The 121,896-nt window shown below is 41.1% G+C and overlaps 9 protein-coding genes across 22 annotated transcripts; 3 read left to right on the top strand and 6 right to left on the bottom strand.

The window, feature by feature from the left end:
- Positions 1 to 365: 365 nt before the first annotated feature.
- Positions 366 to 18,459, bottom strand: LOC308075926 (uncharacterized protein). Of its 3 annotated transcripts, XM_080415944.1 has the most exons (17): positions 18,224 to 18,459; positions 14,608 to 16,194; positions 13,606 to 13,667; positions 13,406 to 13,444; positions 13,148 to 13,254; positions 11,072 to 11,118; positions 10,724 to 10,752; positions 10,202 to 10,338; positions 9,278 to 9,780; positions 9,115 to 9,184; positions 7,769 to 7,812; positions 7,508 to 7,621; positions 7,020 to 7,153; positions 4,486 to 6,322; positions 2,757 to 4,161; positions 2,188 to 2,309; positions 366 to 1,065 (listed from the first exon to the last, which is right to left on the bottom strand). In XM_080415944.1, exons 2-17 carry the CDS (start codon positions 16,096 to 16,098, stop codon positions 1,036 to 1,038), a joined length of 6,171 nt encoding a protein of 2,056 aa, XP_080272070.1. In that variant the 5' UTR covers positions 16,099 to 16,194; positions 18,224 to 18,459; the 3' UTR covers positions 366 to 1,035. The 3 variants fall into 3 exon arrangements, with proteins under 3 accessions (XP_080272070.1, XP_080272069.1, XP_080272071.1); XM_080415943.1 differs by having other exon boundaries at positions 2,757 to 6,322; XM_080415945.1 differs by lacking the exon at positions 18,224 to 18,459 and having other exon boundaries at positions 2,757 to 6,322; positions 15,927 to 16,064.
- An 820-nt stretch (positions 18,460 to 19,279) lies between these two features.
- On the top strand, positions 19,280 to 33,179 carry matr3l1.1 (matrin 3-like 1.1). Of its 5 annotated transcripts, none has more exons than XM_080415949.1 (21): positions 19,280 to 19,406; positions 20,890 to 21,948; positions 23,006 to 23,067; positions 23,269 to 23,307; positions 23,546 to 23,627; positions 23,919 to 24,041; positions 24,419 to 24,541; positions 24,857 to 24,973; positions 25,790 to 25,914; positions 26,137 to 26,522; positions 27,088 to 27,175; positions 27,516 to 27,625; positions 27,737 to 27,876; positions 28,190 to 28,265; positions 28,377 to 28,402; positions 28,667 to 28,795; positions 29,035 to 29,165; positions 30,175 to 30,889; positions 31,237 to 31,330; positions 31,771 to 31,892; positions 32,242 to 33,179. In XM_080415949.1, exons 2-21 carry the CDS (start codon positions 20,911 to 20,913, stop codon positions 32,272 to 32,274), a joined length of 3,759 nt encoding a protein of 1,252 aa, XP_080272075.1. In that variant the 5' UTR covers positions 19,280 to 19,406; positions 20,890 to 20,910; the 3' UTR covers positions 32,275 to 33,179. The 5 variants fall into 5 exon arrangements, with proteins under 5 accessions (XP_080272075.1, XP_080272077.1, XP_080272074.1 ...); XM_080415951.1 differs by having other exon boundaries at positions 27,734 to 27,876; positions 28,380 to 28,402; positions 28,673 to 28,795; XM_080415948.1 differs by having other exon boundaries at positions 27,734 to 27,876; positions 28,380 to 28,402.
- A 590-nt stretch (positions 33,180 to 33,769) lies between these two features.
- On the bottom strand, positions 33,770 to 51,640 carry matr3l1.2 (matrin 3-like 1.2). Of its 2 annotated transcripts, none has more exons than XM_080415262.1 (22): positions 51,316 to 51,640; positions 49,521 to 50,357; positions 49,053 to 49,114; positions 48,268 to 48,318; positions 46,436 to 46,539; positions 45,907 to 45,950; positions 44,842 to 44,955; positions 43,304 to 43,435; positions 42,750 to 42,947; positions 42,092 to 42,216; positions 41,274 to 41,520; positions 40,892 to 41,191; positions 40,126 to 40,231; positions 39,531 to 39,547; positions 38,503 to 38,625; positions 38,264 to 38,392; positions 36,728 to 36,856; positions 35,884 to 36,014; positions 35,484 to 35,790; positions 34,607 to 34,880; positions 34,145 to 34,260; positions 33,770 to 33,973 (listed from the first exon to the last, which is right to left on the bottom strand). In XM_080415262.1, exons 2-22 carry the CDS (start codon positions 50,169 to 50,171, stop codon positions 33,932 to 33,934), a joined length of 3,402 nt encoding a protein of 1,133 aa, XP_080271388.1. In that variant the 5' UTR covers positions 50,172 to 50,357; positions 51,316 to 51,640; the 3' UTR covers positions 33,770 to 33,931. The 2 variants fall into 2 exon arrangements, with proteins under 2 accessions (XP_080271388.1, XP_080271389.1); XM_080415263.1 differs by having other exon boundaries at positions 35,484 to 35,784.
- A 2,790-nt stretch (positions 51,641 to 54,430) lies between these two features.
- On the top strand, positions 54,431 to 56,636 carry mmgt1 (membrane magnesium transporter 1). The gene is made up of 4 exons (XM_080417019.1): positions 54,431 to 54,543; positions 55,347 to 55,399; positions 55,489 to 55,592; positions 55,936 to 56,636. The coding sequence occupies exons 1-4, from the start codon at positions 54,465 to 54,467 to the stop codon at positions 56,087 to 56,089; spliced, it is 390 nt and encodes a 129-aa protein (XP_080273145.1). The 5' UTR covers positions 54,431 to 54,464; the 3' UTR covers positions 56,090 to 56,636.
- Positions 56,637 to 56,760: 124 nt separating this feature from the next.
- Positions 56,761 to 77,482, bottom strand: ints6l (integrator complex subunit 6 like). Of its 6 annotated transcripts, XM_080417015.1 has the most exons (19): positions 77,189 to 77,482; positions 76,995 to 77,072; positions 73,352 to 73,501; positions 71,879 to 71,968; positions 70,797 to 70,980; positions 69,710 to 69,838; positions 68,872 to 69,035; positions 68,386 to 68,538; positions 67,103 to 67,250; positions 66,670 to 66,764; positions 66,421 to 66,531; positions 65,063 to 65,278; positions 64,296 to 64,422; positions 63,789 to 63,931; positions 63,121 to 63,340; positions 61,107 to 61,502; positions 60,530 to 60,623; positions 59,165 to 59,289; positions 56,761 to 57,556 (listed from the first exon to the last, which is right to left on the bottom strand). In XM_080417015.1, exons 1-18 carry the CDS (start codon positions 77,297 to 77,299, stop codon positions 59,193 to 59,195), a joined length of 2,706 nt encoding a protein of 901 aa, XP_080273141.1. In that variant the 5' UTR covers positions 77,300 to 77,482; the 3' UTR covers positions 56,761 to 57,556; positions 59,165 to 59,192. The 6 variants fall into 6 exon arrangements, 5 of the variants coding, with proteins under 5 accessions (XP_080273141.1, XP_080273140.1, XP_080273142.1 ...); XR_013932301.1 differs by lacking the exon at positions 60,530 to 60,623; XM_080417014.1 differs by having other exon boundaries at positions 56,761 to 59,289.
- Positions 77,483 to 80,748: 3,266 nt separating this feature from the next.
- Positions 80,749 to 88,940, top strand: mospd1 (motile sperm domain containing 1). Of its 2 annotated transcripts, none has more exons than XM_080415850.1 (6): positions 80,749 to 80,873; positions 82,893 to 83,236; positions 84,049 to 84,124; positions 84,329 to 84,561; positions 85,614 to 85,775; positions 88,272 to 88,940. In XM_080415850.1, exons 2-6 carry the CDS (start codon positions 83,083 to 83,085, stop codon positions 88,301 to 88,303), a joined length of 657 nt encoding a protein of 218 aa, XP_080271976.1. In that variant the 5' UTR covers positions 80,749 to 80,873; positions 82,893 to 83,082; the 3' UTR covers positions 88,304 to 88,940. The 2 variants fall into 2 exon arrangements, with proteins under 2 accessions (XP_080271976.1, XP_080271975.1); XM_080415849.1 differs by having other exon boundaries at positions 85,608 to 85,775.
- Positions 88,941 to 90,211: 1,271 nt separating this feature from the next.
- pabir2 (PABIR family member 2) lies at positions 90,212 to 95,847 on the bottom strand. Its single transcript, XM_080416135.1, has 10 exons — positions 94,819 to 95,847; positions 94,035 to 94,113; positions 93,669 to 93,722; positions 93,454 to 93,497; positions 93,309 to 93,363; positions 92,470 to 92,574; positions 92,166 to 92,251; positions 91,480 to 91,544; positions 91,241 to 91,328; positions 90,212 to 91,084 (listed from the first exon to the last, which is right to left on the bottom strand). The coding sequence occupies exons 1-10, from the start codon at positions 94,941 to 94,943 to the stop codon at positions 90,949 to 90,951; spliced, it is 837 nt and encodes a 278-aa protein (XP_080272261.1). The 5' UTR covers positions 94,944 to 95,847; the 3' UTR covers positions 90,212 to 90,948.
- Positions 95,848 to 98,693: 2,846 nt separating this feature from the next.
- hprt1 (hypoxanthine phosphoribosyltransferase 1) lies at positions 98,694 to 108,187 on the bottom strand. The gene is made up of 9 exons (XM_080415764.1): positions 108,022 to 108,187; positions 103,292 to 103,398; positions 102,387 to 102,570; positions 101,442 to 101,507; positions 101,038 to 101,055; positions 100,879 to 100,961; positions 100,597 to 100,643; positions 99,546 to 99,622; positions 98,694 to 99,394 (listed from the first exon to the last, which is right to left on the bottom strand). The coding sequence occupies exons 1-9, from the start codon at positions 108,049 to 108,051 to the stop codon at positions 99,347 to 99,349; spliced, it is 660 nt and encodes a 219-aa protein (XP_080271890.1). The 5' UTR covers positions 108,052 to 108,187; the 3' UTR covers positions 98,694 to 99,346.
- Positions 108,188 to 109,543: 1,356 nt separating this feature from the next.
- On the bottom strand, positions 109,544 to 120,013 carry phf6 (PHD finger protein 6). Its single transcript, XM_080415403.1, has 11 exons — positions 119,888 to 120,013; positions 115,456 to 115,596; positions 114,946 to 115,047; positions 113,204 to 113,337; positions 113,069 to 113,115; positions 112,733 to 112,878; positions 112,234 to 112,377; positions 111,910 to 112,014; positions 111,681 to 111,814; positions 111,024 to 111,153; positions 109,544 to 110,671 (listed from the first exon to the last, which is right to left on the bottom strand). The coding sequence occupies exons 2-10, from the start codon at positions 115,585 to 115,587 to the stop codon at positions 111,024 to 111,026; spliced, it is 1,074 nt and encodes a 357-aa protein (XP_080271529.1). The 5' UTR covers positions 115,588 to 115,596; positions 119,888 to 120,013; the 3' UTR covers positions 109,544 to 110,671.
- Between the last annotated feature and the right edge of the window lie 1,883 nt (positions 120,014 to 121,896).

Genomic DNA, 121,896 nt, shown 5'->3' with positions numbered 1-121,896 from the left:
ACAAATATTTTAAAAAGCCTACTTGTCTTCTTAATCATTTGGTGCCCCTCCATGACTGTGCCTGTAAGACATTTCTGTCATGTTACTCTCCCAGAAGGAAGTGTTCCAAATCCTCCCTTTCAGTAGTTAGCACAATCACTCTTGACATTAGTTGCTCACATTACTGTCTGTTGTATAGGAAGGAATGTCAATAGCATTAATCAAAAGACAACAAATACTGAACTGCAATAGGCTATAATATAAGCCCTTAATATCCTAAATAAATTCCCTTTGTTGTGATAAATGTAGACAGCATGTAACATGAGTTAATGTGAGGTGAGGTAAAGTTAGCCCCAAAAGAGACATTATTGAAAATGACATTTATTATTATATTTTATTAGAGTCCAGTGACACAGGGTGTAAAGCCAAAAATACAGCTATTAAAGAAAAAAAGAAACAGAGAAAATGATACAGGTTACAGAAAAGATCTTGCTTGAGCGTGTACCATATGATAAAGGCTAAATCCTTGCCGGGATCGAATCCGACCCGACACTGCTGCCATCCCCTCTCCCCCTCCTCCCTTCCTGTCTCTCTACTGTCAATGTCAGAAAATGTTCAAAACATAAACTAAAAGAAATCACGAAAAACACGTTATGATTACTTGGCCTGTAAATTCTGTGATTTATGCTCAGTTTCACATCTTAGAAAATAAATCCAAAACATTTACTTCTGGGTTTAAACTCCCACACTAAAAGGAGCCCATTTGAAGGTGTAATATATTACTCTCCACTACAGAGTTAAGCTTATGAAAAGAGTGTCTGTTTAAAATCCTCAGACTGGCAGAGAGCAAGGTCATGGGTTCAATCCCCTGCCACGCATGGGGTGTATCTGTCTGTCTGTCCATGGGCAAAATAAATCAAGAATGAATAGACAGATTTTCATGAAACTTGGTCAAAATTGGTCATATCTCAGGAACGGAGAGACGTAGAACAGGTAGGTGCAGGCAGGGTGCCTCGCAGGGGGTGGGACTTAGCTGTGTCTGCCATTGGCGGACCCTCACAATCGTTGTTTAGAGCCAGCAATTTCCTGTAAAACGAAATGATTTGTGTTACTGTATATTAACCTGATTCAGATGCTATCAATACACTGAATGGGACATTATCATGTTGCATCACATTATATATATATTACACCATGTCATGTCCCATGATACCCATTACAATATGTTGTCACATGATTCCCATTACACACATCGTCGCTGTAGGGTGGAAACCTTGTATATCCAAAAATGGAAACAAACAACAAAAAACTGTTGATCTACAAGCTCACAATGCGTCACATCACAACACGTTGTGAGCTTGTAGATAAACTATTTTTGCAACTTTTGTGTGACACTGTAGTATGATCAAAACCATAAAACGCTGAAATGTGGAGATACAAGGTTTCTGTCCAACAGCAGCGATATGTTAACCAGATATATAAACAGGGGTGCACATAACTGGTGTGCAGGTGCGCATGCATCGTCAAAATGCATGCTGCGCGGCACATCAGACGAAGGGAAGCGCTCTCGCGTACCAACAGCTGGGACCACTGGGACAGGAATTTACTTCCTGAAGCCACACTTACACAATCACGCTAAAGCACGCGTCGGCCCCATACGCGCCCCATACACAGCCATTAGGCGGAGGGGGAGGGGACGCATGCTGCACGTGATTGTGTGAGTGTGGCCTCGAATCCTGACACACAGACACAGTCAGTCGCGCGACTCGCACGCAGCAAGCTGCTGGCTGTGTTACAGGCACTCGTCACCGATGATGAACGCATCGTGATGGTGCAAAATATGCTGTGAACATCCCAATCTGGCGGGTAAAATCAGCGCCTTTTATACAGGGACAAAGAATTTCAGTCACCCAGCTTTTGATAAGCATGAGAAAAGCAAAGAGCACATCAACATAGTGCAAACAATTGATAACAGGAGCAGGCAAGTTATCCATGTATCCCTCTTTTATCCATCCTGCGAGACGTATCGCGGCAAAATGTATTTATTTATTTATTTGGTGCGCACCAAGTAACATATCCAGGTTCTCCCCTGAGAACTAGACCAAAAAAAGTTATGTGCACCCCTGTATATAAACCACAGTACAATGTGAATATTTTGGTGGCATCTCTGCTTCCGCAGCAGCCTGGCAGAGGAAAGAAGAACCTCACCTGAACCCTCTGCCTGTGTGATAAACTTCTGCAGTGCGTCTCTCTGGCATCAACCTCGCGGACAAACATCACCTGACACAGGTCACACAGGTATCCCGTGGCACAGCGGATAAACTCCGTTCCTGTAGCAACAAAAAACATTCAAGACTGGTAAAGACACATTCAGGGGAAGGACTTTATAATCTGTCCCTTCAAAGATCGGTTAACCACTATCAACCTGGCGTCCCCATTTTGGGCATGTCACAATACTGTAGGTGAACATTTTCCAAAAATGTTAAAAAATTGCTGATCTATAAAGGTCACAATGCGTCACATTGCGGTGCATTGTGAGCTTGTAGATGGCTATTTTTGAAATCGTACGATGAAGTATAAAACAAGGTAAGTGGTTAAAAGGCTATTCAAATACTACTTTCTCGTCTTTGTTAATGAATAAACAAATGATCTATAAACAGTATATTTCCTAGTTATAATAATCCTGACAGTTTATTATTGTTGGGCTATCAGGGCACCACACACTGTGGAAAAATTAATTAAATTTCAGAATCTGTATTAAATGGCCTTGTTCTTACCAACTGCATCAGACAACTGATCTGGATCAGTACTGTCGTCTACAGAATCTGGCGTCTCTCCTACGAGCCCCTCGTCTTTCTCCTTAGCCTCCATCTCTGCTGTTGCATCACTCTTCTTGCCTAAGTCCATTTCATTCTTTGGTGCTTGTTCAGTTTCTGTCTCTGGAACTGTTGGAGGTTTGTCCTCATCACTCTTCTTCAGTAGTGGAGTCGTAACATCTCCATGTCCCTGTTCAACCTCCATCTTTATCTCCTCACCTTTTGGTGTCTCTGTGCTACCATCTGTCGTTTTCTCCTCGCCCTCTGGGGTCTCTGTGCTAGCCTTGGTCTTTAACTCCTCACCCTCTGGTGTCTCTGTGCTAGCCTTGGTCTTTAACTCCTCACCCTCTGCTGTCTCTGTGCTAGCCTTGGTCTTTAACTCCTCACCCTCTGGTGTCTCTGTGCTAGCCTTGGTCTTTAACTCCTCACCCTCTGGTGTCTCTGTGCTAGCCTTGGTGGTCATCTCCACACACTCTGGTGTCTCTGTGCTAGCCTTGGTCTTTATCTCCTCACCCTCTGGTGTCTCTGTGCTAGCCTTGGTCTTTATCTCCTCACCCTCTGGTGTCTCTGTGCTAGCCTTGGTGGTCATCTCCACACACTCTGGTGTCTCTGTGCTAGCCTTGGTCTTTATCTCCTCACCCTCTGGTGTCTCTGTGCTAGCCTTGGTGGTCATCTCCACACACTCTGGTGTCTCTGTGCTAGCCTTGGTCTTTAACTCCTCACCCTCTGGTGTCTCTGTGCTAGCCTCGGTCTTTATCTCCTCACACTCTGGTGTTTCTGCCGTCTTTACCGCCTCAGCCTCTGGTGTCTCTGTGCTAGCCTCTGTCGTCATCTCCTCACACTCTGGTGTCTCTTTGCTAGCCTTAGTCTTTCTGGTTGTAGTTTTTCTAGCTGCTGCCTTCCTCACTGGGGGCCGCCTCCTCCTCGTAACAGCTCCAGGTCCCTGTTCAACCTCCATCTTTATCTCTTCACACTCTGGTGTCCCTGTGCTAGGCTCTGTCGTTACCTCCTCGCCCTCTGGTGTCTCTGTGCTAGCCTTGGTCTTTATCTCCTCACACTCTGGTGTCTCTGTGCTAGCCTCTGTCTTCATCTCCTCACCCTCTGGTGTTTCTACCGTCTTTACCTCCTCGTCCTCTGGTGTCCCTGTGCTAGCCTTGGTCTTTATCTCCTCACACTCTGGTGTCTCTGTGCTAGCCTTGGTCTTTATCTCCTCACACTCTGGTGTCTCTGTGCTAGCCTCTGTCTTCATCTCCTCACCCTCTGGTGTTTCTGCCGTCTTTACCTCCTCGTCCACTGGTGTCTCTGTGCTAGCCTTGGTCTTTATCTCCTCACACTCTGGTGTCTCTGTGCTAGCCTTGGTCTTTATCTCCTCACACTCTGGTGTTTCTGCCGTCTTTACCGCCTCAGCCTCTGGTGTCTCTGTGCTAAACTCTGTCGTCATCTCCTCACACTCTGGTGTCTCTTTGCTAGCCTTAGTCTTTCTGGTTGTAGTTTTTCTAGCTGCTGCCTTCCTCACTGGGGGCCGCCTCCTCCTCGTAACAGCTCCAGGTCCCTGTTCAACCTCCATCTTTATCTCTTCACACTCTGGTGTCCCTGTGCTAGGCTCTGTCGTTACCTCCTCGCCCTCTGGTGTCTCTGTGCTAGCCTCTGTCTTCATCTCCTCACCCTCTGGTGTTTCTGCCGTCTTTACCTCCTCGTCCTCTGGTGTCCCTGTGCTAGCCTTGGTCTTTATCTCCTCACAAACTGGTGTCTCTGTTCTAGCCTTGGTCTTTATCTCCTCACACTCTGGAGTTTCTGCCGTCTTTATCTCCTCACACTCTGGTGTCTCTGTGCTAGCCTCTGTCTTTACCTCCTCACCCTCTGGTGTCTCTGTTCTAGCCTTGGTCTTTATCTCCTCACACTCTGGTGTCTCTGTGCTAGCCTCTGTCTTTACCTCCTCACCCTCTGGTGTCTCTGTTCTAGCCTTGGTCTTTATCTCCTCACCCTCTGGTATATCTGTGCTAGCCCCTGTCTTTAACTCCTCACACTCTGGTGTCTCTTTGCTAGCCTTAGTCTTTCTGGTTATAGTTTTTCTAGCTGCTGCCTTTCTCACTGGGGGCCGCCTACTCCTCGTAACAGCTCCAGATCCCTGTTCAACCTCCATCTTTATCTCTTCACCCTCTGGTGTCTCTATGCTAGCCTTGGTCTTTATCTCCTCACACTCTGGTGGCTCTGTGCTAGCCTTGGTCTTTATCTCCTCACCCTCTGGTGTCTCTGTGCTAGCCTTAGTCTTTATCTCCTCACCCTCTGGTGTCTCTGTGCTAGCCTTAGTCTTTATCTCCTCACCCTCTGGTGTCTCTGTGCTAGCCTTAGTCTTTATCTCCTCACCCTCTGGTGTCTCTGTGCTAGCCTCTGTCTTTAACTCCTCACACTCTTGTGTCTCTCTGCTAGCCTCTGTCTTTATCTCCTCACACTCTGGTGTCTCTTCGCTATCCTTAGTCTTTCTGGTTGTAGTTTTCCTAGCTGCTGCCTTCCTCACTGGGGCCCTCCTCCTCCTCTGGCCTCGTCTCCTGGTGACTCGCACCGGGCCTGGTGGCTCGTTGCTCATGTCTTCAGATGAATTGTCAGCCTGGTCATGTGTCGAGTCTACTGCTTCAATAGCAGGCATCAGGGTGGAAGCCGCAGTTTCGGCTACTGTTTCGGCTACGGTGTCAGTTGCCGTTTCAGCTGTAGATTGTGCTACAGGTTCAGATGTAGATTCAGACGCTGTTTCAGGTGTATGTTTAGCATCTGTTTCAGCTATAATTTTAGCTGTAGTTAGGGGGTGAAGTAAAACTACAGGTCTGTTTTTAGCTACACCTTTAGCTGTAGTTTTAGCTACACTTTTAGCCGTAATTTCAGGTGTAGGTTCAGCTGTATTTCCAGCCACTGTTTCAGCTACAGTTTCAGGCTCGCTGGACTTCATGTCTGCAGCTGAATCACCCTTCTCCAAGTCTACTTTATTGTCCTTCTCTGGTGACTGTTCGGTTTCTGTCTCTGGAGCTGTGTCACTCTTACTCGTCGCAAAATCTCCATGTTCCTGTTGAACGTCCATCTTTATCTCCTCACACTCTGGTGTCTCTGTGCTAGCCTTGGTCTTTATCTCTTCAGACTCTAGTGTCTCTGTGCTAGCCTTGGTCTTTATCTCTTCAGACTCTGGTGTCTCTGTGCTAGTCTCGGTCTTTCCGGTAGGGGTTGGTGCTTTCTTCAGTGAGATACTCCTCATCCTCTGGCTTTGTCTCCTGGTGACACGCACTGGGCTTGGCGGTTCGTTGCCCAAGTCTTCACAAGTGTCTGAAGACACAGCTTCAATAGCAGCCATCAGGGAGCAACCCTCTTTAGGTTTTGTTTCAACTGTATTTTTGCCCGCTGAGACAGCTTTCTTGCCGTTCGTTTTCCTCTTTTTCCTCTTTTGCCTCCTTCCTCTACGACCCTTCTTCAACATCTTCCCACCTTCCTGGCTTCTGTCATCAGTTTCATCCTTTGGTATGTACGGATAGATTTTACTCCTATATCACACACACAAACATACATGTAACATGTTTGTAAATATCAGGGCTATAGGGAGAACTGTTCACAAGGTAACCAGATAACCAGTTTGCAAATGTAGGGCTCCATGGGGTTTAAAAGGTAACCAGCTAAGAGTAATTGTAAGAGACTACCACAAGTTGGAAGTAGTTAAATACAAGAAAAATACTGAATAATAAAATTACAGGGGAGAACTGTAACAAGTGTAATTGATACAGTTCTTTGCTATCCAGTAAAAATAGTCAGTCATTCTACAGCACTGTTCAGTTTCCCAAACAGTGGGTCGGGACCCATCTTTGGGTCGCGGGTAAATATGTCCTTTTTTCAGTTTACCACATTTAAAAAAATATATATATATATAATATCAAAATAAATCACAACCTTTCATCAATTGAAAACAATTCTAACATTTTTCAAAATGTATTTATTATTTATTCCATAAATAAAATCAAGAAATCAAATAATTTCCATAAATAAATGAGAAGAAAAAACATTTAAGAAGTAGTGAAAATAGCAGATCTACACGTAAGCTTACAAGGTGGCACGAAGCGACGCGTTGTGAGCTTGTAGATCTGCTATTTTCACTAGTTTGGGTGCTGGGCAAACATCTAATTTCTCTTTTGGGTCTTGAACTAAAAAGTTTGGGAACCACTGGTCTACAGTAACAACAGTACTCACCCAGTCAGTCGTTTGTATTTCAATGATAGATTAGGTAGGTAGGTTTGTCCCATGAATCTCGTCTTGTCCTTGTCGGTGTACATCTCCTTGATAACAGTGGCCGCTACATCCGAACTGCACATCTCAATGAACACCTGGACACCCAAACAAACAGTCATTTGCTCGTTTATTGGTCAGGGATAATACAATTAGACATCGTTACAGTACATATTAAGAGCATGAAGAAGCATACTCTATTATTCATTGAGGTTGCAACGCAACATCATTAACTCTTTGACTGCCAATGTCATATTTTGCAAGACTCGGATACGTCTTTTAAAGCGATCGATCATACTGGAGATAAATATTGTAGGATTTTTCAAAAGTTAGTGAAAACACTCGAAAATCGCTGGCAGTGGCTTGGCAAATTATGTTCCATTTCTGACAGTCAAAGAGTTAAACATTTCTTCCAATGTATTTCAACACACACACACACACACACTTCTAACCTCCTGTTTGGGAACTATGTAGGAGAATCTGGCAACGGGACCGAAGGTATTGACCATATCCAGGAAGGTATCCAAAAATGTATACGGCACTCTCCCAAAGTACAGGACCCGACTCTGAAAAATAACATTAACAATAACTATTAAAATAATAATGGCAATTTTAATATTACAATTATACCACTATTATAAATACAATACTACAATAATAGTAAAAAGATATACAATACGTTATTTATAATTTATTTAGATTTGTTTTCTCACCCGTTGTTTGTGAACTGATTTTTCTTGGAATTCACTGGATCCCTCTATGAAGACAAACAGTGTGTTAAACTCTAGTCTGTCTCAATGACCAGTCTGTTCAAATACTGTCTCAATGGCACCCTGAACTAGTGGCAAGCAAACGGACACTATGTGAGCTAACCCGGGGCAAAGCCAGGAACGGCAAGAAGCGCACCACCTACGTAGATGCACTGCAGCGTGACAGCTTAGTTAACAACACTGTAGAGCTCAAGGCCCTGATGCTAGATAAGAGTGTGGAGGACAGCAATTCAGGAGTCCCGAGGTGGTGTTGAGTGCTAGACCGCACTCTTGCATCGCATATCATCGTCCAGTCTGTTCAACTACAGTCTCAATGACCAGTCTGTTTAACTACTGTTTCAATGTCCAGTCTGTTCAATTACTGTCTCAATGTCCAGTCTGTTCAACTACTGTTTCAATGTCCAGTCTGTTCAATTACTGTCTCAATGTCCAGTCTGTTCAACTACTGTCTCAATGTCCAGTCTATTCAACTACTGTCTCAATGTCCAGTCTGTTCAACTACTGTCTCAATGTCCAGTCTATTCAACTATTGTCTCAATGTCCAGTCTGTTCAACTACTGTCTCAATGTCCAGTCTATTCAACTACTGTCTCAATGTCTAGTCTATTCAACTACTGTCTCAAAGTCCAGTCTATTCAATTGTCAGTCTAAATTGTCACGTCAAACATTTGCATACTTTTCTCAACAGTAGAGCGATCTATAATTGAGACAAGCAGAATCAGGAGCTGTAGAAACAGGTTGTAGCTATTCTGTGATCTGAATTGTAATACAGTGAGTTAGGGCAACTGTCAACGGAGATGCTATCATTCTGTAAAGTTGCCGATCTAGGATCTGATCTACTCTAGTGAGTTGGTAAAACTGTACAGGGAGCAGAGGTCATGCTAGGATTTTAAACTGCAGGTCACCGTGTCCGGAATGATTACAATTCAATTGGACATCTGATAAAAATGTGTCACCACATGAATGCCCAGTTTTATACTTTATCTTATGAGTGTCATGCAATAATGGCTGATCTACAAGCTTGTGATGTGTTGTGAGCTTGTAGATAGGATATTTTCACTATTTCTTTTTAAATATTGGAACATATTTGAAGAATTGATTTTCATTCCATGATGACTCAACTTACTTATTAGACATACTATACATAAACTGCACAGCCCAGGAATGCAGTGCAAAGCCAAATTGCACTGTTAATGTATTAACATGTACGGTGTTCCGGTATAGGTCCAATACTGGGCCTTTGCAGTGTAAAAAGCATTGTGTCCGTACAGGCTGATATCTGTAACATACCTGTCTCACTGTCTGTCTGCTGCACCTCGTCCAGTGTTATACAATTGTCCAAATTGAATGGGAACAATTCCTGTCAAAACGCACACACACAGTATCAATATATCAGTATATCAATACAATATCTATACATAGTATGTATAATGAAGTAATATTTGTTCTCTACCTCCTCCTCTTGTTTTCCTTGGTTCTCTCCTCCCTTCTCAATCTGTGGAGCTCCTGGTTTCTCCTCTGTCTTTATTTCCTTCTTCTCCTCCGGAGCTCCTGGTTTCTCCCCTGTCTTTCCTCCCTTCTCCATCTCTGGAGCTCCTGGTTTCTCCTCCGTCTTCTTTTCTCCCTTCTCCAACTCTGAAGCTCCTGGTTTCTCTTCTGTCTTTACTCCCTTCTCCCTCCCCGGAGCTCCTACTTTGTCCTCCGTCTCTTCTGTTTTGATTCCCTTCTTCTCTAGAGCTCCTAGTTTGTCCTCCCCCTTTTCTCTCTTCTCCATCTCTGGAGCTCCTGGTTTTTCCCCCTCCTTCTCTGGAGCTCCTAGTTTGTCCCCCGTCTTTGCTACCTCCTTCTGTGCCTTCGTCTTTCTGCTCGTTCTCCTTTTCTGAACCTTCTTCTTCGTGGAGGTTGGTTCGCTCTGTTTGTCCTGCTGTGAGGAGGAAGGAGCCTCCTTCTTGATCTCTGTAGGAGAAAAGTAAGTAAGAGAGAAGAACAAATACTCTCTTGTCTACTGGTACAAGGTGGCCTTTATCCTTACATCTTGTGTACAGGTACATAAGAGTAAAATGCTGTTTAATATGCCAGTGAAAGATTGCATAGAAAATAACTTTTGTTTAAATGAAAAGGTTACACAGTATGACCTTAAGAAGAGAACTGTTTTGACCATTGTCGTAGCACTTGAGGTGCTTGAAGGTGCTGTGCTACTGTGTCTACTTCTTCAATGGTTCATCTGTCTAATGTGCAGCATTGGTTCTCAAAGTGGGGTCCGGGGACCCCCAGGGGTCCTTGGAGGGGTACCAGGGGGTTCCCAGCAAAATTAGTTAATATAGTGTCACGTTTTTAACCACATATTTTATAGTTTGGCTATTCAAAAATGTCTTACTTGGCTTTTCTTTGTCAGGAGTGGAGTACCAGTATCTCCCCTCTCTCTCCTCTCTCTTCACCTTCTTGTGCGATGAGAAAGATGAGGTATTGAAGCTTCTCTTCCTGTCCTCTGACCGATTCATAGACGTAAACTTCCTAAACACACGCATGCGTGCACATGTAGAGTGTATAAAAAGACAGAACAGACTCTGTTTATGTTGATCGATTCACTGCTGGATTTATTCTCAACAGTTTCAAATTACACACACACACACAGACAAAATGTGTAGTCTAGAGTTGAAGTGTTAACAGATTGTCATTTCAGTGTGTTCAGATATTGTGTTGTGTTGATGAGTTGTGTTGTCTTGTGATGAGGTTTATTGTGTTGTGTTTTCTTGTGTTTAGGCGTGTTGTGTTTGACTATGTTGTGTTGAGCTGTGTTGTGTATATTGAGGTATGCTATGTCACGTTGTGTGTTGGTGTGTTATGTTGTGTTGAGGTAATCAACATTAACAGTGTGTTCTTGTGTATGTCCACATACCGCTTAGCAACTGTACCAACGGACGTCACCTACAAAACACACACACATTAAATTAATAAATTCTATAAGTCCTCCGTTCCTTTACTCCGTCTTTATTTGAGTAGCATGGAATCCTGGTGTAAATATTTTGCTGTCCATGATATGTTTCCAAAGTTTTCTAAACTTTGGAAATGTAGTATATTAAAATAGGTTTAATAATTTGGCTTAGTAATAGTGATAGTAGTGTAGAAAAAGTGATAGTAATAGTACTAACAGTAGTAATGGGCCTAATGATGGCAAGTTAACAACTGCACTATTTGTCTAATGATTGTTGTCTTAAGAGTTGACCAGTAGAGGAAAATACACTACCTTTCTCTCTCTCTCCTCTGATTCTCTGGCATCATCTCTGCTTGGACCTGCAGAAGAACACAATTAATTAATGTATGCGTGCGTGTGTGCACTAGAGGTCTTCACGGGTCGAAAATGATGGACCCGAACCCTAATGGGGCCGGTAAGCGCAGTCCCCAAACCCTAATGCATCTGTGAAAGTCGAACACTACTTTGCTTCTTTTTCTTTTGTTTGTTTTTTCTATCCATTTTGACTTAAATGTTTTCTTTGTTTGTAAAAAGGGTAGGCGTAATAAGCTATGGCTTCAGCCTATACCTTTTTGGTCAGACATGTGGTTATCTTTTCTTTATAATATATATTATTTTCCGCGATTTTCAGTTCGTGACGCAGCAACGGGTCACGCACGTGTTGGAGCTGTTGCAGCTAGGCAGACATCGAACACAGGCCTTGAACATACATAACTAAAAGTCTGGAAATACTTTGACTGTGCACATCCCCGAGTATGGACTAGTAGTATATTAAAGGGATATTTCACTTTCAAAAAAACTTTTGGTCATTTTATCGTCTACTCAGGCCTTTGTGAGCCCCCCAGACAGTTTTTAAGTTGCTCGATTCAGTATTTAGACATTTGATATTCATTTTATCAGACACGCCCCCTTCCTATACAAACCCATTGTAACTTCAAACTCCATTTTAACCATGTTAGATTCATCAAAAACACCAGTCCTTGGTTCTGGTGACTCACCCTGCCCCCCTAATACGCGAGGGGGCCGTGTTTTTTCAATAACTTTTTTCATTTATTTAAAATATTTTTTTTTGAAAATTGAAAAAATAAAATACAATAAAAAAATGTAATAAAATAAATGAAAAGAATAATCGAAAAAACACGGCCCCCTCACGCATTAGGAGGGCAGGGTGAGTCACCAGAACCAAGGACGGGTGTTTTCGACGAATCTAACATGGTTAAAATGGAGTTTGAAGTTACAATGGGTTTGTATAGGAAGGGGGCGTGTCTGATAAAATGAATATCAAATATATAAATAATTAATCGAGCAACTTAAAAACTGTCTGGGGGGCTCACAAAGGCCTGAGTAGATGATAAAATGACCAAAAGTTTTTTTGAAAGTGAAATATCCCTTTAAGGAAACCTTCGTCAGTCAGTCAGACAGACGGAAAAAACGTCTGTCCCACTCCCACCTGCTTCTCCTCAGCGGGTTGAGCAATTGATCTCAACTTGCACACGGATATTCACCATTAGCATATGCACAAAATGACGCCCGTTTTTCACTTTCCCAAGATGTAAGCTGTTTATTAGCGTTTTTGTGTAATCACCGGAGATTGCCAGTTCGGCCTATGGGATCTGTCGTCGTCATGGTTACAGACCCGGATATACTCTGTCACGGCCCCAACCAGTGGGCAGTCTTAGTAGACTTAGCTACGGGCTGTCAGCTCTTGGTACTAACAGTTTTAGAGTGTCGTTTACTCCGTCGGTCCACAACGACCTGCCTCACAGCTGCAGAGAAAAACGTGTCTGTGAATATTGACGTGGAACTGCGCCGTGTGTGTGTTGTAACTGTCGGAGCTAGGCAGAGATTGAGTCATAGGAACACACGTCTTGCCCATACATAACTCAAAAGTCTGCAAACACTTTGAGTGCGCACATCCCCGGGTATGGATGAGTACAGAATAAAAGACAAAATACAATATTAAAAAAGAAAAGTTACAAGAATGGTTTGATGTCAAACTCTTCGTTTAGACCATGAGGACCCATTGAATGTAAAATATTTCTCTTTGTAATAGACGGTGCTCCTGAAAGGCCTCCTCTGGGGGGCTTTTCCACCTTTTCAATGCCTACATAACATTTAAGCCTTTTGTCACAGATTTAACTTATATGTGATGTGTTTGTAAGGACCCATTCATTTTTGAAAAATATGCGCATGTAATAGTTAATTCCGTCTTTATTGTGCACCTTTACTCCGCTCTGGTGCAACTCGCTGGTTGTGCAGCTCAACACTCCCCTCCTTATGTTTTCAATGTTTCTCATATATTATGAATGATATTGTATTCAAAGACTGAAGTAGTTAACAGGGACTCACTAGTGGTGGGCGAGCAGGATGGTGAATGCCAGGACAGCCTCTGTTTGACTTCCCGCATCACCTTTGCTTTAATGTCTCGCTTTGTCCTGCTGGGCAGCTCCTGAATCCTAGAGTCACACACACACACACACACACACACTTATCAGCTGTAGTAGTAATAACCACAATAATAGTATTATTATTAGTACTAAAGGCGTTAATAATACAAAGATAGATTAGATAGAAAAACACAAAAAGAAAACACAAAAAGAAACTTACACTCTGGCAGAGTCAATACGACAGTCCCAGTCTGGGTACCTAAAACACACACACACACACACACACGGATCACATCCTAGATCAACCTCATTATATTCAAGCTAGTGATCCTAGAATAACAGAGCCTAGTAGTAATAAAGGTAATGGCATTATAGGATCTAGATTCTAGAAGAAACCAGTAGAGAAGTTGCTGAACTCACATTTTCAGGAGTTTAAGTTGTGCATCCGAATGGCCGGCCTCTGTGATGTGTCTGAACCAAGTCTGGAGGACGGAAAACCAATATTTATCAATGTGACAATACAAACAGATCAATGTAAACAAGAAGTATAATCTACAGTGGCTTTGTTTACCTTTCAGTGAATTGTTTATTACGTGACAATTTCCAACATTTGATTTCATTAACAGGTTTAATTCCAGCAGGTTCACCAGAGAGAGGCAGCATTAACAAACTGTTTTGTAACGGTTGTCACAGTAAGGGGTACTTGGGGGTTTAAACGGTTTCAGGATCAAGCCCCGTAATTAAAAGCTCACAGGTTCAAATCCTTCAGAGCTGCTGGGTCAAAGTAACCTGTAGCAATACATACAAGTCCCTCAACTACTTGTTCATTTAGTCACTGTGGATAAGAAAACATTGCTCTGATGAAGGCTCTTTGCCAAAATGCGTAAGGGTTCGTTTATTGGTGTGTGCCAACAAAATGGAAATGTGAGTACTTTGTCCTCCATTGATTTGAAATTGTCCCAGTCTCTGTGTACAGTCCTGTGACTGTCTCTCTATACTGTGTTGTCTCTCTCTAGCTACAGGCCACACTGCTTCTGGAGTATAAACAGAAACCGACAGACAAACCAGGGGCTGGTTGAAATGACTTCAAGTGTTCTCATATTTAATATTGAATATGTCTCATAGTCACAATGTACTGTAGCTCCATGTTTTATTGTGTTTATCAACTGAAATCCGACTTTAGAATAGTAGCACATGAAATAGACAGATTTCAACCCTGTTTTTTACACTAAATACATACAGTAAAAAAAGAAAAGAAAAAAAAATATTTTCCATAAGTCAATATAGATTTTTTTCCTTCACATTATTCATACCATATTGGATAACTGTGATACTGTATATTCAATATACAGCCATGTTGAAAGAACTACAACAAAAGGACGAACCAGAGGCGATTGCCATGGTGATGGAGGTTTTACTTACAGTCTCCTGGTTGATGATAACATGACACAGGGCACATGTGTATGGAAAATGTTTAGGTGCTTCTCCGTAGAAATCTCTAGCTGCACGTTTAGAGGGCGTCAGGACTTCTTTCTTCGGTTTGGTCGATGAACCGGCAGCATGCAGGGCTTGCTTCTGATAGGCAGATGAAACGGCAGCAGGCGGGGCTTGCTTCTGATAGGCCGATGAACCGGCAGCAGGCGGGGCTTGCTTCTGATAGGCTGATGAACCGGCAGGAGGCGGGGCGGTGCTAATAGAGGGCGTGGTGTAGGAAAAGGGTGGGGCAACGGGCGGGTAACTGGACCCATACGGCAGACCCATCCAGGGGAACGGTGGCCAGCCGAACGGTGGAACAGAGGTCGCGGGTAATGTGGGTAGAGTCATGAGGGGTACTGGGGTAGGTACTGGGGTAGGTAGCAGGGATTTTTTTGCTAAGCCAGGGGGAAGAGGCAACAGGGGTTCTTTAAAATGTTTACGTGATGAAGTTGATGAATGTTTGGCTGATGATGTTTTTGCGGGTGGCTGGGACGAGAGGAGAGGGGCTGTGGAAAACAACGGAACAGGCTGGGGCCAGGAACCACTGGAGCCAGGAAATGAGCTGGAGCTGGTCTGGTATGAAGAGTACCTGCTTGGGGGAGAATCTCTTTTTTTTTGCGGAGGAGGAGAGGAGCGCCTGCGTAGAGGCGACCTCCGACCTCTTCTTGGGCTGTAGTCACGTCTCGGGCTCGAGCCCCTTCGTTGGGACAAACTGGAATCACTCCTCGATGACGAACGCCGACGCCGAGATGAATGCTTACTTTCATCGTGATCTCTTGATGATGTTGCTGTGGATGGCTGGGACGAGGGGGGTGGATACGGGGTAAATAGCGGCTGAATTCCCTGCGGCATCCAGGAACCACTGGCACCAGGACCTGAACCGGTTTGGTATAAAGAGAACCTGCTTGGGGGAGAATCTCGTTGTTTTACCGGAGGAGAGCGCCTGCGGGGAGGCGACCTTCGACCTCTTCTGTAGGGGCTCGAGCCCCTTCGCTCCGACAAACTGGAATCACTTCTCGATGACGAGCGCCTACGTCGAGACGAGCGCTTACGCTCATCACGATCTCTTTTCGGCGATGAATGTCTGTATCTGGGCGAACCTGAGCGCCTTCTTCTGGGGCTCGAGTCCCATCTGGGGGACGAATCCCTTCTCGAGGGTGACCCCCTTCTCGGGGGTGACCCCCTTCTGGGGGGTGAACCCCTTCTGGGGCGTGAGGTTTTGGTCTGCTGTGATTCATTACTGGCCTGTTGTGCGACTAACTCACCAAGTGCTCCAGGCCGGGTGTTCTTAATGTGCATTAGGAGGTGAGGGAGGGTCTCTGCGGTGATGAGCTCTTCAGGCATCTCAGCCAGCAGAGCCAGGTCTTTCATCTCCAGACCACAGCCATTGAGGATGCTCATTGCTGCCGACAGCTTATTTGGAGGGTAGGACGTCATGTTTGCAAACTCCAAACTCCAGAGAGAAGGTATCTGAATGATAGTATGCTGTACACCAGGTCTGACGGTGCAGAGACGTTCTGATGTCCTTTGTTGCTGGAGACAAAACACAAGAGAATTCATCAGGCTACATTGTACATAACCTCCGCAGTTTATTTGTTTGTGATGAAATGAAAGAGAAGAGTAGCGTAGGTATAGTAGGTATTTTTAACTCAGTCAAGACGTGTAACGTCACAAATCTTGAAGTGCTACAGGATTTAAAGGGATAGTTCACCCCAAAAAATACTTTTTTTCCGATTAGTCACCCCATTCCCATGGAGACTTGAATTCATAATAATAATACATACGATTTATATAGCGCTTTTCTAGGTACTCAAAGTCGCTATGTCGCGTTTTTGTCGCATTCCTAAGCCAATAATTTGATGACCAGGAGACACAAAGGAGACTCTTTGTGTCTCCAACTGGAACCGCTGCCGGTCATCAAATTATTGGCTTAGGAATGCGACAAAAAACAAAAGAATCTATGGGGTGACTAATCGATAGAAAAAAAGTATTTTTGGGGTGAACTATCCCTTTAATAGCATTGGCATAAAATAGCAATGGCATAAAAACAGCCGAGCATAAGACCCAACTAGGGAAGAAAGTGTGTAACATAGCTGTGGTAGTAGGTGCAACTCAATAGTAATGTAGGTATAGTAGGTGTAAACGCAAGTGTAATAGTGGAACATAACTGCAGTAGGAATAATACAAGTGTATTGTAAGTGTTTTGTGGGGATGGTGCTTTCACCAAAAATACTTACAAATACAGTTTCTGATCAATAATCATCAGTAAAATACCTATACAATATGTAATGGGAGCTAGAACAGTCAGGTAAGTTCAGAACATTACATCACTTTACTGCAGTCTTTAAAACCAGGAAAAGACAACACTCATGCCATTTATCAAGAATCGATATTGCATCCAAGCCCACACTACATCCAAGTCTCATATCACCATAACATTGATATATTTCCCAGAGGAGACTGAAGGCATTTGATAAATGACTCAAGAGAAAGTGAAACCACTTTTCTCTGCGTTTCCTTGATTATGTCAAATAATAATTTAAATGTAAAAGTTTGTCATTTCACATCTATGCACAAATGTGTTGTGCACACAAAGCAGGGCAGCCTAAAGGACTGTCATCTTGGCTGCCCTGGTTTGGTTTGCATAGCAGAAGCTATGACTCTATGAAGCTGGACTCAACATTTAGGCTACACCATAGCACAGTGGTGGAAAGTAACTAAGTATATTTACTTAAGTACTGTACTTAAGTACAGTTTTGAGGCACTTTTACTTTACTGGACTATTTCCAATTTGTTATACTTCTGCTTTTACTCCACTACATCTCAGAGTCAAATATTGTACTTTTTATTCCACTACAATTATTTGAAAACTTTAGTTACTAGTTACTTTGCAGATATAACTTATTATGAAATATACATTAACCACTTTAGCCCTATTTTATACATACATTTTGAATATAGCAGATCTACAAGCTGTAGATCTGCTATATTCAAATGTTTTAGTACTTTTAGTTTTGGTACTTTAAGTATATTTTGATATTTTTCAGTAACAGGAGTCTCCCCGTCTCTCCAGCTCTTTAATAAACAGAAAATACATTTTCTGGTAGGTGTCAAAATCTCAGCCAATCAGGAGAAAGTACCCATTTTAAGCTTCATTTTTATAGTGTTCCTGTTCAAATTTTGCCTGCTCATTTCTTAGTGTCATCACTTCCAATTTCACTTGTTTAATCTATATCCTGATTGAGTTCTCTATCCTGATTGGATAAAATTGGAAATGAAACTGAAACTGAAACGAAAATGCATTTTCTGTTTTATAAAGAGCTGGAGAGACATGGAGACTCCTTATATGGACAGGACACTCTATAGTAACGAGCACTATCAGAACATAGACCCATTTTGCAATTATTTGAATAATTGCAAATCACTTACCCTACCTTTAAGTAAAATATCTGAGTACTTCTTCCACCACTGCATAGCACACAAGACACAACATTAGGGAATGTCATTAATACATGTGGTAACATTAAACATTTTGTTAGTTCTTTGTTGTTGTTGTGTTTACCTGTTGGCTGATTGGACCTTTGGTCAGCTAACGTTAGCTTCAAGCTACCTATAGCTGGCGCTCAGCTGACGTTATCTGGATTTATGTCCCACTTGACAATTATAATTCTAATAAATATTAGTACATTTTACGAATGACTCGCCGTTTTGCGTGAACATAAGTCTACATTATTAATGGGTGCTTTATCTTTCTGAAAATGTCCGATAAAGACACGCTCATAAGGAATCCGGAAGGACTGTTTGTTACCACTGGAATTACTTCCTTAATGTGACACACACCAGTGTTGCCAGGTTTCGTGAGAGAAATAAGCAACCAGGTCTATGAAAACAAGCCCAAAATGAGCACTTTAAACTGCTATTTTCAAAGAAATCTTGGGGGGGAAAAAAACTTTTTTTAAACATTTTAAGTTTTAACACTAATCTGGTACAGGGGTCACAAAATACTTATAGATGGCCTAAGATGGGGGGGGGGGTCCGTGGACAAATAAATCAATGTGGGTATCCTTGACAAGAGAAAGTTTGAAAACCACTGTTTTAAACAACATTTAGAAAGCATGCCCAAAATAAGAAACAAGCCCAAAAAAATTGCAACCTGCTGCAACCACCAATAATTTCCAAACGACTTTATAGCAAAACAAGCCCAAAGTCGCTTATAATAAACGGACATGGCAACCCTGAATGCACCACACAGCAGCGTCAATTCACCCAGCTGAAACACAAAAAGGATTTCCTCTTTGTAGGTAGGTTGCTGATCCGGTCCATAGATACATGTATCCGGTCAGCCATACAGATTCAGTTATTGCACCCTGATCCGGTCAAAGAACGTACCACGGAAACAGTGCGTAAATGGAAGGCGGGATCTAAAACCTCTAAACTGGATAATTACAATGATGATTAATTCTGAAATGTGTGACATTCTTTTATTTAACCTGAACTACAATCATTTGAAAATAATACTGCTTGTTCATACGCATGTCCGCCCTCTATAGATGTTTTAATTATCAATTTTACTTTGAAGTTACAACCGGAAGTCAATTTATTTGTTGTTTATGCGTTATGACCGTTATAACGGACCGTCGTAGCCAAATGTGATCCGATACGAACTGAGTTAATGTTCTGTTCATTTCTGATGATCACGGCTGGATAATAATACATGTCCATTTAGTCACCATTCGTAAAACAAGGTAACCACTTCTGAATAATGGCGATTTTGTAGATTTAGCTAGGGGGACCGTGCGAAACATGTTGTTATCCGATGCTAGCTGAACTGTGTTCAGTTAACGGAGCTAGGCCAGGTTTAGCCCTGATACATGACTGTCAGTCATGGATTAACTTTAAGTTGGTGTTTGCTAATTCTCCCTTTCTGGTCCGTACATCTACATAAACGTTCAGATTTCAAATATAAAGTGTTTACCTCATGGCCATGGATGTTGCAATTATGTACGGACCCTCAGAAATACCCGTAAATTCCGTATCGTTAAATAAAAAGCAATTTAATCCGATCGGTGGCCATTTTCTCCGTATTTTCTACATATGCTTTCAACTACGCGATCCTATCGGTTGGGAGGTGTATTGCACTCTGATACATTCTAACTATGAGAAAATGGCCACCGATCGGATTAAAATGTTTTTTATTGAACAATACGGAAGATACGGGTACCTCTGAGGGACCGAACATAACTGTAACATCCGTGGCCATGAGGTAAGCACTTTATATCTGAAATCCGAACGTTTATGTAGATGTAGGGCCTTAAATGGAGAAAATGCAAACACTAGATTGAAGTTCATCCATGACGGTCTTAGATCCATGGCCAGGCTAGGTTCAGCTAATGTTGATGTTATCATTTATCCATTGAGGTTCAGTATATTCTGTACTTAATTCCAGTTTAAATGACTTTACGATTTCTCTGTTTTACAGCAGCCGACTTCAAACTCTTTGTTAAGCTTCTTCAGTGTGTACTACTGCTGTGCTGACCTATGCTGGAAAACGTTCTAAATTTTTTTACTTTGTAAAAATCTTTTGAAATGTATACAGAGCTGAAGTGGTTAATGTATGTTTTGTGATAATAATCAAAATCTACAAAGTAACTAGTAACTAAGGTTTTCAAATCATTGTATTGGAGTAAAAGTACAATATTTGCCTCTGAGATATAGTGGGGTAAAAGTGAAATTGGAAATACTCAAGTAAAGTACAAATTCCTTAAAATTGTACTTAAGTGCAGTACTTGAGTAAATGTACTTAGTTACTTTGCACCACAGGTTCAGTATATCCTTGTATTTAATTCCAGTTTAAATAACTTTACGATTTCCCTGTTTTGCAACAGCCGACTTCAAACTCTACAGTAATTTCCCCAAGAAACCTAATTTTGTTAAGCTTCACAGTCTGTTATTAAAGTATTCAATCAAATATTCAATAGCACTACTACTGCTGCTGAACTATGCACGCTGTTTCACACTCAAGACAATGCAATGCATGATGTGAATGCAAAACACAACGTAAACTGTTTGTTTGTTTTTTTTACTGCTTTTACAGATATTGTTGCCTATATATCTCAGTATGATTAAGGTATCCAACCAACACTCATCAGAAACCTCACGTTATTCTCAATGTATCTTTTAATACTTTTTGTATGCCCTCTCTTCTTCCCCGGTGACCTCTGTCTACAGAGTGCGCTCAGTGGTTCCACCATGTCTAACAACCACCAGCCATACAGGAGACATCCTGCTCCTGCACCGACCGAACACACCCGCCCATCTTACAGCTCCTCAGATAATAACCAACACTTTTACAGGCAGCCCCTGGAGCCTTCATCTCCTTTACCTTCCCAGTCTTCCTCCTCCTATGCCTCGCCGTTGTTGCCAGGCTCTGACGGTGCCCTCAATATCCTCAGAAGCTGTGGACTCGAACCCACAGACCTGTCCCTGCTGGCCGAGCTGCCAGAGGACGCCCTCACACTTGACTCTCTGCCTCATCTCCTTAAACAAATTAAAGTCAGGAGGGGAGGTGGTCAGACTTTCCCCACTCCTCCTGCTCCACCTTCCTCTTCCTCCTCTCATCCTCCCCGCTCATCATCCCGTCAAGTGACCACTAGCTCCGCCTCCTCCGGGGATTGGGATAAACTTCGAACACAGCCTATCCAGTACCCTCTAGACCACGTTCGCCCGACAGTGGCCAAATCTAGACCCCTCCCACCCGAGCAGGTCCAGGATTGGCAGGACCGCTGGGGAAACCCCCGGCAGACCGGTTCTGTCACTCAGAAGACATCATCATCATCATCAGCGTCGTCATCAGGCTACGTAGTGGACTATGCCCATAAAGACAGAGCTGCTGTAGGCCTGTATGACAGAGTCAGTCCCAGCTCTACAGCATCAGCACCAGGGGAGAGCACTATAAAGCCTCCTTCCTTTTTCTCTCTGCATGTTGAGGAGTATCGACCCAATGCTCTGCCGCAGCCCCATGAGCACAACGCTCCCTACAGCAGGATGCCTCCTCCTGCTACTGCCCCCCTCTCCTCTCAACCGGGGGTAGTCGATTACAGAAAGCCTGCTCCACCTCCTAACGAGTACAGGAGTCTCCAGCCACGGCAGGTTTCTCCCTACGTTGGTCAGCCGAGTTCGTCTCAGAAGCAGCCATCCCGGAAAGCAGCCCTGGACTTCCATGGAACAACCCCGGTGACATATCCTTACACCTGCTCTCTGTGTGAAATCACCGTGTTGTCAGAGAAGGTAAGTACCTGCTGGTGTCTCTTCACATGTCTTCTGCTTACTCCTCTTCCTCTCTGGCAAAGGCAGGTAGGCTGTTGTTTCAATTAACTACAGTATGTACAAAACTCTGCTGCCCGCCTGCCTGCTCGTCACCACCAGTACCCGCTCCAGAGACCTCATCACACCAGTCCTCCGTGACCTTCACTGGCTCACAGTCAGACACAGAATACATTTCCAAATATTACTCACAATCCACAAGGCCCTCAACAACCTAGCTCCACCCTACCTACATCCTCCTTCACCACTATGCCCCCTCCAGATCCCTCAGGTCTGGTGATGCTAACTTCCTGCAAACGCCCAGGACCAAGCGCTGAACCTGGGGTGACCAGGCACCTGTGGAACACACTTCCAACCCACATCAAAGCAGCCCACACGCTCTCTTCTTTTAAATCCACCCTCAAAACGCACCACTTCAGACATGCCTTCCCCAGCTAATCCCCATTTCCATTGTTTTACCTTTATATTGATATTTTTCTGTTAATGTAAAGTCTATGTATTTATTCATATTTACTGATTTACCTTACCATAATCCAACATCATCATGTTCAAAGTCCTCAAGTTTGCAGACTACAACTTCCTGCCTGTGTTTTCTCGACATATGTTGGGTTCTGTCCATCTCTGATCCACATTTTGCAAACTATCCCTTGACTGGAAAATGGAAAGAATTCACTCAAGCTTCCTGTTTTCTGACACAGGTGGACACCATAAGTCACTTCAATATTGTTAAATAAGTATAAAACAAGCTGCCTATTATTGTCTACTGCTTCATCGTGAGCTGTGCTGCATCTCTTGTAAACAAGGCTGATAGCCTTTGGTAACCACGGCACCGGGTAGGAGTAGCCTTGGAGGGAGGTGCACAAAGCAAGCATGCTGGTTCTTGCATCAATAGAGAGGAGCACAGCATGTCTGCACAATTTATTCCGGTCATAGGGCAGCAATTTCAAATATTGTAGTGGTTTTGTAGTGGTTTCCAGCGGTTAAATGTCCCTTTTTAATATTTTTGTTTTGTCATTTGCAGTTCTGGAATCAACACGTCAATGCGCCTCAGCATGCAGATGGACAACTCGCTGTGCTTCAGCAGTGAGTCAGCAGCTGGAAAACTCACACAGATATCGCTGTTTAACTCTGTGAAGGGAAACACACAGATATTGATTGTTTAACTCTATGGAAACACAAATTAATTAAGCATTTTCTGATTGGCTTTCAGATTTGTGCAGAATGGACAACCATAGACTGTTGTTCTAGTTGTGTTGTAATGGTTGTCTGCCTGTCTCTCCTCAGGTTTCCTGACTGGGACTGTAGGCTGGATAATAACAGGAGGTAATGTCACAATTCAACAGCATAACTCCACTTTTTACCATTGTTTTTATTGTTTATTTACTATGCACTGTTTAAACATACAATGAAAATATCTATTTTTGTCGCATTCGATATTTTGCCAAATCCTACCATCAACTACACGCGCACACACACACGCACACACACACAGATAGATATTTTTTTCGTTTGTGAAGTAAGATAGCAGTGTCCAACACTAAAATGTATCCTGTCTCTCAAGGTCTGACGAACAACCACAGAGGTCAAAGGATGAAGATAGGCCCGCCCAGCGAGTTCACCCAAATAAAAAGACACAACAGAAGGTATTTACTGTTTATATTTCAGATTTTGTGTACACAATAGGCCGTCCTTTCACCTAGGTTTTTCAGACAGTTTCGAAACTCTTCCCTCCTACTTTAGGGTTAGGTTACTTGTAAATGATTGTTGTTGCTGAAGAAGAAAAAACTTAAATAAAACATGTTGTAAAATAACCATGACACTGTTGACAGAGGTGTGGTGAGGGGAATTCTGGGTAATGACAGAAAAGTAATTGCAGGATTCCTGGATTTTTGTTTTATAACTGAATGGAAACTAGTTTGTTTTCTGTCTCCCAGCGTCCAGCTACTGGGAAGGTGATTTCTGCCAAATTTGTAGCTCAGTCTGTGGATGAGACTTACCTGAGGTCCCTGGTAGAAACATTTGGGAAGGTTGTTAAAGTTATCCTGTTCCCATCATTGGTAAGACTTATTTACACATGCGCACACGCACGCATACAAGGTATAATAGAATCTCATTAACTACAGAAAATAGCAGTTCTAGTTACAAATGTTCTAAATGTATTTGTTTGTTTGTTGCTCCCAAAAATCTTGCACATGTTTTTACACATTTACACATTCATTTTGTGTAGGGTTTGGTATCATTTGTAGGTTGTTTTTAGAAATAAGAAACACACTCACATAATGCTGTATTTATCCTGCTGCATCACAGAATTGAAACGTTAACAGGTGAATAATAATCACACACTTAATTCATAAGTTTATAGTGTATATATTCCTACATACAAGGAAGTGTCAGCAGTATTAATACATGATCTAACAGAATATGTGACCCGCAGGCGTTTGTAGAGATGGGCTCCTGTAGCCAGGCCAGAGATCTGGTTAAGTGGTACGACCGTAACCCAGTGTCTAGTGGACAGAACATCGTCTTTGATCACTCCTCTACTTTCAACTTCCTGCAGGTAATTTCAACTTCAGTCATACTTAGTTGTGCGTGGGTGTCGCACCCTGACAATAGCAGGTCTTCATGCTCACTTGTCATGAGCTGAACTTGTAAATCTGCTATTTTTGTGGGTGTCTGTGAAAGTGTGAACTGGGTGTCTGTCTCTGAAGGTTCCAAAGCTTGAAGTGGGTTCAACCCTGTGATGGTGTGCATCTCTCCGCTCAACATTATGTCCCCGCCTCCCTGTCCTGTTTCACTTGGAAATGCGTCACGATTTAATTAAACTGCATAATGTAAAATAAAATAAAAATATTATTGGTGTGCCTTTTCCCAGAGTTCTCGTGTGGTGAGTTTTAGCCCCGCCCCTTCAGGAGAGGACAACATCTCTGACCTCATCAGCATCCTCAAACGCTTCGGACCTCTTCTGTACACGCTGTTCCTGCCCTCAATGGTAATATATGTCCCCTAAACCTTCATCTCTGTCGTTTACAGGGAGTGGGCAAGGGGTAGAGATGAGCCTATTTCACCCACCTGATTCGGATGCTATCAATGCATTGAATGGGACATTATCACCTTTTATTAGACCATTGAATGGGCGAAATAGGCGACATACTGACCTACCCGCGATTTATCAGACCATTCATTGGGTGTTATCAAGACATACTGACCTACCAACGGAGATGACTTAAATAGTTCAGTTTTGGTTTTGGTTTTGGTTTCGGACCATGACGGAGGCGCGCAGTCTCAGGCGAACTGTCACCCCGTGAAGGACCACCGAGGGAGCTAAAGCGACCGAGTTGCCTTCCTGAACGGTGTGACGTTCGCCTGAGCCTACTCAGCGCCGTTGGAGTTATGTACCGATAGGCACAGAATCGTAAATAATGTTGTGGGGACTGCTCCGCCTCCAAGTAGGTCAGTAGCTCCTGATTACGCCCCATGAATGGTCTGACAAATCGCGGGTAGGTCAGTATATCGCCTACTCGTCGCCTACTCGCCCATTCAATGGTCTGATAAAACGTGATAATCTCCCATTCAATGCATTGATGGCATTCGAAGCCGGTGATTTCACCCACAATAACCTGACCAATGCTGGGTAGTACTGAAATCTGAACACGCTGATTGACGCTTTGCTTCATGACGCCTTGCTTCATGACACGTCATTGCTACAGTATAACCCCGGCAATGCCAGACTATTTGTAGTGTAGTATTTGTCTGCTTCATTAGTGTTGTCTGTCATTTATTCAAATAAATTGTTTTATTCAAACAGGCTTTTGTAGAGATGAAATTTGCACCAGATGCTCAGAAGCTGGTGGACTATTATTCCACTAACATCCTGAAAATAAACGATGTGGCCATTAAGGTGTTCTACTCTGGAGAATATAACACACTCATGTAAGTTTCATTCTGGATTCATTCAACCCAGCTTTTATGTGGTTTTGCTAACAATGCAGTCACTTCTTTCCATGTTTAGTTTTCAATCTTTGTACAGCTCTCTGGTACAGCGTGATGGGACAAGACCACATGAATATGTGGTGTTGGTGTTTATGAACATGGATGATAACGATGAACACTGATTTAATGTTAATCATTAACACTGCTTCTAATGTCCTGCAGGAGAGTGCCAAAAGCGAAGAAATTCGAAGAAGAAGAGGAGAGTTCTGGAAGGAAGAAGAGTAGGAGCCCACGTAGTGCAGGAAGGACGAGGAGCAGGAGCCCACGTAGTGCAGGAAGAACAAGGAGCAGGAGCCCACCCTCAAAGAGAAGGAGGAGTAGAGACAAGGAGGATAGGGAAAAGAGGACGGACAGAGAGAGAGTGAGCAGTGAGAGGAAGAGAGAGGAGAAGAAGATAGAGGCGGACAAGGAGCGAAATAGAGAGGTGGAGAAGAAGAGGGATGTAGAGAAGGAGAGAGAGGGAGAGAAGGAGAGCAGTGAGAGGAGGGCCAGGTCTGAATCCAAGGAGTTAAGCTCCGCCCCCATCAAAACCGACACACAGCAGCCTGGTGAGAATCAAACCACTCTGTTAAACCTAACATCACATTTTCAGCGAAGAGATTTGGTGTAGAGGGAAAAAAAAGCATACCAAGTACAACGCAAACTCGGGTCAACTTTACTAAGTATAGAGGGTCTATGTGGTTGTCATGACATCTGACTTGAACCCTGAAGGTCTTTTCACACGGGGCGTAATTGACGTGCTTAGTAATTCATTTATAAAGATAGGGAGGCGGAGGCAATCCGGAAGGCGCAATCCCATGAACATTTCAACGTTTGTGCTCATCGCACGCGCCCACCCGTTGGGTCATGGAACATTTTTCTATGCTACGTGTAGAACTTGCCAGTAAAGCAGTGTTATTCATTTTCGAAATGAAACCTCATTCGCGGCAATAAAAGCATCAACCTGCATGAGGCATCACCAAATTAATAGTTTGATGTGAAATATTTGCAGACACATTTTCGTATATGATTTATTCGTCACGCTCCCAGTGTGTAAGGTCCATAACTCTTGACCATGGAGAGAAAAGGAAATCAAGCAGGTGACCAAGTCCACCCTCTTTACCACACCCACAGAAACAAAGCCTGCAGCTGATAGGCCGACCCTTTCAGAGCCTTCCCAACCAGAGACCAAACAGAACGCTGGACACCAGGAGGACGAAGTGTGAGTTTATTGTTGCCCATTTCCCTCTGAACTCGAGCAACACACACACACACACACACACACACACACACACACACACGTGCACTGTAACTGTGTTTGAGGTGCTAGTCAGTATCTGTTCATTAGTCAAAAAGGTCAAAGTAGAATAGTGATCACAAATCAAAACATACAAATATTATTGTAAAACAGCAGGCTTCCCTCTCCTTTTATTTCCACCTGTTCATTTAAAAGCATACATTTGTTGTGTAGCAGTATCACCATGTAAAACATAATATAAATCTACGTTTATGAATTATGCAGCTTCTGCAGTAGGAGTGAAATCTAACTGATCTCCAAACAGGTCTGAAGAGGACAGTGACATCGAGGGAATGGAGGTAATAGGAGAGGATGGAGATTTTGTCGATGACACAGATGAAGAAGAAGAAGAGAATGGTGAAGGCCAAACAACAGGTACATTTGAAAACAAACGCATGCTCAAAACTAACCATGTGAAAATATGAAGATTCTATTGTGACCAAAAAGAAAAGGGTTCAAAGTGAAGTTACTCTACCGTGGCAGCAGTGAAGGAGGAGATGGAGGAGGTCCCAGTAGAGCAGAGCATTGCGACCAGTACAGAACCAGTGGAGGTGTCGGTAGCACAGAGTGACCAGCAGGAGGTCCCAGAGACGGCACCGGTACCAGTGGGAGACATGGAGGCGGAGGTAGGGAGAAGTCCTTTCAGAATATTAATGATCAGCTTTAATATTAATATACAGCTTTCAGACATACAGTATGAAACCTTTAATATCTGATAAAGTGTTGAATGATAAGATGCACCACAGTAAATCCTGTCTGGTGTAGAGAGTGGCTGGGAGTTGATCTCTATGTTTTATGAGACACATTTTATTATTATTATGGCACAATATTACAAACTGAAACCAAACACTCGGTATGTACAGTATGTACTACTGTACATGTGACCACACGTGTGCTTGTGCGTGTGTGTGTGTGTGTGTGTGTGCGTGCGTTTTCCAGTCAGAGCCAGATTTCCCAATAGACCTGTCCAATTGTATCACACTGGATGAACTGGGGGAGGAGACAGAGGAGGAAGGTAATAAATCAACCAATCACTTCATTACATGCTTGGACAATTTGACTCTTAAAGGGGAATTTCATAAAAACCCAGGTTAGAATAATCTGACAGATTTCTCTTTTCCACCAGCAGAAAAGTGTAAAGAGAAAGCCGAGGTGAGTTCTAAACCTGTATAAACCTACTCTGTTTACACAGTATGTATGTATTATAGTATAAACGCATTCGTCTATTAGTCATACACTAGTATGTATTATAAGCAGAAATACAGTAATTTATATTATAGTCGATATAGACTAGTATGTATTACAGTGGATATAATGTCATACTGTACTGTATCTGTTATGGTACTCTAGTGTGTATTATTTAAGATGCACTGTTTTTATGAGTGCTTTAGTAGAATGTCGTATTGTTGTTTTTAGGAGCAGTGTACCAAGGTTCTGTACTTTAAGAACCTGCCCTTCAAGTTCTACACCGACAATGACTTCCTGTCCATCGTCAAAGGTTATGGCAAAGTGTCTCGATACTTCCTCATTCGCAACCGCAGAGAGGTCTGTCTAACCACACTCCCTAAGAAACATTATTTCATTGAAATGTTCAAGTCCAATTTATTCAATGTAATTCATTTGTCTCATGTGGTAGTCTGTCATGTCAGTCAAGTCAAGTCCATCTAATCATCAAATCCCGCCTCAATATCCTGTGTTAATATTGTGGAAATATGTAAAAGGAAACCAAAGTAGAGTGCCATTTCATGGTGACTTTGTATTATAATTTTTCACTTGTATTTCAGGGCTTCATTGAGATGTACAGTGCATCAGACGCAATACGGGCAGCCGAGGTCCTGACCAGCAAAACACTGGAGTTCAACGGCTCTGTCCTCCTTGTCGACCTGTCTCATAAATACAAAACACTCACTGCTGGGTCAGTACATATTGTATTAGATGTTTCTCTCTCTTTCTATCAAACTATTACAAATAGCATAGACATAGAATTTCAATCTAGCATCAAATTGTTTGGGTAACACCAAACGTTTGGGTTGATATTTTTGTGGAATCTTGATGCTTAACGCTGGCAAACATGTTATTAAATCACTATTACACTGGAGGGCATGATATAAATTAGATGATCACCCAGACATTCACCATTGCTTAGGTTTTTCCAACAGAGGGCTGGTGTGTCGGCCTGAGATGCAGATGATGTGAATGCCAGGCAATACATTGTTAATCACATACACATAGCCTTATTTATTCACAAAAAATACTAGCGTCTATTCTCAAAATTAATAGATTAACATTACTGTCAATGAGGAATTGCCCTAGTTAACAAAATGGTATAATCCATAGTCTTTCTAGCATTTTCCAGCAGTGTGTAGGAAGGGAGTCGACTCAAAATACACAAGGTGTTGCTGACGTACCGTGCCTTTTTTGGTATGCAGCATTTCTGTTGAAGGTCTCCGTTTTCCACTCTGTTTAGTTTCTTTGCACCCGATAACTTCAGTTTAGCGAGCGGTGGTACTCATGGTGATGGTCAGCTGCTGTATAATTCCTAAGATACAGCAGCTGCGCAATCAGCGCAAACTGATTGGTCACCCTCTCAGTGCTTTTATCTAGGCACGTGCACAGATAGACTCTAGGTGGTGCTAGAGCACCTGCCCTTTGCCCTCTGCATCAGACAGCATATGGCTATTGAAACAAATAAATATGCAATTACAACGTACAAGATGTGCCTGTAATAAATATCACACTACTAGGACAACCGGCGGTTCCGCGCGCCGCACAAGGTGCCCTTTTTTTTTACTTGAGCACCTGCCCCTCAAAATGTCTGTGCACGCCACTGCTTTTATCATCCCCTCAGTCAGAGCAAGTGATATTGCATTATATTGCGTAAATATATAACATGTCTATTCATCTCTGCTGTGTTTGTGTCGCAGATGGAAGGTTGAGTCAGACTCCGATGAAGAAAAGAGGGACACGGACAGGAGTAGGAGCAGCAGGAGGCTCGCTTCCAAGAGGAAGAGAACGGAGAGAGAGGAAGAAAACAGAAGGGAGGAAACAGGGGAGAGAGAGAAGAGCACAAAGGAGACTGAGAATGAGAACAGAGAGGAGAAAATTACAGATGAAGGAAAGGAGAACAGAAAGGAGGATAAAATAAAGGAGACAGAAGAGGAAAACAGAGAGAAGGGAGAGAGCAAGGAGGAAATAAAGGAGATAGGAGAGGAGGAGAACAGAGAGGGGATAAAGGAGACAGGAGAGGAGGGGAACAGAGAGGAGATAAAAGAGACAGGACAGGAGGGGAACAGAGAGGAGATGATAAAGGAGATGATAGAGGAGGAGAACAGAATAGAGACAGGAGAGGAAGGGAAAACAAAGGAGACAGGAGAGGAAGAGAAAACAAAGGAGACAGGAGAGGAGGAGAAAACAAAGGAGACAGGAGAGGAGGAGAAAGCAAAGGAGACAGCAGAGGAAGAGAAAACAAAGGAGACAGGAGAGGAGGAGAAAACAAAGGAGACAGGAGAGGAGGAGAAAACAAAGGAGACAGGAGAGGAGGAGAACAGAGAGGAGATATTAAAGGAGACAGGAGAGAGTATGCAGGAAGAGAAGCCTGCTACCTCAGAGGAAGTGGCATCGTCTGAACCAGGAAGTGAGGTACTGTAATGACAGTGCTTATGTCATTATTATTAATGTGTCTGTTAACTTAGATTTTGTCAGTTAACTTTTCAGCAGATCCCGTGAGGGAGCCCTTCATAGCCATGCATAAAGTGTGCTGCTCATTTAATGTTCTGATCTGCTGTGTGACCCAAGTCGTAGCATGATTCATGAAAAGTCAGTGAATTTTACATTTGATCAAGAGTGGGAACCCTGTATTAAACAATTTTTAGAAATGTATTTAATTAAACTGCATCGATTAATTCAGCTGAAAAACATGATCAACAGATTAGCAGCCCTAGATTCTATATGGGCCGGTTGTGGTTTCATCTGTGTGTTCTTTTTAGTGTCCCAGGGCCAGCAATAAGGAAAACCCAGAGGTCAAGGCAGAGGTCAAAGATCAGGCTCCTGCTGAACCCGTCCAACCAACTAAGCCTGTTGGTGAGAAACACAACATTATATTGAGTAGACAGTCCAATCATGTTCCACTGAGGCCTGAGAGTATTCAGGTTTTCATTCCAACCAAGTAAATACTACACCACCACTACTGTAGATAGATACTGCACCAAACCGACGGGAAGAATAACCCAGTGAAACCATTTGTACTACTACTTCTAGATGTATTATCTCTATTAGTACTTATAGTAGTAGTTCTAGTACGGTATGTACTATAGTAGCAGCAGTAGTAGTAGATATGTAGAAGAATTGACCTTTGTTGATCCCACAGGGGAAATACAGTTTTGATTCAGTAGTACCGGTACTAGTGGATGGTTGTCATTGCATTCACCTGCATGGTCTTAACCACCATGGAACATGGCTGTACATAATACTGACTGACAAAGTGACCTGTCTGCTGACCGGTTTGTCTGTCCGTCTTACAGGTACAGAGTTTGTTCGGCCTGTTGTTGGTTATTTCTGTAACTTGTGTCAAGTGATCTATGCTGACGAGGAAGAAGCTAAAAGCAAACACTGCAGCACTCTGCAACATTACAACAAATACCAGGTCAGTTCACCCAGTTGCCTGTAACATCCATATAAAATCCATGACTCTGTATCTCTGTCCGTCCTTTGTATATCTCGCAAACAATTCATCCAATCTCATCGGGTTACACCAATTGCAAATGGTGTATTGGGGATCTGGTGAGCCTGTGAATGGTCAAAGACAATGCAGCACATTGTTTTGTCTGCAGACATAAGTTTGTCTTTTTGGTTTGTTGGTGGTTTTCGGAGCGTAGAGCTTCCTGTATGTGATCGTTTAGAAACTTAACACATTAGCAATGACAGCCTGTCAGCCATTAATCCCAACTAATCAGACTTGTGCTTCTGTTGTCTTATGTCCGATTTTAACCCAGGAGCACACAGGTCGTGACCCCTGGACCAGCTGAGTGTTGTCCATGTGAGGAGAGACATGGACAGAAGGACAAAATGGACATTTCATTTAGACTGTCTTGAGGACTAATTCTGCCTTCAATAATAATCAGGGCATTTCATAATGAGGAAAATAGCGGATCTACAAGCTCACAGCACATCGTGAGCTTGTAGACCGGCTATTTTCGGCGAAGAGATTTGATGTGGGGCGGGGGAGGAGGAGGCCAAGTACAGACCCTTGGGGGACCCCGGTCAACTAAGTACTATTTTTAAGTGGTTAACTGAATGCAAAAGTGTGTTGGAAAGTTAAAGTTAAGGGCTCAAGAAGAATATTTGGACAGTATTGTGGGGATGGCTATTGGTGCTTTCACAAAATATTTATGCAATGATATTTTTGAAAAAGCAGCAGTAATGCCTATTTAATTAAGTGGGTGAAGGTAAATACTGGAACAAGTCGGTTACATAACGTTACTATAATGCAGCCTTTAAAACCAGTAAAGGAAAGAGTAAATATCTGTATATTGCCCAGTTCTAATCAAGGTTTAGTTTTTTTGAGCTGGAATATATATTCTCAGTCAGTATGTCACACCACAGAATGTATTATGTAAACCACACAGCTAAGATAAGTATTTTCTCTACTCACTTTAATCTGAACCAATCATGCCCATTCACTGGACAACATATGCCTGTGCCCCCTCATTACTACTACATAGTTCAATTTTTTTTACATATGTGTTAATTGAGTTTCCTTTGTCATGTAAATAAAGTGATTTAGGCCAGCAGTAACCATCTCACTCGTTTATCAGTGATGCATAAACAGATCATTCACATTTCACTTACTGAAAACACTAATTTCATTTGACTTCACTTTATATACTTTCTGGGTTGTATAAATCTGAATTAAAGATTTTTTTAAACATCCGTTTGTTAAACTTTGTAGTTTCATGAAACCAGGGGGCATTTGATTCATTTTTCACCAGAGCAAAACTAATACATGACATATACTGGAGAAGTTTGATATGAAGTATTTCAGAGACTGGTTAGTCCATACCTTGTGTCCAACACCATAAAAAAATAGCATGTTCCAATGCAGTTATTTAGTCAGGAGCGTACTTAGCGGTGTCGCGATGCGACATGAGCTTGTACGACGAAGTAGGGCATTCATTTATGAAAAAACATGAGGTTGGAGATAAACTTTCTGTCCTATGTCAACATGTGACTGAAGGTTACCAAACCAGTCATTTGTGAAATTTCTCACAATTATTAAAAACGTAGCTTGTATATCTATTTTAGAAATTGTTTGAATAGGACTTAAAGGGATACTTCACTTTCGCATAAAATAAAGTTATGGCAAAATAAAGGCCCCCTCACACATTAGTAGGACACTCTAATGCGTGAGGGGGCCGTGATTTTTTCATTACTTTTTTCATTTATTTTTAATATTTTTTAAATGTTTATTTTATGTGAAAGTGAAGTATCCCTTTAAATGGTTGCAGCAAAACACGTCAGAAATGTATTCCATGTTCTTTATTTAAAAAACAAAGCAAGTCAATAATGAGACAAAAATGGTGACATGCAGTCTACTGTCTTCAATTCATTCTTCAAAACAAAAGATAAAAATGCTACATGAACTAAACTAAAATCAAAACATGAAGAATTTAGTGTTTATGAATACTACTCCGTCTTCTTCCCTTTCTTGTTCTTCTCAAGGTGTTTCTGAAAAACAAAGCCAAAGAAACTAATTAAAGCAGACTATTTAACCCACCTACGGTTGAACAACAGTTTGCCATTGGACTAATTCTACATCAACTAGGAAAATATGTGCATCTCAGGATCGACGTAAAAACGGCGTGGCTTGTGACAGTCATTTGTGACGTCACTCTTTACCTTCAGTTTGTCATAATGAGTCTGGCTGCTGCAGTGAATCTTCTTGGCCGTTTCCTCATTGGAGTAAAATAGGAAACACAATCTGCAGTAATAGCCCATCTTCACGAACTCCGTACCTAAAAACAGATAAACAGAGTTTATCAACTATACATACAGTTTTTTTTTTTTTGTAATTAAGGTTTTTATTCCTTTTTCAACAAATAAACATGACATAACATAACAGACAAAAACCAACAACACAACATAACAAATAGATAAAACAACATAAAATACTTAAAATAAAACAAAACATAACTAACTAAAGCAGGCAGGCATACCTAAGCTAATCGGACAACACCCCACACCCCTTTATTTATCACTTGTGATTATATGTGATCAGTGCGGCAAACCCTTTATATATAGAAAGAAGAACATACAGTTTAATGAATGTGTCAGTAGAATGAGGTGATTCTGTAGACTCACCAACAGGCTTGTTTTCATCATAGGGGGCAAGGGGCAACGAGGCTGGAGCTGGTTTGGTATGTACTGGTGTGGCAGCATCATTCTGTACTGGTGTGGTAGCATCCTTCTGTTCTGGTGGGGTGGCATCAGCCGGTACTGGTGTGGTGGCATCAGCCGGTACTGGTGTGGTGGCATCAGTCTGTTCTGCTGTGGGTGTCTGGTTCTCTCCAGAATCCATACTGTGGTTCTGTTGACTCGGACTGGTACAGACCTCTTCCTCCTCCTGTTTCACCACCTGCAACAAACATACATCCACCAATCAGTTCAGTACAACCAATGTTCTGCTTGGGGAGAAGGTGCCCAGTATGCCCAGTCTTCTACAGGTGACCAGTACGTTCAGTCTAGTACAGCAGATAATTGCCCAGTGCAACCAGTCTTCTACTGGTGGACACTGAACCTGAGTGTTCATACACTCCTCCAATGCAAATATCATTTATTTATATACAAGACAGATTTCACTCAAACTCTACCTGAACCGTTGGTTCAGCCTTTCTTAGCAATTGTTCAGTTATAAGTCGGTTATTAGTTCTTAATAACGGTTTTGAAATATGTTCTGTTAATTGCCCAGCCCTGAGTGGTAGTATTAGCAGCAGCCTTTCTTAGCAATTGTTCAGTTATAAGTCGGTTATTAGTTCTTAATAACGGTTTTGAAATATGTTCTGTTAATTGCCCAGCCCTGAGTGGTAGTATTAGCAGTAGAATTAGCACTAATAGTAGTACTAGTAAGAGTACTGGTATTATTAGAACCATTAGTGGTAGTAGTACTACTAGGAGAAGTACTGAAGTGGTTCTTAATAGTAGCATTCATACAGTCTATGTTGTGTGTTTTTTAACTTACATCAGAGCTCAGTAGTTCCGAATCACTGTTGATGACAATCGAGTCAGGCTCATCCTTGATCTCTTTTTGCTCTTCCTCAATGCTCTCCTCTTCTTTCACCTCCTCCTCCTCCTCCTCCTCCTCTCCTTTCATCTCCACCTCTAATTTCAGCTCCTCTTCCTCTCCTTTAGCCGCTTCATCTTTTTTCTCTTTAGATGGTGTCTTCTCCTCCCTGGGTTTCTTTGCTGGGGGTTCCTCGGCGTGTGTAGAGGACCTGGAACTGCTGTCTCTCTTTTTTGTTTTCAAGTCTTCAGTAGGCCGCCTGTGGCTTAGGGAGAAACAATGTACCGTCACTGTTGTCCAATTCAACAGCATTTAATTCCCATTCCCATTTCCCAATCCACAGGTCATAGTAACTCACCCATGTTTCAGTTGTTTGTACTTCCTGCTGACGTAGACCGTCAGTCGTTTTCCATGGAGTTTTGGTGGATTGACTTTACACTTGTCTGCCATCTTCTCTGCAATTTCTGGATTTTCCATCTCTACAAAACACTAAACAAACATAATATAGTACATGATAATCTTAACAAATGAATAAAAAAATGCATGTCAATACATTAAAGGAACCATGTCTCAATGAGATTACCTGTATGAATAAAAAGGTAACACTTTGCCAATGCTCAAAGATAATTCAAAGTTATCCTTTCATTGTTTATTTGTCGAAAAAGTATTTCCAACCAGCACTTTGTGATAAGTCGCCCATACCAGCCCAGACAGAAAAGTCACTTTGTATTTTAAAACAAAATGCCAGACGCCAGAGGGTTAATCTGTTGGTGGACGAAGTTCAAGCCAAATTGTGCGAGGGAAAGATTGAAAGAGGAATATCAATTTGGATCGATTTGTCCAGAATGGCATCTAATATTTTGTCAATGCTCTGCACATGTCATCTTTAGCAAGCAAATGGCTACATTTAACAAGAATTATAATTTTTGTGATTTTCACATGACAAAAAAACCCTTACGTTCAAAATCAAAACCATTACTTTTCAGGAAATGGAATCTTTATCACATGATAATCCCAAAAAATAGTAGATTATTAACGGTTCTATTTCTTTCATGAGAGAAAGTACAGCTTGAATCAATAGTGGCAAATGAGTATTGAAACAAATATTCAGATACAATATGTATATAGTAGTATTCTAGTTGTAGCAGAATACTAGTTGTAATACTAGAGCTAGCGGTAGTATGAGTAATTCAAAGACATACTTCTCTCTTGATTCGGTTGAGAAAATACTTCTTGACTTTTCCAAAAGGTTCAGCGATCTTCAGAATGGTCTCGTCTGTGTATTTTATGTCTGGAATCTGACCCAGGTACACCACCCGACTGGCACCGCACTGTAGAACAACCAAATGCAACAGAACACATTTCTCAGTATAAAACCGGTTTCAACAATAAGACAACAATGAACTCATTGACTGCCATTGGCGAGTGCACTCGTCAAAATTGGCCCGAGGCTCAGCCTGCCATTGACGAATGTGTGGTGTTTTCAATGGTTTACGCTAGAGGGCGCTGTTTGCCAACCTATGAGTGATCCTATGACTTCTGGATAACAGTAGACCCGGAAATAATATCACAACAAAGCCAGCCCGTCCGATCTAATGTTAAAGGATTTAGAGAAAAATAAATGTGTCTGCTTTCTGTTGCTTTTTGGCGAAAACAACCCACATTCAACTGCCCACAACTATGGAATAGATTATCTCGGCGGCACAATTTATTTTCTCAGATTATACGAGACTCTGCTACGTCTTTTAACCCATTAAGACCTGGAACGCATCTGTGTCACTTTAGATTTCTTTGGCTATTTTTTAAAAATCTTGATATTTTTTTTTTAATATGTTACGATTTAGAAAAAAATATTAAGAATCGCCTCAGGTCTTAATGGGTTAAAGCGATCGGGGGTGGATCTTTGTGAAGAAAAATATTCTATGATTTTTCAAAGGTTAGTGAAAACCCTCGGAATCACTGGCAAGGGCAGCCATAGATGATGTTTAACTCTGGCAGTCAATGCGTTAAAAAATATATAAACCATTCCCCATTAGATGTCCTTTTATTGGACAGTAGGACAGCAGAGAGAGAGAGAGAGAGAGAGAGAGACAGAAAGGACAGCTGATAGAGACAGTAGGAAGTCGTCAGGTCAGATGGGAGAGGGCAGTGTGTAAGTGTATGGCTATGGCGTTGTCTGCGGTGTTGATTTTGTAGGTAGGAAAATTGCTGGGGGTCAAGGAGTGGCAACCTGCTATTGATCAGCTCTTTGACATACTTCTTGGAGCACTTGCTACATTATGCGCCTGAGTGTTATGGGTCACCACCAGACATTTAAACCAGTTACCTTGCTTTTTCCGGCACTGGAATTATTGTAGCTCATTTGAAACAGGAGGGTCCTCTCTACTCTCTCTACTCTGAGAGACTTTCGCACTGGTCGTAGTGCAAGGATTAAAGTCAGCAATAGTGCGTAAGCCGCTCCAAAGACTTCTGCTGCTTTAGCACTTACAGTAGCTGTGACTACCTTTTCCAAATATGTGCATTTGGCTGTTTTCACCACTACGTGCATAAAAGGCCCTCTTTCTCTACTCCTCAGTCCCCGATATAAAAGCGGTGACCGGCGACTCCTTCCCTAAGTGCTTCTCGCACAGTGCTGTTTATCCATGGACTGTTGGAAAGCTGAGAGAGAGAGAGAGAGAGAGACAGACTATAGGATGTGGTTAGGCCAGGTGGGATTTAAACAGATCAAAAGCACTTACCTGTATAGTTGGATAGGTCTGAGAATGACTGATCTTCACATGTTTACCACACACTGTAGCTTTAACGTTGCTGTTGTAGAATTTAACCATGGCCTTAGCCTCCTCCTCCGTAATAAACTGAATGTAAGCCTGGAGTAAACACAGTAAAACAACACCAATTGTAATGTGATTGTAATGTTGCTGATCTGAAATCTGATCCTTGCTATTGGTTGATTGTAATAATATTTTAGGATTTGTACCTCAGGTCGCAGGTCTAGAACCAGATGTTTGACCACCTTGCCAAAGGGTTTGGCCAGCCCTAGTATTTCATCCAGAAAACCGTAACCTTTCCTGAAGCCTCCAACATTCACTACACGCATCCCCTGCAACAAGACATCACACCATAAACCACACACAAACACCATGACAACAGACACACATTAAAATAAGACACAAACGCCATAACAACAATGCAAACACCATGACAACAAATATTAAAACAAGACAAGAATGCAGTGTAAAGTATACTTCTCAGTGTTAAATAGCTCCATATTCTCATAGTAATCAATGCTAAAGAGTGTTTGTTCGGTGAGAGCACTGCAGCACTGCCACCCAGGTATGGAACAGTCTAACCCCATCCCTCAAAAAATGCATTCGCTGGGCTCACTTAAAACAGCCCTAAAAACCTTCCCGTTAGACGACCCCCCCCCTTTTTTTGTGTGTATATATATATATATATATATATATATATATATATATATATATATATATATATATTATTTTTTTTGGTAATGCTTCTTATTGGTACAGTGTTATTTTCTCTGTATTTTTGTGTTGATATTTGAACTGTTTGGTTGCTACTATATACGTCATGAAATGAATACCAAGGACCTCAATGGAAACAAGACTGCAAGGACTTTTTTGTGCCTAATAAAAATTTTAATCAATCAAAAAGAGGGGTCTCCCGGCTTTAAGAATTGAGCTATAAAACTGAGGCTGATAAATGGGTTCTCTCTCCTGATTGGATGAAATTGTTAATCCTCAACCTGAAAATGTATTTTCTGTTAACTTAAGTGCTTGACAGACCGGGAGACCCCTGTTACTGAACAAACACTCTATAGCAATTATCACCATCAGAATATAGAGCACTAACTTTTTAAAGCGGCATGATAAGACATCATGAACACACCGACACCACAGGCAACATCACAACAACAAACACACATTTAGAAACTGTGGCAACACAGCCTCTAAAAACTCAAGAGATCGTGTTCAAACAGGTACATACCCCCTTTCTTGTATTGTCTGCAGAGAGGAAGACACATACACACACTGTGTTAATAGCATGTAAAAGTTGGCTTTAAAGATGTCATATGATGTGGTGTTATATGAAGTGCTAATATTCTGAGGAGAACTTCAGCCAAAAATAGCCGATCTAGAAGCTCACAACGCCTCGCAGTGCGAGGCATTGTGAGCTTGTAGATTGGCTATTTTTGGCAAAGGGGTATAGGTGTAGAGGGAAAAAAAGAGAAGACCAATTAAAAAACAAAAAGTTCAATCTGAAACACAATTTTATACAATATAGAGGGGGGCCCTGCTTCATCTCTCTGCCTGGAAAACATTGAAGACCCCTGTTCTATACCATTAGTTGACTACAGGAAAGGTTCTATTCTATAAGTCCACGGTGCTACATTCCCCTCAGATACTAGATTCTATTCTAGCCTCTAAGTTAATTGACTGTACCAGGTGTCCTATTCTATTCTTAAAGTTACACAATCTAGTGGATTCTAAACTACTCTATTCTATTATCTGGTCAAACTGTTAATGTTGCAAGGTGGAATGGGACAGAACAGATCAGAGAAGAATACAGTCCAGTAGGTTACCAATGTCATCATCTGACATGCTTTTGTTTGCATCTTCATCATCGTCCATCAACTCATCCAGTGTCACAAAGTCATCCATGTTGTCTGGAAAGTCCTCCATTGTGGCCTGTTACACAAATTAGAATTTCAATAAGTGAGCATAGAAGTATAAAGATACACCCTTTCCTCTCCTTTTATTTATCTTTATTTATTCAACTTTGTTTTATTTATTTACACTCAATAGAGTACCGAAGTCTGACGTAATTTACGCATCCGACCTGGGTCACGCTTCTTTCTTCCCCATTCTGAATTCCCATAGACGTGTTTAATATCGCATCATACTGGATATGAAGTATCAACTGGCGGCAAGAAAACGCTTACGTTACCGCCGCCAAATTAATAAAATGTTCGCCAGAATATGAGTAACTGACCATCATAAACGATACAGAGCCACTTCCCTGACTTCACTATCATAATTTTATGCTCATTGTATCATAATACTCTCGTTTAAAGAGACAGAGGGAATAAGGGAAGGGGGCACGATCTGTTCTGGGAGAGTACGAGGGCAAGAGTGTTGTTTTTTAGTTTAGTTTTTTTGTGTGTCTGTGTAAATGTTTTTTGTTAGTGTTATATATTTTATTTGTATTTATTTGTACATATTTTAGGAATATATACCTAATTATTTGTTATTGTCTTTTCATGTTTTAAATATAAAAAAAGAACTCCAATAAAAACATCACAGGCAATACATTTAGAACGTCATAATAAAAAGACAGACAGGCAGTACCATGTCTTCAGGCATTTCTCCCTCGTTCATCTCAGAATCTTCTGGGTTGGCAGCCGCCTTGTCTCCGCCGTCCATGTTCTCGCCCTTTTCTGACAGAACAACCTCTGGCTCCGCCTCCTTCTCCTGTGCCTCAGCTCCATCCGCCTCCCCGTTTGTTGCTGTGGTGACAGGGTCACCATCAGGCTGTTGCTGGGCTTCTTCGGGGTTTTGGAGTTCCACGTGTGGTTCAGTCTTCTCGTCTTCACACTCCTGCTTTTCCTCTTCTCCTTGCTCCTCCTCTACCTCCACCACACCAGAAACCTGATGCATGATAAAACTATAGTCAATAAAAAATCCAATTATACATAAACACAGTATACTGTATATATACACACTGTTTCACCTCCTCATCTCCAGACTTGGTCTCCTCTTTCTTCTTCTCCTCCTTATCGGCAGATGATTTGGTCTCCTCTCTCTTCTTCACATCCCTCTCTACAGAAGACTTGGTCTCCTCTCTCTTCTTTTGCTCCTGTCTCTTGGAGCTAGACTTGGAGGAGGACTTGGAGGAGGACCTGTTGTTCCCAGGGGACGCGTAGGAGGAGGTAAAAGTGTTCTTCCTCCCTCGGTTGTCTCTGACTTTTTTGTCCGTACTTCAACAGAGAAACAACAACAACAAAAGGTGAGAGCTGCACAAGCAGATTATAATACATTATAAATATGTTTATAACCCAACATAGACATGGGATGCCTAGCAATTGTTACCACAATAACGTTTTAGTGCAGACTTCAGTGGTAGGGTATTATTTTCAAATTGTCAGTGTCAAATTGCAGATGATTGTTGATTCCCTTTACCATTTTGATTATTACACTTGCATTGTCCATTTTCAGACTTTTGCTACATAACTCCTCGGCACACGTGCCACAAACCTCTCCTCGGTGACAGTCAATCGGTGCTTAATCAATTGCAATAGAGAGCTGTGTTGCACATTCTATGATTCCACGATCCTTACAAGTTATACCTCGTGGTAAAGGTGACTAATCAACAAAAACTTTATCCCCTGGGACAAATAATCGAGTTAAGTTTCCGAACTTTTTTTGAGGAGTTTATATACTTTTAAATTTAGTTTTCCTTCTGTTTTTATGGGTTGGGTTGTACCCTTTTGTGGGGTCGGCAGCTTGACAGCCCTGTGCTAGGTAGTATAAATGTTATGGTGGTCTTACTTTAGAGTTTTGTACTTGGTACAGATATTGAGTCTGATTGGTCGGCCTTTAATGGTGAGAGGGTTTTGAGTGTAGTATTTCACCATCATCTCTGCATCTTCAGGAGAACTTAACTGAACAAATGCCTGCAGGAACGAACACACACACACACACACACACACACACACACACACAGGTAACTGAGTTGTCTGAGACAGAAGGAGACATTAACAGTTGAAAAACAGCTGTATACTGGTTGAGCCGAATCTGGCAGAAAATATGGTCTTAATAGTTACTATTTAATTCGTACATTATAATTTACCTCATGTGTTATCAAAAAAGTGCCCACCCAAATCAGTTAAATCTAACAAACATATTCCAGTTCATACAATAATAATTTGGTCTGCACTCCTTTGCAGCATTTGTCACTGTATTTTTGCACATGGAATGTGAAATCTGCATTTAAGCCATCCTTAGTCTCAGGAGCAGTGGGCAGCACCCTAGGGAGCAGTTAGGGATCAAGCGTCTTGCTCAGGGACACAGACCGGGGCCAGGATGCGAACCAGCGACCTTCTGTTTCCCAGGCAACCTTTCTACCAACTCAACTACGGCCAGTGAGTGACATCATAGTTTCCAGCAGCGGCTAGCAAAATACTATGTTCAAAAGAGAAACTTTTACCTCATCTGTTAGAAACAGATGTTTCTCCACTGTCCCGAAACCTCCCGCGATGGTCAACAGCTCCATCTTCTTCTCCTCCTCTCTGGGAAGGTTGGAGAAAAACACCACCTGACTGCCACTGCCAACACCTTTAATATCTCTGAGTGAGTGGTCACCACCACCACCACCACCACCACCACCACCAGACCGATCATCTTTCTGTTGGGAGAAGGGAAAAAAGCTTTGAAGTTAGATTGTTCAGTTTGAAATACATTTACAAAAGGCACCTAGAGCTTTGATGCAAAATTCTGCATCACTGCAGCCTCTAGAGTGCTTTAAAATTACATCTCTCTGTAAACTTGCAGTGTTGCATGAAGGCCCTACTGTAATCTTGCCCCTGCTGACTAGTGAAACTAGTCAGTACACAATGTTAAACTTAATGTTATTAAAATGGAATTCAATACAACAAATAGCAAAAATAGCTGATGCGTTGTGAGCTTGTGGTTCACTACAACGTTTCCACAAAACAGGGATGCCACGGTTAACAGGATTAACATGCTAATCAACATCATTACCTCAATCACCACCAGGTCCTTGGACAGGTAGAAATGTACTGGTTTGCCGTACACCGAAGCTGGGTGTTGCTGTTGCTGGTAGTACTGGACCATATCGAATGCCTGCTGGTGGGTTTCCATCTCCAGAAAAGCCTAGGCGAAACACCAGAAACATCATTATCATCATCAGCTCTAGCAGTAAAAGGGGCAATGGCCTTGTTTAAAGTAGACCATTCTCACCAACAAATCCTGTATTGAGAGCATTTAAAGTATTTCATCACTTCACCTGAACAAAATAAGTGTGAACATCAGCGGGGAAAGCATTGGGGAACCTATGTCAATCAACCACTCAGCAGAGTTCTCTCCTCCCAACTGGGAAGAGATTCTGTGTCCCGCTGATTAAAAAGAAAAAGATCTGTTTTCTATATCTCTGCTTCTCTCTCCCTCTCCCGTTCAGTCCTCCTGTGAGTGTTTAGGCTTAAAGTTGTAAGTATCCTTAGTAACAACTATAACTTTTGGAGCACTGCAGAGTAAAAAGAAAATGTTGAGCTTTGTCTCCCATCTTTATTGTTCTCCAATGTACCTGTCCGAGTATTGGTCAAAATCATATGGTTTGTTATATTTTATTCATTAATTTGGGTCATTCAATGCTTTGCCTGTCCAACCACATGGAGTTGTCGCGACTGCAAAGTTCTATTCAAATTCTAATACAACTGTGACTCCAGAAGAACACTTTAGGTTGTTGAAATAGTTCAAGTCTGCAAAGATATCCTCGCATGATCAATGTATAATGTATCATTATACAGAACAAAATGTTCTCAAATTCCTCTATTTTCGCTATGAATACAGGTGTGACTTGATAATTTTACTTGCCCATTGGTGTCGTGGGCACAAAATAATAAAATAACTGATTTCGATGGATCGCTGTTAAGCGAATGAGTGTGTAGTTGACACTCAGGGTAAGCTGACCTTTGTGGCATGCATGGCTTCCATGCTCCTCTGCTTTTAAAACAAAGATGGAAAACTTGTGTGACATAATAGATACATAACCTTCTGAACAACAGTAAAATACACAACCTGTGCGACCAATCAGTTATCATGGACAAAGTGCATCGGTTTCCCTCACATCGACAGATAGTGCTGCTGACCAATTCATGTTTTGCCATTCTTCTTTATTTGTATAATAAAAAATACTATGTTGGTTCACGTTGTTGAGAGTATCTCACTGCAGAAATGCACTACCGGTATTAATAGACAGTGACCTGTTTAAAATGATTATTTAGACTTGACTGTTTTACTACCAACAAATATGATTCCAAATTATCTTAAGATGTAAACACCAATTGCTTACATTCCAATAGTACATACATGTACTATTGGAATTTCTTTTTTAAAGCACTGGCAGAATCATTATAGTAGAATGAAAACTGTTCGCAAAACTGTGTTGTAATGCATCACCAACCCTCGGATCAATGGAAAAATATATATACATTTTTAACTATTTCCACAAATTTCACATGAATGTTTAACTTCTAGTTTCTATGGTTTCAGTGTTGTACCTTGTTCTTGAGAACCAGATTTTCTCGGAGCGTTCCAAAGGGTTCTGCCAAGGCGAACAAGCTCTTGTTGCTCAGCGGTTTCCGGTCATATTTTGCAACCACAACCCTGCTTCTCTGAGGAACAAATAGATGTTATATATTAACCACATCTGGTTTAACCCAGACATACGTGAGAGAGTGTACAGTTAAGTGCAGTACAGAGTACAGTGAAGCAGAGGTTCCCAACCACCGGTCTGCGGACCAGTGGCGTATGTCTGTGCTACTTCAGTGTTGCATAACAGTGATGTCACTGTCGAATCCTTGGCATCTTTATCCTAGCCTTTCAACGTGCGTTGATCAGCGGCGTCACTACAAGCTGTAAATTTGCTCGCGCTAATGAAACACTTAACAGGATTATTGTTTAATGTCAACATTGAAGTACAACTATCAGAAGATGTAACCCAGGTAAAGCCAGGTAAAGTAAGTTTAACAAAAGGTTTTCGACCTGTCCAATAAAAGTCATTTCTGACATAAGCTTTTTTAATCATCCTATTTTTTTAGGTCAATGATATAACATTATGTAGTGATATAATAATATATAAATAGCAGCCAGAAAACTTCTGTGTTTTGGTACGATTGGGTTTCACACCTGACTACCACGCAACAACATCCCCCGCCAGAGCATACGAACGGAGTGGAGACAATGCCTACATAAAAAAGAAACTTAGATGGCGTCTTTTGCAACATAGTAGGTCTAGCTGTCCATTGTGGCTCTTTACATTGATGGGGACGCATTTGTGGCAAAAGAGAAAGTGTTTCGGACACGCAGCATTTTTTAAATTATTTTTCTGCTGCTGAGCGGACGGCTCTGAGCGGACGGCTCTGAGCGGAGCGAGAGGTGGTCCGCAAACATTTTATGAACTGTCAGCCAGTCCGTGATAACAGAAAGGTTGGGAACCCCTTCAGTAAAAGTACAGTAGAGAGTCAGTATAGTCCAGTACATTAGAAACAGTAGAGATGACAGTTGAGTAGGGAGAAACATAGAGAACAGTAGTAAAAAGTACTACTAAATCATTAAAGAATTACCTTGGCTTGTCCAGGGAGAGATCTGTTGTTTCCAGCGTTTCCACCTAACACAAGACATTCACATTAACTTGTTTCTTCCGATTAGGCTGTTTGTTGTAAACCTCATGTACATACCTGCTGTTTGTGGACCTACTGATATGTTGCCACTCTTTTGCTATTTATGCCATGTGTATATGTTGATCATTTTATTTTATTCTGCGATGCGTTTCTTTTTCTTAGCTCTCCCTCGCTCTGCCCCACTCCCTCTTTTTTCCTTAAAGTAATGAAATGAAGCTTACACAAAAACAAATTTTACACCTGTAACTCTGTGATGCGACAATAAAACCGGATTCTGATTCCTTGTTTTGTAAATGCTGGGATGTATATTCAACTGAAATCTTACTGGGCAGATATTAGCTGTGATAACGCCTAAGGGTTTTGACTGACAGGAATTGTAATCAATATTCAACATACTTCTTTGGTGATGATGTGCAACTAAAGAATACATGACCTTTGGGACACATTCTTGGCCCTAACCCACGTCCCTTACCCCAGCCAGAGTTCATGGGTCCCGATTGCTGGCCTCCCCCCATGGGGGCTTGTCCGAGCAGTCCAGCGGACAGGTTTGGGGTATTCGCCATACGGAGATTCCCACTGAGACAGAAGAAGACATCAACCATCAGTGTGTCAGCAATACAGCAGACATATTTATTATTTAACTCATTCAGTGCCATTGACCATTGACAGTGCCAAAGACGATTCACACGTCCAAACCGTGTTTACGCCAGATGGCGCTGTTCCTCAACCTATGAGTGATCCTATGACTTCTGGAGAAGAGTAGATCCAGAAATAATGTGATCACAACAAACCCAGCCCCGTCCGATCTAATGTTTAAGGATTTCAAAAAATAAAAATATCTGCTTTTTTTTGTGTGTGTGTTTTTGGCGTGAACAAGCTATATTCAACAACCAATAACTAAAGAACGGAGGGTCGCGGTGACACGCTTTTTCACCCTGATAGAAGCAGAGACACTCCTCCGTCTTTTGCGACACTCTGTGTGTCGATCGTCCTAGAACAAAATATTCTGTGGCTCTTGAAAGGTTAGTAAGAATTCTCAAAAACGCTGGCACTGGCTGACTTAATTAATGAATTAATTCTGGCACTCAATGAGTAAAAAAAAAAAGACAAGGTAGGAACTGATGCTTCCTGTTACTGGTTGTACATTTCCTGTTGAGTGATATTCAATATGCGTGTTATTAGTGTGTGTGCACACACGCACACACACAGTCACCTCCTGAATTACTAGTATTCTTGATTAAAATGCAGATAGAATCCACCAAAACATATTTTTGAAATTATAATATGCATCTCCAAATAACATAACGATCACAATCATCGTCACCCCAGTTAGTAGTCCATAACAGCAATAATCTACAATCATTATTGTAATTAATTTGTAATCTAAACAGACAAATCAACTGGCTCTATCATGGTGATTGATGACAAAGTGCTTTAATTCATTCATATCACCATAATACTAACTTCAATAATCAAAAGGAAATTAAATATGCACTGTCAGAACTGAACTTGGTTTGATCTTATTAAGGTTCATCTCAGGTGGTGAAGATGAAAGTGAAACCTAAGTTTTTAGAAATCTTTTTTTTATTTCACAAATATCGTCTTTTCAGCTGGACTGCTGGAGTATGTGGAGATACTATGGTCGATCATGCACATGTCTTTTGGTCTTGTCCTGCAATTCAACCTTTCTGGAAGGAGGTAGCAACACTTATCTAAAAAAATCTGGGTTTCAGTATCAATACTACATTTGAATCTTTGTATCTTGGACAAACCCCGGATGGACTGAGTCAGGATGACTCTTATTTACTTAAGATCCTACTTGCAGCAAGCAAAAAAGCCATCACAAAGAACTGGTTGCAGAAAAATTGCCCTACTATGGGGCTATTTGTCAGTATTGTGAGACAATTGCATCTCCTAGAGCAGATGACCTATTCTTTGAATGTCCCATGATCTTTTTTTATTTATTCGTTTTTGTTTTCTATTTGTTTGTATGATTATCTGTATGTTTTATTTTTGCTGCTAATTTTCTTGTTGATTTTTGTACTATTTGATTGTATGTTATGTCTAACACAATTTTGAAACCTGAAAATAGAGTTTAAAAAATATATATATATATCGTCTTTTGCTTAAATCCACCAACTTACAACAAATGTCACTTTTTTCCACGTTTTAAAATGTTACATGCCAAATGGATTTATCTGGGCTTTTCCCCTCCAGAAAAGGAAAACGTTGGACTGTTGTGAAAAAACTAAAATCATGAACTGCAATCAAGTGCAGTCTTAATCATTATTTAATTATGTTCACCTTCTGGTTGGTGCCATGCCTGGGTCCATGCCTGGGTCCCAGTCAGGATACCTAAAGAGAACAGCACAAATTAAAGTTATTTCCATTGTCATTACACATAGAATGCATTTAAATGATATGCTGTTGCAGCACATGCTTGATTAAAATTAGTATGACTTTTACTTGGGCTCTGATTTATACTTAATAATTTATACTCAAGAACTGATATTTCAAGCTAACAATGCATCGTAATGCGATACATTGTTAGTTTAACCACTAAATGTTTCAAAATATCTACAAGCTTGCTATGCGATGCATGGTGAGCTCGTAGTTAGGGGTGGGCGATATGGGGAAAAAATATATCACGATTCTTTCCAGGCAGAATCACGATTCGTTTTCATGTTGGTTTTTAAGATATTATTATTTTATTACGAGTATTAATAATAGTTATATAATATACAGTATATATGATGGCTAATAATATATTATGATGATGATGATGGTTATTATTATAATATGATCATATATTATTATCATATACAATGCCAGTGGTACTCAAAGTGGTGTGCAGGGACCCTCAGGGTGGACCCTTACAGGTGTAACTCTGAGCGTGTACAAATGGAACCAAAAATGATGCTCTACTCACATTTTGTTTGTTTATTTTGCATGTAAATGTTGCTAATGACTCAAGACAAACTAATGAGTGCAAGACTATGGTCAATGACAATATGCAGTCCTGCAGTAAACATCAGCTGTGTGTTTTGGAGACATGCTCCTTGATGTCAGTGTGGAGGTGAATGACTTACATTTGAAGCAGTTGTCTGCGGTTCTCAGCATGGCGTAAACCACTAGTGTGTTGATTCCACTCCTGGAGGACACAAACAGAAGCTTACTGAACAGCTTAACTTAAAGGACTGAACCTTTGGATATCAACTAAATATGATCATTTACTTCATTTCAAGTATTGTCTCTACATGTGCACGAAATTCAAGACATTTGGCTGGCCGGTCCTTCTGAAACTACAAAGACTCCATAATGAATAGTATTTGTTCTGTAAGTCTTTAAGAAATGTAAGACATACAGAATAGAAAAAGACATAAAATAAGCCAATTATATATGGATCCAGTCAATAGAAAACATAACAGCGAGCATGTCTGTCGTGGAGATGGAACATGAATGAGATCCAGTGTAAGGACTGGAGCCAATGAACCAACATTTTATGAGTTAAATCCCACAGAAAGAGGAAAAGGGGATGAAGTTGGAGTTGTACTCACCATGATGGAATGCACATCAAAGTCACAAAGAGAGCAGACATGAGGGAACATGGGGGGCGTGACTCCCAAGAAGTCCTGCACTTTTCCTTGGGATGGCAAGCCAATCCTCCGCTGCATAAAGACGGACTCGGAGGACGTCGTCATCCCCATGCCGCCATAAGAATCACGGGAAAGCTCAGAGTATGCAGGCCTCTCCCTGGGGTTGTAGTCCAAGTCGTAGCGGTGGGCAGCGGATGACGAGACACTCGACATCGAACCGTAACCAAAATCGGCCGCAGAGGATTGTTGTGGAGCACGTTGTGGAGCCATGCCCATGGAGGGACCGCCTGCCATCCCCCCGCCCCCCTTCCGGCTCTTCAGCTGCATCAAGATGTCAGGCAGTGTCTCCACGCTGATGTCCTCCTCTGGGATCTGAGCCAGTGCATCCAGGTCAGCAGGAGAAAGACCCAAGCTGGCAAACAGCTTCATGGTGTTGCCAATGTGGCTGCCGCCGCTACGCCGGGGCAGCTGGGAGCCACGGTCTGGGTTTTCACCCCCTCTCATTGCTCGGTTTGGGGGAGCTGAGCTGAAGTTCAAGGTCTCAGCAGCGGCCAGTAGGCCCCGCCCCACGGCGAAGCCCTTCTGGCCGTCTCCTTGGTTCCTCTGGGACATGATGGTAGATGGACTCGCTCTCTGGACTCAAAAACACTGATGACTCAAGTTCCAGAATAATTAGTTTTAGTTTTTTTACTTAAGGATTGAGTCTGGGAAGATTTTCTTTCTCAACAGTCACGTTAAATTTGAAAAGTGGGAAAACAGAGTATCTCCTCTTGTTCTTCAGGGAATGCCTGATCTCAGCTGAAACACAACCAGGGAGGGAATCTTGAGATAGCCTCCATCTCTCCACCAAGACCACAGAAGCAACAAAGCAGCAGCACTGTGATCCACAGGCCAAATTTACAACAAATGGGGGAGAAAAATAACCACAATGCAAAATAGATATGCTTAGTCTAAGCACTGAAAAGAAGGGTAGAAAGGAGGAGGTAACAGAGAGAGGCGTGTGCAATTAAGATTCAGAACTGACCTCAGACACAGAGGGCGAAGAATAGAGATACATAATGAGTTATAAGACACTGATATGACAAGGAAGCTGGTGGGTCTTAAATGGGACCATCATCTCCCTTAGCAAGGAACAATATTTGAAATCAGAAGTCTCATATGTGGCTAAAACATGGATAATCATTACATGTGTGTGGGGAAAAAAGGTTGTAGGCAGACAGACGCCTTGATAAAGACGTGAAGAAAGCAAACATGTCCATTCAGGTCAGAAAGGCCTGGCCAAAAACAAGATGAACAGCGTGTTTGGTGAAAAATAACATCGCTGATCAATGGGATTCTGGTGTTTCTAAGATATATTGTGGTAAAACTATATATGTAGTATAGTATATGTAAATCAATTTAAAAAATAAAAATGAATGGTAGGAAGAGGCCTACATGGTAAACAAGAGGCTATGGCGGCTAACCAGTGTTTATATGCAACCTAAAAGTCTTAAGGTTTTTCGAAAATAGTTACTAATTACTCAAGAATTAGTATGAAAAATAAATGTTGGTGTTAGTGGAATAATACAATTATGAAGATATAGGTCCGAAAGGATTATACTACTACGCTTCTTATGCTATCATGCTATCATCACAGCCCGATGCAAGGAAGGTTATTCTTCTGCCGTTTAGAATTATAATAATGAAATAATAGAAACTCGTCAAGAGCACCAGAATGATTTGTATTATAGCTGGTACGGCCTCAGCTTACACTTACCTTTAGTTTACGTTGGGTTGCTAACAAGTAGCTTAGCTTAGCATGCGTTGCTACGTTGGTGCACCTTACTGCACATAGACCGTGGTAGACTGTGGTCTGGTAGTAGTTTCCTCCGTGGTGGAAAGCCTGGTCAAGATTTAAATAGGCTTTGCACTTTTATATTTCTTTGCAGGGGGAGCCTTTCGCTCAACCCAAAACAAAACAAAAATGTTATTTTCAACTCGCTTTCAGGCCTGAACCGAACCGAACCAAGTAAACGAACGGATTCAGGATTTCAGGTCAGGGTTCTTGTGCCGAAAATCAAGCGTGCTCTGTCGAAAAGTGGTCCCCTCCTGCTGCGCACACCGGAACAGCAACAACAACAATGGTTTCGCAGTGTTGCCATGTCCGCTTATTATAAGCGACGTTGGGCTTGTTTTTCTGTGAAGTAGCTTGTAAAAATCGCATCTGAAATTTTTTTATGCCAGGGACTGGAGTGGGATTAATGTTTCAGAAATATTCAATTTTTTGTTGTTGTTGAAAATAGCAGATCTACAAGCTCACAACAATAGCAGAACTACAAGCTTGTGAGCTTGTAGATCTGCTATTTTCAAATATCCACTGTATATAGGTTTAACGTGTTCATGTGGCCTATATAGTCGCTTCAATTGGGCTTGCTTTCGTAGTTTTCGTCATGTTTTTTTTTCACCACAGCGTCATTCCAGGGAAACCCTGCCCTCACAGTCATTGTAGCTTACCCTCCAACCAAAGATGCAAGCATGGACAGTAAAGAACAGTTCTACCACGAGCTCAAGCATGCAATTGAAAGAGTCAAGCCACACAACTTCCTGGCCATCCTGGGAGACTTCAACACACGTCTCGGACCAGAAGATGCGCTGTTCACTTGAAGAGTGTCATTAACAGCGAGGCATACGGGTCCTTCAGCTCACTCTGCTCAGACCACAGGATTGTCACTGCAACAGTGAGGCTGAGCCTGAGGGTGCCATGGAGGGAGGGAAGGAGGAAGGTGAAATACGAATGGAGTCAACTGGCAACGGACCCTCAACCATGCAGTGGAAATCAAGAACAGGTTCCAAGCGCTGCAGGAGGAGGAGGTGAGCATAACAGCCCGCTACCAAAGCTTTGCTGAAGCAAACCAACTAGCAGCTGAAACAGGCCTCCAGCAAGTTCCCAAAGCAAGGAGGAAAGACAGATGCCTTGACCCCAGAATCACCAAAGCCAGGGAGGAGATGAGAGCAGCAGCACACAGGGACTTTGTCACTGCCCGAAAAGGAGAGGGTCTGAGGGAGGAATATAAGCGGAGGAAGGAGGAGCTATACCAAGTGTATGCAACACTGGAACAACAGGAGCTGACCCAAAAGATCAGGGACATTGAAGAGGCGCATGTTAACCAGAAGTATGGCATGAGCTGGAAGCTCATCAATTACATTTCTGGCAGAAGCTCTTCTCAGTCTTCCAAGATCTGGGGAGAAAACGCAGAGAAACGAGTTGAAACAAGGTACCAGCACTTCAAAACACTCCTAGGAAAAATCCTGCTTCAACCGAGGAAGAGGATGATCCGATGCTCCTGTCTTCCATGACCTTCCCATACCAGACGGACCATTCACCATGGATGAGTACCAGAGGGCCACGCTACTATCAAGTGCAACAAGAGCTGCGGGGAGGATGGAGTGACACCAGAGATTCTGACGTATGTGCCCATAGACGAGGTGGTGTTAGATTTGATCAACCAAGCACACACGTCTGGCGAGCAGCCGCAGCTGTGGCGCACAATGATCATCGTTCCAGTACCAAAGTCAGGCGACCTCATCAAGACGGACAACTATCGGGGCATCAGCCTGAACTCAAAAGTCGCCAAGGCAGCTAACAGGATTATCCTCAACCATCTTAGACCCATCTTAGACCCTCTACTGAGAAACTCACAGAACGGCTTTGACCCGGAACAAACAACAGGCGGGCAGGTACTGGCACTGAGGAGGATACTGGAAGTAAGGGAGCGGAACCTGTCAGCGTTGATCACCTTCATTGACTTCCAAAAGGCTTTTGACACCATCGACCAGGGGAAACTCATGAACATTCTCCAGGCCTACAGAGTTCTTGAGAAGATGGTTCAGATGATAGAGGCAAGCTACAAAGAATTTGAGACAGGGTGACACTCTGGCCCCCTTCCTGTTCATTGTAGCGATGGACCATGCACTGAGACTCGCAATCAATGACAGAGAGGAGGGGTTCACTATGGTCCCGAGGAAGTCAAGGCGAGTACACCCCATCATGATTACTGACCGCAAATGACATTGCCCTAATATTGGATACAGCAGAGAAAGGAAGGGAACTACTACTGGCAGTAGAAATGGAGTGCAGGAAGATCGGCCTCAAGCTCAATGCCAAGAAAACAAAGTTACTGACAGTTAACACAGAGGACAAGCCAGTCGAAGACTTCAAATATCTCTGGGCTTGGACTGCTTCAACGAAACAGGACCTGAAGGTCCGGAGGGCACTTGCCTGGAATGCCTTGCATGGGATGAGGAGAGTGTGGAAATCAGACATGGGAGAAGACCTCAAGAGGCGGCTGTTCATAGCTACAGTGGAGTCAGTACTGCTGTATGGGGCTGAGACATGGACCCTCGCAGCACAACAGGAAAGGGCCCTGGACAAGAATGATACGAATGGCACTAGGTGTCACATGGACGGACCACATCACAATTGTGGACCTCTATGGGGACCTACCACGAGTCACAGACAAAGTCAGAGAGAGAAGGATGAGGCTGGCAGGGCACTACGTCAGGCACCCAGAACAAGAGGCAAGCAAACTGACACTATGGGAGCCAACCCAGAAGCCAGCAAAGGCAAGAAGCGCACCACCTACGTAGATGCACTGCGGCGCAACAGCTTATCTAACAACACTGTAGAGCTCAAGACCCTGATGTTAGATAGGAGTGTGTGGAGGGCAGCGATCAAGGAGTCCCGAGTTGATGTTGGCTAGCCTAGAACCACACTCTCGCATGCATCGCATCATCGTTTTCGTAGTCCTGGTTGCTTATATCTCTCGCAAAATCTGGCAACACTGTGGTCTCGCTTTCTGACGTCATTTTGATGCGACGCAGTGCTCATTCCTCCTCATCCCCCAGTAGAGAGAGAACAGAACAGAGATGTCTTCTTCATTCTGGAAAAGTGTCGTTGGCGTTGGACTCTTTGCTTTGGCCCACGCAGCTTTCTCGGCAGCACAGCGTAAGTGTGAAGGATAGATTTGGGTTTATTGTTTGTTTTCGTGGCTTTTTGCACGTGTAGTTTTACGTTAGGATGTTGATGAAACGGCGACACAACCTGCGGCCTTCCTTCCTTCCTTCCCGTCCGACCGTTGCAGCTACATGTAGCTCCATTTAGCTCCGTTAAAAAGGGATTAGATTTAGGGATGCGCCGATGTGACATTTCTGGCTGATGCCGATAACCGATGTCAACATTGCTGTTATGGTCGATAACCGATGTTTATCGATGTCGAATATCTGTGTAATAATAAGTTAGAATTGTGTCCTTTCTGAAAAAGGCATATAAACACTGAATTATTATTCCAAAACTAGGGATGCACCGTTATTGACATTTTGGCCCATATTCCAACGTAAACACAGCTTAAATGTAGTATTTTCTTAATTATAAATGTTCCAACTTGTTGACCCTTTTGAAAGCTTTCCCAGAAAACACTGATTGAATCTGGAGCATTGATCATCATCACAACATGCTTTTTCAGCTTCATATTCAAACATAATTATTATAAAATATCGGCTAAAAACTGATATTTTGATTTCGGTTTCATACCGATATTGCATTTTAAAGCCAACATCGGCCGATACAGATATGATGACCGATTAATTGTCCATCCCTATTAGATTCTCTTATCTTCATGTAACTTATGTGCACAATGTGTCACTGTGGTATCATAGTATCAACCAGTGACAGTTAATACATTGTTACGCTTCATTAATAAATCATATTGTAAAATGAATAACGTTTTTCTTTTCCTTTTAACCATCCAGATCGATCATACATGCGACTCACAGAGAAGGAGAATGAAACACTACCGATAGATGTGAGTGATGTTGTTTTTATTATTATTATGACGATATTAGTTATACATTATATTGTTATTATGTTTCATTTTTGTTTTGTATCTTGCAGATTATGTTACAAACGTTATTATCGTTTGTCGTGACCTGTTACGGGATCGTTCACATTGCTGGGGGTTTCAAAGACATGGACGCCTCCTCAGAGTTGAAAAACAAGTATGTGTATTTTCCACCAATTTTAGGCATTTAGCAGTCACGCTCGTTGTTTATGCCACTGGTTCTCAATGGCGGATCTGGAGATTAGACTGAGCAAGTAGTTTTTAGTAAATATGATGATGGTCAGGGTCCAAACTCCAAACCCTTAAGAGTTATTTTATTTTGAGTTCAAATCTGAAAATATGAACCAGTCTCTAGTCTACAGGTTAAAATGCAGTCCCAGACAGTGCATGCAGTGTGATCAGCCACAGCCTGGGTCATTTCCTGGTCGTCTCTCTAATGCTGAATAATTTCAAATTTCAACATTTATAAAATACAATTTACACCTATTTTTCCTTCTCAGAACATTCGATACACTGAGGAACCATCCATCGTTCTACCTGTTCAATCACCGGGGGAGGGTGCTATTCCGCACAGCAGAGGAAGAGGCCTCCACTGTACCCAATCAAGCCCTTGCTAACCCCTTAAGGCTTCGCAAGCTGGAGCTTTTGCACTGAGACTGGCCTTCACTGCCTGTATGTCATCTTTTGTGCACAGATGAGCTTCCTGGTTAGATGGAGGGGGAAAACGAGAATCCACTTACCCAATTTTAGTTCGTCTTTGTACATAAACTAATGTGCTGTTCAGTCATGCATCTTTCCATAAAAGTGGTCAACCACCCTATTTAACAACTGTGCCAACACTTCAGATTTGTTTGTGTAATTGTAATTGCTTCAGTCTTAAGATTTTGAGACATCTTCCCCTTTTATGTCCCTTTAAGTCTAATTTTGTTTAACGAGGGGCATTAAAGTAAGTTAACTACTTCTGTTGAGAGAATTTCTTGATCGTCTCCTGGAGTCGAGCAGGCTTTATGTACATTCTGTATGCAATAAAGATTTGGAATAAGTTGTGTCACTGGAAGTCAAATCAAGGCAAGATGTGAAACAAGAGTGAGGTCGACACTGAGAATAAAGTAATGGTACAATTTGTTTTTGTTTAGTTTTTCATTTTGTTAAGATTGAATGAAAAGATTGTTTTTAATTTAATAAAAGCTTACTGATTTTACCCATCTGAGAAAATGTTTTTGTTTTGATGTATTATAGGGGTATGAAAATAGGACAAGAGTACCTTAACGATTAAAACATCCAACCCAAGACCCAAACTTAAAACGCTCTTGTATTTACTGTAAAAATGCCATATGATGAGAGAACAAAAAACAAACCCTTTCCTACATTACACTCAAATGGATTTACAACTGGCCCATGACTTTGATATGCTTAGTTACAGATAATTAGATTCGTTGTTTGGGCAGGTGTAAGTGTAATAAGTGGAATCCACAACACAAGAATCACCAGTCTACCAACCTGTTTATTATCTTTTGTTAAACAGATTCATAAAACTTTCCATTATATATAATATATCTATATAACAGTTTACAAAAATGAACTTTATACATTTCTTTCAAAATATTTGTATGTTCTCAAATAAACAGCTTGACAAAAATATTCTCTATTCTTTATGAACATTAAAAATTAGTGTACATCTTTCAGTAAAAAACAAAAAGGATTGATGTGATTGTGTGTTTTTCTGTTGATGTAAAAATGCAGCAGAAGGCAGATGAGCAGCTGTGTCAGTTGGAGAACAGGTGACTGTTAATGCCTGATTTATACTTAGTTGTCGCACAACAAAAACAGCTGATCTACACGCTCAAAACTTGTTGAAGCGCAACGTGTTCTGAGCTTGTAGATCAGCTATTTTCAGTGCGCAACACTGGCGAGCAACTAAGTATAAATCACCCATAACTGTTGAGACAGATGTTAATGGAACGCTGCACTGTTGGGAAGGAATCAATGGAGTGACTGTTGCACTATGGAGTGTGTGTAGTGGAGAGAGTGGGGTCATGCCAGCCTCCAACGTCCTTAGATTGAACTCAACAGCTGCCATCTTCACAGTCATATTGTACACATTTACTGTTGCTATGTTATCTGTTGGCAGACAAGAGTATATTAAGAATCAATAACCTACAAAGTACAATTATTGTACTTTGTATAAAGGTTTATTATTTCAGAGGGGACACAAGCCGTTGCCTACTGTAGGTTGGTGTGGTATTTGGTGTTGTTATGGTCTTTAGTACACAGACATAACACTGGCGTTTTCACACCAGGACCCTTTAATTAAGCCCTTGAAGTGGACGCAGACCACGACTCAGCAATTCTTCACACATATGTGAATACTTGTCCGAATTGTGGTTCGCTTAACCTGTGAACACAAAGCGATCCAGGTTCACCTCGCCCTTTGCCATTGTATTGTACCCCTCCTGGCTTGGCGTAGAGTCTACGGATTGCCTGCTGTGCCAACCCTAAAAATGATCCGAAAAAAGGACAGAGGCCCCATCAGAGCTGAACCGAGTCCTCTTTCAAATAAAGTGACAATGTGAATGCAAAAAGAACTCAGTCCCTTTTCTGTTGGTCCACTTCTTGGTCCACTTGAAGAGGTTTGTTTAAAAAGGACAATGTATGTGAAAAGAACATCATGTAGGCCAGATTTCTCATGTAAACCACAGATTCACACAATAGCCATGCTACTTATATAGCAATTACAGTATGTTTACAACTCTCCATTACAATAATACCTAATTATCAGACCAGCTGAACAAAGATTCTATTAATGCGTGTGTGGCATTTCTCCTGGAATAATTATGTTAAAGCTGCACTCCGCAACTTATTTTACTGAATAAAAGGTTATTTTAACCAATCTGTATGGTACAGTATGTTAATAGAACATTACTAGTACATCTACAGTGGTTGAAGGTGGTCTCCCTACACTGCCATTGAGTAATTTAAACCTACTGGTTGACAAGTAGTACTGCCTGAAGCTCCCCGGGCCAAGCAGGGATCCCTTATCGGCAGAGCGGCAGATCTCTCGTGGTCTCTCGTGCAGGAGACCAGGGTTCGAATCCCAGTATAGGACATGAAAAAAATTACGGACTGCAGCTTTAATAGTTGTTGCAACAGAGGCTTTATGAGGATCTGCTTGCTTGTATGTACCTGCTGTATGGAGTGTTTGTGTTGTGAGCGAAAGGTGCAAGAATGCAAAGACAGCAACCACATGGGTGTCCGTGGCATCAGTCAATGTGAGGAAGGGGATTATATTGAGTGTCTTTACTCACCCCTCCAGGCCCCTCCCACTGCTAAACCCCTTAAAGAGATAGTTCACCCAAAAAAAGATTTTCTATCGATTAGTCAAGCCATGGAGACTTGATTTCGTGATATTTTTTTCGTTTTTGTCGCATTCCTAAGACAATAATATGATGACCAGCGGCCCGATAGGCAGCGGTTCCGGTACGAGACGCAAAGGAGACTCTTTGTGTCTCCTACCGGAACCCACTGCTCGTCATCAAATTATTGTCTTAGGAATACGACAAAAACGAAAAAAACTCAATTTTTGGGGGTGAACTATACCTTTAACCTCTCCACCTCCAACAGGAAGTAATGTAACAGCACATGGACAGCGGGGCCATCCACCATCTGGGCATTGAGATTTTATCCATTCAAGGCCAAATAAACAAACAGAAGCCGCGCTACCTTCTGTACCTTTCTGACAGTCTTTTTTTTGTCTTCACTATCTGCCGTGGTCATAGTTCGACGTCGACGGCAGCTGGAACTCCATTTCTACCAGGGCTCTCTCCAGCTGATGGATCAGATTCCGTTTCTTGAACCTGGGAGGGGATCCAGGGAATGAGAGAAAGAGGAGAAATTAGACTGGAGATTCGTAATGCATTATGAAAACTATGACTGTGTGTTCATGACTGGGTTTTGCCTGATTTATACTTGGTTGCGTGCTGTGTCGCGCACTGACAATAACATATCAACAAGCTCACAATGCGTCACAATGCGACGTGTTGTGAGCTTGTAGATATGCCGTTTTCAGTGCGTGACTCGCACGCAACTAACTATAAAACACGCTATAATGGCTGCACTAAATCTACACTCAAACTACACTGCAATCAGAGAACTGTTGAGATTATACGATTAGAACCGAATCGGATGGGTGCCGGATTCAAAAAATATATAGTGAAATTGAAACAGCACAATCAGCACAACAAGCACATTAAAAGGATTTTCACTCCATGTGATTATGTTAATGGTGATCAATGCTGATCAATAGCTCTGGTACTGAGAGAAAGTAAGACATGGAGTCTAATAGCAGCACAGCCTCCCTGTCTAATCTTTTGCTGTTAGTAGTAAGTCACTGTGTGTGCAGTTTGTGAACGAACCCATGCAAATCACAATGTGGCATAAGGTGCCGAAGCTTCACTATAATGGAAACATGTCAACTGATGATGTACATTGACTTTGGCTAAATGGAAACAGCAATCTTCATAAATACTTCATAAAAAAGTGCTTCACAATAACAAGGCTGGTGTAACTAAGAGATTCACTGAAAAAATAAGCAATTTGTCTGTCATATGGTCCGGACATTACGAATATATCAGCGCAGACAGAAAAATGAATGCTGTGTGGACCGCTTCTGTCCGCGACTATGAATTGGACTAGGGCAACAACTATCAATTACCTTCTTAGCAATTATTCTATTACTTTTTTGATTTTAAAATAATCAAGAGGCACATGTTGTTTAGCATATATATACATATACAGTATGTATATAATGAGTTTTTTAAATACATCAACGAATCAAACTTTAACACTTCAAGACTTTCACTTGTAAATAGACTGTTCACGCTCCATTTAGACAGCATGGCAGAAAACCTGTTACACTTTGTTATAAGACATTTAAACAAATCCTTATGGCCAGGAGTGTTGACTGCTAAGACCTGATTTCTACTATGTTGTACTGATGGTGCCGTGCTGAAAATAGCCGATCCACAAGCTCACAACCCATCGCAGAAGCGGCACGTTGGTAGCTAGTAGATCGTCTCTTTTTGTTGTGACTCATACCTTGCAGCTTCTTTGATAGCATGGTAGATGAAATACTTTTGGACGTGAACGGAACCTTTCACCTCATCCAGTAACCTCAATATCGCTTCATAGTCTGGGAAAGAAAAGACATATAAACAACACTATACTAAGAGGCTTTACTGTATCTCAGAAGATTAGAACAGCAAACTGGAATGTCACCACTGTACAGTGAATCACAAATAATTATAATTTAGACTTTATTCAGTGATGTGGAACTATTATTACTATATATATCGCGGTCATTTGTTCTCAGGTTTTGTTACTTAGATTCGTTTTTTCTTGACCACAAGAATGTTATTTAGATCGCAAGCTGTTCAGACAGATGCTAGGTTAATTATTTACCTGGTATCCTAGTTTCTTTGAGGCACTACATTGTTCTCTCTGCACTCTACTTATGTTTTTTTTTTTAGCAGAGTTAATTTTTCCAATCTCACACTTGTAAGTCGTTGTGGATAAGAGTGTCTGCTAAATGCCAACATTATCAATTGCACTGTACTCAGCAAATTCACTGGATATCAAGCGATGGACAAACAGGCTACCCAATTCCTCGACTTACTGCGGCCTGGTTTGCGAACCTCCTTGATGACCCGTGTCCGTAGCTCTGCCTGGCAGCCGTCTAACGGGGGGATCCAGGTGGTCTCCGTCAGTTCCTGGTCATATCCAAAACCCTCTAAAGTCTCGCACTCTGGACTCAGTGCTTCACAGTTCTGTTTATCCTCTTCCGCGGGCTGATCGTCAACACCATCCACGACCAGCCTGTCCTCCATGGCACAGTTGTCCTCCATGGCACAGTTGTCCTCTACGCGGTCAGCTGTAGCCGGCCCAGACCTGTCTTCCAGGCTCCCTGCCACAGTGTCCTCCTCCCCCGTGGGCCAGCTGTCCCCCGACTCTGCTCCAAGACCCCCCTCGCCGTTACTTTCTGTGACCACCACACTGTTGTTGTTGTCCACGCCTGCAGGATAAGGAAGATAAGGAGCACTTCTTACTAAGTATTTAAGTTCTGGAGCATATATTTAAATTTTGAAATATATACTAGTTATGTAGTATGTACTAGTAACTAGAGCATAGCGTCAGTTCTGGCAGGACATCATAGTCAAGACTTGCCTCACCCTCATCAGCTGGTGGTCAGCTAATTCCGGCCAAGCCCACCCCCTACTCATCAGCTGGCACTCAGCTGTTACTCTGTCATTGGCAATTCATGTTATGGGGCGCTCTTTATAACCGTTTCATCTTGCTTTTACTGCTGCCGCAGCATACGCATGCCCCCCCGCAAGCTCTCGCTAAACCCACCTCCCACCTCCATCCCAGCTCCTCCTTTTATGCTCGTCTGATATTATTAATGTCATTGTCTGATGTCATTGTTGGCTGTGTTATCTGCATTCCCTGCAGGGAGATCCCAGAACAGAACCATGCCAACAAAACATAACTGCTTGAATATTGAGATTAAATCACTGTTTTAATATGCAATGAAAATGATTTATTTGGACGAAAGCGCCCCTGACAGAACTAGTGACATGTTGGTCAGCTGGGAGGTCAGTGCCACCTTCCCACAACCCTCCACTGTAGATAGGTAACAATTTTAATTCATTAGGAACTTAACTATAAACTAACTATGCATTAACTATTTTTTTCCCCATGATAGTAATAATAAAATAATGACTGTAGTAATGTAGTTATGAACAACTAAACAAGAGGCATGTGTATTAATAATAGGGTAAAAAGTTTGTAAAAATTAGGAACTTCTATAAATTAAATATAGGGTACACTAGTATTGAAATTACAGTGGAACAAAACTAATTACTTGAACTAAGCAACTTGCTTATTTCCCTTTCTCTAATTGCAGCATGCTTCCTGGATGCAGCAATAATAGAGAAATTCAGGAAATAGATGCAACTGGTCTTCAGTGTACACAGTATCATACTATTATGAATACTGCAAATGCCTAGTAAAATACTCTGCGCACTATGAACATTTTTCTACGTATGCCAGTTATATAAATCATTGCAAAGGATTGACAATCACAACTGTGTACAGAACCGTAAGCCTAGTTCAGACCAAAGTCAACAAAACAGTTTTAAGCCTTATTTATACTTTGTTGTACTGATGGTGTCGTGCTGAAAATAGCCGTGGATTTCAATGGATGCCAGTGACATGAAGATACAAACTGACACCCGACACTTGTCGCTGCGTGACGAGCTACAATTAAATTGAGCTGGCTTGAACGTTTTTTCATCGCTCCAATGATGCAGTGAAACGTCTATCAATCATAGGTTGTTGTTTCACCATTTCCACTCCCCTTCCCTCTCCACACAATTCCTACTTGTAATGGGGGAAAAAGTAATTCTTGCTATCACCCAGTTCTGTTAACCCAAGCCTTTATATTCTCGTTGTCCCCACACATGGACGCACACTTGATGACATCAACGAGCACTTTGAGCAACATTTCAATGAAGACTCAGCGACAGTGTCGTTGACCATGCTTGGCCGTTTTGTAACTTTTGTCGCTGCTAGATGTGAAGGCAGCATTAGGCAACATTTCCTACTCTGAGAGGCCCTCGGTCATACTGTACCTTTGTGCAGTGGGAGGGGCTTGATGGGACCTTGCTGTTCCTGAACGCTCTTCCCCAACACATGGTTGGTGTTCAAGGGTGGGGTCTGTGGCCGACGCAACAGCGGTGACATGCTCCGCCTTCTCTTCAACGCAGCACCTGAGTTGGAGTCACCCGAGTTCACCCGTTTCTTGTTCTGAGGACCCGCTACGAACTCGTCTGCCTCATCAATCATCATCCCCTGCAATGAACAAATGAACAATGACGGAATCAGATGACAGATAGATTTGATACTTACATTATATGTATTACGTTAATTATATGCTTATTAACACACACACACAAATTGGAAGGATGTGGACCATCCACATGGATTGGATATCAGACTTTTATTTTACCCCCATTTCTCCCCAATTGAGTCGTTATGGTTATGCCAATTGATTCCTCCCCACACACATGTGTGTTGTCAGTCACTGCTGTTGTATCCCGTTACGTTACTCATCAACAAAGCCTCATACCGGCCCGGATCGCTGGCGTAGCGGCCCGGGGCACCTAGGCTCCAAAGTAGCCTGACAGCGCGTCACAGGTTCGAGTTCCGATCCTGACGGCCCCATCTCTCTCCCCATTTTCCTGTCAAACTAGTATCCTATCAATAAAAGGCACAAAAAGCCCCCAGAAAAGCCTCATACCTTCTTGTCCTGTTTGAAGGGATTTCCAAACGTGTGCAGGCGTTTGGGTTGGTCAGGGTCGATCTCTCTCAGAGGAGAAGGCATCATCTTCAGGTATTCCTGGTAGTTACCCATCTGAGCCACTGGGATGCTGTGCAGATAATCTGACACGCAGAACAGTGGAGTTAGCGTCCTTACACAGCACACGACACACTGAAATATATTGCTACTCGCTAAAGGTCGTGTTTAACCACATGAACTCTAGCGTCCCTATTCTGTGGCGAACATGAGATGAAAATAGCAGATGTACAAGCTCACAACACAATTCAATGTGATGCACTGTGAGTTTATATATTGTTCAAAGTATAAAATAGGTCAACCTCAAGTGGTTAACCTGTGTATTTAGGCTTTTCTTAAAAATAAATCTCTAATAATGATGTAACACAATATAAAATGGAGATTTTAATTACTTGATAACATAAGAGAACAATTCTGTAGGTTAACACACAGGAGTTTTTAATTACTTACCTTCATCTTGACCCCTGATGAGTTTTTGGGTGGTCCGCAGCAGGTTGGAACGCATTCTTGTCACTTGATCCAGTAGATTCCTTCTTGGGATGTCGTAGGCGTTTCTGTACGCCTGAGCTTTCATGTCCTGCAGGATGACAGTTATGTTTACTAGGGGTGCATTAGTGCAACAGCTAATCATGTCACAGCCCTACCATAGACCAAGAAAAAAACACCTCAACAGTAAAAGAAAAGAAACCTCGGGAAGGATCACCAAAAAGATACAATACTATTAACAGTACCTTTTAATTTCAAGGACTACCAGTTCGATATGCATTAGTACACGGACCTCTGGGACCCCAATCTACAGTGAAAAATCCTCAGTGTTAATTTAACTCTGAGAGTGTACAAATGGAACAAAATGGATCTGTAATAGCCTGGAAACCAGACGAATCTGCCATTGCAAAAAAAAAATGCCCTCGGTAGATTTGGTCTGGCACTGCTCAGTTGTGATTGGATTCACTCCCTCCGAAGTAGTGAGGGACCAATCAGGGCCCAGTATGCAAATATGGGGAGGGTTTATCACCAGACAGAGGCATTTTTTTAATTCGCTCCTTGGAAATTCAGGTTCCACACAGAGATTCCAGACTAATATCTACGCAGTGATATTAGTCTGGCCATGCCAGGCTAGACCCATAAGGGTCCAATTGGTGGTTCCAGACCAGACGTTGAGAACCAACGGTCTATACTGTACTACTAAACATCACTTCAGTGATGACCGCGCTAACCTTGTTTAGAAGGGCAATCTGGAAGCCGGCGAACTCTTTGAGGTTGAAGTCGGCGAGGCGAAGAGGCACCTCCCCGCTGATTCCCTGCAGGAGCTGCTTGAAGTCGCGGCGGTGGGCCAGAGACAGACTGTTGGAGTGGTTCTTCACCTTGATGCCCGTCTCCTGCGGAGCCTTCTTCCCCACAGACACAATTAGACGGTCGGACTCCATCTTAGCCTGGACACCCAGGAAGGAACGTGAAGGTTATTTAATCCATTAAGACCAGGGACGCATCTCAGGGACGCAGAATATTTGTGTAAATCTTTGAATATATATATATTTGTAACTCAAATCTTTGCTTCTGGGGATTCTACTTAATGTCTTCTAAATCCTAACAGTTAAAAAAAAAAAAAAGTATGTTGCTATAATATCAGTGGTTCTCAAACTTTTTCATGTCAACCGCCAAAATGATATGTATTTGGCCGTGGACCCCCATCTCAAAATATATGAGGCTTTTTTGGCTAGATGTTTTTGGGGGCTTTTTGTGCCTTTTATCGATAGGATACTAGTTTGACAGGAAAATGGGGAGAGAGATGGGAAGTGACATGCAGCAAGACCCCCAGAAGCAAAGGTTTGAGTTACAAATATTCGCTTTAAAAGTATATATATTCAAAGATTTGCACACATTTTCACGATTTTTCAAAAAATAGCAATGAATAAACAATCCAAAATTTAGTCTGGGAATGGCTCAGGTGGTAGAGCGGCCACTTGGACTTGAAAGCCCGGTTCTATCCTCCTGGATGTGTGTCGAAGTGTCCTTGAGCAAGACACTGAACACCTAACTGTTCCCGATGAGAAATACAGTAATGCTGCACATTGTAAAGCGCTTTGGAGAAAGAGGCTAAATGCACCATTTACCATTTGTGTGTACCATTTTACAATTTATTTTGCATCAAACTATTCATATAGTTGAGGCCTCATTCATACTTAATACTTTATTGATGACCAGATGTCACCTACACCTGCTTTTATATGGTCGCTGTCTGGCGGAAACCTTTATGTCCAAAACCATTACTTTTTAGGAAATGCAAGTGGAAATGTAGTCACAAACTCTTGTTAATACTTTTGATTGGCTAAATATTTATAAAACCCACAGACAGATTTTTTTTAAATTGCGCAAATGTACAATCACAAAATGCATCGTTGTGATATTATATTAGAGTTTGTAGTGAAATGTTTTGCTACTTTTAGTATAAAATAGGGCATTCATTTATGAAAAATAAATACGTACAAAGATGCTATATGGACTTTCTGCACGACAGAGACATTATGTTTATGGGAATTATGGGTGATATCTTTATGTTAGGTTGAGGATTGACCTGCTGGCTGAGCTTCTTCAGGTAGGATATGACAGTGTAACTCAGACCACAGTCCATGGTGTCTGCAATGAGGTTTGGAGTTCCCATCATCCTCAGAGCCTTCTTCAGAGGCTGTTAGAAAGAATACACAAATACATACATGACGGTAACGGTAACACGTGTGTGTGTGTGTGTGTGTGTGTGTGTGTGTGTGTGTGTGTGTGTGTGTGTGTGTGTGTGTGTGCGCGCATGTTTGGTTTAGTGCATTACCAAGAGGTAATAAGGAGGCATGGTCTTCAAGTAGATCTCAAAGGCTTGTCGCCACTTCAGGTTTGGTTTCAGTTTGTGCACTTTGAACAGGTCGTCTTGAGATGAAACAGAGAGAGACACAGAAAGAGAGACAAAGAGAGAGAGTGTCACTGTGACAGGCAACTAATTCCAGATCTGGAAGAATCCTGGATTTACATTCAAAAGTAAAGCAGAAGAGGGAAGGGTTTGATTCCCGACAGCTGCCTCACAGATTCACCGGGTGCTCCAGCAAACATAAGTGTATGCGGGCAGGAAAGCCAGGACTGTTTATAATGACCAATATATATTTGGCTAAAATAGACGGCTGTTTTTGTCAAAGATATTTTTGTATAGTGTTTAAGAGGTTAACAGCAACAGAAGTTGCAACACAGCAGGGAAATGTGCAGGGAATCACCTGGAGTGTTCTTACCAAGCAGTGGGAGCAGGACGGGGTAGTTGTAAGGCATGACGAACAGGTTGACACAGGTGAGCGTGGTGCTGGCTTTAAGGTAACCGAAGGGTTGTCCCAGGTCACTGTGCTTCGCACTGCTGCTGACAAACACCTGCATGGAGACACCACAGAACATTTAACACAAATAACTGCAAGGCCACGTTGTCCTAAAATGCACAACTGCAAAGTCACAAGAGACATGCACCGTTAGGGACATACTAACTCTGAGGCCAGTGCCCTTGGGCAAGGCAGTGCTGGACCCTGCCCGCTGCTCCTAATAGTTAGGATGGGTCAAATGCAGAGGACCAACAATAACTTAACTTATGCTTTTAAACTGATGTAACCTTTTGTATGTCCAGGTTTCCTAATCGAGTATTGTTACACACATCTTCCCACTTTGCTTAGCTAGCAACCTAATTAACCCATTCAATCCTGGAACGCATCCGTGTCCTTTTAGATTTGAGCTATAACCATTATTTTATTGGCTGTTCAAAAGTCGTGAAAATGTGTGCAAATCTTTTAACACATCGGGTGCCAAACACGGTCTGAACCGTGTTTTCACAGAGTAGCGCTTCGGTGCCGAACACGGTCTGTTTTTTTCCACACGGGATGGGCTGGAGCAGCTCTGGAATCACCCATGGTGATTCTGAGAAGGAAAGGACAGATGGATCACCGTGCCAAAAAACATGGCTCCCATCCGCTTCCGTTCTCTCCTTCTCTAAAACCCCTATAACTCAGAAACTTTTTACGCTGGGGAAAACTCATTTTCATTGTTACTCGCGTGAGAGATGTTATCTTTCCAGGCGTTAGCCGGGACCATCGGGCAAAATGGAGGCATGCTTTTTTTCACATGGAATGCACGTCGTGGAGTCTACAGTTTAAACAGCGCTGCGCAGCTCAACGGTGAGATTTCGGCTGTTATTATAAAATGCTGGCACCCAATGTGTTAATATACATTTTTTAACGTGAACATTTGTAACTCAAATATTGCTTCTGGGGGGGTCCCTGGAACAAAATATTTTGCGAATGTTCGCTTTAAAATATATATATTCAAAGATTTGCACAAATCTTCACGATAAAAATAAAAAAAAGCAGATCTACAAGTGCCGCGCTATGAGCTTGTATATCTGCTATTTTTTGAATAGCCCAAGAAATCTAAAATGACAGAGATCCGTTCCCGGATTGAATGGGTTAATGCGTCTCCTAAGGACAACACAGCCCAATGGCACAAACGAGCGCTTTCCTACCTGCCAGCACATGTGTGGAGACTTCCTCTCCAGAACGTACTGGGTCAAAGGCGACGGCTCCAACTCGTACTTATCAAAGGGCAGCTTGTCAATCACCATGGGCTCACAATCCACACAGGAGAAACGCACCACAGGATGTGCAGAACGAGGAGGCTAGAGCCACAGTGGGGAGAGAATTTAATAAACACTCGCACACAATAAAATATATTTTAAAATCTTTTACAGCTTTAAAAGGTCTACTATGCAGTGTCTTATGTTTTATTGTATGTAATAGTGATTAACTCAAATACACTTGTGTAATGTAAATTCTGTTAAAACGTTTGAATTATATTTAAGAAATAATGCCACTTATAGTTTACTAAATTGCATATGTAGGATAATACAATTCTACAACCAAAACTGCTATATACAGCAGTTATTCCATTGCACTTCCTACCATAATTAGCATTTGATTCTATGAGACATTATTTTCTGCTGCCAACTCACCAGCGTAGGAGAGTTCTGGTCTGGCCAAAAAGACTCAGGAATGGGCCAGTGTCCAACCGGGACGCCTGTTTTTGGGTTTGGTCGTACATAGATGAGCTTGTGACAACTGTGCCAGGGCTGGGGGCTAAATGACGACACAGGACGACTTGACTCCACCGAGCCATCTGCAGAACAAAACAACCCAAATACTGACTCTTACTCACAGAGCCATCTGCAGAACAAAACAACCCAAATACTGACTCTTACTCACAGAGCCATCTGCAGAACAAAACAACCCAAATACTGACTCTTACTCACAGAGTCATCTGCAGAACAAAACAACCCAAATACTGACTCTTACTCACAGAGCCATCTGCAGAACAAAACAACCCAAATACTGACTCTTACTCACAGAGCCATCTGCAGAACAAAACAACCCAAATACTGACTCTTACTCACAGAGTCATCTGTAGAACAAAACAACCCAAATACTTTCTGACTCACTGAGTCTGACTCACTAACTCCACTGTAGCCAAAAACAACCCAAACACTGAATCTGACTCACTGAGTCAACTGTAGAACAAAACAACCCAAATACTTTCTGACTCACTGACTCTTCTGCAGCCCAAAACAATCCAAATACTGAATCTGACTCACTGAGTCATCTGTAGAACAAAACAACACAAATACTGACTCTGACTCAGACAGCAGTCAGAATGTGTGATGCTCATAAGTTTGTGACTCTGTGAAAGAGTCATATCAGCTCAAATTTCTACCACATTTTCTCAGCACCTTTTTTGTTTCTACTCGTGTTTTAAGATCACGGTTCTTTTAATTCCTCAGAAGGAAAGGAACTTACCTTCCGCTACCAGAGGCGGATCCGGCCCAGTCTTCTCAAAGTTAACGACGACTCCGCTGAGAACCTTCTGGACCAGAGACTCCAGACACTGGTTCAGCATCCTCTGCGTCCGCACACAATACGACCGCCCTGACAAACACAGAGTTCATTAATTCATTTTGTCTATTTGAAATTCAGCTTTCAGCTTTGCCCAGCTGATTGCTGCCCTCGTGTTCAGACTTGAGAGCAAACGGGGAGCAGTTAGGGGTTAAGTGTCTTGCTCAGGGACTGAGTCGACACATTGCCGGGGCTAAAACCTGGGACCTTATGTTATCCAAGGTGTCCTTTCTACCCATTCAGCTATCTGTATCTGTCTGTTTACTACTGTTTACATACAGCAGAACAAGACTACTAGCTAAATTATGCCAATAGTCATGGCCCAACATAATTCAGCAACTCACTAGTTACAATACAAACTAATATGTAGTTACTAAGCCTCAAGCAGGGACTTTACACCCTAACTCTGAAGTTAACGTTCAGCTGGTGCTACGCTGTGTTTTCTTCACTTTTTCCATCTTATCTTAACCCTTTAAGCATCTGCATAATTTTAGATTTATTTGGCTATTCAAAAATAGCAGATATACAAGCTCATAGCACGGCACGAGTGCCGCGCTATAAGCTTATAGATCTGCTATTTTTGAAAAATCTTGACATTTTTTGCAAATCTTTGAATATATGTACATATGTTTTAAAGCGATGTTTTTTTACTCCGATCTGTGCTTCTCGGGGCCTTTGGAACAACATATTTTGAGATGGGGGTCCACGGCCAAATACATAATCATTTTGGGGGTCCTTGACATGGAAAAGTTGGAGCACCACTGATATAGCCACATACATTAAAAAAAAAAAAAACATTTAGAAGACATTTGTAGAATATATATTATATATTCAAAGATTTGCAAAAATGTTCATGATTTTTCAAAAATAGCAGAACTACCGAGTGCCGCGCTATGAGCTTGTATATCTGCCATTTTTGAATAGCCAAAGAAATCTAAAGTGACACAGATGCGTTCCCGGATTGAATGGGTGAAGGGTGGTGCGGCGTTACCTCCTGTGACTTCACACATCTGGGTGATGGAGGACTCATCGGTGGGCACACTGCCAAGATGATCGCTGTCTGGCGCGGAGGCTCCTGGGAGCCGCAGCACCAGGGCGAAGAGACGCTGGTCCCAACGGAAGGGCTCTTTGGTGAGCTCACTGCCCGGCAGTGGAGAGTTGAGGGGCAGGTGCAACTACACAAGGACAGAGAGATTTATGTGTTATGGTCTTGTTTGTTGATATATGGTTGCCGTTGGAAATCTTTCAACTTTTTATGTTTAAATGAATGTCCTACGTCGTACAAGAGTGTAGTGCAAAAGTAGTAGAATTAGCCCGATCTACAGTACAAGCTCACAACGTGTCGCATTCCGACGCATTATTGATTATAGAGCTATTTTAAGGAAAAAGTGAAAACGTTTCATTCTGTCAGGGTTTTAGAAATAGTTGACCAATGAAAAGTATTAACAAGAACTTGAACTAGAAGTGCTCTGCTGCATGTCATGTCATGTTATGCTAGGTCTATGCAGTGGTGTAAAGTAACTAAGTACATTTACTCAAGTACTGTACTTGAGCACAGTTTTGAGGTATTTTTACTTTACTGGAATATTTCCAATTTTCGCCACTTTTACTTCTACTCCACTACATCTCAGAGGCAAATATTGTACTTTTACTCCACTACAATTATTTGAAAACTTGAGTTACTAGTTACTTTGTAGATTTTGATTATTATTACAAAACATACACTAACCACTTCAGCCCTATATATATTTTTGCCGTTTGAAAATAGCCGATCTACAAGCAATGTAGATCGGCATCGGCATGCATCGGCATTGTGAGATTATAGATCTGCTATTTTCAAAAGATTTTTCTGGAAAAGTTGTGAAATGGGACATTCTGCATAATGAGTACTTTCTACTTTTGGTACTTTCAGTACATTTTGATACCAATACTTTTGTACTTCTACTCAAGTACATTTTGAATTCCAGACTTTTACTTGTAACAGTATTTATATATTGCAGTATTGATACTTATCCTTAAGTAAAACAAATATGATTACTTTTCCCACCACTGTGCAGTGTTCACTGCTCTCACCTCATCTGGGACACCAGAGGTGTGTGTTAGCTTGTTGCCGTCGGTGATGGTGATGATGACAGACGGTTCCAAGAAGAAAGGGTTTCGGCCCTGAGGGAGACAGACAGTAAGGTTCATCTGTTACAAACAAGCTCAGACGAACCTTCACGCTCACTCCATTCCAACACCAACAGGTTGATCTGCTGTCTCTGTGTTCTGAAACCATTCTCACCTCCTCACATGTAGATTACTCTGTACAGCACCTGACTCAGCACTCCCTCAGGAGCCGACGTGCCGTTGTTTGCGCAGCAGTTCTTTCTTTATTTTTTACATTTTTTTCTCTTTTTTTAACTTTTCCTTTTTTCCCTACACGACTCCTAACCGCTTGGCCATTCTTGGCATATGGTTTGCGGGCCTTTTAGTTTTTTATGGATTATCTTAATGTACTTCTAATGCCCTGTATCTGTACCTGTAACTTAAACTGCTGTGCCATCTCTGGCACCTGAATTTATAGATAGACCTTTTTTTTTTATCCATCAAAAAGTATTTGTGTTAATTTTGATTTTTGATAATTTGTGAAATATTATCCAATAGAAAGTTACATTTTTCAAATTTCTGATATAAAATAAAAGCTTTTACCTTCATTATTCAGTGTTAATTAGTCAGGATGAATAAAGAGCACTTCATTTTCCATCAGCCAAAACCCTTTGCCCACAATATGGCTGCACCAGTAATCATAAATAAGTCACACATTTATGTGTCGTCCTAAATTATGGGCTGCAGCTACTGATTTTAAAGGTTCTTTCTGGGTCTGGTCTGGCAGCAGTGAGCTGTTAAGCGTTATAAAAAAACATTCCATCCTCTGGCCTGTAGGGGTCACCCTTGTTTCACAAAACAATCCTGCTGAAAAGGCTCCATACTCCATACATGGTTATGGAGCATAACATTTAGCTGATATCATTACCACTGGGAGAACACTTTGTTTTGGACTTAGTCAGCATGCTTAACACCTCTGGCCAACAGACATCATGGGGTATTTGTGTCTTATACCTAGTGGGTGCAACAGTTAATCGAACTAATCAATTACATTTATTATGAACAATTAGAAATCAATAATTTAATAAAATGATCGATTAGCAATCTATCCTTATTTTGGGCAAGACATACATACATGTATGACAAGGCCATATCTTTTGACATACATGTCAAATCATTTGTTAAAATAGCTTATCTACAAGCTCACAACACATCCTGACATGTGGTTGTATAACTCCTATTTTTGCATAATACCATCGTGCAACGGAATATAAAATAATGCTTAAGTGGTTAATCGATAAATATATCTACCGGTACATATTTTAATATAAAAACATGCATCTCATTTATTCGATTAATTGAAAAAGTAATCGATAGACTAGTAATCGGCAAGAAAACAATCGATATTTGCAGCCATACAGGGAAGGATTGCATCATGATGGTATTTGTGTCTAATACCTGTCCGTAGTTGTCGATGCCTGAGACGAGTCTGTTGAGGTTAAGAAGGTCAAAGGCGGTGCGGAGGGCATGACCCAGCGTAGTCAAACCAGATGCCTGCAGGTTCTTCAGCTCACTCATGAAGGTAGCATGGTTCTCCTTCCAACCTGCCTGAAAAATACACACACAAACACACACACACACACACACACACACACACACACACACACTCACTGTAGTAGACATAAACACACGCTAATATAAACATTCAGAAACACACACACACAGTATTAACCACTTATATGCAAGCGTCCCTATACTGGGCATGTCATAATAAGCAAACATCCGGCATAGATAGCAGCATTGTACTTGTGAGCTTGTAGATCGGCTAATATCTCACAAAGAGATTTGGTGTTGAGGGGAAAAAGGAGTGAGTCAAGGACAGAGTCCCAGGGTGACCCCAGCCAAGCGGTTAAACTACACAACACAAAAGAGTGCACATTGACAATAGACTCATACATTACATGTCTATTACATGAACAATACTCCACATAAGGACTTGATGTCATTTCTCTGTGAGGTTATTAGTGCAGGACAGGTCCAGCTCAAGACAGAAAATAGGTCATATTGTTTCAGAATAAAAACATGAGTTTCCCACTTAAGAGGAGAGTGGTATTTCCATGGGCCAGGATGGCGGATGTGAGGTCAAGTACCTTACTGCTTCAGCTTTATGCTTAATCTAAGGATGACCTGCAAGCTTACTAGCCTGATGGCACAATGGAGGGAGAGAGAGAGAGAGAAGAGAGAAGAGAGAGAGAGAGAGAGAGAGAGAGAGAGAGAGAGAGAGAGAGAGAGAGAGAGAGAGAGAGAGAGAGAGAGCAGAAATAGAATAAAAGAGAGAGATAGACAAACTAGAAAAGGGGACATAAAAAAGATCGGAAGTGGCGCTGCAGCAGTGGCAGGATTTGCCAATGGGTCAACTTAACTTTAAGTTCATGTCCTGCATGCAACATTACTACACTTATGACATGAGACTATGGTAAACAATACACTCTGAGGTAGCAGACAATTAGCAGTGACTGTAAACGTGTGTTCAAGTTAATTGAGGACAAATCCCTCGTAGAAGTCATAGGCCTGGGCAGGCCTCACACTCTGTAACTCAGTTTTTCTCAGTATTTTTTTCCCCCTGCCAACGTTCTTTCCACCACAAAGCGCCAACAATGTATTGCCCGAACACAATCGGCTGTGTTCACGGGTGGGAAGCCGGCAGGGAAAGGCGTTCTCTGTCACTGTGCTAAGTAACAGAGAACTGTTCCGTGGGGAGCAGAACTGGCAGGACTAGCGTGTTCCTTCCTCCACAAGTTTTACGACCGCTCAGTAAAACACCTCAATGACAGGTGAAAAAAAGCATCTGGAAAATCCATGTGTAATGTGTATCAGAGGACAAGTGGTTGTCTACACCATCCCCAAGACCAACCATTAGGTTTGGCAGTGACATAAACAGAACTATACAAATATGGGGGAATGACTGGTGTTGTGTGTGCGTGTGCGTGTGCGTGTGTGTGTGTGTGTGTAGCACTCAGCCCAGGTACAGCATGCTACTATAAAGAGGAGAGCACAATTAGACAATTGGAAATACCTGCCGATCCATTAACCCTGGGACTGCTCCCATGAGTCATTCTCCCCCCATCTCCACCCACAGCAATCTTAATTGAATGACAGTTCACAGAAAATGCTAATAAACAGCTTAAATGTGGGATATGTGAAGAATCAGCTTCCTCTGTCCCTACCTGTGTTCAATTTGAGATCTATTAGTTAACCCACTAAGGAGAAGAATGGATGAGGGCATTTCCGCCCACAGCAGTCTTAATTGAGTGAGAGAAGAAATGCAAATAAACAGCTTAAATTTGGGGAAAGTGATGAATCGGCTTCCTCACTCCCTACAGTACATGCCAATGATAAATGCACGAATCATTTTCTAGTATGATGATGATGATTTTTAAATAGTGTGATGATGTGAAGATTATAGCAGGATAGTAGGAACTAGGAAGTAGGATTGAACGTGCAGGTTCCAGCAATTACTGAACCAAAACAGTAGTACGGTAGATGCAGTGATCAAAATAAACAAATTCTTCTTTTCTCAAACTAATCTCTGCAAGTCCTCTGTTCAGAGTTGGACAGACTAAAGTTAATTTTGTTCATTTAATAATAGTTAATTTAATTTAGTTTGTTCATGGCTCTACTGAGCATAACACATACAGTAACTAACTGCACAAGATGAGTATACTGTCCTTTTGTGTTGTGATGATGCATTTAATCTGACATACATTCGTGAATGAAAGAATAATTGTACTTTTTTACTTTTTATAATATATTTTCTGCAAAAACATATGTTCAGAGTAAATGTAACTGCAAGCACTAATGTAAATGCATGCAGCATGACATTGACTCATAAATGTTAAACACAGTATTACTTTCACTTCTGCGATGTGATGCCTTCAAACAAACTACGTAGAAAGAATTGAAGTGCATGTGAATTGAAGTATAATATAAGTGCATGATAGTAAATGAGTAATTCACCATGGCTTCAAGAGGTCTACTCCATACACTCCATACACTCAGCAATCCACTTGCATATATCCACTTAAGCTCTATTTTATACTTTGCTTCCTAAAATAGCCAATCTACAAGTTCACAACACGTCGTATGGTGATGCCTTGTGAGCTTCAGCTTGTACATTAGCTATTTTTGAAAAATGGTGTGGTGACAAACAATTTGGGCAATTTTCACCTACAATGACATGACTAAAAGGGTGACAGTGGTTAGAGAACTGGTTGCCAGGGCTTTTCATAGGATCAAAGAGACATAATGGGAGCATGATATAGTAATGGCCTGCAGATGTAGAGGGATATGTGACAAGTCATAAACATCTCAACGGCCTGAGTTATGGACAACCTGCTTGACATGAAGCCACTGAAAATAATATAGCAATAATTCACACACACACAGTGTGTGTGTGTGTGTGTGTGTGTGTGTGTGTGTGTGTGTGTGTGTGTGTGTGTGTGTGTGTGTGTGTGCGTGTGCTTCCTGCACAGGACAGAAACCAGATGATATCACTATTTCAACTGATTAATCATGTGATTCATGTTAAGTGAACTATATAGGAATTATATGACATGTTGATCAACTTTCTTTCACTTCCAGATTTGGGCCAATCAAAGGCAATGCATGGAGGTCAGCCATAGAGCGGATGTAAGGGGAGGGGCGTGGAAAATGAGGGGCAGGCAACTTGACCAATCACAACGGCAAGGGGAGGCGCGTGGGGATGAGAGGCAGGTGACTTGACCAATCAAAACCACGTTATGTTGAAAAAACGACAGAGATAAAAAGGAAACGGTGACGTCATAAAAGATAATACATATCTCCGCCTCCATCTCGACGCTGGAGCTCTTTTCGACACAAAAGCAAAATGTCCGCTGACGGTGACGGTCACGGCGGCGCCGCTCCGGCTCTGCGGCTTATTAAGATGACTTTATTACAAAATAAATCCGTTTTTCGCCACCGTGGAGCCCCGGCTACAAAGCAGAGGGACAGTAAAGTCTCACCGACAGAGAAAAATGTCGTCGACTTGGTCCAAATAAAAATGTTTATGACAGTTTTTTACCTTCACTCCGTATGGCGGATCATCGAACGTTACGAGCATGTACCTGTCGCCTCTACTAGCCGGGTCTCGGCCACGCAGCTGTCAAAAGAAAAAACCAAACAAATACAGAATTAAAAACCGATTTTTTTTTTATCCAAGGGACCTCTCCATCTATATTTGCAAAATTATTCCGGGTAAAATGAATCCTTCTTTACCTTCATAAAGACCTCAACCGCGCCTTTAGCAATGTCCAGAAACGTCGTACCCAAATAAGTGCGCTGGTTCATAGACGCGGACGTGTCTAACAGGAAAAGTAGAATAGGCATTTTTTTTTATGTTGACTTTAACTTGCTTTTAAATGCTTTCTAAAATACCTATTCATCGACATATGAGCTATACGTGCGGCCAGGGCGTGCACACATGTGTGTATATTATTTTTTGTTATAATAATCACTATCAGACCCCCCTCCCCTTCAGAAAGAGGGTCCTCTATGCCTGTGTCTGTCTACTCTGTGCCACTGCTCTGCTCAACCTCCTGTTCCACTGCTCACACACACTCCGGCAGAAAGAAACGCCTACATAAGAGGACGTTTTGGCCTCGAACAGGATCTGTAAGGCAGCGCTTCCTACAGCCATGGATCATCTTCTGTCACGACCGTCATGGCGAAACTTCAACCTGGTGTTTGCACTTTCTACCTGTTTGGCCTGCACATCTACATAAACGTTCAGATTTCAAATATAAAGTGTTTTCCCCATGGTAGCGGATGTTACAATTATGTACGGGCCCTCAGAAGTACCCGTATCTTCCGTATTGTTCAATAAAAAGCATTTAAATCCGATTGTTTGCCATTTTCTCATAGAGTTATAATGTATCAGAGTGCAATACACCTCCCAACCGATAGGGTTGCGTAGGCGAAAAAACAGAGAAAATGGCCACCGATCGGATTAAAATGCTTTTTAATGAACAATACAGAATATACGGGTACTTCTGACGGCCCGAACATAATTGTAACATCCGTGGCCATGGGGTAAGCAATTTATATTTGAAATATGAACGTTTATGTAAATGCACGAAAGTTTCGTTTCGTCATTACTGTCATATAATATATGACAGACATGTTTCAGGGCTACACTTCCTATAACTATGTTGTTCACTTTCACTTTATTTAAAAATAATATCAGGTTTGCTTGAGTGCTTCATCCTCATTACAACAGAGTGTATTGTATAATATAAGCATTTCCCACGTATTGACTGTGTAGGTTGTTCGCTGTGTTCGCTGTGAGTAAATAATAGAGGTTGAATAAAAAATAATTTAGAAAATATAAAACTATATACCTTACAGACTCAGCAGAATGAACATGAGTTGGGAATGTCAGAATCCGAAACAAAGGGTAAATAATAATATTAGAGAATAACAGGGAAGACAACATGGCTCTCTAGTTCTAGTGCATACTTTATGGTAGCCTAAACTTTCGCTGACAGGTTTGCTCAATGGACCCAGCATTTCTAATGTTATGTGAAAAAGTACCAAAACTTTACCATAGCTTAATTTCTTCAATCAGAGATCTCTGCTTTTATGTTGATGTGTGGGGTTTTTGAATTGATTGTACAGTGTCAGTGTGTGCCCTTTGGGTGGGGGTAACCTACTGCTTTTCATATAATTCGATCAAGGCAAAAATGTACCTTATACTACACGCCTGCGTCCCACCTCCACCGTCTTATTGGTTGAGTCTGGTTACTGTAGCCACGCCCTTCTTTGCATAAATAATATGTAATGAGGTTGACATAGTTTCGTATCCGCCCACTTTCTGCAAAATCGGACGGATATGGAGAAAGTGTGAGAAAATATTGTTGTTTTGTTTTTTTCTACCATGTTTACCACCCTCCGCCCTACCGACAATACGTGCACACACACTAATAACAGCTCTCTCTCCCATCTCTCCCTCTTCCTCTCCTATCTCTCTCTCCCTCCCTCTCTCTCTCCCTCCCATTTCTCTCTATCCCTGACTCCCTCCCATATCTTCCTCTCCTATCTCTCTTTCTCTCTCTCTCTCTCTCTCTCTCTCTCTCTCTCTCTCTCTCTCCTCTCCCTACCATTTCTTTCTATCGCTCTTCCCCCCCTCCCTCTCTCTCTCTCCCTCCCATCTCTCTCTCTCACTCCCTAACTCTCTCCCATCTCTCTCTCTCTCTCTCTCTCTCTCTCTCTCTCTCTCTCTCTTCTCTCTCTCTCTCTCTCTCTCTCTCTCTCTCTCTCTCTCTTGCTCTCTCCTATCTCTCTCTTCCTCTCTCCCTCCCATGTGTGTCTCTCTCTCTCCCTCTCTCTCCCCCCTCTCTCTCTCTCTCTCTCTCTCTTTCTCCTTCCTATCTCTCTCTCTCTCTTTCTCTCTCTCTCTCCCTCCCATCTCTCTCTCTCCCCCTCTCTCTCTCTCTTTCCCTCCCATCTCTCTCTCTCTCTCTCTCTCTCTCTCTCTCTCTCTCTCTCTCTCTCTCTCTCTCTCTCTCTCTCTCTCTCTCTCTCCCTCTCTCTCTCCCTCTCGCTCTCTCTCGTACAGTCTTGTAATGATCAGTGGGGGTTGGGTAGAATTATAATGGTGTTATTATTATGGTGGAAAGGAGATCACAGCTTGTTCTGTAGAACAGATATAATTCTCATTCATTCATCTTCCATCGCCGTGAAAGAACCATACAGGAAAGAGGAGCAATGGTCAGTGGTGGAAAAAGTACTAACATTTTTACTTAAGTAAAAGTATCTGCAATCACTAGAAATACTCTGTTACAGGTAAAAGTGCGGAATTCAAAATTGACTTAAGTAAAAGTACAAAAGTATTGGCATCAAAATATACTTGAAGTACCAAAAGTATAAAAAAGTACTCGTTGTGCAGAATGTCCCATATATATAGCCAATCTACAAGCTCACAATCAGGGCCGGATTAGCACTATGTGGTGCCCCAGGGCGACCTCAAGTTGAGGTGCCCCCCGCGCCGAAATTGTGCACTTTGGCGGATTTTGTTAGTTTCTTTTCGGTTTTTGGTTACTTTATTTCGGTTTTAGGGTTAGGGTTGTGTTAAGGTTGTGTTAAGGTTATTTAATTCTTATTAAAAAAGCCCCCATTGGCTGGTGCCCCAGGGCACTCGCCCCCAACAGCCTTTAATCCGTAATCCGTAATCCGGCCCTGCTCACAATGCATTGCATCATTCACAAGGCATTGTGAGCTTGTAGATCTGCTCTTTTTAAATGTCCGAAATACAGAAAATATAGCTCTCTTTCTAGGCTCAGCTGACAGACATATTAAAATGGCCTTGTCTGTCTGATATACACACATTCTCACACACACACACACACACACACACACACACACACACACACACACACACACACACACACACACACACACACACACACACACACACACACACAATTTGCAATTGAAATAGCAGATAAAGCTGACGTGCGTCGCACCATGAGGCTGGCATTGTGAGCTTGTAGATATGCTATTTTCAAAGTTTAAATAGGGCTGAAGTGGTTAATGTTTTGTAATAATGATCTAAATCTACAAAGTAACTAGTAACTCAAGTTTACATAATTATAGTGAAGTAAAAGTACAATATTTGCCTCTGAGATGTAGTGGAGTTAGTAGAAGTAAAAGTACTGAACATTGGAAATACTCCAGCAAAGTAAAAGTACTTGAGTAAGTGACTAGCCAATACCAGCGCCACGGTCTCTCCAGGCTATGGGATCCAGAATGCTTCGCCCTCCAGTGTAATCCCAGCATGCACCGCGCGGTCTGCAGTATATTATTGACAACAAAGAAAAAAGCCTCAGAGAAACAAAACAGGGAGGACCGACCATAATAACCAGCATTTATTTATTATTAACCTCGTTTGCTGACCACAAAACAGGTAAAACGCACTTCGTTGTGTCTTTATAAAACTGCCGCATCGTATTGTGGATAAATGACAGTGTTTATTGTGGTTGACAACTGATGTTTACCAGTCAGCTAACGTTAACCGATGTTACACCAGAACTGGTGACTTGCATAAATGTGTGCCCGCCAGACATCGCTGTTGTCACATGTCGTCCTGTCAACATGATGTTGTAATACAGGGGGTCCGCAGAGTTACTACAGGGGGGCCGCCAAGTCTTTGTGATAGGATTCCTTTTTTTTAAAACATTAACCACTTGAACCCTAGCATCCCTTTCTGAGGAGAACTTTAGCAAAAAATAGTGAGCTTTTAGATCGGCCATTTTTGGCAAAGAGGTGTGGAGGGAAAAAAAGAGCAGACCAATAAAAAATAAAGGAAGAATCTGAAACACAATTTTATACAATATGTAATGGTTGTCCCTGCTTCATCTCTCTCACAGCTCTAGGGGGTCCTTGGCCTGAATAACGAAGACCCCTGTTGTAATTGATGGCGGGTAAAATGGCAGAGGGTTATATTTATGCGCATTGCAAAAGATTAATGCAACATTTCAAAAGATGATAAAATAGGTATTTTCTCCCTTTTTTAAAATCTGACCTAACAAGTGTGACCTGTCGTTACCTCAAAGGCCCCTGGAGCAACAGTATTCGATAGCTCACCAGTTTCGGTGTAGTGTTAGCAACATTGTCACGTAAGCATATAACGTTACCTGTCTGTCACTGGCCAGGCTACTCTTAATAACTTATTTAGCATTGTAACTCAATACCATACCATTAATTCATTTGGTATTAGCTATAGTTTAATAGTTAACTAAGTTAGCCTTACAACTAGCAATTATAGCAAACATTATTGATTATATTAACGCTTTCAGATGTAATCTATGCTGAACTGAAATCTTAATTTACTATTTTAACTTGATGTCTACTAAAACCGTGCAATTGGTTGAGTTTATTTCTAGTATTATCATTATGAATGGTAATAACACAGTAAAGTGTTGCGACATCCCCAGTAATGGTTCTTCAAGTTCAAGTAAACACACCCACGTGACAGCAGCCATGTGGAATTCACTTCACCTCCTTTGTCTGTTGTTTTCAACTCTGTGACTTGGTTCTACTTGTTTGTTCTCTTTGCAACTCCGACTCTGTGACTCTCGCCATGGAGATCTGAGGATATAGGACCTCTGGCAGTTTATCTACCCCCCATGAGGTTTCTGGGAGAGAAGCCAGAGCAGGCTCTATGTTAAACCAGCTTGTATTTTTTTTGTGTTGTTTTACAATTTACACTTTAAGGCATTGAGCAGACACTCTTATCCAGAGCGACTTACAAGTGCGAGATCAGAGTAAGCGGAGAAAGCATGAACCCTTGTCAACAAACAACAATTAAGTAGAGTTCAAAGACTACAACGTAGTGCTGTGTGCCTCAAGTAAAGTAGGATACCACCTAGCATCTGTCTAAAAAAACATGCTGTCTAAAAACATGTGGTATTTGTTTATTTATTATTTTCCACTAAAGCATTCAATATCAAAAGTTGGTACTAAGCAGTGCAATCCATCAAATACAGCAATTGCAATAAAACATGTGGTATTTGTGGTCAAGAAAAAAATATTACTGCATTAAAGAAACTAGCAACTATCTAAAAAAGGTGACAAGAAGGTGTTAGGTCAGTGGTTTTCAACCCTTTTCATATCAAGGTCCATTATTTATTCTGCATTTGAGCCATGGACCACCATTTGATGAGATCTAGACTCTCAGACCCAATACTTGGAATATTTTGTTGTCGTTGGATATGATTTTGTCCTCAATTCCATGATGCATTGATGTTGGTACCATAGGAGAGATAACAGGCAAACGTTGATCAAAATGACAATTCTTTAATTAAGTAATGCAGATGTTATAACAATAATTTAACTCTTGAGAGCGTAAAATGAAGGTGAGTCTGAAGTTCAGACTGAGGGGGGAAACTGAGAGTGAGTCTGCTTTTTGTTTTTGTTGTATTAGAGCGCCAGACATTATATATCATGGTCTTGAAGAGTTGACGACGACAGGAAGTGTCTTTCCCACCTGAGGGGGAAGGAGTTTTACACATCGGCGGCTTGTGGAGAGAGAGAGAGACGGAGCGGGGGGGAAGTTGGGGGGGCAGCCAGCAGTCAGACGGTGGAAGCGGGAACCGAGCTCAGCTGAGGGCCCAATGCAGCAGCAGAGCCGCCAGCCGGAGCTAGTGGAAGGAAGCCTTCCGGTGTTCGTGTTCCCCACGGAGCTGGTGTTCTACGCCGACGAGCAGTCCTCTCACAAGCAGGTGCTCACGCTCTACAACCCCTATGAGTTCGCCCTCAAGTTCAAAGGTCAGTGGATAGATACACATGGGAAATTAATGCACAATTGTCCTGCATGTCCGTGTTCCTTTGGTGGAATGTCTTACGTTACGGACATGAACAGATGTATACTTATACTAAGCTTGAATTATTCTACACTGGTTGAGCAAGTAACCTTTGCCTAGCACTTTACATTTAACTAATGACTTTATTAATTGTAAAATTAACAGTTTATATAGAATGTAAGCTTGTATTTGGATCATATGCACTCCCCTCGTGAATGATCATTCAGTGATATGTATTTGGCTCCGGACCCCACATCTCAAAAAATATTTTGTGCCAGGGATTTTTCAAAAATAGCTGATCTACAAGCTCATAGTGCGGCACTCTATGCAGCGCCATGAGCTTGTATATCTGCTATTTTTGAATAGCCAAAGTATAAAATATGGTTATGGTTAAAGTGGTTAAAATGATTGTAACGCTATATTAACACATTTTGTTGGGGACTCACTGGTACCCCCCCAAGGACCCCTGGGGGTCCCTGGACCCCACTTTGAGAACCAATGGTCTATATTAGACTGGGATCAACTCGTTTTTCAGTTTTCTGATCCGGTCTAGAGCGGATATAACTTCGCGCCACCAGGCAGGCGGAAACAAGAGCGCCTGTTCTCCAGAGATGATTCCCTTGGTCAGAGGTGTCATTTTAGGGCCCAACCATAAACCTGCGTGCATGTACTGTTTTATTGTAACTAGCAAGGCTATTTACTTACCTGTTATGTTAGTCAAACAAATCTATTTGTTTATAAGTTGTCAAACCGATCATCTTGTTTGTCTCTGGTCAGTGCTGTGCACAGCGCCAAACAAGTACACTGTGGTGGACGCAACTGGAGCCGTGAAACCACAGTGCTGCGTCGACATGTGAGTAGACTTCTATGTCGTTGTTATAGAGTTATACAATAAGTGTAGTGTTATATTGACATGCAGACGAAACCACAGTGCTGCGTCGACATGTGAGTAGACTTCTATGTCGTTGTTATAGAGTTATACAATAAGTGTAGTGTTATATTGACATGCAGACCGCACACGTCTAAATCAGTGTGTGTGTGTGTGTATTTCATTCAGAGTAATCAGACATCGAGATGTGCGGGCCTGTCACTACGGCGTCTATGACAAGTTCCGGCTACAGGTGTCCGAGCAGAGTCAGCGGAAGGCTCTGGGTCGTAAAGAGGTGACAGCTACTTTGCGTCCCTCTGCCACACAGGAGCTGGCAGGCACCCGGCCTCAAGAGGAGGAACGCAGGATGAAAGAGCAGCTGGCAGACAGCGTGTTCTTTGAACAGACCGCGTTTCAGACAGGTACAAACGTATACAGTCTGAGGTCATTTGTCATCCTTGTCACTAGATGGCACCAAAGTACAAATCAATAATACAAGTATGTAGCCCTTCTGTGTTGGAGTGAGAGTTCAGATTCAACTGTGTTCCCTGATTAACTCTGTATATGTAATGTCTAATTAATCCATTAAGACCAGGAATGCATCATCTGTGTCATTTTAAGATCTCTAGCTATTAAAAATAGCAGATCTACAAGTTCATAGCACGGCACCAAGTGCCGTGCTATGAGCAAACATATAATTTTGGGGGTCCTTGACATGGAAAAGTTGGAGCACCACTGATATAGTAACATAGGCTACTGTTAGGATTTAGAAAACATTTTTAGATATGTATTTGGCCGCGGACCCCCATCTCAAAATGTTTTGTTCCAGGGACCCCCAGAAGCAAATATTTGAGTTACAAATGTTCGCTTTAAAAATATTATATTCAAAGATTTGCTAAAACTTTCAAGATTTTTCAAAAATAGCAGATCTACAAGCTCATATGAGCTTGTATATCTTCTATTTTTGAATAATAATAATAATAATACATCAGACTTATATAGCGCTTTTCTTAGTACCCAAAGTCGCTTTACAAAACGGCTTAAAAACTATTTTATTAGGAGCAACAAAAAAAAACGGCTAAAAACAATAAGCTTAGACTAAGAGGAAGAAAGGGAGATTTGGTTTGGGTTAGGCAGGGAAAGCAAGTCTGAAAAGGTGGGTTTTGAGGGAGGCTTTGAACACGGCAAGAGTGGGGACGGCTTTGATGTGAGGTGGGAGTGAGTTCCAAAGGGAAGGGGCTGCAACTGAAAAAGCCCTGTCACGCCAGGTGAGTTTGTTTGTTTTTTTGAATAGCCAAAGAAATCTTAAATAACACAGATGCGTTCCCGGATTGAATGGGTTAACTCTGCATACAGTATGTATGGCTGCTTATTGCACACCTTTTCAAATGTTTTAAATGTTTTTACTACATTTTCTGGGTTTTTTATTTTGTGTGTGTGTGTGTGTGTGTGTGTGTGTGTGAGACAGTGTCAGAGAGCCGTCCTGTGTCCGGAGGTCCCAGCCTGTTGACAGTGCTGCTAGGTCTAGTGTGTGTTGCCGCTCTTATGCTGCCGACCCTGGGGGAGAAAGAATCGACTGTGCCTGTCTACCTCCATATAAGTGTTAACAAGAAACTTGTAGCTGCTTATGTCCTTGGTGAGTGAACCACAGAATGTGGCTAGTTCAGATGTAACCGTGTGTTCCTGGCGGATGCATAGCAACAAGCCAAAAAAAAAGCGTCACGATTACATGCAAAATCAATGCAAAGACGCAAACACACAAATTCTCACCTTGCAAATGCCACAGATTTTGCGTCACTCGCTTACATATTTAACCACTTAAACCTTAGTTTCCCTATTCTGGGGAGAACATTTTGGGCTAAAATAGTTGATCTACAAGGTCACTGTGAGCTTTTATTAAGCGGCAAACAGATTTGATGTAGAGGATCAGGGCTCTGGTGGTCAAGTATATAGGGTTTAAGTGGTTAAATAGGAGCACTAGGACAAATACAGTAGTTTATAGGAATAAGCAATTTTGTTTCTCATTGTTCTGTTGTATTAAACACCAAATAAGTTAATCAGGAATTAGGGCTGGGTATTGCCTACAACCTCACGATCGATATGTATCACGATACAGAGGCCACGATACGATATATAATGATTTTGAATAATGACCGCATGTCCTACAAAATATACTTTAGCGTGAGTCCTAGAACACCGATTGCTGATGTTTTGACCAATATATTGTCAGAAAATGTCAAGTTTCCAAATCAATTTCAAAAAGGAAATAAATACAAATAAATAATGTTGTGATGGATAAATGCAAAAGATTTAATCTTGTATATGTTTTTTGTTTTTTTAAAGCTGCGTCACACACAGCATTTTCTGACGTATTGTTACGGTAGCCTCTGTATCGATACGATTATTGGCAAGGGATACGATTATTGCCGTATCGATTAATTGAACCCACCCCTATCAGGAATAAGCACCACACCATTAGAGCCAACAAAGTGCATGAATTTGAGCAAACATTTAAAACCACGTACTCTGTACGTATCTTTTGACACTATTCTGTTGTAATAAACTCAATCTGCTAGAAGAACCGGTGTCTGACAGGAAAAATTTATCAGATGCAACAACCAGTATTAATGTGTCGGTCGGAACCATCAAACTGCCAATTAAAAATACAAAATACTTTTTAACAACTTTTGAACCGTTGCCGTATCACAATACATGTAGTCGGACGTACCATTGTAACGGCTAAATAATGATTGGCTATAAAGGATCTAAATGTCTCAGAGAAGGGAGACCAAATACAACCACCACAATTTAAAGGATCTACACCATGAATTTAAAAAAAATATTTGATATTTAATATCATATGGTGTATGTCCCTCAAACAAATCATCACTCAGATATACTCATCCCAAGTCAATTGTCTCTGGCTTATACAGCACTTTCAGCTGCAATACCAAAACGTCCTCTTGGGCAGGGGGGGGCTACTGAGCAATTCTGTCTGTTAATAAAAAAAATTATTAAAAAAAATTATTAAAAAAATAATAATAATATGGAAAAATTCTGCATACAAAGAAGCATCTAAGAAAAATACAAAATCGAAAGAAAAACACTTTGAACATTTTTGAACAATTCCACCAAGTGTTTGAGGTGCCTGTTTCACCCACTTCCGGGGGGCGGAGCCAAAATCCGAGCCCGAAGTATTTGTTCGTAGACCCCCACTTAGGGGGGGTAGAAAAAGTTTCGGAGCGATTCGGGCGCTTTTCATTCACTGCCAGAACTTTTTTATTTTTGCGTTTGACAAACTGCCAGAGATTTTTCATTGAAAAAAAAAGTACTCAGGAGCCAAGATACAAAATGTTTAAGTTTTAAGTTAACAATGAAGTGGATGGGAGTTTAGATCTTCAAAAAATCATATCTCCTTGGTCTTTGGGTTAAAAAATAAATAAATAAATAAGAAAAAAAAAAGATTTTTTTTTCTCTTTTTTTATTAAAAGTCGTTTTAGTCGTTCTTGGCAGTCAGGGCTTAAAGGACAAAAGTCGTTTTAGTCGTTCTAGGCAGGGAATGAGTTAACATTGGGTTTGCCATCATTAATGTTTGTGACATCAGAAACATTTCCATTCTGAGATCGCCTGTTCAGACACGCCCATTCTGGAAATCCATGAAATGAGAAGGAATGACTGAATTTAAAAAAAAAACATTTTTTTGGGTACAAGAGACACTGGGGACCCCAAAAAATACAAAAAAACAAGAAAAAAGTGATTTTCATGGTGTAGACCCTTTAATAAGTTATATTGTATTAACATACATAATAGAGCAGTCACAGTCTATTTCAGCCAATCAAAACATCCGTCTATTTTAACAATTACAACAGCACAGTCCATATGAAAAAATGGCAGATCTTTGCCATTGTTAGGATAATGATTATCGGGCAGTGTTGAATGTTTACTATCTGTTTACTATGTCTCTATTCGCCAGGTTCGTCCCATCTAACTTTGAACCTTTATATCTGAACAGTCTGTTAGACTCACAAACCTTGTCAGTATGTGGTAAAAGAAGCTTCTATAACAAGTTCTTAAAAAAAAATCTTTCTTACATTTAACCTGCATGCTAAAGTATTTCTCTGGCTTGTTTCAGGTCTTCTAACGATGGTCATCCTCCGTACTTGAAGTGCTCTGGACCGAGAGTAAGGAGGAACACGTGTAACGTTACACACCCAAGGCGATCACATGATCCAGTGGGTGTTTACAACAGGGGGATGCCGCCCCGAAATGTACACTTTAGTATAATTGTTTTAAAATATATATATTAACCTAATATTGAACTGATGCAAACAATAGAGACCTCCAATGTGTACGACAAAGGAGAGATGTTCTCTGGGGTGTGTTCGTCACCCAGGGCCCTGGCTAGGGTTTGTAAACAAACACGAGGGCATTGAATTAAAAAGGTGGTTGTGGCATCATATTGCTGTGTCTGTCTGTATCTCCATTGCCATTATTGTAACAGAATATGGTAAATAACTTGAGCCTTTTGTTACACAAGCCCAAACATGATGTAAATAAAGCCATTAAAAATGTTATGGTCTCCAGCTGTAACAACCCTTATATTGTTGTCTACTTAAAGCATTTTTTTCTTTTTTTAAGTGTAAGTTCTGATTACTAAATGCAGTTACTTGCATGTGTGGATACTTATTTGAATGAGTTCATTTTTAGCAGCAATATGACAGTTTTACATGTCACCAAAGGAAGTTTTTGCTGTTCTATATCAATGCTCCATCAAATGTCTAATAAAGTCTCAATGCATCTGTCTGACATTGTGATTTCTAGTGCAATGCCCGTTCAGAACATGTGAACGGTGCTGGAGAAGTGCCCATCTGATACACTGCACTTCCTTGAGTCCTCCACAATACACCCACCAAGTATAAAGTGGATGGGATGGGGTCTTCTCCTCAGACTGGTTAGATGTAGAGCACCTAATGTGCTTAAAATAAGGCTGTTATTAAGCACTGGACTGCTGAAGTGTTTGTATTGTTCATTGTTATGTAATGTAAGAACTAGGCTCTATGAATTACAGCCTGACCCATACAAGCAAAAAGGGCACACAATCAGTGGCATTTGACTTCAATTACACAAATGGTGTGCTTTGTCAAATTAAAGAGATTTTACAAAAACAATGCTCATCTTTATAAAAATGTTACTAAAAGAAGTATTAATCGTTTCTTTAGAAGAAATAATTTATTTTGTCCACATTTTGATACGATGGCAAAGGTTCCAAGCGTACAACATGTTCTCCTAGACAACAGTCCTGGACAACCTCAAGACAATACTGACATCTGGAGAGATCTTATTCGTTTTCTTCAGGGAAAGACATTCAATATATAAACTGCAACCAAATTGTTTTTCTTAAAAAGGTTCAGAGATCATACTTCGATGAAACTAATTTACAGATCATACTTCGATGAAACTAATTTACAATCATTTCCTTAAGTTTTAATGTAAGGGTCCTCTTGTACACAGACTTGGATGAAATAAACATCGAGACATGACATGAAAGTAGGCTGTAAAATACAGTGCAGGCTTGAACTGATCTGGGTATCTGAAGAAAAATAAAACTGTCAAAGGTTTACATAAAACTAAAACGTAAATATGTTGACCATGACAGCAGGCAAATGTAACGGCACCAGTTTGCTTTAGGCATTTGTTTAAACATGTACAGACTATAATTTAAGAGAATGATATGCTGGTTTTAAAATGGAAGATAGAAAACTATCAGCATCCAACTTTGACCAAAAGCTAAAAGAAAACAAAGAAAGAAAAGGAGAAGAAACCACACCAAAGACCTTTCACAAACCAGAACAATGTGCCAGCAGGGATTTAAGGAAGAAATGTGGAAGAAGCACATGAACTGCAGCACAGCTTGCAAGTCTCCAACAACATCCTGAGCACAAACAGGATTAGTAGAATTTAGCGTTCAATCCCTCACAGTGGTGACTAATCTTATCTCATCTATCTTATCTTTCATATCTACTGGGTCAGTCTACTGCCCAGACCGTAAAAAAAAAAAAAAATCACAGCAACTCAACCAAAGACTGGTTTATTGTTTCACCACAGTTGACAGCCTGCAAGAGATCCACTCAAAACACAACTTCTTTTACAGTAAAAGGATGAGGGGGAACTCAACTCATAATTGAACCCTGTGGAAGTAGTCACAACATTTTTCTAATCCACTCCTTTAAAAAGAAAATAGTTTGCTGTTTTAGCCCTGTGCCTGCATTCATCTCACAGCCAGTCACAAAATGTTCACTATATATTTTGACAAGTACATATGTACATACTTACAAACAAAGCAAAAAAAAAAAACCAATAAGTTAAATCCTTTCATACAAAACCTGTAGACTCTTGAGTATAAACAAAGGCCTGTGGACGTCAGTTTTGTTCCTGCACAAAATGGGAACACATTTGAAGTTAAGAGGACATTGTACACATCCAAATACTGTAGTCATTTGTTTTGTTAGTTGTTTTTTTTGTCCAGTGTTCAATGTCTTTCTCCAGCGGAGAGAACTGGTGTGACAGACAAATACACATAATCACAGAAGCACCGTATGAGATCCACAACTAGCAGCTGGTGCTCAGTGTTTCTCTACACAGCAGACATCTTCCATGGCTTTCCATTCCATCCAGAGGAAAACAGCCCTGCAACAGCAAACTCCACTAAGCCTACGTGACTGAGAGGCGGCAGATCTGAGAAGGAAACTCATCCCTCCAGAGAGAGAGAAAATCTCTGTCCTCCTTTAGTGTCTCTTGTGATTCTGTGTTCACTTTGGGGACAGATCCTGGATGGAAGTGAAGGGGGAGTTACTGGAGGAGGGCGAAACTCCCTCCATCTTTCCAGGGGAGTCGGTGGAGGAACTCACACTGCTGAGGCTGCCGTCCAGCAGATCTGGAGAGTGACTGGAAAACAGTTACAGCTAATTAACATACACAATTTGATGCCAAATACTTATGTGGCGCTTGCCAGCGACTAGGACTTTAACCTGTACAGCTTTATAGCAGTGAGATTACTGCATTTAACAAATCGAGGACTGTGATCTACATGAAATGTCGTACCAGGAACTGTGGTCTGAAACATCAGAGGACAGCATGGTGGTCGTACCCTGGAACAACCTCTTTGGTTGGCTCTCTGTCTCCATGTCCCCTACAACACACAGACAAAATGCTTTCATAGGATTCAACACTTCACGTGGACGGACACGTTGTGCCTCTCACTTTGTGGAATTCAAATTCTTATAAACATATCAGCCTCGTTTCCGTTCAAGGTTTATGAAAGGCTTCTTGACGTGACCCACCTTTGCGTTTGATTGGCCCCAGTATGCTGGCTCTGATGCAGTTAATTGGGCTCTGGCTCCGACGGCTAGAGAACAATGGAACACTTTGTTACCAATGAAGTGTGGTTTGAAACATTACCAGTGTTGAAAGCAGATGTTTATTACATTTTATGAGAGGAAAATATTTGATACGTAACTGTGAATAGTAATATGTCCAGGGATAACCAATAATATCCTCTAGAAGTACCAACTCTGTTTACATAGATGGTGTACCCAACCGGTGGGTTTTGGGTTTGGTCTGCTGTTGGTTGGGCTTGTTCTCAAATGTACCATACATGGTACATGTATATGTACACATAAATAAGGCTTACAATTCTTCCCATAGCTGAACCATGTTCAATTCCCATTCAAGGACGTTTATTGCATGTCAACCCACCCCTCTCTGTTCACTGTCCAACCCAAACAAGGCAGAAATGCCAAAACAATAATCAGCCATACGTCTTTGACACTCCTATCTCTGTCATAGTTAGGCAATATATTTCTATCCAAATGGACCCTTATTGGTCTGTAACCTTGATGGGTCCATTTGGTTCCATTTGTACACTCTTGAGTTAAATTAACACTGAGGATTATGCATATGAAACTGGGGGCCCTTGAAATGAAAAAGGCTGAGAATCACTGAGGTAGAGAACAACTGAGAAATTCACCTGAAGCGTCGTGTTGGGCTGGGTACTGGGCTCGGCGTCAGTCCATTGCTGCTCACAAGGATTTGTAGTGAAGGAGAGAAACACTGCTGCTCATAGCAAAGACAACAAAGACACAATTACACCTCAGTTATAATCCCTAGTACAATGGTGTCGCTTGCCAAAAAGCACAGATCTACCAAGCAAACAACAAATTGTGATGTGACACATTGTTAGCCTGTTTAGATCTGTACTGTTTGGCAAAGTATAAATTAAGCTGTGGCTTCTAAATATTTTAATGTTAATACAAGTCATGTGACAGATGTACCTTCTTTCCAATTCCTCTGGTTGGGGACGGAGCTGGTGACACAGGCACAAAGTCGATTCGCTTTGGGGACGATGATGCTGATTTCTCAAAAGGTTCGGTGTCACTCTGTAATATATATATGTTTTTAACACACTGATCGACCAAGTCTTCTGAACCAATAATGCAATAAAGCCAAGGACACTGGCATAGGTCAGTTTACAGCTTCTGCATGCTCAAAATAGACTATATGTTTACATTAGATAACCTAGGAGTAAGAACTTGCACATTACAGTTCTTATATTACGTTTTTTTTTTTATATCTATGGGATTCTTCATGACCCAAGGGCTGTGCTGTGGGTTTGACAAGAGGACGTCAGTACTCATACTTTTGCCATCCAAAACAGCTAGTATGGTCAAGACATTCCATGATTGGGGGTCGGGGGGTGCAACAGTTAATCAAACTTACCGATTTAATCGATAATGAAAAAATATCGATAATCAATTTTAATTTAAGAATAATAGATTTCAGGGGGAAAAACATTCAATTTCCCCTTTTTCAGATTTGTTTTAAATAGTGGAAATACGTCAATTCGTCACGCGTTGTGAGCTTGCCTTGCAGATATGGTATTTTTGTGCGACACTGTTGTATAAAATAGGGCTTAGGTGGTTAATCAGACTAAATCAGAAATACATTTTCACATCGATTTGTTTTGATATATAAAAAATAAAACAAATTATAAAAAGAAATATGCTTCCAATCTAGATGATTGTATTAATCAAAAAAAGTAATATATAGAATTATCACCAAAGAAAATAAACGATAGTTGCAGCCCTATCTAAGACACAAGATAGTCATTTACCAGACTGAGGCTTTCCTCCCAGGAGTGACTCATCTGCATGGCTGCCTGAACGTCCCTAAGATAGAGACACAAAACCATCTTAAATACAAAACAAATACATTTCTAAATCCATTGATTAGTCGAACTTCACTGGTTCAAAACTTACCGCTCATGAGCAGTCTCCCTGTTCATGACATCAACGCCCTCCTCCTACATGCACACACACACAAACGTTTAACCACTTAAACCTGACCACGGAAATAGCTGAGCTATAAGCTCACATGTTGCGTCGCGACGCATTGTGAGTTTATAGATTGTATGTTATTTTTGCAGCACAAAACCTGCATACAATGTGTATAATTTAAAATACTGCTTTCTTACTTGTTTGATCTGATGCAGTCTTGTACTGGGGACACGAATGGGTGACGAGGGAACCTGCAAGAAAAGTGTGTAGAGGGAAATGGGTCAAACATTGACAATTATGTTATGGTAGTTACAAAAGTAAAGGTAAATTGTCATACCCTGAAGAAGGCAATTGTGCCGAAACGTTGGTAACTTTTACTCTGCGTCCTATAATAAATTTGCACTTTGGTTATAACGGTGTGTGCGGCCACTTTTTGTCTTTTGACAATTTACCTTTAGATTTTTCTGCCGTGAGCCAGCACCACTATAAGGATCTGGTGTGCGTAGCATCTTTGTGCAGTTACAGAAGTAAATCAATTAATGTAATGAAACTGAATTAATTACCATGTTGGGCCTGTTGACGACAGTAGTACTGTTCCTTCTGCAGCGCAGGACCTCTCTCTGGAAAACTTGGGAATTGTCACTACAATGAGAGTCACAGATTACAAGTCACAATCTATGAACTACATTGCAGTTCTTATGCCACGGGGTCTCAAAATGGGTCCAGGGGTCTTAGATGAGGTTCCAGCGGGACCCCAGCTAAATAATTGATAGTTTGGAATCAATTGGGACGCTTATAGGTCTGCAAGTCTGAGAGTTATGGCAGTCCTTTTAAATTAAAAACTTTAAAGTTTGAGAACCAGTGTTTTAAGTCAAATTAATTAGGAGGGATGTAGTTAATTACAGTGGTGTAAAGTAACTAAGTACATTTACTCAACTTCCCAAGTACTGTACTTAAGTACAATTTTAAGGTATTTTTACTTTCTTCAGTATTTCCAATACTTTTTACTTCAACTCCAATACATCTCAACCACTTCAAGTTCAGCCCTATATATATATATATTTCGGCCATATGAAAATAGCCGATCTACAAGCTCGCGATATTTTTTATACATTTTGAACTTGTGAAACGGGACATTCTGCACAATGAGTACTTTTACTTTTAGTACTTTAAGTATATTTTGATGCCAATACTTTTGTACTTTTACTCAAGTACATTTTGAATACTGAAATTTTAGTATTTCTACATTGCAGTGTTGATACTTTTACTTAAGTAAAAATGTGAGCGCTTTTTCCACCACTGGTGATTTCATTGCATTTATAAACAAGTGAATAAAGGGACAATAACCTGAGGCCATTGATCATGGGTGCACTGTTGGATCTTCTTAGATGTCCATCACTGTGACCCAGTGACGATGGGATCATGTCCAGATCCAACTCCATCTTCTCTCCTGAGTTGTTCATCTCGTTCATAACGTCGTTATTATTATTATTATCTATCAGCTCATAAGAAGTAACTCATCTGGCTAACCAGCAGCACAGTGTTGTGAAGCTATAGCAGCCTCCCGAACAGTAGCGTTTCAGCTACGCAGATAAAACGTAACATAACATGTTTTTAAAGTAACGTTAGTTCATCGATTATAATGAATCTCCAATCACACAGTCTGTTGTTAATTAATGGAACCTAAACTTACAGCATTTACAACAGGCCTCTTCTCATTTGTTCCAGCGTTCTGTTGTCAAACAGAGACTTAACCTGTTCATCCTCAGCAATCCCTGCAATCTAAACTACAACTGATCTGTGATCATATCGTCAGAATCTATAACTTTCATTTCATTATCATTATAGTTTTCATTAATCTTTGCAACACAATGCAGAATGAATGCAGCCTACAGGGTACAACTGAAACCTTTAGCTAACGAGGCTACAACACACGCCAAAGGATGCGTCCATGACGTCGTTAAGTAAGCCGGAAGTGCCTCAAGACTACTGGACCGCACATCCACCACGCTTAAAAGCTATTTCAAACTTTCTCGTATGAACCTTAGATTTCATTCAACAAGAATTACGACACGAATCTTGTTTTCCACGGAAGAGGTTAAAGTGCGATGGATTAAAGTACACTTTGTGACGACACTGTACCATCCTTGGTATTAGATTATCCCCGCGGTTCCAGCCTGTAGATGCAGATCAACAGACTTTTTAAATAAAAACATTAAACTACGCTGATTACCTGACGCGTTAAATGACACGAACTACCCGGTCGATCAGTTTATAATGTATTCTTCATGTATGTTTTTATCGACCCCACGGGGTTAACGCTATCCGGTGATATTCGCGTTAATCGATCAGCTGGCGCGATCACAGCATCGTTAGCTCAAGTAAAGCGAGTAGTGTTGCCAAATATTGCGAGAGAAATAAGCAACTAGGTCTATGAAAACAAGTCGGATATTTGAAAATAGCCAATCTACAAGCTCACGATGCGACGCGTCGTGACGCGTTGTGAGCTTGTAGATCGGCAATTCTTTTTTTTTTGTTGAACATTTGAACACTAATCTGGTACAGGGCAGGGGTCACAAAATACTTTTAGATGAGATGGTGGGGGGGGGGGGTCCGTGGACAAATACATACATTTTGGGGCTTTACTTTCAAACATCTAGGAAGCAAGTCCAAAATAAGAAACAAGCCCAAAAAAACGCAAACCGAAAAAGAAGCCCAAAGTCGCTTATAATAAGCCGACATGGCAACACAAACAAGCAAGTCAATCACACCGCTAATAGAAAATAGGACTTTCCGGTCGCGGATTTCAAAATAAATATGACGCCATAAGGAGCACCACAATTTATTTTTGTTTAACCTACTTAAACCCCATTTATTTGGGTAACCGGAGTCTCTCAGGGCTCGTGTCTTTTCGGTTTTCTCATTGTGAGTTTTGTAGATCTGCTATTTTCAGCGAAAGCATTTCCCCACAATACCGATGCTGGGGTTTAAGTGTAATATAACACAGCATTTGTTTCAATGCTATTATGTTGTTAACTAAAGTACAGTGTGATTTGAAATGACGTTTCAATCCATCAACTTCCGGCTGACAATGGCTCACTTGTTGCAGCCCGGTTCAAGCTGTTATTTCATTAACATTACTAGTGCCCAGGAGGACAGGAGGCATTGATTGTCTTACTTTTACTTTATTGTACTGTATTTTATTTGTTTTTGTTTCATTTGTTTGTCTGCTTCTTGTTTGATTGTTTTGTGTATCCTACTTTTTTTGCGTAAAATGTAAGACTTAATAACATTGTCATAAAAAAAAAAAAACATTACTAAGTGCTTACTGCGCCATAAATGTCCCCTACATCAATTTTGTAGCGTTACCGCATTTCACTGTTGTTTGGTGCAACTGCTATACGGTTTATAATACATTACATGTAGTTTAGTATTCTTCTACTGGAGTGGCGCTCCTCCAGACAGACAGGAGCTTGTTGCTGAGCTAATGCTAGGTTTGAAAAACGCCACGCCCCTTAGGTGTTGCCCAATGAAACCTTCCATTTGCCACCAGTGTTGCCAGATTTTCTGAGAGAAATATGCAACAATTAAGAAACTAGGAAATCTATGAAAACAAGCCCAAAAGAAGCACTTCAAACCGATGGGATGCGATGCGTTGTGAACTTGCAAAAAAAAAAACTGGTCCATGACATATAATATAATATTTGAGAGCCACTGGTTTAAATAATTAAAACAATTCTGAAGCAAGCCCAAATAATCAACTACACTTTAGAAACAAGGCCAAATAAGCAACTACACTAGAAACAATTAAGCCCAAATAAGCAACTACACTTTAGAAACGAGCTCAAATAATCAACAACTTGACTTGCTCTGCACTCATAAGAGAAGATAACCTGAACATATTTCACGTCATGGTTGTTGCGTCCTAGACAAATATTTTGTCCGACATCAGTCACAACAATTCCCATCAAAACATGACGCTCTTTCATGCAACTGCAGAACTGTGACTCCTGGGGCCACAATTCGATGTAACATGGATAAGGACATTTTAACACCCCCCAGGTCCTCTAAGATGAGAACACATTTTAATTAAATAAATGAAAACATACTTATAATTTCATACTTTCGACATGACTGTACACCATTAAAGCAATGTTTATACAATGTAGTTACTTTCCGTTTTCCCCATGTGGTAGCTGATTGTGATTTCCTTCATTGAGCACAAGGGGGCAGTCTAGTGCAGACAGATCTGGTATGGTAAATATGACTATGGGTAGGTAGGCTCCTTAAATAATAAAGAGAAGTTACTTATTGGCTGGAACACATTTCCCTCAGGCCTTCTTCCACACTGAATTCCACATGAACATCTTTTCTCTATTCATATAGACATAAGCTCTAGGGCCAGATTGTCACCGTGAAAAGTAAATGTTTTGAGTCATAGGAATGCAAATAGAGGGTGGACTGCTTTTTAACCCATTCAATGCGGGAATGCATCAACAAATGTCTTCTAAATCCTAACAGGTTTCTGAAAAACATATGTTGCTCAAACTTCTTCATGTCAAGGACCCCCAAAATGATATGTATTGGCCACAGACCCCCCATCTCGAAATATTTAGTTCCAGGGACCCCAAGAAGCAAATATTTGAGTTACAAATATTCACTTGAAAAAATATATATTAAAAGGTTTGCACACATTTTCACGTTTTGTTTTTGTTGCAGATCTATTTTTGAATAGCCAAAGTATAAAATAGTGGTTATAGCTTAAATCTAAAATGACACATGCGTTTCCGGATTGAATGGGTTAATACAGTAAAGATTCCTAAAAATCTATGCATTCCAGGTATACGCAAGACCAGGTACAAAACCACAGGACTACAGAAATCTAAACTTGTTCAAGGCCCCACTCCAAATCACCACTACTCCCCCCTCCACATCATAGAGAACAGAATGACAACTCATTACTTGCCATTACATTGTATACAGTCATTCGTACAGTAGGAAAATCCGCTGGCAACGTGTGAATATTTCATAGCTGAAACTGTAAAATGCAGTTGCGATTGTTTTATCATTACAGTATAATAAAACATAAAGCCCGTATAAAGCCCAGATACATTGTCAAAATGATGCCCAATTCTATAAGAAATAATAGATAGCAGCAAATTATACCAAAAGTAAATGAGTACATACACTAAGTGCAAAAAGTACATTTTCCTCACCATAGCTTAAAGCTTAAATGTGTTTTTTTTATTACATACAGTACAATTAAATGTACTTCATGGATGCCAACATCTGTCAAAGACTGAATTGAATGAAAAGTTTGGATAAAAATCACAATATATTATGAAATAGGACGCTGTTGAAATTATGTATGAAACATGATAATGATTAATGATATTGTTCTTCATGCTAGCAGCATTGCTCGGAATAAATTACTCTCCTGTTAAGAACAAAAACAGGCTGTTGACAATAAGGTGAAGGGATACATTTTAGGTAGATACTAGATGGATAGACTTTTATTGATCCCGAGGCGAAATTCAGGTGTCGTTTTACGTGTTTTGTTTAGCACTGTATTTGAGATGAAACTGGGCTGTTTCACAGACATGTTTTTTACCAAGGCATTGAATCCATCTCCTCTAAAGCTTAAGAACATGATGTAATATTGACTGTAGATTGTAGGTGAGCAAAGCAAATATAATGATTATCACGACTACAGCAGTGCACTCTCAGAGACCCTGAGCACAAATCCCACATGTGACATGAGCTGCACCCGGCTTAATATTTTTCATGACACAAATATAAAATCAGATATAAAATAAAACCGTGACATCAAAGGAAAAAAGAAAAAAAAACATTAATCAAAGTTGTGAGGAGATCTTCATGCCTTGTACTTCTCCTTTCCTGTCTCACTAATGACGCAGATATGCTGAAAGGCAGATCATTGACATTAAATGTACATACACTGTACACACACACTGTACACAACATCCTGACTGAAGGTTAGTGATTTCTGGTCTATATTTACATATATTTAAGTCTTATGATTATATGAGTAAATTGCAACTATAAATACTTACGTTTAGATCTCTAAAGTACTCGTTGTAGTCTAGCGCGTATCCCACCACAAACTTGTCAGGCACTTCAAATCCTACAACTGAAAAAATAAATAAAATAGCAATATTAATACAAATAAATAATAATTATAATTATAATCAAAACATGAACTGCTGAATGAATAATAACTCTGTAAAACTGTAAGCAAGAGCAACACAACACTGGTGTGTGAGGTCTATACATCCAAAATACTTTTTCTTGCCAAAAGTAGGTGATTTAGGAATATTTTAAAAAGTTTTCTGTAAAACAACTTGCAAGAGCTGTGTTTACAAGAGACAGTGCTCCCATACCCTGGAGGGATGGATGCATTCTGATTGGCTACTTGGTCAAACAACTGTGAGCAGGGTCTCTGCAGACTAGTCTCGGGTGGCCAGACTGTTGCCTCCCACAATTTTCAAATGCTTCCGTCATACAGTCTGGAGCACGGAAGCTCTGTTGATGAGTATGGGGGAAAGCGGAAGCCCCCCCCCCCACTTCTGCTTCGTCTTTACAGTCGCGCAAATGTATCCTAATATAAATCAAAATCATCGAAGCATATATAGCTTGCTGCTTAGCAAAAATGGAAATTCTAAAATAAAATTGAAAAGTCAGATTCCTGCCACGGATTTCGGGAGGTGTAGTTCCAGACTCTATATAGCATTCGGAGATTGTGGAGTAGTTGTCTGGCTACGCGAGACTACTGCAGACAGACACTGATAGGACATAAGTTATCATTGATGAGGGTCATTTTAAGATAGGTTTTATGTCATGCTCAGTAGCCTATACCCCCCCCCCCCCCATTAACCATCTAAGCAGTCATCAGCTAGGTGACGCTGAAACAGAATTTTCCTTTTGGGATTATAAGGTATGTAAAAAAAAGAAAATGTTGCAATTGTTGCATATTAAAAGCAAATGACAACCAAAATAACCAATATAATGTAAATACTTGGTATCTGCAAGTACTCAAAAACAATGTAATAAAGTTGCATCTGTGGTGAAGTTGTAATTATGACTCCATCCATGTTGTGTACTTACAGTCTGGCCTGTATCCAACGCTCCTGGGTGTTCTCTTCACCAACAAACTGAGGGCAGAACACATTCTGATCACATGACCGCATAACTGCCCCAAATATCACATGACCACATAACTGCTGCAAATATCACATGACTGCATAACTGCTACAATTACTATGTTGAGAAACATGACAGATTGAGACAGCACCTCAGGGAGAAACTAAAACAAGTTTTAGTTATGCAAGAAACTGCGCACACACACACACACACACACACACACACACACACTTGTAATTACATTACCTTGCTACTTTAACCATTTTGGGTTTGTACTGTTTGAGAAGTTCTAATAAGGTCTTCATCGTCTTGCCTGTGTCAATAATGTCCTAAAACGAAAAACGTAAATGAATGACAGTGACACGGTAAAATCTTTAATTTAAAGAATTTAAAGTCAAAACTTACCTCCACAATCAGGACATTCTGTATGAAAAGAAAACAATTCAGTTTTAATTATGGTAAAAGTAATCAAAGTGAAACAGATTAATAACTGATCATTATACTCGTTAAAAACTACATGGAAGATGTAAAACCTTGTTCATGGAATATTTGTTACATTTTACACAACCAAATATTTCCACATGGAAGCTTTTGGTGGCATTATAGAACTTTTTTTGTTCGTGTGAAATGACCAATGGGTGACTGAGGAGGCAGAATGGCAGTTTGGTGAAGTTTCTTCTTGCATGATTTCCTCCACCGTCAGTGTGTGCATGTAATGCACATTGTAAAGTGCTTTGGATTAAGCCGTTATATAAATGCTCCATTGAGTCCATTTACCAGTGAAGACGTGCAGACTGCTCTCTACTCACCTTTCCCGTCAGTGTAGACAGGTCATCACCTCCGATCACTTTGATTTCGCCTGTAGACTGATCATTCTGCAAAATTACAATGAAGAGCAAACACCATTAGTTCACATGAGTGAACATCAAATAAATCAAAGCCAAAGATAGAAAATATCCCCAATAGACAATTAAGAGGCATCTTACATAATATCCAAGTTTTATTAGCCTTTGGTCGTGAGGTTATACTTTGCAAACCAACTTATTATTCTATTACAGGTGAGAGTAGGCCATTTACTTAATTAACGTTCCATCGGGGTTGTTCACGCGGGTCCATCGCGTGAGGGACTCGCTTGCGCTGATCTACAAGTTGTCAAGTGGGTGCATACCGCCGCGTTTTAAGCTTGTAGATCTGTCAATTTTGAAGCGTGATGACATTTTTCGTCTGACATGAGATGTTTCCGGTTGCCTTTTATTGTGTTAAATGTGGCGTGGATGATCTACACTTTCAGACAAAAATGAGATACACCTGTGATCCGCACTTATCAAGGCTGTACACTTCCCTTTCGTGAATTGGACGTCAGATTGTACTTGGAGAACGATACGCAACCCTTTAGTCACTTTATTTGCACAGTATTTACAAATAGCTTAGTGAATGAGGCCCATTGTTTGTTGGCAATCCACGCAAAGAGATTCATCACTGCACAGCCCACAGACTCCAGTTGGAAATGATCCTATGGTGCGCAGAACATCCCGTTGCTGACCAGCTCACATTACAGGAATGTTGAAGCTGTAAGTCTTGGGATGTCTCAAAGATTTTGTGATACGTGAAACTTTTCAGAAATGTTGGCGTGGCGAAAACAGCAGTAACAAGCTCGTAGATCGCTATTTCCGCCACACGTCATCGTACGACAAAGTAGAAAATAGGGCCCTTAGGTTAAAAGGTGATAGACTGAAAACACTACGATAACTTACACAGTAGCTCTTAAGACGGATGAAGTCGACTGTCATTGGTATCGAACGGTCACTATTCCTGTTCAGGGCCTTGATGTAATCCAACAGATCTGCAAAGAACTTGTAACCCCCCTTCAGCACACAGAGAGCCACGATGTGGTGACCTCCCATGTCCTTCATGATCTCTCTTGCCAGCCTCTCTGTCCTAAAGAAAGAAAGAAAGAAAGAAAGAAAGAAAGAAAGAAAGAAAGAAACTTTAACAATGTTTTCTCAAGAAAAGGCAGGGCTTTTAGATTTTTATTCTCAAATTCTCAAACACAGGAGAGGGAGCGCACACCAGAGTTCAGGAGGTGTTAAGAAGAAGTACAAGAAACCAATGTTTCGACAGGATAGTCTTCTTCAGCTAAAAGAAAGTTGGGACATAAAAATAACGACTGACTAATAACTGAACGATCATTTACATTTTCCTCAGAAACACTCAGATTGGAAATATTCAGATTTTTTACCATTGTTTGCCTTAACCGCGTAAGCCCTACTGTACATACTTTGTCATACAGCGGTATGTGTGGATATAGCCGATCTACAAGCTTACAACACAAAGCTGTGAGCTTGAAGATCGGCTATTTCCGCAATTGTTTTGAATTTCGGAATGCCCAAAATAGGGATGCCAGGTTGTAAGTTGTTAACGAGGGGGCATTTTAATAATAATAATAATAATAATAATAAACTTTATTTGTATAGCACCTTTCATGACATGAAATGCAGCTCAAAGTGCTTTACAGAGCAAGAATACAATTACAGTTTTAAAATCTGGGCATTAGAAAATAAAGTGGCCGTTTCGTCCTGTTCAGCATGTAAAATATGTCCCAGCATCTACAGGTACCTCAACATAGTAGCCCTCCCCTCCGAGGTGAACAAGAACCCACCTGTCCAAGATGAGTCCGTGAGGTATATAAACCCTGTCGAGGTCATCGGCGTAGTGCTTTGGTATACAGAACAGATCCAGGTCGTAGCCTTGCTCATCATCGCTGATCTGAAACACACATAGGGCGGTCACGATTACAAATTTAAATTGACCATTAATTGTCACTCAAATAATTGCGATTAACGACTTAATTGTGTGTTAGGCATTGAACATTATTGGAAGATTATGAATAAAAATTACATTTCCATTTGCCTTTTAGGCTTCGTAATAAAAAAATTGCACAGGGCGGATATATTAAATAATTTTATGTAAAAATAGCTGATCTACAAGCTTACACAACGTGTCGTTGTAAGCTTGTATATCTGCTATTTTTCAACATGGAAACGATTATGAAAAAAATCTTGCGATTAGACGATTATATAATAATTGTGACAGGCCACATCACACAAGTTCAGGAAAAACCCTGACAGCAAGGGGTTAAAATGTTCTCAGAGGTATTATCTAACCGGGGATGGGGCAATGTCTTGATGTAACACTGCAGACAGGGGGAAGAGATTAAAGGTGGGTTTGCTTCCCAGTTCCCACCACACCTCCGACTATTACAGTAGATAACGGCTGAATGCTTATACCTTCCCTCCCCTGAACAAAAATAAACATTTGAATCCATTAAGACCGGGAACACATCTGCGTCATTGTAAGATTTCTTTGGCTATAAAAAGAAATAGCAGATATACAAGCTCACACCAAGTGCCGCGCTATGAGCTTGTAGATCTGCTATTTTTTTTGCAAATCTAGATTTTTTTTTGCAAATCTTTGAATATATATATTTTTAAAGCGAAAATTTGTAACTCAAATCTTTGCTTCTGGGAGTTCCCTGGAACAAAACATTTTGAGATGGGGGTCCGCGGGCCAAATCCAAACATGTCCGCGGGCCAAATCCAAACATGTTTTCTAAATCCTAACAGTATGTTGCTATATCAGTGGTGCTCCAACTTTTCCATGTCAAGGACCCCCAAAATTATATTTATTTGGCCGCCCCCCCCCCCCCCCCCCCACAGATCGGAGTTAAAAATGTTCTCTTTAAAACATTTTCAACCTGGTATCCCATTTTGGGAATATCAGGTGATTTGTCCCCCCCCCCCATTATGTTCAATATGTTTTGGAAATATAGCAGCTCTACAAGCTCACAATGTGTTGTGATGCGACACATTGTGAGCTTGTAGATCTGCTATTGTCTGGTGGTATATCTGCAATTGTCTTATCATGTTGTCTGCGCGACACCATCATACAACAAAGAATAAAACAGGTAAATGGTTAACTCGAACTAGGCATAAGGTAATCCTTATCTTTACAGACACCAGGAAGTTTCTTAGAAGGAAGAATCACTGAACTCCAATCAGATAGATATTCATTCAGATATTCATTCATTCAGTCACAACAACAGAACCCTCCCAGATCATCTGCTCAACTGGCAATGACTCGCCAAAGAATCGAAAACTTTGCCTAATCCTATAAAAAAAAGGGATTCAGCAGCGTTTGCTAGCCTATATCTCGTCAAATCAAATTTCCTGCTCAAGGATAAACAACCCAGCACTTGAACCCGTGAAACTCCATTGGAATCATGTGACGGCTGGGCTGCTAGTTACAGGGCTGGAGGTACCGAGCTGGAACGTTGGCTCATGCCATTCACATCAGGACACCATGTTCAATGAAAACGCTTCCCAGCCGCGTGATGACGACTGGATTATGCTGAAGCATATTCCTTCTCATGCCAGCCCCAAAATAAAGCACCCCCATCTGTTATGGCTTGGCGTTTTCAATTCCAGAAGAAAAAACGGTTGATAGGGAGCATCTGTACTCAGGAGAACATGATTTGAAGGACACTACTGTACGCCCATTCATGTACTGACTTCTATGTTGTTTATTTTGTCTCATTGGTGCCGGATGATAACAAGAAAGAAATAAAAAATAAAAAACACAGAATGTTGAACTAAACTGTCTGAGTTTAGGCTAAATACCTTTTGTTTTGTAACCAGCACTAATATGGCACTGTGGAAAAAGAACACTAACTACCTTGAGGTTTGTGTACATACCAATGCCTAAATGCCAGGGCAGCAAGGCCAAGATAGAACACATATTTTAAGAAATAGTGAATTTAACTTGGTTTTAAGGATGATGTATAATATAACTATGACTGAAATAATACAGCAGCAGTCAATTTCACAAATGTATATATTGGCATTTGCAAATTACCACCAATATTTGAACTAACTCCTGAGTCAAAAGTTCATACATGCTCAGGCCTGGACTAATCACAGTCCCTGGACTGGTCTGAACTCTGAAGGTGGGAAGTCAGTATGTTTTAGGGTTCGTTGAACCTATGGATGAATGTCTGGCCTCTTTTTTGGTGATTGATCACCTACAGGAGCACAACCCTGTGACTTGATAAGGAGATGATCTTCTATGCTGCGTCACTGCCTTGATGCATTGGCAAATCAAGATGAGTCTCCTTACTACACAACATCTTGGCTGAATGCTGGATTCTGCTTTGTCAATCATTACATTCCGTCAGTCTGTAATTTTCTGATAGCAGACTGCTGCTCTGCCTCTGTTTACGTTGCAATGGATTAAGTGGAAACTTGTAATCTAATAAGCTTGCTTAATAAGGTAATTGAAAGTAGCCATAGCGGGATAATATACAGCTTTGCGTCTACCCTGCTTCAGTTTAATGTGAATTATAATGCTAAGTAGGCTAATCTTAATCGTTGCTAAGCATGCAGTTCCAACCATTGAATCCAACTGACAATCTTTTCAGCAGGAGCAATGAAATCCTTTTTTAAGTCAATACAATCAGTTTTGGTATATTTTGTCATTTTTATTTTTGTCAGCCATGTAATAAGCAGGATGTCAAAAACCCTTCAGAGTGAGGGCTGGGCATCAAGGCCACTGTGGCAACAGGGCATGTCATTTTTTGAAGGGCATAAGGCCAAACTGCGGGGGTACAGCGCGGTCATGGCCTTTATGGCCGGCCATGACATTTCTGACCTGGCATGTACAGTGGGTTTACCTGCATTCTCTCTCTCTCTTTCTAGGAGGAGAGCCCTGTTGCCCCCTTTCAGTAAAAGCATGTGCACTCAGCAAGGTTCACGGTCTTTGTCTGAAAGTTCATTGACAGGAGCAAATAGTGTAGGTAGCATTTTGAATGGCATTCCCAATAGAATGTGTGACAGGCAGTTATGCTTTACAGCTTGGCTGTGTGTCTTATTAACCTCTCCCATTATAAAAGCCAACATGAGCAAGCTAGAAAGTAATATATACAGTATAACAATACAGTACATATCTACACGCTATTCAGTCAGAATCATGAAATACACAGAGAAACAGCAGCAAAATAATAAAACTAAGCCATTACCATTACATTACATTAGTTGTCAGTCTATGGTGTTAGTTCATCTAATTAGACTTTAACAAACTAAGCAGTAGCTGAGGTTGACAAAATGAAAAAGGGGGCAGATTGCTCTCTTACCCAAAGATTACACAGGAAGTTAACACAGTCATAACAGTAAACATTTACTGGAAATTACAGTTATTTGAGGTTAGTCATTTGAAATATGGGAGGCATTTCTTCTAGCATGGCTGCATGTGATGTAACCCCCTTTAACCACTTCCAGAGCAAATATGAAATGGCAGTTCCACTGTGACACACACACACACACACGGGACAGTTGAGGTCTATGGAAATTAGCACCTACGCCCACCACCTCCACAATGTTCAATGTCTCCAGTGTTGGTTTCTACTGTACCTAGATTTCAAAGTCAAATAATGCACTAAATCGCACACATTAGTACATTGGCTGCAGGAGAACGTTACTTTGATAAATGCAGCGCTAGTACGCTACGTTAGGCCACCCATCCTGCCGCACAGCACAGTGCTCATGAATGAACGCAGCGTCACATGTGCCACCATGCGTCGTGTACAGTACACACGCGTGTGACTCACATATACATACACACCTCCCCAGGCCGCACTAGAACCACATATAACTCCAGCTCCAGGGTTATTAGAGAATCAAATTATCAAAGATAAACCATCTGCAGTAACCCTAGCCATGGATCCAAGACGGTCATCTATCATGACCGTCATAGGCGAACTTCAACCTGGTGTTTCCACTTTTTCCATTTACGGCCCGTACATCTACATAAACGTTCAGATTTCAAATATAAACTGCTTACCCCATGGCCACGGATGTTCCAAGTATGTACGGGCCCTGTCAGAAGTACCCGTATCTTCCGTATTGTTCAATAAAAAGCATTTTAATCCGATTGGTGGCCATCTTCTCATAGTTCTTATAGTTATAATGTATGTGGAGTGCAGTACACTTCCGATAGGGTCGCGTAGTTGAAAGCATGTGGAGGAAATACGGAGAAAATGGCCACCGATCGGATTAAAATGCTTTTCATTTAACAATACGGAAGATACGGGTACTTCTGAGGGCCCGTACATAATTGTAACATCCGTGGCCATGAGGTAAGCACTTTATATTCTGAACGTTTATGTAGATGTACATAAATGTCCGTAAATGGAGAAAGGGCAAACACCAGGTTGAAGTTCATCAACCTGACTGTCATGTATCAGGGCTAGTAGATCCAATGGCGCCCGATGAGGACAGCGTGTTATCTGACCTACAGTATGGAGGTTCTGCTCTATCTGACTGGTAGAACTTAACTTACCACCACACATCCTGGGCTTGATGTCGCCATGTCGCCGCTGTATCTCTCAATGTTCCTCCCTGGTACCGAGTAACGTTCTGCAGTGTTGAAACAAAGCGCTTCACCTTCTTGTTGCTGCTACAACATTAATAAACACACAGCTGTCTGTGACTGACAACCACACTGACTCTGCGTTGTTGCCACGGCGCGGTCTTTCGTCCCATAGACTGGAGGTTCTTCCGCAACATCGCTGTCTAGGCTCTAGATCCCATAGCGCGGAGGAATGGTCGCACTTTATGTGGTTGGGTTCGTTCGCTAAAATCGAACAGACAGTCCTTTTCCTTATTGCCATTTCTTCTTATATAATTACATTTTATTTTAAATATTTTTTCGGTACTTTCTTTTGTAAACAACTCTTTCAGATGTCATTCGCTGTCCCATGTACAGTCGTTCTATTTACCAGCTCTATTGGCTCTATTTACCGTTAGGTGCTCATATCCGGTCTAGTCCGCCCACTGTATCCGGTACTTTCAGCGAACACATCAGCCACTAACACAGCTCGTTTCCGTATCCGCACTATACGGATTGTAATCATGGACTGTATAAATGAGATAGTAATATTGTCCACTGCATCCCATCCCTCCACGCCATGGGATGTAGTCTGTGTGACGTAGCCAGTTGGTGGACAAATCAAATCTGAAGTACGACGACTGTCCGAAAAGCCCCTTTTCCTTTTATGGGCAAAGTTAACCTCCAAACATGATCATTTCATCCTCCATTTCACTGTTATTGAATAACACCATGATAACATACATCTTTTAAAACATTATCAGATCATGATGATTAACAATGCGCTTCTCATTTATCAGCACACACTTTTTACTCCGGAGGATTAGTCAATGGTGCAAATTATTGTTTTAAAAGCGAACATACATAGACATTGTAAAGCAGTTCTATAGCCTTGAGTTATTATCAATAACTCGAATGTTGGTAACCTAAAATCTTCCTTCTACATTGCATCCAAATCTAAAGGGATCATAGACCAAGCAAGTGCATTAGAATTTGCAGCATAGGCTACTGTATATTGGTGCTTCTACTTAAAACAATGGCCTTTTTATTTTTTAAATTAAATATAGTGAATTTGTATCAAGTCCCAAATGATCCAAAATAAAATTATCCAGTTGTACAATATAGTGCATTTGTATCAAATATTACATAAAACCAGTACAGCTGCAGAATATGGAGTAGTTCAGGGCTCTTGATGGAAATCATCCAGGTGTGAAATTCCTCATCGTTTGGATAACATCCTTTAACAAACTGTTTCTCAACGTCAGCTCTGGGGACCACCAGGGGGTCCCTTATAGGTCAGAGATAAAATAATGCTATGAAATGGAGGTCCGTGGCCTAATGCTTATCAAACTGGGGATCCTTCAAATAGGTTGAGATTCACTGTTTTAACAGATCCAGACACCAACTGTATGACTAATACCTCTCAACTTGTTCTGAACAAAGGAAACTTCAAATAATTCACCCACCGCATGAGTAAAATAAAATATTTTCTATTCCCAATTATTCATGGTTACAATTGTAGCGATACAAGGAAACCTTACAACAAAGAAAGTCCATCAACTTCTTCAAAAGAGCTTTGTATTGATGCTATGAAATATACCACTTTCAACTGTGGGACAAATCCAAGTGCATGCTGGCAAAAGAAATATTAAAAACAAATCATAACTGCCTCAAATCCAGTTATTCAAAATCATTCATGTCAAATGTTACATTAACAAAATATAACATATCAAGAAAGAAAGGCTAACGTACAGAGATTTCTTAAGACAGGATTACTGTAATAATCCACCCTCACAACTTCATATAGAGACTAGTAAAAAGTACACGCCTCAGTGAAATGAGTCCTTTAGAGGCTAAACTACAGGAAGTAGATTTCAGAATCGGGCGACTAAAACTGTGGCTTGTGTAAACGGGTGGGGGCACATGGGTGGGGCACGTGGGCGGTGAGCAAAAATCTCAGCACGTGTGATCTTTTATGGCAGTGGATCTCAACCTCAGGGCTCACTTAAAAATCTTTAAAGTGTTCGTGGCACACCCATCTGACCACCCGAAACAAGTGGTGAGATGGCTAGGCTGCATGCATTTTCAGAGCATGTTTGTTTACTTTTAATGATCAAACAAGCAATTGTATTTCACCTTGAATCAATGGAACTAATAGTATACTTTAAGTTCTTATTTATTGATATCACTTTTTAATATTAATGTTATATTATCATTCAAATCTTAGTTTTGCCAATTATATATGTGGGGGCCCTCTTGCAATACCCCCGCGGCCCACAGGTTGAGAACCAGTGTTTTATGGTAATATCACACTTACTGGAGTGAGCTCACAACTGACACTTGGCAAAAGTTCATCCATGGCTTTTTACTGCCCTGCAGCAGTCCCCACTGCAGAACACCACCAGCATGTGAAAATGTCCTCCAGATGTCTCCAGGAGTATGATGTTTGTGTCTGTACTGGAACAAACCCAGAGCTACTGAGGGACGCTTGAGGACCATAACTTGGTGATTAGGCTTACAGTATATTCAGTATAAAAATATCTCCCCGCCATCTTTGAACTCTTCTTTTTGTCCCCCTCCATCTCGCATCTGTCAGTACAATCTGCAAAAAGAAAAGGGGTATTTTCAGCGAGCGACACCATTGTACATTACAACGGCGTATACGTTAAGCATTACTTACACCGATGTCCTTACCACAGCAACCAATGCTGATAAGACTGATGGCGTCTGAATGCACAATTCTAATCTGATCACTTGTATATAACAGTGCAGTTTGGTTCAGTCCTAAAGATCAGATTTGAGAAACACCTTGGATCTGTCTACAGTATGAACAAAGCTTAACACCAGGTAGTGTAAATTAGTTGGTCCCCTGGTCTCACATCGCTTTGGATTTTATCGCTGGTCTTCCTCCTTCTGACTGAAATTCCGTCATTTTAACAGTGGTCACTGGTTACCTAGTTGCCATTGAGCTGTGGTGTGGGTGTTCCTCCGTGGTCGATTGCTGCTCTCTCTCTGCTACGGTTCTCTCGTTCTTCATCTTCCTCATCTCTCTCTTCATTGCCACTGTGGTTCTTACAATACAGCCTGGAAAACATCAACCAAAGGCACTGAACGAGGAGGTCAATTTGAGAAATGTATCAGAGTAGCCCAGCCTGTAGTTCGGGGGGGGGGGGGGGGTTCCCCTCTGGATGAACAGTAGATGTTTGGTTTCCCATGCATGCAGGAGACCCAGGTTAAAATAACGGTGGTTACATATCAGACAAACACCATCACAGCTAATTAAGATAAATAAAGCCACTCTAGGGTTGTGTGATATCGTCTGGTGCAGTCAAAGTTAAGGCAACGCTGAGCTTCACTCAGCAAAGCAGAGAATTCCTTCTAGCGTTCAAGGCCCTTCACAAGCCCTTTCAGTTTTATCTTTACTTTGTTAGTTCCAGGAAGGTAACTGTGACAGGCCACACCTATTAAAAGTGTTTAGACCATAATGTTTTTTTACATAAAACATCACTAAACAGATTATTTTATTATAAAGATGAAACTTGATCCATGGTTCGTTGATCACTTAACCGATTCAATCATTTCAAACTGAGATGTGAGATGGTTGAGCTCACTTGTAGATGCCTCGGGCCATGTTCTCGATATACTTGGCTTTGTCTTGGAGACCACAGTGATAGTGGTAGGTCTTCACACACGCCTTGATCTCACAGCCAATCGTAGCACCCAGTTGAGTGCACAGCGTACATTTCTGGAAAATATTAAAATAAATATTAACACAGCAAACGCAAAAAGACAATAACTTTAAGAATTTGTGAAACGTAGTTAACCATTAAATATTCACACCATTCTTTTGCCCCTCTTGATTTCCTGGATGACAGTCTTGATCTCAAAGTTCCCAAATTCAGCTCGTGAAGTGGTGGTAAGCTGAACAGTCCCCGATGAGAAGAGCTGGAAGACAATCAAAGAGGAGGATCAGTGTCTGCAACTTTATGTAAATAAGACCTTGACCAATGCAACGTGGCAATGACTGACATGACACCTTAATGACTGACACCTTAACCACATGAACCCTAGCGTCCCTATTCTGGGCATGTGCAAACATTCAGTGAAAATCAGTGCCACACCCACGTTGAGAAACACTAGTTTAAATGGTTAATGGCATCTTACCATGCACTTATAATGTGCAGCAACCTTCTTTGCATTATCAGCGTGGAGCATGCCTCTGGTTTCATTCTCCTCCTCGCCCGCATGGCAGAAGCCACAACGCTGCCCGCCGTCTCCAGGACTCACCCTCAGCGGTGACCTGTCCCGCTGCCACGCGCACACACAAATAAAAGATTAAGTTAATCAGAGGCCACATTCACTCTTTGCTGGGCAATACAGTACATGTACACTATATGTGTATCGATTACACCAATGGGTTAGTAATGTATCTGTATGAATGAATATTCATTCTCAGAATGGGTTTTGAAAATATGATATATAGTATACAATTGTAACATGAAGGTACATTGTTAAATTGTGTACATAAAGAAAACAGGATGATATTGAGCCATGTTGAATATCCAATGCCTGGTCTGTAAATTTTGTGCCACTTTTAAAGGCATATTGCTCAGTACTCCAGTCACTATCTTTCAGACTGTTCCTGGATCAGGTGAGGTCTTACATGTGATGAACTCTCCTCCTCTGTGGAGCGGGTTTCTTCTGACTGACCACGAGATCCAACCTTGGTCCTTCCCTTCTCGAACCTGCCGCGCCCCCGGCTCTGTGGTGGCGACGAGTCGCAGTCATTGGCCACAGCTTCGTCTTCATCTGAGAAAACAAACCAATCAACATCAAGCCTTATTTTTTTTACTGCGTGTGTTTCAAGGGCTTTAGTTACGTTTTGAATGAAAAAGAAAACTGCCGTTCCAACCCTTCTGGTCTCTAAACGATCAATTTATAAATTGTGCAATCAAATATTTCAGTCTACAAGAAATATTTGCAAAAGTAATACATTTACCTTCAGTACCATCCTGGGAGGCATCCCGGTGTTTGCGACAATAAACACTGCAAGAATTAACAAATATTAATGTTTGTCTTTGTTTGTTTTAATTACGAATTTGTGGAATAGAACAGAAGCTGTGGTTGGTCTTACAGGTAAGTTCCCTGTGAGGGGTTTTCTTTGACCTGGGCTCCGTCCTTCAGAGCACAGTAGTAGTGATAAGTCCGGCGGCAGGTCTTCACATCACAGCCAATAGTAGCACCAGGACGGTGGCATGACGAGCACATCTGAAGAGGAACAACAACAATTTAGGCGGGGCATATATTGTCACCAACTCATGTCCGCATAGACGTCTGCAAGCCTGTCACATTTTATGACCATGTGTACTTCACGCACCAGCTCAGTGGTTAGAGTGTCCCCTATACCCTATCCAGTGGTGAGCTGTGGATTTTTGAACTATGGGGGCTATATTTTATGACGTCACGTGCACGCGCGCGCGCCCCGCACGTGCACGGGCATGTGCACATAGCCACTCAGCTCAGTGCTAGTTGAAATACTTTATTCAACATGTGATTATTAATGTATTTATATTTCTTATTATTTTGTTGCATTGTTAATTTGTTGTTTTTATTTTTGTTTCAATTAATTAATTATTTTATTTTCCTTTTAGTTTTATATAAAATCCCTTTACATAGATTCACCCACACATAAGTACTTAAAATAATCAGTCAACTTGTCTTTACTTGAATTACTTTTTTTTAAAGACTTACATTGCTTTCAAAAAAGTGGTTTTTAAAACAAGTAAAAAATACAAAAAATACCCTTTTGCTACTCACCAAAACAAAGACGGTTTTATGGAGTTGAAAGCCTACTTTACTAAATGGGAACACTGTGAGCCCCCACCTCACGTCTAAAATACACTTTTTGGCCAGAAAAGAAAATATTTCACCGGAATTAAAACCTGTTTTTGGTTACTCCACAGTGCCCTCTACAGATATGGTCAATGGAATTTTCCTATTGACCAGATTGTTGCTTCCGGTGAAATATTTTCTTTTCTGGCCAAAAAGTGTATTTTAGACGTGAGGTGGGGGCTCAGAGTGTTCCCACTTAGTAGAATAGGCTTTCAACTCCATTAAACCGTCTTTGTTTTGGTGAGTACCAAAAGTGTATTTTTTTTTTTACTACAGACGAGAGGCTGCGCTACCGCGGTGCGAGGGGAAAGAATGGAAAGTACCATAACGTTAAGGAGAACTCCTTCTAACGCTATGGACCAGAGCTAGACAGGGATAACTAGCTCTTGTGTCCTCTGATAAGCGATTAACCCTTTCACACTCCATGGCCAGGTTGAGGCCATTGTTTAAGGTGTTAAAGACGGCTCGCCGCTGACGGTGCGTTGTTGTGTTAATGATTGACGGCTCGCGGGCGGCTGACGGTGTGTGCTCGCGCGTGCATGTGGAGCTGCTCGTGCATGTGGAGCACGCGTGAGCCCCCAGCCCCATAGTGTCAGAACTAAGGGGTTGCCGACCCCCCCTAGCACCCCATTCAGCTCACCCCTGACCCTATCTCTATTCATCAATAGACCTCTTTCACATGACATCAAAAGTCATGAGAGTGTTGGGTCTTGTTCATTTTGTTAATTTATATACTTATGTACTCGTTTGATTTGTATAAAGCCAGATGGTTGATGGCGTCAAGTCATTTCACTTTTCTAAATATTCGGGAAGAAAACCTGTTTTCATTTAACTTTGCTTTATTACCTCTGTTAGCTGAGGCCATGTTAATCTGTTTACATAAACATGGCTTGTCTCTTTGACCTCCAACATAGAATCTGAGAGGCATGTCCGTGTTTTGATGAAATAGTGCAAGGGGTCATCATGTGACTAACAGACACTCACCAGTTTATTTCCTCGTTTTATCTCCTTCCTCACATCTTCAACTGAAAATCCTCCAATATTGTCTCGTTCTGAGTGAGATGTTACCAGAGCAGAAGAGAACAGCTGCAGGGAAAACAATCACAAACACACCAGATGGCTAAAAGGTTTATTGAAATATAAAGTTGTCCAATGGATTATGACACTGTTGATGATGCCACATGCTATTGTTCCAAGGTAACAGAGTTCAGTCCATCTGAAAATCCATTTGTATATTATTTTTTTCTTCATTTCTACTAACGACTTTGATGCATCATTACTGGGCGAATTAAATCCTCTTTGTTGAGTTTGTCGAGAGCTGAGCCTGAAAACTCCCAAATTGAAGCAAATGAAAGCCAAAAGAGAGAGACACAGAGTGTGTGTGTGTGTGTGTGTGTGTGTGTGTGTGTCTTGCTAGTTCAGACATGAGTTCGGTGTGATTAAATTGTAAATATGGTCAATGAATATGGTGTCTAATGTCTGTCTTGTACTCACCATACACTTGTGGTGCGCTGCCACCTTGTGGCTGTCTGCCACCATCAGTTGTCCACAGTCCTTGTCCCGGTTGGTTCGGCAGAAGGCACATTTTAGCAGGCGAGAGGCTGCTCCTTTTTTCTGCCCCGACATGACCAGCGTCTGTGACAGGAAACAAACAACATGACCTTGTGATGAGCAGCTTCCTGCTGGTCCAGTAACCTTATTCACCCAGCAGAGAGCCTTGGGGCAGAGGTAGCCTAAAGGTTAGAGGAGAGCACGTGTCCCTGGTTCGATCTCCCGGACAGGCAGGAAAATTCTGTGCATGGAAGTGAATGAGCAACACTTACTATTTAGGTGCCCTCTTGAACAAGGTATTAATTAAACCCTCCACTGCTCCAGTTTGTACTGGGATGTAACAGTGTAGGACTGTGGTTGTACTGGGATGTAATATTGTGGTAGGTAGTACTGGGATGTAACATAACAATAATAATAAGATCCCCACTATTTTGGGGTATTATTGTTACTGTACATTTGCTTATTATGTGAAATTTGTCTTCTGCATTTACCCATCCTAATAACTTGGAGCAGTGAGCTCTATTAGTACAGTAACCTCGTGTCACCAGACCGGAAGAAAGCCTAGTATTCGTTCCAAACTGGCCCGTGTAATCCGGTCTAGAAAACCACGTCTACTGAAAAAATATATTAAAATAATACGGTGGTTCCGGTTGCTGGTTCTGGTTTTTCGGCGCCACTTTGTTTTGGTTCCCCCTGTTAGTTTCCCCAATCCCATTTAAATGCTAAATCGAGTAGAACTACTAGTTTAGTCTCGCCAGTCGCTACGAGTTGGAATAAAAAATGGATCCAAACGAACTATTCCTATAAGCTAAACCACGCCGCATCAAGGGTTTTATTGGGTAGGCCGTAAAATTATGATGCCCTTGATCATGGGGAATACTTTTTTTGGTATATCTATCCCCGGCTAATTAGTACAGCATTCGGGGAGCAGAGGTAAGTGTCAGTGGTGGACACTTGGACACACAGACAAGGGCCGGTGCGCAAACCGGGGACCTTCCGTTTCCCAGACAGCCTCTCTACCCACTCAGCTATGGATGGCTACCCCTATCAGTGTAGGATTGTGGTTGTACTAACACTCAGATTCGCAAGAATGTAAAGTGCTTTATAAATTAAAAAAACACATTATTATTATTATTATTATTATTATTATTATGTGCTGGGATGTAACTGGGTGTCATTGGAAAAGAGAAGGAAATCTCAAAGTGTTAGGAGTTTATGAGTTCAAAGTATACTATACTATAAACTATATTGGAGCTCCCCGGTGGAAATATTATATAAGCGAAAGCATCACGTTTCAGGAAATGGAAAAAAGAAGCTGTGTTGTAATGGATCCAATGTAGTTATTATTTAGTCACACACACACACACACTCTTGTTAATTATTTTCATTGGTTAAATATGTATAAAACCCACAGACAGACTAATATATATATTTTTTTAATCAAAACTTTCAAAGAGCTGGGCTATTTTTGTTACTTTTGAGCGAACTTGAGCATTAATTTATGAAAAAACATTAAAAGATGATTAAATTGAAATATGGAGATACAAGGTTTCTGCCCAGCAGCAGCTATATAAGATCTTCATTTCAGAGTTTGTGAGCAATTACCCCACGGTATACTTGTTTTAGGTCATCTAATCATTTCTTCGCTTTATTGAAAAAGGAAATCATTCTGTTCCTTTATTGTCATCAATTTGATCAGTGTACTGTAGGTAAGATCAAATAATACAGCATAAAAAGTATGAAATAATTCTATATAAAATAACAAGGCCTAGTTACAAAACATGGTGTCCTAAAGACAAAGTGGTACATGCAGCTGTGAGAGTCTACATAATGTTGTTGTTTTGTCCTACAGGTCACCCAATAAATGAATAGAATAAAAATATACTAAAATCCATGAAACAATTTGAAATGGTCACCAAAGTCCCTCTTATGGTGTTTGAGTGGCATCACTACACAACACAACAGAACACCACACCGACCACAACACAACACAACCTGGCTACCTGTACAGGGGTCTATTTCACGAAAGCAGAATTAATTAATCCTGGATTTAAGCCAAATCCAGGTTTGACAAAGTCTGCTCCGTACAGCATGGTTTATTCCGTTCCAGCCATTTTTTATAATCTAAAAAAATCTGTAATATATTATCAAACATCTAACAACAATATGATCTATAGTGTTAACAGAGTGACAATGACATATCACATGAGTCATTGTGAAACAATTATGATTCATGGTCACACACTATTTCAGTAACATAATTAAATTGATTATATCTTATTGTACATTTTATTTGAATGCAGAGTCATTCAAATGAGTCCATATACAAACATAGGTGTTGAATTAACTGTAGAAAAAAGTCATTGGTTTACGATTGGAGTCATTGGAGTAACAGCTATTTCACAAAACTTGAAGAACAAGGCACTGGATTAATAAAGCTCGACTGTTAAGGTCCTTACACACCGGGGCGATTTTTTCGTGCGAATAATACGCTTTTTTTAAAAACCTTATAAAGTCAATGCAAGCGTACATGGCGCGGAAAAGCGAAGCGAAAAAGCGTCTTTTAATTATTCGGAACGAGTCCGAATTTTTGCGGGAGGTTGCTGCAAGGAGAGAATGCATGTAGGTTTATGGCAAGTCTAGATTGGGGTTACATGCATTAAAACAGTGGTTCTCAACCTGCGGGTCAGTACCCCCCGGGGGGGGGGGGGGGGGGGCCCCACATGTTTTTGGGGGGGTCCCCAAATGACAGTGAAGTGGCAATTTAAGGACTTTTAAGACCTTCAAGAAAAGACAAGAAAAAAGACCATTACTGCATCAAAAGTAATCAACAAACTATACTATAAAAACTGGTCAAACATTGGCCAAATTGTCAAGCTCACATCGTGTTGTGAGGCGATGCGAGCTTGTAGATCTGCTATTTAAAAAAAAAAAATCTGTGGAACCAAGTCAAACGAAATGTAAAGCCTCAACTCCTACATTCCAAGTGCTTATCAGGGTGGGGGGGTCGGTCCACAGTTCAAATATGATTATTTTGGGGGGTCCTAATTCAAATAAGACTATTTTGGGGGGTCACAGCCTGAAAAGGAAAAAGGAAAAAGAAGAACCACTGCATTAAAATATGCACAAACTAAAAATGGAAATGAAATCTCTCAAATATACCACGAATGTGAAATCAAATCATCCACAAAGGATAAGGGTGTTTTTTAATCCTAGCAGAACAACAGCATTGAGCTGTGATGATGTGACGCCTACAATTCATTGTGTGTCATTATTATTACATGGTGGCAGCAGTCTCATCCAGTGTTGCCATGTCCGTTTATTATAAGCGACTTTGGGCTTGTTTTTCTGTAAAGTTGCTTGTAAATATTGGCAAGTTGCGGGTTGCGTTTTTTTTTGTGCTCATTTCTAAAGTGTAGTTGCTTATTTGGACTTGTTTAAAAAATCTATACATACATTATTCAAACCAGTGGTTCTCAAATATTATTATTATTATATATGTCAAGGACCCCCAAATTAATCAATGTATTTGTCCCTTAACCGGACCCCCATCTGAAAATGTTTCGTGCCAGGGACCCCCATACAAGATCTGTGTTAAGATGTTTCAAAAAAAGATATATATTTTTAAATGTCGGTTTCTTTTTTTTTTTAATAGCAGATCTACAAGCTCACTAACGTGTCGCATCGCGACGAGTTTTGAGCTAGTCATTTTCAAATAGCCAATGTATAGGGTTGCTCATGTGGCCTATATATTCGCTTCTTTTGGGCTTGTTTTCATAGACCTAGTTGCTTATTTCCCTCGCAAAACCTGGCAACACTGGACACAAGCAACGCAGCTCTAACGGCTCAAACACATTTATCACCATAAACACAAACAAGAGTTTATATTTCAACATATTCCCGACCAGCCAAAATGTCCCCTATAAACGCCATCGTGCAAATAAATGACGACCACGTGTCTCACAACATTTTAGAACCACTACAAAAGAAAAGGCACAAACTACATGTGTTCTTATGAAAAGTTTTTGAATTAAAGGGGGTGTGTGTGCAGTTTCACCAATAATCACTAGCTACTATTTGGCACTTCATGTGCGCATCAAACATCTAAAAGCTCAATATGTGAAGGCCTTTATTCACAGTGCTCGGGCAATAAAAGGCCAAACACGATAAAGTATGGTCCTATGAAAGCGGTACATAGATTAATAATGCACATTAAATAGGATTATTTCCCTTTAAATTGTAGTAAATGACAATGACAAACCCATACATTTACATTCATACGTGATGCATGGAGGCAATATGGCCTTAAAACAATAGGCCCTACAACACACTAGCTATGTTCTCCAATAGCAGTCACATTATTTGAACACCTTACCTGGTAAATATGGTGTATTAATAGGCCAGGGTTTGTGATGTGGAGGTAAAAAGTGTTGCTGTGGATTCAGTGACTTTTCTTTTCCGATCCTTTCTAAGAACTGATCGCTGTTGTGTTCCGTTTCTGACGCTGTCACAGGAACCACCACTAAGACACATACAACTTCCGGTTATTGACTTCAAAGTAAGACCCCAGCATGACAAATTATGTGTCGCTTCTTCTTTCTTTTTACCCGTTTCATTTTTTATTTTATTTTTTAAACAAAATATCAATATCAATAATAATAATAATAAATAGACCTAAATAAATAAACAGTATGTATGCAAACACAAATAGAAGTAGTTTGTATAATAGTTTCCATTAATAAAGTCTATAAAAGCTGACAAAAAACAGGCATACAACTGCTAAAGTAAAAGTGATGAATTGAATACATAGGACCACAATGGAAACAAGGCCAATAGGGCTTGTTGTGTTATCCTTTTAGCATCATTGTATAATGTACCACTGTACTATTTGCAAACTGTTAATGAAGTATTCAATCAATCAAATGTGCTGTTTATTATATATGTTCAATAATGTCTGTTTTGTGCTTCTTTTTTGACACCTCAATTTTCTGTGGCCTCAAATTTGCTACTGGCCCAGAAATGTTTTAATGGTCAAATGTCATGCACCATAATCATAGGCGGATTATGAGGCCCCTGGACACAGACATGTAAAAGGCCCCCCCACCCCACCCCACCGACAGGAACACTGACTTGCAGATGGCACCACTATAACTATTTTCACCTGGAACAGGATCTACAGCACACATGCATACTAGTCTACACACACAACGCCACACTCACCTGCATCTCAACAGGATTCGCAGTGCACATGCCCACAATAATTGACATGAATTACATAAAAGCCCTTTGACAAGAAATGCAAAGTTGGGGTGGGGTTGGTGAAAGGGCCTCTGTGTGGAGTTTGTATGTTCTCCCAGTGTCCCCTAGGGTAGGTACTCTCACAAAAACATGCAGTAATCCTGGTCTCTATACTGCCTCCCCCTGGTCAGCCGGGGCGCCTGATGGAGGGGAAAGGAACTGGTTGGAATAACGTGTTCCTTCCACGCGTTACGTCTAACCAGTGAACCTCCCCCTGTCAGGTGATAAGAAGTGGCTTGCTAGCTATCATGCATTGAAGGAGGCATGAGCTCGGCTCTAAGTTCTCCCTAGGCTGGCAGAGGGAGTGTAGTGCCCAGGATTACTTAGACAATTGACACTGGGTGAAAAAATGGGTTACAAAATCGTGGGATGAAAATTAAGAAAAAAAGAAAAGAAATGCAAAGTTAATAATAGCGACAATCAACACAAAGGCTCTGGCTTAGGGGCCCCTGAACTCTTGGGCCCAGGGCCTGGTATACCGTGTGGTAATCCACCCGTGACCATATTTGCTATAGTATCTTGATTCACAAAATTGTCCTGCAATGTTCACAAGTATTTCTGACGTAAACAAACCTAATACAGGCCCAAAATACATGGCACAGTTTAAAAATAATCTATCTGTGTTAATACTATACCCCTTCTATCAAGAACTGAGTCAATCACATGTTGTTATATTATCATTAACATGTTTTGCCAATTATTTGGGGGCCCACTTGCAATATCCTCATGGCCCATGGGTTGAGAACCGCTGACGCTGACCTACAGAATAAAGACTCAAACCGTGTCATAAGTTTTCAAATGTATAAAATGTATAAAGATCTTTTGAAAATAGCAGAGATCAACGCATAGTGAGGTTGTAGATCGGCTATTTTCAAATGGCCGAAATGTATATAGGGCTGAAGTGGTTAATGTATGTTTTGTAATAATGATCACAATCTACAAAGCAGCTAGTAACTAAAGTTTTAAAATAATTGTAGTGGAGTAAAAGTACAATATTTTCCTCTGAGATGTAGTGGAGTAGAAGTAAAAGTACCAAAAATTTGAAATACTCTAGTAAGTAAAAATACCACAAAATTGTAGTACAGT

Source organism: Gymnoscopelus braueri, assembly GCF_963280865.1.
Source record: "Gymnoscopelus braueri genome assembly, chromosome: 20".
Taxonomy (NCBI): Eukaryota; Metazoa; Chordata; class Actinopteri; order Myctophiformes; family Myctophidae; genus Gymnoscopelus; species Gymnoscopelus braueri.
Note: the sequence above shows the minus strand (reverse complement) of the source record. Positions and strands in the feature narration are given on the sequence as shown.

What these genes read in the sequence shown, in the direction of transcription:
- LOC308075926 (XM_080415943.1), bottom strand. Translation starts at nt 16,098, where the DNA reads ATGACGTCCTACCCTCCAAATAAGCTGTCGGCAGCAATGAGCATCCTC. An exon ending in GCAGACAGACAGTGAGACAG is followed by an intron (nt 7,813 to 9,114) that starts GTATGTTACAGA and finishes TTGTCTTCATAG; the next exon opens with AGGGATCCAGTGAATTCCAA. An exon ending in CACACAGGCAGAGGGTTCAG is followed by an intron (nt 1,066 to 2,187) that starts GTGAGGTTCTTC and finishes TTCGTTTTACAG; the next exon opens with GAAATTGCTGGCTCTAAACA.
- matr3l1.1 (XM_080415947.1), top strand. Translation starts at nt 20,911, where the DNA reads ATGTCTAACAACCACCAGCCATACAGGAGACATCCTGCTCCTGCACCG. An exon ending in TTATCCTGTTCCCATCATTG is followed by an intron (nt 24,042 to 24,418) that starts GTAAGACTTATT and finishes TGTGACCCGCAG; the next exon opens with GCGTTTGTAGAGATGGGCTC. An exon ending in AACCGACACACAGCAGCCTG is followed by an intron (nt 26,523 to 27,087) that starts GTGAGAATCAAA and finishes CCACACCCACAG; the next exon opens with AAACAAAGCCTGCAGCTGAT.
- matr3l1.2 (XM_080415262.1), bottom strand. Translation starts at nt 50,171, where the DNA reads ATGTCCCAGAGGAACCAAGGAGACGGCCAGAAGGGCTTCGCCGTGGGG. An exon ending in ACCCATGAACTCTGGCTGGG is followed by an intron (nt 45,951 to 46,435) that starts GTAAGGGACGTG and finishes GTCTTGTGTTAG; the next exon opens with GTGGAAACGCTGGAAACAAC. An exon ending in CTCTCCCTGGACAAGCCAAG is followed by an intron (nt 44,956 to 45,906) that starts GTAATTCTTTAA and finishes TTTGTTCCTCAG; the next exon opens with AGAAGCAGGGTTGTGGTTGC.
- mmgt1 (XM_080417019.1), top strand. Translation starts at nt 54,465, where the DNA reads ATGTCTTCTTCATTCTGGAAAAGTGTCGTTGGCGTTGGACTCTTTGCT. An exon ending in AGCTTTCTCGGCAGCACAGC is followed by an intron (nt 54,544 to 55,346) that starts GTAAGTGTGAAG and finishes TTAACCATCCAG; the next exon opens with ATCGATCATACATGCGACTC. An exon ending in TCCTCAGAGTTGAAAAACAA is followed by an intron (nt 55,593 to 55,935) that starts GTATGTGTATTT and finishes TTTCCTTCTCAG; the next exon opens with AACATTCGATACACTGAGGA.
- ints6l (XM_080417014.1), bottom strand. Translation starts at nt 77,299, where the DNA reads ATGCCTATTCTACTTTTCCTGTTAGACACGTCCGCGTCTATGAACCAG. An exon ending in CGGTTGAGGTCTTTATGAAG is followed by an intron (nt 77,073 to 77,188) that starts GTAAAGAAGGAT and finishes TTCTTTTGACAG; the next exon opens with CTGCGTGGCCGAGACCCGGC. An exon ending in CCTCTGGTGTCCCAGATGAG is followed by an intron (nt 70,981 to 71,878) that starts GTGAGAGCAGTG and finishes GTCCTTGTGTAG; the next exon opens with TTGCACCTGCCCCTCAACTC.
- mospd1 (XM_080415849.1), top strand. Translation starts at nt 83,083, where the DNA reads ATGCAGCAGCAGAGCCGCCAGCCGGAGCTAGTGGAAGGAAGCCTTCCG. An exon ending in CCACAGTGCTGCGTCGACAT is followed by an intron (nt 84,125 to 84,328) that starts GTGAGTAGACTT and finishes TATTTCATTCAG; the next exon opens with AGTAATCAGACATCGAGATG. An exon ending in ACAGACCGCGTTTCAGACAG is followed by an intron (nt 84,562 to 85,607) that starts GTACAAACGTAT and finishes TGTGTGAGACAG; the next exon opens with TGTCAGAGAGCCGTCCTGTG.
- pabir2 (XM_080416135.1), bottom strand. Translation starts at nt 94,943, where the DNA reads ATGAACGAGATGAACAACTCAGGAGAGAAGATGGAGTTGGATCTGGAC. An exon ending in TCGTCAACAGGCCCAACATG is followed by an intron (nt 93,723 to 94,034) that starts GTAATTAATTCA and finishes CTTTTCTTGCAG; the next exon opens with GTTCCCTCGTCACCCATTCG. An exon ending in GGGAGGAAAGCCTCAGTCTG is followed by an intron (nt 92,575 to 93,308) that starts GTAAATGACTAT and finishes TATATATTACAG; the next exon opens with AGTGACACCGAACCTTTTGA.
- hprt1 (XM_080415764.1), bottom strand. Translation starts at nt 108,051, where the DNA reads ATGGCGACATCAAGCCCAGGATGTGTGGTG. An exon ending in CAAGCCCAGGATGTGTGGTG is followed by an intron (nt 103,399 to 108,021) that starts GTAAGTTAAGTT and finishes TGTGTGTTTCAG; the next exon opens with ATCAGCGATGATGAGCAAGG. An exon ending in TCCGTCTTAAGAGCTACTGT is followed by an intron (nt 101,508 to 102,386) that starts GTAAGTTATCGT and finishes GTAATTTTGCAG; the next exon opens with AATGATCAGTCTACAGGCGA.
- phf6 (XM_080415403.1), bottom strand. Translation starts at nt 115,587, where the DNA reads ATGTCGGGGCAGAAAAAAGGAGCAGCCTCTCGCCTGCTAAAATGTGCC. An exon ending in CTCCCAGGATGGTACTGAAG is followed by an intron (nt 112,879 to 113,068) that starts GTAAATGTATTA and finishes TTGTTTTCTCAG; the next exon opens with ATGAAGACGAAGCTGTGGCC. An exon ending in TCAAGAGGGGCAAAAGAATG is followed by an intron (nt 111,815 to 111,909) that starts GTGTGAATATTT and finishes AATATTTTCCAG; the next exon opens with AAATGTACGCTGTGCACTCA.